The sequence below is a fragment of the Halichoerus grypus genome, chromosome 5, assembly GCF_964656455.1.
Source record: "Halichoerus grypus chromosome 5, mHalGry1.hap1.1, whole genome shotgun sequence".
Classification (NCBI taxonomy): domain Eukaryota; kingdom Metazoa; phylum Chordata; class Mammalia; order Carnivora; family Phocidae; genus Halichoerus; species Halichoerus grypus.
In genome coordinates, this window is record NC_135716.1 from 136,632,269 (window position 1) to 136,754,164 (window position 121,896).

The following is a 121,896-nucleotide window of genomic DNA, read 5'->3' on the forward strand; positions in this document are numbered from 1 at the left end:
TTAGAAGATAATGGGCAAATATTTTAGGACCAACTCCTCATAAAAGAACAGGGAGGCCTGGGAGAGGATTTCCCTAAATCTAATCTACCCCTGGTGGGACAACAGTCAATCTTTAGGACCATGCCAGAAGATAGTAAGAGGGCTTGTTGACCACAAACTTTATCTAAAGTTCTCAACCCAATGTTAAAATCAGGAGAAAATGCTTTTTGGGGGAAACTATATATATATATATGTCATGAGGAGCTCCCTTCAAAATTAACAGTATATTTTAAGGCATAATCTGTCTATTCTAAAGCCTCCTGTCTTAACTGTTACAAAATCTTCCTTCTTGAGAATCTTGGCAGGATGTTAGATTGGGCACTGATTAGTTCGGGGCAGAAGGGGATTGGCATGCACTCACTCGGGGTAGGGAGAGATTTAGGTCTTTTTGAAGAGAAGGAACAGAGGTGAAAGAGATATAAAAATGTAACCCTCCCCCACAGGGCTTGGTTCCCACAGCTGAGCTGCTGATTCTATAAGGAGGCTTCTGCTTCATAAGAAAATGACCCCCTTAATTTTGGCTCTAATTTCCTTTTGGTCATAATTACCTGTTATTATAATAATCTTATTACCACAATACAAAGCTCTAGAGGATAAGGAAAATATAAAAATCACCACTAATCCTATCACCAGCCCATAACAACATTTTAGGGTTTTGTTGTGTTTTTTTTCCCTGCAAATCTTTTTCCCTCTGTATGAACTTCATTCATCCATCCAACAAATATTTATTGAACAACTGCTACGTGTCAGATCCTGAGGTCTCCGTTGTTGTAGACATTGTGCCAAACACAATCTTGTCCCTCATTCTCACTGAATATTATAAACAGCTTATATTTCTACCATTACAAAAGAAAAAGACAACATAAAAACCCTCAAAATTAAACTCTATCCTCAAAGCCCAAGGTGATGTCCCAGGAGCACCCTGGGAGATCCTGAGGGTGGGAAGCGACTGGGGGCCTAAAGTCTGGTTGTTTCTTATTCATTTGTGCCCAGGAGAGGGAGTCGCCTCAACTGGTTGGAGAGCCTGGCTGGTCACTCATCTCTAGGCAGGTCCATCAGCCCCAATGTCGTGGGTCCTCAAAAGGAGGAGAGATGTCTCCCTGAAAGGAGCAGGTCTTTCTACTCCATACCACCTGCACCTTCTCACCTCCACTGACCTGGAGCTTGGACAACCTGGAAGCCTTGGACACTTCGTCCCAGGGAAAGAGCACAAAACCTCTAGACAATCTGTTTCGCCCCTCAAGCCCTTGGAACAAACAAGATAGCAGCCCCCTGCTTGCCCGTCTTGCCCTCCGTGACAGTCAGCCTGCAGTCCCTGGCCCCCTGTGCCACCCACACTGGAATGTAAATGCAGAAACCACCAATCTTCCTGGGATCCAACAGCCAGCACAGGGTGCGTGTGTCTCCATCCCACCCGACAGGAACCCAGCACTCTCCTCGCACCCTTCCCCCCACAACCCCTCTCCCACTTCAGGGCCCTAAGCTGCTCTCCTCCTGTGTTCATCAGGCCCCCTACCCAAAGCTCAGGAGGGAAACTGAGCTGATAGAAAATGGGGAGATAGTGGGTCCAGCAGACTTCTTGGAGGCCTCCTCCTAATGCAGGGGGGCTTACTCAATGTGAGGGGCCCTGAGGAAATGGGGGCATTCACCTCCTTCTCCATGCGTCACTCACCCCGACTCCCATCATGGTCTTTGTACCGGGAGCGAAAGCAGCACACATAAGGACAGAAAAAAATATTCATATGATAATAACAACAGTCAAAATCTCTTGTTGATGATAACTAGCCAAGTCCTTTATGTTGTCCTTTACGTAGATCACCTCATTTAATTCTTGGAATAGATTAGTTATTATCCCCATTTTATTTTTTTTTTTAAGATTTTATTTATTTGAGATAGAGAGAGAGAGAGAGATCACAAGCAGGGAGGAAGGATACAGGGAGAAGCAGACTCCCCACTGTGCAGGGAGCCTGATGCGGGGCTCAATCCCAGGACCCCGGGATCATGACCTGAGCCAAAGACAGACTTTTACCCAAATGAGCCACCCAGGTGCCCCTATTATCCCCATTTTAAACATGAGGAAATTTAAGCTCAGAGAGGTTCCGTGACTTGCCCAAGGTCACACAGCTAGTAAGTGGTGAAGGGGGGTTTGGACCCAGGCAGTCTCACTCCAGAGCATACCTCATTTACATGGGAAACATGATATGATGGATTTGCTCCTTGTCAACTTGCTAGTTGGAGCACGTTGAGTCATATTGCCCATTCATAAAATAAGAATAATGTACTTATTCAACTCATCTGAACCATATGCTTCCCCACACTTCTCCATTCTCACTCGTCCTCATTTCCACAAAACAAAAATTATTTTCTCTGTGGAGAAACTCTCAGGAGGAAAGCAAGCTAATTGGCTCAACCACAAATCCTAGGGATATTTGCATTTTTAAAAAAGTGTAAGCTTTTGGGCTTAGGCATGGTGGGAACATTTTTTTTAGGATTTTTTTTCAAGTAATCTCTATACCCAATGTGGGCTCGAACTCACAGCCCTGAGATTAAGAGTCGTGCGCACCACCGACTGAGCCAGCCAGGCATCCGGTGAACATTTTCAATTGTGGATGGTGGCAATGAAGAAAGCAAAATTTTTCATTCCATCCAACCCTACTTACAATTCAGTTTGGCCTTACAAATAGCTCCTTACAAGAATGCTGAACGTGGCATCAGGAAACCTGCTTTTTAGATTTAGTCTTGTCAACCACTAGCTCTTTGATTCTAAGTGAGTCAACTGATTCCTGAGAGCCTTGGTTTTCCTACCTGTAAAATTGGAAAAACGCCTAGCTGCTAGTGTTGTTGTGGAGCTTAAATAAAATAATGGACACAAAAGGGCTTTGAAAATCCTAAATAGCCACAAGACAGGAGATGTTATTGTGGATTATAATAATTAAATTCTAAGTTGTCGTTGATAACCATAATACTAACAGTAAGTTCAAGTGGCATTTAATTTCTGGTAAAAAGCACTTTCCAGAATGACATCCAGCTTTGGTCTGTGTCATATAGTTTACTGGTAAATACTTGTGTATGGGTGGCAAGTGACATCCCCAGATGTGTCTAAGCCAATAGGAACACAAGACAGCCATCGTCCCTATGTCTGATTCCTCCTCTCTGAAAAACGTCGTCCTGTTGTAAGTAATGGCATACACTTGGCATATCTGAAGAGTAGCCAAGAAGCCAGTGTGGCCAGAGCACAGAGAGCCAGGGAGACAGTGGGAGGGAATGAGCTCAGAGAAGCAGTAAGCGACAAGGGCCTGTGGCACCATGGAGGGGGAAAGCCACTGGAGGGCTGTGAGCAGAGCATGACGGGACCCAGCTCAGGTCTGACTGGACCCATCCTTGTGGAAGCAGGGAGGCCAGTGAGGAGAACAGAATCTCTACAAGAGGCATGGTGGCTGGGAGCAGGGAGTTAGCGGTAGAGGTGGTGAGAAGTGACAGGAGTCTGAACAGAAGAAAGGATGTGTAGGAGAGAATGATGTCAAGGATGAGCCCCATTTTTGGCCTGAGCAATTGGAAAGAGGACAGTGGAGCAGGTCCTGGGGAGATGAGGAGTTTAGCTTTTAAAAAATAATTGAAAGAATTATACTCTTCAGTTTTACTAAAATTTTTCCATATGTGATTCTTTAAGAAAAGGCCCACGTATGCATAATACACATTATGCTTTTCAAAGCAACTTCTCATCCATGACCTCATTTGATCCTTAAAGCCACCTCGTGAAGTGGCTGCCATTGTCCCCCACTGGATCAGTGAGAATTGGAGCAGAGAAATGGAGTCACCGTGGCTGATAGAGAATAAGGGATCTGTTATGGAAATAAGACTTTCTGCAGTGCGTGAATGCCAGAGAAGTGTGCGTCGGCTGTCGTGCCTCAAGTTGATACAGGTCAGTGGACTGGAGGTTGGGAAGGAAAGCTGGACGTGAGATGACTCGAGCGAGGACAGACCGGAACCCACGTGGACGATCTAGACCCCATGGAGATCAGCTGGAACCCGCATCTGTCTTCCACCGCCTCCAACCTCAGTGTCACGGATGACCTCCAGGAGAAGCTGCGCCCTTTGCATGTAACTGCACACCCTGCGGCCAAGACTTGACAAAGTGACAGGAGGACCGTAGGAGCTGAAGGCACCGTGGGCCCAGCTCCACCGACTGGCTGAGCTAGCAGGTCAGCAGCAACGTGTGAGTGCCGCCATGGCGCCCACTACAGCTTGAAAATGGTTCCTGCTTCGCTTCCACCTTCCAAAGCTAGCACACTCGTGCCCTGGGGCCAAGTCTAAATGGGATCCACCAGGAAGGGAGTTCTGGGAACCAGGATTCCAGCTTAGCTGAGTTGACATGGTAGCAAGCCACCACACCCACTTTACAAATGAAGAAAATTACCACCCAGAGGAATTAACCGACTTGCCCATGGCCTTGCAGAACAACGGTAGCAGCCATTTTATCAGGACCCAGGTTTGCTGACCCCTTGCCAACTGGCTTTAGCTCTTATTTTTTGAACCCTTGCTGTGGTGCAGACACTGACCCATCACATCCAATGCTCACTGCAACTCTATGGAATCGGTATTATCAGGCCCATTTATGGATGAACATGCTGAGGCTCAAACAGAAGTCCATGAACCAATGTAACACAGCTACGAAAAGGGATAGCTGAGACTCAGACACAGGCTGGTCAGACCTCAAGCCCCACACTCAGCTTCCGTGTGTGTGGTCTTCCTCGCCACTAACTCCATGCCCACGCTGTTTCCCAGGGTGGAGTATCAGAACGTGGCCCACAGCAAGAGAGGTGCTGGCACCCCAGTTTCTCCTCTGTAGCCTGTGGTGCTGGTCTGGGGCCAGTTCTCTCCCACTCCCAGGGACAGTGTAAACACGTGGTGCGAAGTGCTTTGGTTAGCACAATGAGGACTTGCACTGACGGGAACGTGGACTCTAAACACGATAGACCAAAACAGCGGGGAACACAAGTTTGGACCTGGAAGAAGACCCCCAGCTCTCAGCCACAGGAGCCAGAAGCATACAAGTCAAGCGAGTGCTCCCTCCACGCTGAGAAATTTCCCAGGATTCCAGAGAGGCCAGAAAATAGAGCTGGGTGGGCATGGGGAAGGCCTATTACTTTAGCCATGAAACCTGAGATTTGTGGCTCTGGAATTAGCAAACAACTCTACATTCATTTAATTCTCTTGATGATGATGATCATCATCAAAACAGCTATTATTACTTGCTGTAGTTGACTGCTTATTTTATGCCAGGCACTCTTCTAAGCATTTCACATTAATTAACCCAGTTATTCCTCATAATAAGCATATACAGTAGGATGTATCATTGTCCCCATTTTACAGATGGGGAAACAGAGGCACAGAAAGTTTAAATAACTAGCTCATAGTCATAGGAGTCCACGAAGTCTGCCTCCAGAGCCTAACCTCTCAACCTTTACCCTAGTCGACTCCCCAACAACCCTGTGAGGGAAGGAGACAGGAAGAGAGAGTGGGAGGACTATGGTTCCCATTTTGCAGATGAGGAAACTGAGGCTTGGGATGGTTGACTAAGGTATCTAAAACCTTCCTGGCAAGCCCAGGTTTGAAGCCAGAGCTGTTGGACTACAAAGCCCATGCTCTTTCTACTCTGTCACTCAGCCCTGCTGACTGGCACATTCAGGACTTGAAACTAAGTCTTTAAATGTCTAACTCAAGCCCAACCACAGTTCCTTATGATTTGCTAGAAAGACTTGTTGCTTTGAATACCCAAGTGGAAAATTTGCTAGCCAAAGTCAGTCTGGAGGCCAAAAGCCATCTACCTGGTGAGCAGAAGGGTCCTCTCACACTTTTGGTCAGCAAAGTACCAACACTGACTTCCACTCCTTGGAAATGGTGCCTCACACCCTGGAACCAGAAGAACAAAAATAGTCTGATACTTGGAGGTTAAAAACCCCAACTCTGGTCTATGGTCATCACCGTGGTCACCTCAGTGTTCGGCCCGTTGGGGGCAATGGTATGATCACTTATCCATAGTTCAACAAAACTCACTCACCCGGCAGGGGCTTACTAGGTATCGCCTCCGTGCAGGCACACTAGGAGGGAGACGTACATACGGGAGCTCACACACAGTTCCTGCCTTCAGTGACTTTACTGAAGCAGTTTCCCCCCCCACAGCCCCACCACATACCTAATGTCAAGAACCATCACAGGAAGGGCGCCTGGGTGGCTCAGTTGATAAGCGTCTGCCTTCGGCTCAGGTCATGATCCCAGAGTCCTGGGATCGGGCCCTGTGTCGGGCTCCCTGCTCCGCGGGAAGCCTGCTTCTCCCTCTCGCACTCCCCCTGCTTGTGTTCCCTCTCTTGCTGTCTCTCTCTGTGAAATAAATAAATAAAATCTTTAAAAAAAAAAGAGAGAGAGAACCATCACAGGAACCAGTGGAAGTTAGTAGGAAAACAGCTGATAAAAATTTCTTTCATCATTCATCAATGATGAATTTCATCAATAATAAGTAAATACACATTGAGTTTCTCTTATTTGTCAGGCACTCTGCTAGGTGCTTTGGATGTGAATCACATTTAATCTTCATAACACCCCCGTACGGGAGGTATAATTATCTTTATTTTACAGACAAGGAAACTGAGGCACATGCAGAGAAAATGTCTTGCTCAAGATTATCCTATGAGATAGTGTTAATAATTCTAGAACCCAGATCTGACTTCCAGCTCAGAATTCTTTTACTTTGTTTATTTTTTTAAAGTAAGCTCTATGCCCAATATGGAGCTTGAACTCATGATCCTGAGATCAAGAGTTGTATGCTGTACCAACTAAGCCAGCCAGGTGACCTCAGCTCAGAGTTCTTCTAATCCCATCATACTAGAAAGGGAATTATAAGATCCTGGAGATCCAACAGCAAAGCCAACACACAAAAAGGAGCGAGAGAGGCAAATCAGTGAGAAAGTAAAGGGTTTTTTTTTTACCTACCAGTGAAAAGCAGAAGTGGCTAGGACAGCTGGTTGCCCAACAATGTGACGTGTGTCCCTTCCATAGTGGAGAGGGGTCACAGAGAAATTACTGCCAAGCTGGGGTCTCCCTTTCCCCTTGGGTCTTGATATGGCCATGTGACTTGCTTTCACCAATAGAAGGTGGACAGAAGCCAGTTATATCACTTTTGGGTTGGAGTGTTGAAGAAGTGAGTATGCCTTCTCTACTCCCATTTCTCCCATTGACTGCAGAAAGCAGATGATCCTGTGGACACTGGGTTTCCTGCAACCCTGCTGGGAGAAGAGCAGCTTGGTAAACAGAAACACACATTTGGGCTTGATGTGACCAAGAAATGAACTTCCATTCTGTTGGCTCATTATACGTGTGTGTGTGTGTGTGTGTGTGTGTGTTGGGGGGGTGGTGTTACTTGTTACAGCTTCTAGCATGACCTTAACTAAATATGGTAGATGAGGCCGAAGTGCCAGGCTCTGAGTTATAATGGAATAGAATTCATTCCATCTTATGGGTAGTCAATAAATCAACCTATATGTACCTGTTTTGAATCACAGGTACATATAGGTTAACTGGACTTTCTAAGGACAGGAAAGACCTTTGATCAGAGGGTCAACCTTCACTAGGCAGGGAGTTGCTCAGGGACGGGAGCTCTCACTGCTCTCTGCATCTGGGTCTTGTACAGTGCCTGGTTCTCAGTACACATCCAACATGTGCTCAATGAACAGATAACTTCCTAGGTCCTCCTTGCCATCAGAACATAGTAAATGGATGCAAGACTGAAACTTAGTGGCAAATATCTTGGAACCAGAAACAAAAGGAGTATTTCTAGAACGTCCAGGAAAGAATCTTAACTAAGCCTCGAGCCTCTCTCCACCAGACAGACCCGACGAACATGACAGCAGATAGCAATACAGAAATATTTGGGACTTAAGTGACATTACACTTACAGTAAAACAAAAGAAGAAATCCTTCAATAAAATACACTTGTGATGGCCCCACCAGGGAAGGTTTCCTATGGCATGAATGGAAGTGTTACAATCCTTGTCCTAATCCATGACCAGCCCTTGTATCCCCAAAGGATTTTTCTGCTTAGGAAGTTGTATGGGGAGGGCCTTGACATAACCTGGGGGAGAGCTTATGATAAATGTTTTAACAGGGTACAGTAGCCAAAATATGATACTTGATGTGGAAGGAAACCCAGATGGTGCTTGAGATGTCAGGAAATACAATTTTCTGTTTTATCTGGGGAAAAATTTTTCCCTGAATTCCAGAACCTTCGGTGACCTGGCCTCATAGAGAGTCAACTTGAAGTCTCAACACAAAAGGATCTCTTTGTATTTGTTCAGGATGGGGTCCTGGCCCCCTACATCTGGGACCACTCAGCAGCTGGACTAGGTCCCTCTAACTAAAGCTGCAGCAGAATTCAAGTGATTCGACTAAGAAAGAGATTCATTCATTTGAAGGCCTGCGGGCTGATAAACACGGAGGAGAGGAGGAGAGCCCATGCTAGATGGCAAGTGCTCCGCAGATATCGCTCCTTTACTATGGGCACTTTGAAGATACCTTCACAACAACTCTGAAAAGCAGGTTTCCTACTACCACCTTATGAACTCATCCAACTGAGGCACGCCAGCCATCCAGCCAGGAAATAGCAGGGTCTGGCTTCAAGTCCAAATCTAGAGGATGCCAAAACCCACCATGCACCGCAGATGCCCCTTAGGCGGTAACCTCCTGACTCCAGATGCAACATGCTTCCCACCATATCGCCGCTGCCTGGGGCAAAGGGAAAGACATTCCTGCCCTAAATTACACACAGTGCCTCCACATCAGGATTTGGCTTTGCTGAAAGGACGGGGCTAAAATATCTATAATTTAAAGGATCAGGAGATACCATAAATACATGATCTCTCAGGAAACCCCTTGGCCCCTCGCTTTGGTGCCTAGTTAATTCAACTGCCATCACTACCAAAGGCAAGAGCATGCATTTCTCCTCTCTTGCCTCTTGCCTTATGAGCGCAGCATTAACTGTTGTTCTGTAACCTTCTTTTATGATGAGGTGCCTGAAATATAACACTCTCAGCAGTTTAGACCACAAAACTGACTTTAACACATTACGGTACATTTGGGGATTCAAACCTCTTGGAAGCAGGTCAAATGCAGGTACCGAGTTTGCTGTAGAATTCAGCTCACTAAGTCGGACACATAAAGCTGCATTTGCATTCCAATCTGTTATACCTCTAAGCCCAGCTAGACGATTTCCCCAAGCCCCAACACTGGGGAGTGCCAAGCTCATTCTGGCTGGAAACTAAGTACAGTCTCCAGAGCTTAGGCCAAAATTGTTTTTTCCAGGACCCCTTGACATGCCTAGGTCACCTGCCTTCTTTTCTGAGCCCCCCTGAATTCCCCTCTCTCTAGCCAGCCATTCTTGCTCTTTACCCAAACCTCCCCTCACGAGTTTTCTTTTCATTTTTCTATCCTCGTCCCATAGAATCATTTTTAAAATTTTTATATCTCTTAGGCATTTAAAACTGCCTACATATCACAAAAATAGGACACAAAAGTATCATCTACATCCTGCCACTTGTCCGGTCCCTAGTTCATTCACAGACACACTAGCTATAGAGTTAGCATAATTACATCACAGATACAATTTTGGCAGCTGCTATATTCCTTTATGGCTGGGATGGTAAATGGGCCTCATCTCTCACCCTGACTTTGGCCGGTCTACCTAGGGAGCTGACTTGAAAAACTCCTAGACTCAGCAGGTAAGCGTGCTGGGACAATTAGGGATTTTCGCCACTGACTCATGTTATGGAGAAAGGATGGGGTCGGGGGGGGGGAGCACACGAACATATCCACTTTTCTATACTGTCAATGTCTGCTGTAGATTGTCTGATAACATCACCTCTACCAATTCCTCCAGTCCCTGGGCGCATGGAGGTTGAGTGTCTGTCCCCTTGAATCTGGGCTGGCTTTTTGACCAGTTTTGGCCAATAGAATGCAGTGAAAATGACACTGTTGACATCCAGCCCTTTGAGGTCTTGAAGCCTCTGTGTACCCTCTTGGGATCCAGCCACCATGTAAAGAAATTCAAGTTGGACTAGATGAGAGATCCTATGGAGAGAGAGAGAAGCCCAGTCAGTCCCAGATGCTCCAGCCACCTCAGTGCAGCTCCAGGCACAGAAATGAAGCCATCTTGGATGCAGGCCACACGAGGCTCCTAGCTGAATGCATCCATATGAGTGACCTGGGGAGTACCACATGCTCCGGAAGAATTTTCCAGCAATACCCAGAAAATCCACAGAATCATGAGAAATAATACAATATTGTGGGTTTGGGCCACAATTTGGGGGGATTCTGTTACACAACAGTAGATAACACATGCAACGTTATTTTTTTAATAGCTGATTTTCCTAATTTCCACTTTAGACCATCACATCACCTCCTGCCTAACATCTTCCTTGACTCTTCTCCACCCAAATGGAAATTGCAATTCTCTTTTGTATCCCTTCTGACTCCGTATCTGTCTCCCCTACTGGACTGTGGACTGATGGAGGCCCCTGTCTGGGTTTCATTCATATTTCTATCACCAGCTGTATAAGAGAGGGCATAGTGGTAAGAGCTCAATAAATGTTTAATGAATGAATGAACCAAATTAATAAATTGTCCATGGCACTGTGTCTTCTCTCTGCCTGCAATACTGTCTCCTCTCCCCTCCATGCACTGGCATGTCTCCCTCACTTCACCAGATCTCTTACCAGCAAGGATTCCCTCTACCACCAGATCCAAAATAGCAACTTCCTCTATCCCTCTACAGCCTTTTATTCGCCTTTACTTTCCTTCATAGCCCTTATAACCCTCTGAGAGTTTATATACTATTTACTGCTTGTCTCTCCCCATTAGAAAGTAAGCTCAGGATGTCAGAGACTTGCTTTATTCACTGTTGTGCCCTAGTACCAAGAACAATGCTTGACCTCTAGTAGATGTTCAATAAATATTTGTTGGGTGAATAAATAAATGTATCATAACAAGAACAACAAATTTGGGCAGTTTTCTCACTTTTGATTTGGGCTGTCCTACCTTTCACCTTGAGCCTTCTTGTGGTAGGCATGGTTAGTACACACCAACATCCAGCTCTCTCTTCCTGCCTGGGCATATAGAAAACTAGTCATCCCAACAATCTTGACACTAGGTGTGGCCACGTGTGTGGATGTGGCCAAGGGGCTCTGAGGGGGAGTGACAGCTAGCACTCCTGGGCTAAAGCACAGTGGAGAGGATGTGTTTTCTCCACAAGCTCTCGCCCTGCCTGATGTTGAGATGATGGGGACACCAAATCAAAGGAGTGTGGGATTGCTGAGACACTGTATGGAGAACAGCTGCCCTGGAGAGTCGCCCATAACCACAGGGGACTTTTCATGAGTCAGAAATAAGCTTGCGTGAAGTCACTGAGATTTTAGAGTGGGCTGTTAGTACAACAGCCTAGCCCAACCTGATTAAAAAAAAAAAAACCTATTTAGTTCAAATTCCTTTACATCTGAGAAATAGATGAGGCACATGCGTGGGAAAGAGGGAAAGAATGAGGTGTTTCCAACACCCAAATACTAATCTACAATTTCCAAGTACAAATGTGTCCACTCTGAGCCAGGCATGGTGCCAGGTCCTGGGCTAGGCGCTGAGGAAATAGGGATGAATCTGACTTTATCCCTCTTCTCACATAGATCACAGACCAGCAAGAAAGACAGGCATGTTGGGGCACCTGGGTGGCTCAGTTGGGTAAGCATTGGACACTTGATTTCAGCTCACGTCATGATCTCAGAGTCTGAGCCCATGCTCAGAGTTGAGTCTGCTAAAGATTCTCTTCCTCTGCCTCCCCTTTCACCCCTCCCCTCGCTTGCACATGCTCTCTCTCTAAAGTGAATAAAATAAATCTTTTCTTAAAAAAAGAAAGACAGGCATGTTACTAAAATATGAAGGGATATTGCATGGTTATAGTTCTACCATGTACAAAATGCTCAGGGCATTTTGGGTGGGACAATTCATTCTGCCTGTTTCCATATTAAGGTCACTCTGGGCTCAGCCAAACAAGCACCGTTCCTAGAATACTCACAGGAGCCAGACCAGGTCAGACTATCTGTGGCAGTTAAAGTGGGCAAACAAAGAAAGGGGGCAAAGTTTTCCTTCCTTGCTTATCATGCCGGCTTTGGCTCCTGCAGCTGGCTCTCCTTTCTCAATGTGGAAGGCTTTCCCTGGTTCTGCAGGTCTTCCCCCAAGGCCTGTCCTCTAAAATCAGAGCCCTAAGCTGCTGTATTAGTCAGGATTCTTCAGAGAGAAACAGGACTACTGATTGATAGATTGATTGACTATAAGGAATTGGCTCAAGCAATTATGGAAGCTGAGAAGTCCTAAGATCTGTAATCGAGAAGTTAGAAACCCAGGAGAGCCAATGTTGTAGTTCTAGTCCAAGTCCACAGGCTTGAGAATCAAGAGAGCCAACAGTGTAACTTCCAGTCTGAAAGCCCGAAGGCTCAAGACCCAAGAAAAGCCGATGTTTCAGTTCAAGTCCAAGGGCAGGAAAAGACTGACGTCCCATTCTGAAGCAGTCAAGCAGAAGGAGTTCCCTCTTACTCAGCCTTTTTTGTTCTATTCAGACCTTCAATTGATTGAATAAGGCCCACCCACATTAGAGGGTGCAATCTGCTTTACTTAGTCTACAGATTCAAATGTTAATCTCATCCAGAAGCAGCCTCACAGACAAATCCAGAATAATGTTTGACCAAATATCTGGGCACCCCATGGCCAGTCAAGTTGACACATAAAGTTAACCATCACAGCTGGTGACACCTGTCCTGCCTGCTTTCCCATGGATTCACAGCCAGTTCACTTTGGGAAGCAAAAAGGAGAGAAAGAGAATCCAAGAAATCAATGCACAATTACAATGAAAGTAAATCTCATTCCTTTCGTGGCTACTGGTAGCCAGGCATGTGAGACACATGCTCTCTAATCTTCATAACAACCCTGCAACATGGGAAGAATGAGTTCCATTCTCCAGATAAGGAACTTCAAGGTCAGAGAGGTTAAGTACTGGCCCAAAGTCACACTACCAATAAGTCATTGTATCTGCTAGTGGCTCTTCAAGGTCTGTACAACACAGGCTTCTTTGAATTCCCGCCCTGTAGCCAAGATCCTGACTTTAGTATCTGTTCTGCCTGCTCTGGAGCCCTATGGTTAGTTTCCCTCCTATGTGTTTGCAATAGCAAAGTTAAAAAAATCCCAACTACCTGCCACTTAATAAAAAGAAAAGTATTACTTTTAACTAAAGTAATGGTCATGGCAGCAGGAGGACAGCAGAGCAGGTAGATGAGCTGATTGCAAGAGTTTCAGGAACCTATGTTCCCTGACTACTCCCAGGAACCTCATCTTGCTACTTCTGCAAAGTCATTAAGGGCAGCTCTGACTCTGAAGGGCACCCTAGGAAGACAATTCAGAAGCTGGTCCTCTGATGACAAGCTGTCTTCTGGGTCTGTTGCTCTTGAGCTTGGAGACCTCTATCATTTCCCTGCCTACGTTGGTTTTATAGATACTTCAGGACCAGGAGGCTGCCACTTCAAAACAGTTCCTTGCCCTTTATTCACTGGTCACTTCAAGCATGTGATCATGCTTCTCCAATCACAAGCAATTAAGGAGGAGGTGGTGAAGTCAGCCAGCTGGAGGGCAGGTGCAGGGGGCCTCAGGAAAAGTCAGAAGGACTGCTGCCATTGTACCTCTGGGTGCATGAGGGGGAGGACAAGGAGTCAAAACACAAGCATAAGCCAATGACTTCATCTGTTCGGGTTGCTGTAACAGAAAATGTTTACTGGTGGCTCATAACAACAAAAGTGTATTTCTCAGGGTTCCAGAGACTGGAGAGTCCAAGATCAAGGCACACATCCTGGTTCATAGACGGCTGTCTTCTTGCTGTGAGCTGACGTGGTTAAAGGGGGGACAGACCTCTCTGGCACCTCTCTTTTAAGGATACTATTCCCAATTCATGAGGGCTTTGCCAAAGGCCCAACTTCCCAAAGCCCCCACTTCCAAATACCACCACAATGGGGATTAGGGTTGAACATACGATTTTAGGGGGCACAAATATTCCATCTATAGCAGCCAAGGAGCACAAGATCTTTAGGAACAAAATATTTCTAATCCTTATGTTTTGCGGAGAAACTGTTAGCCCAAGAACAAGGACATTTCCTTGGTTACAAAATTGAACTTTATTAGGGTAAAGGGCACGATAAACAGGCCGAAACATGCCATTCTAAGAGTTTCTAAGGACAAGCCCAGTGTGTGTGTGTGTGTGTGTGTGTGTGTGTTTATGTTTAAAATAGTTCTTACCCACAACTACAGTTGGGCCAAGACTGTAAAGAACCTAAATAACCATTACTCCAAAAGCCACACAAACACCAGGTATCTTCCATGTCATCCAATGTCACCTGCACGGGTGACATGTTTAGTGTAAGAAATGCTTATTCTTCCCATCTGAAATACAAGCTCTTCGGATTGCATAGGGACCTTTTGAGGAAAATCCATAATCAGTGATTTTCAGTCTTGGCTTTTGGCTCCAAACAAACAAAAAATAAATATTCATGTTCCCACCAGCAGCAGTAACTCACTATGGCATAGACATAGAGTTTTACTGCCCAGTGGGAGGGTGGGGTGAAGACAGCACATGTGTGAACTGAACAAGCCCCTCAAGTGATCTGGATGCACAATGGAGAGATAATTAATGTGGGCTTCTCCATGACACAGATCCTAATAGGGGACTGCCTGGTTAAGCTTCGGAGACCAGAGAGATCTCATTTTATTTCTCTTTTTTCTAACTTAAATTTAAACAAATTTTCATTAATAAGATAATTAAAAATAAACTCGACTCTCTTTGGCTAACTCTATGTTTTCTTTAGATCTTTGCTGGAAAATCAGACCAGCCAGGAGCTGCATTTGCAAGAAGATGTGAACTTTGGAATCCAAGAGATCCAGGCTTGAATTCCAGTTCTTCTTGAGGGGGCCGCTAGACCCCTTGAACCTCAGTTCCCTCATCCTTACACCCAGACCATCTTATCACCTTTCAGGATTTGAAGTGTCTTACATGTGATAGACACTCCATAAATGTTTTCTGGTCCGCTGCCCCTCACTGAATGTTACCTCACAAGTACATTTCCAAGAATTGGCCTGCTGTGTATATTTGTCATTTTTAATAGCTATAGAGTATTCCATTGTGATAATGTCATAATTTGTCCTGCCATTTCTCCAGTGGTGGCAATTTGGATTGTTTCCAGTTTTCCTTCCTTATGAACTGGACCGCTATGAACATCTTTAGACAGATGACTTTTTTTCTCCTTATTTCCTTGGAGTAAATTCCCAGAAGTAGAATTACTGGATCGAAGAGTAGGAACAGCTTTGTAGTCCTTGTTGTTTATTGCCAGATGAATTTTCATTTTCGGAGAAGACTGTCAGCTGGGAGAGCCCAGCATATGTGGTAGATATTATGGATGGTTTCCATCTGTCACTGCTGTTCCTGTCACAAGACCTACTGGAGAAACCATTCTCAGACTCTCAAATCCTGCAATGGGCACTAGGTGGTAGAAAATGGGGACTAAATAGAGAAGAAAGATAAAGACCTGGAGTGCATAAGGATGCAGGGCTGGGAGAGTGAAGGTTGATCAGGCTCTCTTGGATAGGATATGACATGACTAAGCATTTTGTCTGGAAGGGAAGGATGCTGGGAGACAACTCTTCAAATAAGTTCATGTTTACTGTTTTTATTCTACATACATTTATGAGCACTTACCCAATATGTTTCACCACTAACATTTATGTGGTGTCAGAACCTGTCTTCCCACTCACTTTGAAAAGTGAGGACTGTGAGGGGTTAAAGTCTGGCCTTGCCTACTGGGGGCTTCTCTCCACTAAGATACTGGAAGAGAAAAATCTTGATTAAGAAGCTGAGGAAGCCACATTGAGGGTATGAGTAGAGCCTCAACAGAGGCAAAAAGCAAAACTGAGGCACAGAACACATGCAAGAGCTTCCCTGGGATGAGCAAATGAAAGTGTTAGAAGCAAGAGTGATGGGAGCATACTTGGAGTAAAGGAGGAAACTGGATGGGGGCAGGGTAATGGGGTATGACAATGGTAAACAAGGCAATTTCCCAAAGCTTTTTTTTTTTTTTTTAAGATTTATTTATTTATTTATTTATTTATTTGAGAGAGGGAATGAGAGAGAGAGAGAGAGAGTATGAGACGGGGGAGGGTCAGAGGGAGAAGCAGACTCCCTGCTGAGCAGGGAGCCCGATGCGGGACTCGATCCTGGGACTCCAGGATCATGACCTGAGCCGAAGGCAGTCGTTTAACCGACTGAGCCACCCAGGCGCCTACCCAAAGCTTTTTGATTGTGCTATTCAAATCTCATATCCTTGGTTATCTATCGATAACCAAGAAAGCTGTATTTTTTTAAAGATTTTTTATTCATTTATTTGAGAGAGAGAGAGCACAAGCAGGGGAAGTGGCAGGCAGAGGGAGAGGGAGAAGCAGGCTTCCCAACAAGCAGGGAGCCCGATGTGGGACTCGATCCCAGGACCCTGGGACCATGACCTGAGCCGCAGGCAGACGCTTAACCGATTGAGCCACCCAAGCGCCCCAAAGAAAGCTGTATTAAAATAGTGAAGGATTTGTTGATAAAACCCTTTGTAGCTCTAACAAAGAGTTTATGTATTTTGAAGCTATGCTATTCGGTGAATATGTTTTCAACTGTTATCCTCCTGATAAATTGAAGCTCATAGCATGATGCTATCTTTCTTAAAGCTTTTTCCCTCAAAGTCTATTTTGATTTGCATTGATATGACTAAATCAGCTTTCTTTTGGTTAATATTTTCCTGGTATATTTTTTCTAGTCTCCGACTTAAAACTTTTCTGTGTTCATACTTATAACTGAGTCTCTTATAGAAAGTATGTAGCTGAATTTTGTTTTTATATAGTCTGAGAGTCTTTATGTTTTAACAGGAGAGTTTAATCCATTTACATTTATTTGGATTACTGATTGATTTGGATTTATTTCTACTCTCTTATTTCTATTTGTCTTTTCTTTTTGTACCACTTTTACAGTTTCACACCCAGCCTTCTGACCTTCTTTGACTTGACTGCATCCATTCCACTTCTCCTTCCACTTGTTTGGACATTAAATGCCCCATTCTATCTTTTTCAACAAGATAAATGATGTCATTGCCTTTATCTCAAAAAATACCACGAGCTTTGAAGTAGGGAGGGCCAGACCTTAAATCTAATTACTCAATCCTCCAATCTTACATACTATTTTTGTCCATATTATAATTCTAGTGTCTTTGCCCCAGATGTTAGACATTATCATTATTTTGGAAACTAAATGTTTTCTTAGTTTTGTCTACACATCTACAAAATCTTGACTCACCATACCTTTCTTCAAAAATATCAACTGCTCCCAACCATACCCATCCAGTTCCATTCTCTTTATAGCTTTTTTCCTCTTTATTACCCAAACACTTGTCCCACCATTGTATGGAAATACATTTGTATACATTCCCAGTTCACCATGGTGAAAATTTTAACAATTGCACTCCTACCTCATGCCAGGAATATATGTGTTTTATCTTTCACCAGTGATGGCATTCTTATTGCCAGCAGTCAGCTCAAAAATTTCATTTTAACATCTGCTTTCTTGGACACTCCAGGAACCGACTGCTGCAGGTCAGATTTCCTGAAAAGCAGACTCTGGGATGGACATTAGCATATAATAAACTTACTGGGGGAATATTCTCAGAATAAACACACTGAAGGGCATGAAAAAGCAGAACTGAATGGAAGGAGAAGTTAGGGTTTTGAAGCACTCAGAGCAAAGTTCTCAGCTAATCCCAGGTGGAGCTCTGGAGCTTAGATGGACCTTCAGAGTCTCTCAGGACCCGTCAGGAAGGGGGTGTGACCTTGGATGAGAGCAACTGTTCACATAAGTTTCAAGTCAAAGAGAAGGAGAGCAATGGAGCCACAGCTTGAGGATGTGGTATGGTCAGGGAAAGATTTCTTTAAATGAAAGAGATGTTAGGCTAAAGGGAAGGAACTAGAGGAAAGGGAGTTTTCCAGCCATCAGGAGGGCTATGGTCTGGCAGTGGGTGGATGCCTTTGTTGAGAACTATGGCACCATGAGAGAAGCGGCCTTGAAAACTCTGGACCATTTGGGAAAACAGCTCTGTGTATGAGTGCAGATGTGCATGTTTAAGAGTTACTCATTAAACAATCATGAGAATGGAGAGGCATGCCTGAAACTCACACAGATGGGGAGATCTTGAAGGGAACCAGACCTAGAAGAGAATCTATGTTTTCAGGAAATCTACAATTTAAAAAACCTGTTGAATTTACTGAATCACTATTTCCCAAACTTATTTGACCACAGAACTTTTAATTTTTCTGGAATATATGTTCATGTGTCTCATAACATTCCTTAAAACACAGTTTGGGAAGTAACGAGCCAAGTAACAGCCTCAAGATTTTACTCAGTCTTCCAATGACCAATTCATAAATCAGGACATAAATCAAATGAAATAGAAGGATGATTTAAAAAAAAAAAAAAAACTTCTAGGGCGCCTGGGTGGCTCAGTCTGTTAAGCGTCTGACTCTTTATTTTGGCTCAGGTCATGATCTCAGGGTCATGGGATCAAGCCCCGTGTTGGGCTCCATGCTCAGCACAGAGTCTAATTAAGATTCTCTCTCTCCCTCTCCCTCTGCCCCTCCCCCTGCTCCTTCTCTCTAAAATAAATAAATAAATCTTTAAAAATATTTAAACAAAGATTTCTTTTTTTTTTATTTATTTTTTATTTTTTTAAAGATTTTATTTATTTATTTGAGAGAGAGAATGAGAGAGAGAGCATGAGAGGGGGGAGGGTCAGAGGGAGAAGCAGACACCCTGCCGAGCAGGGAGCCCGATGCGGGACTCGATCCAGGGACTCCAGGATCATGACCTGAGCCGAAGGCAGTCGCTTAACCAACTGAGCCACCCAGGCGCCCTAAACAAAGATTTCTTATTCAACAGTGTTTCGATTGGGAAAACATTTACAGGGTGCCTACTGTGTACCAGACCCTGCTCTGGGCCCAAAGGACACAGAGATGATAAAGGCAAAAAGGCCCTGCCTTCCAGGAGTTGGCCACCTGTGAGGGGACTCAGATGGTCTCTAAGTAAATGTTATACCGAGTAGTAGGCCCCTTGACGGGAAGAGAGACCCCAGGTCCAGTCCAGAGCCTTGCTTGTCCAGACATAGTCTGGACACCTCCCCTTCATGAGAACGGCTCTGAGGAGGGAGGAAGATGCAAGCTGGGCCTGGGTGAGGGGACTTCTGGAGAGACTGAGGAGTGCAGGGCGAGGCCTAGATTTGGGGCAAGGGTCTACCTGGACTGATGCTGCCATTACCCGGTCACATAATCCTGGCCCAGGCCGGATTTTTCATCTCCTGGAGCTCCTGTCTCATTTGCAAAATAGAGGATAGTAATAATCCACACCTCACAGGGTCTCCGTGAGAATCAAACAGGAAGAAAGGGATGTGAAAAAATTATTTAAACTGTAAAGGACTCCACCAAGAGGGATCTTATGACTTACTTATTCCTTCACAAAGTGCATTTCAAAGAAAGCTAAACAAACTCCCCCAAACTTTCCACTCTCAGGGCTATTTTTATTTTGTGATTTTCCAAGCCTCAAAATGAAATTGGGAAAAAAAAAAAAAACCTACAGCGGCTGCTTTTTATATGGTAGTTTATAAGAGTCAGGATGAAATAGAAATCATAATAGCACAAGGCCCCAAGTTTACATTCTCAGAGGGAGGCCGAGGGCTGGGAACGCTGATGACTTTGGAGAGGGCAGCTGAAATCACTAAGGCCAGCCTGGCTCTAACTAGCCTGTGTAGTTTTAAGTGGTCTAATCAGCCCTGCTTTTCACAAACACAAATAAATAAAAATTGACATTACATCGGGCAACAATATGGCATGCCCTGTGCAATTAGAACCAGCTGAGTTTATGCACCCCACAGTTTACAGAGAAGGCAGCCATGCACTGCACTCTGGGGACAGATGTCTATGTGGCTTCTTAACGCACATGTTCCAGAGCGGTGGTGCCCAATCCTCGGGTTGGGGGGGGGGGCAATGCAGACTTCTTTCAGATGGCTCTGGGGATCCATATGTTGCAACAGCCATGTCAAGAGACTAGCTAAATACTGGCTCCCACATATACACAGGCATAATTTTCAAGCGTGCATGCATACCTACTGAGGGCTTTGTTCCTCAGGTATTTTCTCAATTAACAGATAGGAAACCCACAAGACTGTGACGTGGGGGACGGGGGCAGTCTTACATTAACCAAGGGTTGTCATGCTCAAAAGGGTTGGATCCCATTGCTTCAATGTGACAAAAGCCCCAGAATTTATTGAAATCAAATTTGAGAATGCTGTGGCCCATGGAAAAAAGGAACAACAGCGGTCTGAGAAAGGACAGGAGCTAAAATTTGTTCTGGAAGCTCCAAAGACTGGACCTGCTCTTGGAGTCAAAAGGTTCTTCTGCACTATTCTTCCTCTTAGGCCATATTTGGTCCTCCAGCCTTGCCTCCTTCTGGAGGGAGCTCCACACACTGCAGCAAGAGCTGTCTTCCTAAAATGCAAATGTGAACCACACCCCAGCCCCAGAAACTCCTCACTACCCTGGGCCCCAAATCCAAACTCTTTCAAGTGGTTCGTAAGGCTCTGGGCAAGACCTACGCCACTCCTCTCCCTCTCAGACCTCATCGCCTGTCCCTCCACAGCTCACACTCTCTATTCAGCCACTCAGCCCCCCTAGACACATACCCCCCCTTGGCTCCTTCAGTGACAGACACCCTCGGTGTAACTTCAGTTACACACATACCCTCAGCCTCGAACACTTGCACCCTCCTCACCTTTGCCTGAATAACTTCTCCTCTCCCAATTTCACATCTTGGTTTAGATGTCATTTCCTTTGGGAAGGTTTGCCAGAAGCTTCCCTCTCAAAACAGGTCTACGGAGAGGAAACTCGTCTAGAGTGGAGTCAGGAGGCCAGCAGGGGGAGCCCTCGCGCCCTACCACTCGTTCTTAATTGCACACCCAATAGGAAGAGAGGATACCAACTGCTATGTGGTTACCACTTCCTATCCCAGCAGGAGGAAGAAAGTTTTTCCTCCTCCCCCTGCAACAGCCCAGCCAATGAGAGCCTGTCACTGCTCAGCCAATGAGAAACCACTATACTTCAAACTCCCAGTTTACTCCAATGGATTTTTTGTTTATAGCAGCCTTTGTTCCCCTCTTCCTCTCTAACAGGGGCATCCTCGTCTTTGTTCTGTAGATTTGCCTAGGGTTTTGTTGTAGCTTGTGTGTCCCGAATTGTAATCTTCTACTCCGGAATAAAACCTTTTTTGCTCATAGATAATTGGCAGTTTTATTTTTTAAGATTAGCAGGTCCAAGTTAGTTAGCCCTCCTATAGATACAGCTCCCTATATAGTTGTGTCATGGGAGCCTGAAATGTGTCTGAACTATTTCTCCACCACCAGACCTTAAGCTTCACGAGGGTGACATGAGTTTTGTTCCCTACTGTGTCCCTGTGGCAAAAGGCCAATAAATAGTTGCAGAATCAATGTGTTTCAGCACTTAGCCCCCTCACATCACCCCACATAGCCAACCACTTGCTGCACAAGCCCAGATGGTCCTGGGCACGGGTACCAGCTGTTGAAGAACTGAGCAAAAGCCCTCAGAAGGTTTTGGCGTTGGTTATAAGCTCTTTGAAAAAGAGATGCTTGATTTGGGGAGAAAAGAGAGAAAAGAGTTGACGCCGTGGAACACAAAAAGAGAGCTAAATTTCTCTCTCTCTCTCTTCTGAGTCACTCACTGATCAAAAAATTATTGATATTCTCTCTTGAAGTCATAGATGCTACTAAAAACAAAAGGTTCAAGAGAGGGCAATAAGTTGCCCCACTTTACCCAACAAGAGAGGGGGCAGAGCTCAAATGAGAGACCAGGCCTCCCAATGCCAAGTTGCCTCCTCCTTGCAGAATGCCATGGTGCTTAGGCCTGTGTGCACACTTCCCTGGAGAAATTGTGCCAACTCCCAAAAGTAGCACATGTGCCCTTCAGCCGGAGACTGCCTCAGTAAATACGTATTGCTCCTTGACTTGCAAAGCAAATATTTACTCAAAACCCACATAGCATGGAGCATAAATTCCTGACAGCCCTGGGCAGTTTCTAACTCACTTATCGTTTATTTTTAATTTGTTTTTTAGTGTGTATATTTTCTGCATTAGACCTGGAATAAACAGAGTTCAGAGTAGAGGCTGAGAGAACTGAAAAGTGGTTTTTACTAAAAAACCCTAGGCCCTGCCTATTACCTTTAAATTCCAGTTTCTGACAAGTCCATGAGCAAAACCAATCATGTTTAAATGGTGTCAGTGCTCCACTTAAGGGTGGTCTTGAAGGCAATGCAACATGCTGAAGAATTAAGGAGACACGAGTGGCTCTCAGCACACGCATCAGACTGAGACTCAGGATATCCGGGTTTCTGGTTCTGACCCTGTCTCTAAGTAGCTGATGACACAGAGCAAGTCACTTAACCTCTCTGAACTTTAGTTTCTTCATCTGTATAATGTGACTTTGATGTTCTACCTAATTCACTATATTGACAAAAGACCAGGGGCACCTGGGTGGCTTAGTTGATTAAGTGTCCGACTCTCAGTTTTGGCTCAGGTCATGATCTCAGGGTTGTGAGATCGAGCCCTACGTCAGGCTCCGTGCTCCAAGGGGAGTCTACTTGAGATTCTCTCCCTCTGCCCCTCTCTCCACTCTCTCTAAAATAAAGAAATCTTAGGGGAAAAAAAAGACCAAATTGAAGGTGAAGTTCAATATCCATCCACCAAGTATTTATCAACAGCCTACTAGGGGTCTGGCAGTTCTAGGAACTGAGAAGACAGCAGCAAACAAAATGAAATTCTCTCTTCATGGAGCTTGCACTCAGTGTGGGGCAGACAGATGATAAACACAAGTAATAGGTCTGACGCTAAGCTCTAAGAGGAAAAGTCATCATGATAAGGAAATAGAGGATGATGGGGTGGGTTGCCGTTTTATAAAGGGTGGCAGTAAGAGGCTCTGATAAGATGAGTCCTGAAGGAGGTGAGGGAAGAGAATCCCAGGCAGGAGGAAGAGCAGAAACAAGTCTCTGGTGGCAATGCTTGGAGTATTCACGTAGGAAGACAAAGGTTGCTGGAGCAGAGTGAGAGTGAAGAGGAATAGCAGATGGGGTCAAGGGGGAAGGATGGGGTTCCCAAAATTTAATGTACATAAGCATCCCTGGGGGTGCTGGGAAAGGTTATCCAGATATCCACCCCCAACCTTGTAATAAACAGTAGCCCAGAATCTTGCATGTGCAAAGGATTCTCTAGACCACAATCAACGCCATCCCAACCTGACTCAAGAATGCAAAACACTTCCTAGTAACCTATGAACGTATTCCCATTCACACCAGCTCAGCTCATGTAAATTACACAGTATAAATTTTAGCCCAGGGCGCCTGGGTGGCTCAGATGGTTAAGCGTCTGCCTTCGGCTCAGGTCATGATCCCAGCGTCCTGGGATCGAGTCCCACATCGGGCTCCCTGCTCCTTGGGAGCCTGCTTCTCCCTCTGCCTCTCTCTCTCTCTCTGTCTCTCATGAATAAATAAATAAAATCCTTAAAAAAAATAAATAAATAAATTTTAGCCCATCTTTAGGTAATGACACTGTGTTTTAGAATCTGTAGTTCATCTGCAGAACTGGACATTAATTTGGACATTGTTAGATATAGGCATGAAGAACCGAGCCACTCCTGCCTTTATTCATGAGATGGGCTCTGGTTCTTTATGCGAAATCTGGCAGACGTTCCCAGTCTTGATCGCCTGCCTGCCAATACCTTGCCTGCCTGTACTTCCCAAGAATCAGAGAAGTAGCCTGGGCCTGAGTCTTGATCCTAGCCGGGGAGCCATCAGCAGGTACGCATGGCCGGGGCAGGCCAGGCAGGGTGGGCACCGTAGGCGTGAGGCAACGGGCCAGCCCAGGGCTCCGCTGTGATGAGGGAAAGACTGGGCCTGGCCCAAGGACCACAAAGTGGGGCTTAAAGGAAAGGGAAAGGAACATTTACATTAAGCACCTACTGCTGCTAGGCAGTGGGTTAGGCTGTTTCCATGCACAATCTCATTTAATCCTCACTACACTGCAAAATAGAATTCCATTACTATTTTAGGGAAGAGAAAAGTGAGACCCAGAGATTCTGAATGAATTGCCCAAGGCCACAGAGTTAGTACAAGGTAATCAGGAGGGAGTTAGAACCCACCGACTCGAGAGCTTGGCCTCTCTCTAAGCAGAACACCACAACTGTTGCTTTGAAATGAGTTACTTTATCATGAGGAGTTCAGCGAAGTCCTGTCTGGAGGTGGGTAGTTGAGGCAAGTCATCGTTCTTGCCATCCCAGGGATCTGGAGAGATGGCCATATTCTCTAGACAGATCTGGGGTTCAGGTAGGGGAGAAGGATCCGTGTTCCCTAAGGCCTCTGTTGATCTGGCCCTTTGAAGGGGATGCCCATCTCCTTGCCATCAGAACCCTCATCCTTGGTGTCCCTTCAATCCGGGCAGGGCTTCTGGCCCCGGGCACCTATCCCCTTTCACATGGACCCAGCACTCAGCTACCCAGCCAGCCAGACTGGCTGACTCAGAAATGTCAGCCCAACTTCTGTGTCTCCCCAAGTCTGAAACACTGACTTGTTTTATAAACATCTGCCTCTGCTTCCTTCTTCCTTCTTGGGCTTGTTAGCACTCACTCTCATTTGAGGGCACCCTTGTTAATGGAATATCATCTGCAAATATGGGAATCTCTGCACCAGCCCCACATTGTTGATATCTCTGGAGTCATTTATAAAAATATCCCTGGCATTCCCTGCCCGACATGGTTCCATGTCATGCTCTCCTTACAGGCAAGCTTTGCCAGCCTGATAAGGAGCCCTTTATTTGCCCTTTAGGGAAGTTATGACTCATATCACCAGCTTTCCTTCCCTTTCTAGAGCTCATGTTATCCATAAAAGGGGTCATTATAAAGGTCATGGGGAAGATTAATCCCAGTCCTGGGTTTTAAACATTTTCTGTAGGATATAGTTGATTCAGTGGTAACTTCAGGACAAATAGTTTGATTTTGAACTAGTTAGCTTAACAGGAGGATGGTTATCTCAGTGACCTGTCTATTCATCTTGGGACTGGCTAGTGTAGCAAGGCACCAGATAGCTCAGCTAAAATCTGGTTAGCAAAACCTTGAGCTGGTTGGCTCATATTTGGGTTGGAAATTATAGCTCAGGGGTTAGTTGATGTATTTTTCTGGCTGATTAACTCAACTTGCTATAACACTGGGCTTTGGAAGAAAGACCCGGATCTTTATCTCTCTGACAACAAGTCAGCATCCCTCTACCAGATTCGTTAACCACATACCTCAGGCCTAAGCAGGGAGAAAACATCCTGGTACTAATTATGAATGGATCCGTGCAGCATATCAGCATCACAGGAGGAATAACTCTAAGTATAAGCCCAACCTTTAGCTCATATTTAGGAAATTGGGTCTATATTGTCTTTGAACCTGAAGCAAGGTGCAGGTGGAATAGTGATGATGCGCAGATGAGATAATGTTCATCTCTGCATTTATTCAGTGGTGCTTACTGAGCATCCGCTCTATTCTAGGCAATGTGCTAGGCACTGAAAGTATAGGCAAGACCATATTGTGCACACCAGTTACTATTTCCCAGTCTCCTTTGCAGTTAGGAGTGGCCATGTGATTGAGGTTTGGCCAATGGAATGTGGGCAAAGTGGTGTGTACAACACTTCCCAGAGTGGCCTACAAAGTCTCCTACACAATCCTCCACGGTCTTTCTCTCTTCTTGTGTTTGCCAGCAGATGCAGAAGGCCCAGAACAGGACTCTGAGATCCTACAGGAGCCACAAAATGGGAAAAGCCATAAAATGTGTAGAGCCTGAGTCAAAAACAAAGGCCTCTCCTAAGCCACTAAAACTCAGGGACTGCCTGTTCTAGCATTTAATCTATCCTGACGGATGCACTGCCCTTCACCTTATACTTGTCACTTTCTCAGGGGACTTTGCCTCTTTTTGTTCCAGAAATATAGGCCATTCTGAGAGTTCCTCAACTTCCTTCTGCTACATCCTTGACTTGTCTATGTGACTTTACCCTTGCTTTCCCCATTCGCACCACCCCAGAGGATGGATCCATCCATGTGGCTGATCCATCCCACCCTGTCATCTGTTTTGCACCTTCATCTTGTTGACTGTCCTCTGCCCCAAAAAATGCATTTAACACTCCTCTCTCCATAAAGAAAAGAGAGTCCCATCTAGAAGCTGGGTAGTCATCCTCCTTGTCATCCCAGCAGTCTGGACAGATTGCCAGATGCTCCAAACAGATTTAGGGTTCAGGGGGAGGGGGTGGCCCATGCTCTTTGAGAGCTCTGTTGATGTGGCCCTTTGAAGGGGATGCTTCTCTCCCTAAATAAAGTATGTAAGAGAGGGCTGTTTATCCATCCTGTATCTCACTAAGACAACCGACCTATGTCTCTGATCCTTCAAGACCCGATTTCTGGTGAATAGGCCAGAGTTACTATTTCTACCTTATCATCACTGATTCATTAACCCACAGCAATCTGCCTTCCTCTCCTGCCGCTGTCCTGATACTTTCACACAAAGGTCACCAATGACCTCTAACTGTCAAGTCCGGGGGCTTTTTCTCAGCTCTCCCCGCTTAATCTCTCTGAAGCATTTGACACCTGACCAGCCTCTCTTCTAACTCACTCTTGCTCAACATTTTCAACCTTTCTCCTTCCTGTCCTTCTGATGCCCCTAAATGGAGGAATGCCCTTATGTTCTTCTCTCTGCCAAGTCTTTTCTCTTGAAATTCTCTTGTTTGGAAAATAGGGCTATTACCACTAATAATAACAACAATTACTAACATTTACTGAATACAAATGTCAGACAGTTGCCAGCATATCACGTGTGTTATCCCACTTCACCCGAACAAGGACCTTCTGAGGCTGGGGTGCTATACCCCCATTCTACAGATAAGGAATCAAGGCAAAAACTGAGTTAAGGAATGTGTGTAAGGCCACCACTGGCAAGAGGTGGAGCCAGGTGAGGCCAGTGCTTACCCATGGGTGTGTGTTCTTCACATTTGGAAAAGGAGCCCTTTTCCTCTGGGCAGAGGCAGCCCGATCCAGAGAGCTTGGTTTGGCAAACAGAGAGGGCCTTTAGCCCCTCTTGCCTCCTTAGCCAAGCCCCCGCACGCTGGGCACAAAGTGCAGGGTGTGCCAGGCTCTCATGGAGGTGAAACTCATACCCCAGTCTCTCTGACTCCAGAGACGCTGTGCCCCTCACTAACCCTGTCCCCCGACCTCACAGGACATTGTGGGGACTAAAACCAAACAGATCATGGATCTAAAGCTCTTGGCTCAGAGTTGGCATGCGAGAAATACATGATATAAGAGAGTTACTATTATTGTTACTACTATTCACATCCCCCTTCTCAACCACTTCCAAAGTCTCAATAAGCAAATTCATCAAAGACTTCATTATGTCCCCTGTGCCAAGCAAGAAGCTAGGTGCTGAGGTTATAAAGGAATGAAACCCTGTTCCTGCCTCCTGGAATTAAAAATCCAGCAGGAGAGAAAGCCACACAAACAATGAGTTAAAGTAAAAGGCGACAAGTACAGTAACAGGGGTGATACAAAGTGCTGTGTGAGCACAGAGGAGAGAGCACGATGCCGGCCTTGGGTAGGGATGGCAACTGAGGCAGCCTTGCTGACAACTTCAGAGAGGAGGGGACAGACATCTCAAAAGCATCTGGATCATGAGGAGGAGCAATCCAGAGAGGGGAAACTGCATAAAGAAAAGCATGCAGGTGGGCGACTACCTGGTGCGTGTGACCTGAAATTTGCACTTGGCAATGGGAAGTCATTGAAAGTATCTAAGCAGGGCTGTGACATGGTCAGATCCTGGTTTTAGAAAGAAAGCCTAGCATCTAGAAGAGTGTTTTGCACACAGCAGGTGCTCAGTAAGCATTTGATGGATGACTAGATGGATGGAGGGAGGAAAGAATGAATGAGAGACTCTAAGGAAACTTGGCCTCCTGGTGTAAGCATGGACATTCCACGTGAATTTCAACGTCCTCTGGGATTGTGTAAACATGTATGCTCACATATTTATTTTAATCCACAGTGGAACAAACTTGGACTCAGATGGAGAATGTTAGCACTGGAGGAGTCCCTGATGAGGAATTGTTCCTGTCCAATCTTTCCAGCCCAGAAGCTGAGTCCCAGAGAGGGAAGTGGCTTTATCAAAGAGATTTGTCTCATGAGCCAGCCACAATTTTGGTTGCCGCAGTGTGGCCATCGCTGAGTCTAATGGTCTTTCTAGGTTTCTGATTTGATCAGGTGCTCCATTCAGGGACCTTACCCTCTAATGAGCACACCTTTTATATTCCCACCTCCATACCTTACTTAGATGTCTGTGTCCTGCCTAGAATGCGTCCTTCTCTATTCTAGACTATCGTTCAAGGCTCTTTTCCTCCAGGAAGCCTTCCTTGACTCTCTCAGCTTGAAGTGATCTTTCTCTTCCACTAGCAGTAGTTCTTAAATACATATTATGTGCCAAGAACCATGCTTAGCAATTTACATCCTTTACTACACTTAATCTTTACAATGGTCTTGTGAGATATGGAACATTGTCATCAGCAGTTTACAGAAAAGGAAACCGAGGTACCATCAAAATAATAAAAGTAATCATGTACCAGAAGCTGGACTAAAACATCTTTCACGGATTGCCTGAATTATCCACACAATAACCCCATGAAGTCAGCACTGTTATTATAATTCCCACTTAACTGATAAAGAAACTGAGGTTCCGAGAGACGAACTTGTCCAAGTTCCCACAGAGATGAGGAGCTGGTTCCAGGATCAGACCCAGTATTCTGTCTCTATAGCCCCACCGGCTTCCCAGTGAGGTGAGTGAGGACTTGCGTCGGGTCAGCCCCCAGCACAGACAGGCCAGCCCCCCCGCTGACCTGCAAGCTCACACTTCCTCCCCTGCAGGACCCAGTCTCCTGCGGTCCTGACTGTCCACCCAAGCACCCATTTTGCTCTTCCCGTTGTTATTAAATAGCCTGTCTGCCCCCACATTTTACTCTAGCTGGATTGCAAGTGCCTTCGGGATAGAGAAAGTGCCTTGAAGATCTCAGGGCCCCAACAAACCGCCGCCAGAGCCTGGGGTCTTATGCACTATTGGTTAATTGGTTGATGAATGAGACCACTCAGTGATGGAAATCAATCTTGCACCATCTTGAGTAAGGAGAAGTTTGTGGAAGGCAGCAACCCAAAGCTACATTGCAGAAGCAGTCATGGCAGATCCCATTTACTTTTCATACCCTATAAAGTAGATCCCAGAACAAAAATGTTCAGCTTATTGTTATGTGCTCAATTTTTAAAAAGCTTGATATTTGTACTTCCTTTGAAGGGGGGTTGCCTTCTTTGAATGCCACCTGGGTCCCAAGTAGTTGCTCTCTAAATGTTGCTGTTCGATTGGTACATAAGGACAGTTATATCTTAACACTGAGGAATATATCTTTGTTAGGCTTTTGGTTCCCCTGGACTCTTGTTATTATAGCCTAAATCCCACTGATTTTACACGGGACCTAATGTCTTTATGTGAATTTCTGCCCTCACTAACATAACGACCTTCGCCCTAAGAACAGACTGTAAAGTTTTGAAACAGCTTTCTATGAGAGAAAAAATATATATGTAGCATATATATATTATTGCCAGACTTTATTTTTCCAGCTCCTACATGAGGAGGTTAGATGTTTCCTGTAGGGTTCCTTCTCCAGGACCAGCTTTAATCCATCACGTTGTCGCCCCCTACTGGTGACAGATGGAGGGTGGCTTGCTCTGTAAGGTTAGAGCTGGGAGCTTCTTTCCTTGAAAACGGTCGGATGCCTTTGCAGCTAAAAACATTTTGCTTTTAATAGCAAATCTGCTGTCCAGAGGCAAAAGGATTTCTCTCACCTAAACAAAAAGCTTTCCCCCCATTCTCAGAGCTCTCCAGCACTAGCTTTACAATAACTCCTACTTTCAGCTTATCATGATCATATCCTCAATTCTCATTGCTCGGAGCTCCTTCTGAGGAATTCCATGTTGTTCATCTTTGTTTCCTTTGCGCCTAGCACAGCACCTGACGCATAGAAAGTACTCAATAAAAGTTTATTACATACTAATGTGCATAAACGAATGAAAGCACGAAAGGGGGAAGGAAGGGGGAGGGTGGGAGGGAGGCAAGAAGGAAGGAAGGGCATTGTCTAAGCCTCTCAGCTCCTGGTGAGCCGCAGAGAGCCACATTTGGTTTACAGAATCATTTAGTCATCAACAAGTGCTTCAGAATTTTCATCAGCAGATTCTAAAATTAGGGTGAAATCCTTGTTTTTCCGTTCTCCCTTTCTCCTGCAGCTGAGCAGAATTAAAAGCTTGGCGTTGTTTAAATTGTGGTCATTAGACTCTCAGGTTCACAGGCTGTACTTGCCACTTTTTTTCCTTGAGGTTTTCAGTAATGCAAAGAGCCGAGGCATTTTCTCTGTTCCAGAAGGGAGACTAAAGGAGACCAGCCCTGTCTAGCTGTGGTGGACATTTGTAGGTCAGGTTGTCCAGCATCGGCCCTCTATTAGGGGACTGCCCACTAGAGCAGCCTGCGAGGTGCCGAGCCCTGCCTTCTCCTGGTCGCCTGGCAGCCATTGTCCTAGATACAGCTCAAGGTCAGCCAACTGATCACTCTTGCCCTTGACTTGGACTCCTGAAGGGATGGTGGAAAAGTGAATGGTCATTAAAATTCTTTTAGTAGCAGCTATGGTGGGGAACAGAGGGGTCTCTTTGGCTGGAGTGGTCATATCTGCATCAGGAGGCAATGAAAGAGCCACGGTTCTTGATAAAACAGTGGGGGTTGGGGTTCTGGCTTCTTGACCTCTGGAGCTGTCTTGCTTCTAGCCTCTATTCCAAGCTTGGTCTCCCAGAAGTCAAAGAGAGAAAGAAAGGAAGGGAGGGAGGGAGGAGGGAAGTCTTCTGATCCACAAATGGGTGTCTAGCACATGCTCAATGCATAGTAAGCACTCAATAAAGTTGAAAGCAAGGAAAGTCCCTTTATAAAAAATTCATGTAGTAGAAGATGCTTGTTTGGTAGTCTCCTAATCTGATCCCCATCTCAGCTCTAGGGGTCCTTTAAGGATCAGGTAAACTCAAGTCAGTTATTATCTACTCCTTGCTACTCAAAGTGTGTGGTCCACAGACCAACAGGCACCACCTGGGAACTGGCAGAAATGCAAACTCTGCCCCTCCCCAGACCTACTGAGTCAGAATCCACACTGTAACAAGGTCCCCGGTGATTCTTATGCACAATACAATTTGAGAAGCACGGATCTGAGATCATGATTAAGTTACCCTCTCAAATCTCAGATTTCTCATCTATATAATGAGAATAACAATAACAAGACTTAACCCATGTATAGGGTAGAAGCATATGAAATTGTTGATATTTAACCATTTTGACCTAAAGAAATGACAATTCCTTATGGTTCAATCTAATACCCTGTTCTTAGGATTAAATAAACTTATATATAGAAAGTGCTTACCACAGTACTGGACACAAGATCAGTAAATATGTCCCCAGCCTAAGTTCTAGCAGAATTTTTTCAATTCAGGACATCGGAAGTAAACAACAATTCTTGGACAGAAGGAGATAAGGTGAGGGGTGGCTGGGTGGCTCAGTCAGTTAAGCGTCCTACTCTTGATCTTAGCTCAGGTCTTGATCTCAGGATCATGAGTTTAAGTCCCACATTGGGCTCCCCGCTGTGTGTGGAACCTACTTTTTAAAAAATGTAAGAAGAAGGAGATAAGGTGATGAGTTAATTGACATACAGAGAAAGCAAATGATTACTTTAATAATTATTAAATTATTATAATATAACATAGTATATAATTATATTATTATATAATTGTAAATTATATTAATATATTATATAATACATAAATATATTATATTAATTAATTATATTAATTATTATTTCTCAAGCACCTGCTCTGTACCAGCCACTCGGCCACCTGCTTAGTACACTGAGGAGAGCCCAACAGCAAGGTCCTGGGAAAGATACCAGCCACATATTCAGTTCTGTTACATGCAATAGTGGAAAGTCACCTACATACATTCTCTCATTTTGTTCTCACAGAACCATGAGGTGGGAGTTAGCTCCAGGTATAAATGAGAACTAAGGTTGAGAGTTTAACTAGTGTCCAAGGCCAACAGCTAGTATGTGATAAAACTGCCATCCCTTTCCTGTCTGGCCTCCCCACCCGCCTCCTGGTGCTGGGATCGCCTCCTAAATAAACTGTCCACATTTTTCTGGTGTTGGAGTTGGCCTCTGGGAAAACGCCAATCAAGACAAACTGCACACAGCTCACATCCTTGCCCTTGGGGGCACACTCACACGGCAATCATTTGCTGTGCTTTCAAATCATTATTCTCTGATTACTTATTCACCAGTCGTTAAGTGGGGCTTGCAATTTTCTATGGATAAATATTATGAACAAATATGGATTTCCTGGGGCGCCTGGGTGGCTCAGTTGGTTAAGCGACTGCCTTCGGCTCAGGTCATGATCCTGGAGTCCCAGGATCGAGTCCCCGCATCGGGCTCCCTGCTCAGCAGGGAGTCTGCTTCTCCCTCTGACCCTCCTCCCTCTCATGCTCTCTGTCTCTCATTGTCTCTCTCTCAAATAAATAAATAAAATCTTTAAAAAAAAAAACAAATATGGATTTCCTATGAATAAATACTATTTACAGAAACAACTTAATGACAAGGTCTGAAGCAGAATCAATATTCAGGAAAATTTGTCAAAAATTTCCCCCTTTCAGAATTTCTGATTCTCTCTTCAGTTTTCTTTGCTGACTTCCTGAAGTCGACTTCTTAAGGAGGCACTTTAAAGGATTTTTAAATTTAGATGATAAAATAAGTCATTAGTTCCTAGGAAATAGCACTAAGCATTCAAAGGTTTTCAGAACTTCATCAGATTATGACTAATGGTGAGTTTCACAAAAACTCAATGGTGATTGGCAGGGGATAGCAAGGAGCATTTTTCATTCCCAATGATAGATGTCATCTCCCTTAGTAGAAGCAGATGCAACTTATATTTTGCTAATTTAGTCCCTTGTGTAGATCAGCATCTTGGTTGGCCGCTGCCTGGCCTGCTCCTTGAATCAGCTCCATTTGCCTGCATGGAGCTCTGCCTTCCCTTTGGTGTCCTTTGTTCTGGCATGAAGAGACCCTGGTTGGCAGGAGCTTTGGGGCTCCAGGGCCAGATGCCAAGGTGAGTCCTGCATGTCAGGGAGACGTAGGACATGGCTTCAACATCTGCCTTTCTCTCCACGCCACCCCTACCCCTTCTCCAAACCCGGGGTGGGAGCTATACTGCTCTCAGAACAATCTGGCAAGACCCACAATGATGGCAAGAACCCCAGGACATGAACATGGGGATTCAGAGCAAGCACGCATGTGGGAGCGCTGGCCTGAGGTGGGGGCCTCGAGAACCTTCTGGGCAGCTTCCTGACTTTTTTTTCTTGACAACTGAGAGAAGTGGGTCAAACACTGACTTGAATTTGACCTGACAACTATGGCGTGTTCACTATGCCCTTAGCACCATATTGAAACCCCGCACGGGGGAATGATGCCAAAGATGCATAAGATGTGTCCTATGCATTTGAGGAATTAATAGGCTTCTTACCAGGGAAATGATTTACACACATTAAACAATTAACAGCCTGAATTTGAGTCAGGTGTAGTACAGATCTTTCGGCCAGTTTTTTAGAGAGGAAGGGGCAGTGGGGAGAGGAGAGGAAATAACTTGTATTAAGCATCTACTGCCTGCTAACTAACTTACATTCGGCTCTTTATTTAATCTTCCAACCACCTTATGAGGCAGATATTATCATTACTACTATTCTCATTATTATTATTTCTAATTTACAAATGAGGAAGCCAGAGACTCAGAAGGAGCAATTTGCTCACATAGTTATGGAGGGGGCAGAACTGGGATTTGAGCCCGTGTCTGTTGAATTCTGAGTCTTCTGTTCTTTAGTATTACATCCAATCCAGAGTTACACTAAGCTCGTTTGGATTAATGTAGTGAGAGAAGACTTCAAGGACGATGAGCGACTTGAACTGGATGTGAGAGCTGAGTACGATCTGGATGGGCAGAGAGGAAGAGAGAGGTCCTTCTTTTTTTTTTTTACGATTTTATTTATTTACTTGACAGAGAGACAGTGAGAGAGGGAACACAAGCAGGGGGAGTGGGAGAGGGAGAAGCAGGCTTCCCGTGGAGCAGGGAGTCCGATGCGGGGCTCAATCCCAGGACCCTGAGATCATGACCTGAGCTGAAGCCAGATGCTTAATGACTCAGCCACCCAGGCATCCCTAAGAGAAGTCCTTCTGAATGTGGGGAACAATATGAAAGGCAATGTGTCACAGGATGCCAGCACCTAGAAGAGGCGCTGGTACATGGAGGACTGTAGGATGGATGGATGGACAGATAAGTGAGTACGTGGATGGATGGATGGATGGATGGAGGGATCAGCGGATAGGTAGGTGGGTAGGTGGATGAGTGGATGAACAGGAAGGTGGGCAGGTGGATGGATAAAGGAAAGGACAGTGGGAGGGATGGGCAGACAGGTAGGTGAAGAAATGGATGGATAGATGCCACTGCATATAGGGCATGGTAGCCACTTACAAACCATGAATAAGGAAATTAGAGTGATTGTTACTAAGCATATCAATATCTCAACTTGAAAACCAATGTTGTCCCTCAAATGTGTCACTTCAAAGAGTCTGTGGACATATTTCCCAGAGGGTTTCACCTGCCTTTAGAGTTAAGATGGTACAGTAGTTAAGATTAAAGACTTTGGTTTGAATTTGCATTTTACCATTTCCTAGCTGTGTGACTTGGGGCAATTTTCTTAACCTTTCTGGGCCTTGGTTTCTTCATCTGTATAATGAGGATAATACCTTATAGCATTCTCCAGAGGGATAAATGAACCAATGCATATATAGCTCTTAACACAGTGCCTGGCATTTAATAAATGAGAAGTAAACTTTAAAAATAAATAAATACCACAAAGCTTATTAATATGGGAACTTTTCGTGGCCAAGAGCCTACCTAATAAGCAAAACCTATCATTCATTAAAACCATTTTCAGGGAGACAGAAGTAGTCTAGATTAAAGTATGCTAACAAACACATGACAGGCCAGAAAACAAAATTTCAACCCACTCAGTTTCTAAAATCCAAAACACAGCTCAGCACACTCACACTCAGAGACTTCAAAGCTACAGCCATTTTGAAACCTGAAGGCACCATTGTTTACTTTCATGGCAAATCCGTGGCTTACGAGTGGGAAAGAATCACATCTCTCCACATGGCCCAGCAGCCGTGGCAGCTAGGGGGAGGTCACAGTGTGGAGCCACAACCGAATTACCCAAAGCACAGGACATGGCCATGGACAGATACACGTTTGTACAGCTTGAAGCTTGTTACACCTGGGGTGGGGGGGAACTTCTTCAAGAAAAACAAGAAGGAACTGTATTACTATTGCACATTTTACAAAAGCACATGACCCTGTGAGCACATGGTGAGGGTCCTTCTCAGGGCCTTGTGGGGAGACAGTGTAAGTGAGGGAGTCTGAAGCTTAAGCTCCATTAGCCTTGTGGTGCCTCTGCCTCTGGCTGTAGGAGGTGTTTGCCCTCTAAGCAGGACCGTGTTTGCCCTCAGCAAATATTACCTATAGACCTCCAGAACCTCAGAACTGCATATAGACCTCCAGAACCTCAGAACTGAAATACACCTCAGAAAGTAGCTATCTAGCCCATTCATTTTACACACAGGGCAACAAACTTAAAGTGTTTTGGTCAAGGTCAAACAGACTGGAATAATTAGAATCTAACAGTTAAATGAGTTCCATGAGAGAGATTGTACCTTGGAAAATTAAGAATGCCAATCTGTTATCCTTTTATAAATGGATATTTTCCACAATGAGTACCCATTTTTTTTGCAAAAGGGAGAAGCATAAAAATACATAATCTACAAGGTATCTGGGCAGTTGAGAATAGCTTTTAATAATATTTTTCAAGACTGTGGTGGGGAATGCTTCTTAAGTTGTTTTGAAATTGTCTACCACAATTGAACCATTCATGTGCTCAAGAACTATGAAGCACTACCTTAGTTTGGGAGCCCCCGAAAGAGAGCCCAAGACAAGGATTTTGATGCAGGAAGTATATTTGGGAGGTAAGAAAGAGAGCAGGAGGCAGTGGGGGAAGTGAGGAGGAAGACAAAGAAGGAGGAACCACTAATAGAGGGTGTAAGCTAGTTTCTGCTGTGGGCAGCTGTGGTCCGGTTCTGCTGGGAACTCCCTGAGGAATTGTGAAGAATACCACCTCAGGATAGTCCCACTGGAGGATGCAGGCCTTTTTTTTTTTTTTTTTTTTTTAAGTAATCTCTTAAGCCTCAACATGGGGCTTGAATTTACAACCCCAAGATCAAGAGTTGCATGCTCTACAGACTAAGTCAGTCAGGCGCCCCAGAAGATCAAAGGCCTTTTATCCATCAATTTCCATCCCCTGTATTGAAGTTTGCCCCAGAAGCATGACCTTCCTAACTCTTCTGGGCTCTGCCTGTGCCTTGTTCCTTTTCCTCTCGTCTCTTCCCCTTTCTTGTTCCTTCCTTTTCTTCCCTTCCCTTCCTTTTTCTGTTCTTTGCAAAAGCCCTAAGAAAAGCTCAGTAGTCAGCTTTGCCGACCACAGAACTGCCTGCCATAGCTACAGCTGAAATCAGAAGCAAGCTAAGGAGATGTGACATGGGGCACTGGAAGTGTTTCTACACACATCAACTCTGTGCCAGGAGCCCACGTCCGTCTAACCCAGTATTTGTGTTTAACCGGGCCGATCTATCCACATGGTCCAAAGAGGCATGAACATAACCATGCCTCTCAAAGCCATGAGTCAGTCATTTAATAAATGTTTGTTCCATGCCCACCATGGCCCCAGTATTGTTTTAGGAACTGGTTATAGAGTAGTGAACAAGACAGATCTTGTTTCTTTCTCATGAAGTTTATACCCTGATGAGGGGAAGGCAATAAAGAAAGAAATGAATAAACAAAAAGACAGTAAAGTTCTTTGCTAGTAACAAATGCTATCCATGCTGACAATTGCAATATGCTAATGGGATAGTGACTAGCTACTTCAGAATGATTGGCTGAGGAAAGCTTCTCCGAGGTGGCAGCATTTGCCTCAAGGGAATACTGGCGGGGGGGGGGGTGCGGGGGCCCCCCCTGTGCTGTCCTGGGGATGGAGGGGATTCTGGAAAGAGGAAACAGCTAGTGCAAAGGGTCGGTCCAAAAGAAAGTTAGCTGTGCGAGGACTTGAGAGAGGCCAGGGTGGAGGGTTGAAGGGCAGACAGGGGAGACCATGTGGGCTTTCTTGGCTAGGGCTAGAAGGTTGGGGTTTATTCTAAGTATGTTGTGAAGCCTTTAGAGGGTTGTAAACAGGGGAGTGATGTGTGGTGACTTTGTTTTTAAGAGTTCACTTTGGCTGCTGTGTGGAGAACCAGGCTGAGGCAGAAGCAGCAGCAGTACCACTAAAGGTAAGCTGTTGCTGTAATCTGGTTAGGGGGCGGTAGGCGGTGGCGGGGCGGGGGGGGGGGGCGGTAGGCGGTGGGGGGGGAGCTGGGGGGGACTTGGGGGGGGCTCGAGCTGTGCTGGTACTTGTGGAGAAGAGAAAAATGGAGAGTTCAGGATGTGTTTCTGAGACCAAGTTGATAGTACTCTTAGATGCATTGCATAGAAAGACTGAAGGATAATGATTTTTGGCTTGGGCATATGGATGGCCAGGGATTATTTATTGAGATGGGAAAAACCAAGTGTACCAGTTTGGGTTCTCCAGAGAAAGAGAACCAATAGGAGATACATACAGATGGCGGGGGGAGATAAATGCCAGATAGATAGGCAGATAGACAGAAATAGATAGATATAGATACAGATGTATAAATATATATAGAGAGAGATAAAGCAATTTACTATAAGGAATTGGCTCACATGATTATGGAGGCTGAGAGATCCAGTATCTGCTGTTGGCAAGCTGGGGACCCAGGAAAGCTGATGGTGGAGTTCTAGTCTGAGCCCAAGTCCAAAGGCAAGAAAAGACTGATGTCCCTGTTGGAAGATAGTCAAGCAGGAAGAAAGAATTCTCTTTTTTTTTTTTTTCCAGGATAAATATTTGTATATACTGAGGGAAAATAAGCCACTTTTTTGAAGATGAATCCACTGAGAAAATAACACTAAACTTTAAAAAGGGGATTTCAAATAAATAAATAAATAAATAAATAAAAAGGGGATTTCTATAACCAACGAACTATTTCAAATCTTTTTGTTTTTTTTTTTTGTTGCTTAATGTATGGAGAGCTAGCACTGTTTCTTGCATCAGGTCAATGTCTTAGATGATCTGTTCCAGGAAGATCACTTAGTCCAACCTGATAAAGCCAATATAGTTCTTATCCTGACGGAAACACTGGTGGGACACAGTGAGGCTGTGTTTCTGGATGTGACCATGACAGTTTGGGCAGGAACAGCAAGAATAAGAGCTGAAGCTACCTTCTCACCAATAAGTCCGGTACACCTGTGGGTGACAGCATCTTGCTTTCAGGGGTGCAACAAGTCCAAAGAAAAAGCATTCTTTCTTACCCAGACTTTTATTCTATTCAGGCCTTCAGCAGACTGGATGAGGGCCACCCACACTGGACAGGGTCACCGGCTTTATTCAGTCCACTGATTAAAACGTTTGTGTCCTCCAGAAACACGCTTATAGAAACACCCAGACACAGTGTCTGATCAAATATCTGGGCACCCAGTGGCCTACTTAAGCTGACACATAAAATTAAGCATCATACCAGGGGAGAAATAATACTGTCACAATAGTACAAGGAAACATTTCAGATTTCAGTTTGAACCACATTAATTTGAAATGCCTAAAAAACACTCAAGTAAATGACAAATGGACAGTGGGATATGGAAGCTTGAAGTTCCGGGGAGAGGTTTGGGCAGGAGATATTAATTTGGAATTTATTGGTTTATGGACAGTTTGAAGCCAAGGAACTGGATGATGCCACCGCGTTAGAGAAGAGCAAGGGTCTGAGACAGAGCCCTGGGCCCTCCCACACGCTCCGTGTCCGTTAGTCCCCTGGGGCTGCTGTGGCAAAGCAGGGCATGGCAATGTCTCCGCTGTGCAGATCCACCTCAAGTAAAGATCCTGAGATGGAGAGATTATTCTGGATTATACAAGAGAGCCCTAAATGCGATTCCAAGTGTCTTTATAAGACAGAAAAAGGAAGATATTTGGCACAGAGGAGACGGCAGTGTGGCCACAGAGACAGAGTTGGAGTGATGTGGTCACAAGCCACAGAAAGCTAGCAGCCCCCGGAAGGCGCGAGAGGCCAGGAGGATTTCTTCCCTGGAGCCGCTAGAGGGAGCGCAGCCCCAGTGACACCTTGATTTCAGGCTTTTGCCCTCCCGGACGCGAGAGAATACATTTCTGTTGGCTCCGTCGTTAAGCGTCTGCCTTCGGCTCAGGTCATGATCCCAGGGTCCTGGGATCGAGCCCCACATCGGGCTCCCTGCTCGGCGGGGAGCCTGCTTCTCCCTCTCTCTCTCTCTGCTTCTCCCCCTTCTTGTGCTCTCTTTCTCTCTCTCTGTCAAATAAATAAATAAAATCTTAAAAAAAAAAAAAAAGCACAGGCTCGTGGCCCTTTGTTACTGCGGCCCCAGAAATAACACACGGCATGACTCATCGCCCAGTGCTGGACCAGTGACATACCACCGTCTGCCGGCTCCCTGTCGTTCTCTGTGTCTCGTCTCCATCGCATAGCCCCTGTCTGCTCACAATTCCTGTTCCCTCATGACACTGGCTTACACTTAGCCCGTCCGCATCCTCTCCTGCTCCTGTCTGTGTTAGAACCTTCTAGCTTAGGCAGCCATGGCTTTTTTCACTGCTTCTTACGGCTCACATTTGGCCAGACAGGGTACAGGCTGACTGCCCTTAGGTCAAGTGCTGCTGGCCCGACAGAGATGGAGGGTCACGGGAGCACATGGGACTGTCTGCCCCGTGGGGGCTGTGGACTGTGAGTGTGGCAGATGGCAGGGTTGCCAGATCTGGCTCAGCTCAAACGTCTGGAAATTTTTAACCAAAATGATAGGAACTCAGTTCCGGGGCAGCGTGTGTGTAACGAAGGAGAAAATGATTGCCCGAAGAACTAACTCTCCTTAATGAGGAATTACCAAAAACTTTGAGGTGGGCCCTAGTTAAATATGGCATTCTTCCTTCATGTCATGTTTATGTTCAATTGTGGGGCTAGAGCTGTTTGGACAAGGGAGAAACTGATCTTTCTCTTTAATTTAGTTTTCCAAATGAACAACACTTGTGTGGACATCATTGAAAAAATGAGGTGGCTGAACGAGGCCAAGCTACTCAGTGAGCTTCCGGGTCCGCTGACCTTAGCTTGGCTATCCTCTAATGTGGAGCAGGGCTTCTGAGATGCTAGTGCTTTCAGATCGCCCGGGGCTCCAGCGGGTCTGGGGCACGGCCCGAGAGTCTGCATTTCTCATGAGCTCCCAGCGGCTGCTTCTGTACTGGTCTGAGCACTGTAAGGAGCAGGGCTCTGGGGCAGATTGGTTTCTCGGGACTCAGTCCCAGGGATGCTTCCAGGAGTGCCCTGAAACACAGAACTAGATCAAATAATTCAGGGAACCAGTGGGTAAAGCAAAGCTCATCAGGTCTCCTACCTTCAGGACGTCTGGCCAGCCCACATGACTTGTGCTGCTAGGGGGGATCAATTATACGCAGTGGTTCCCAAATTTATTTGACCACGGGACTTTTGTCCCCATATATCTCAACGGCCAGGATGCTATAAAGTGTACCTCTGGATATGCTTCTCTGGGAACACATTCCTTACCTCTTGCTTTCGGCCCAAGACTCCAGGGGGAATCTCCAACATCAGGAAGGAGCAGGACTCTTCTTTCAGGCGAAGACTTAAGTCAGCGAGATGAACGGCTCCAAACACTGGAGAATGTGTCAAGTGCAGTGGCTGGAGTAACACAAACCTGGGTTTCCATCCTTGCTCCACATTGACTAACCACGTGACCTTGAGCCAGTCATCCTCTCCGAACCTTGGTTTCCTGATCTGTAAAATGGGGGTTCTGGTATATTCCTATTTTGGGAGGTTATGATGAGAAATAAACGAGTTGAATGTGTGTTGAGGCCTCACTTGCCTGGTACATAGTAGATGCCCAGTGGAAGCTCTTATTATTACAATGAAGCAAAAATGTCACCATATTTCACATGCACCCCATCTTTTACTCCAGGTTTTTTTTTTCTTTTCAAGAGAAGGGGAAGGAGACGGCGAGAAAGAGAAAGCACAAACATTCTGACTTGGAAGGGAACTTGTGCTTTGAAGCTGACAAGTATAATTTGTCTTGAGACTGCCAAGCTCTTGGGTTGAGCCTTCATATTGGAAAAAAGAGACAAGTTTGATTAATCTGGGGCCTTCATTACTTACTCCATCTGGCCTGGCTTGGCACGGCCCCTTCCCTCTATGAACCGATTACTCCTTCAAAAGCCTCAGCAGAGTGGTCTCTAATGGGCTCTGACACGGCAGGAATGGGGCTCACACAGCACAGAGATAAGGGCCCCAGCACCGGGGCCAAAACACTTCCAGCGCTACAGCCCAGATGCTCCACCACAAAAGAAAGAACTGAACTGACAGGGAGCCAAGGCCTCTGGGCCGGGGTAGATCTCGGGATTCCCAGGACACCTGGTTCCCCACACTGGGAGCTGTACCAGCAGCCAGCCTCCCCGGGATGGGGCTGGTGATGTAGATTATCGGACTGGGGTGTGTTCCAATGACTAGGGGCACTTTTTAATCTGGCTTTATAGTCACGGAGGAAAGTGCTTGGGGGAAGTGAAGAAGGTTGTTGTTTTTAGGTATTTGCCAGTAAAAACCTGCTGAGGAGGCATTCTCACTTTCCCACCCAGTGCACATGGCCCCACAGTGATGGCAGTGGGAGGGGGAGATGGAGAGGGAAGCGAACTGTGGTTTCCTGAGCACCTACTATGCGCCAGGCGGGGCACCAGGAGGTCTGCACACGGCTGGCTCTATCACTCAGCACAAGCCCGAGAAGTAGACATTACTATTCTTTATTGAGAGAAGGTAAAGGCGTTTATTCTGGGCTACTCAGTAAGGGATCTAGCCAGAATTTGAACAGAGGACTGTCCAGGGGCGGGGGTAGGGGGCAGGGAACAACCAGTCCCTGAAACAAAGCTCGGCTTCAGAGCTGCTTTGAACAGACAGCTATTTCAAAGGGCCATGGATTTCGGCTTCCAGGACATGAGGGGTCAGTGTCCAGCAAGGTAGCTCCCCGGCCTCAGAGAAGTGAGTCTGGAAGGCTCGATGAGTCAGAGACTGTACAACACTGCCATCTCCTGGGAGCAAGGCCCACACTGGCCTGGCCAGGTAGAAATCCAGCTCAAAATACCTAAGGGATGCCTGGGTGGCTCAGTCGGTCAAGCATCTGACTCTTGATTTCTGCTCAGGTCATGATCTCAGGGTCGTGAGATCGAGCTCCAGGCTCAGCAGGAAGTCTGCTGGAGATTCTCTCCCTCTGCCCCCCCCCACTCATTCTCTCTCTCTCTCTCTCTAATAATAAATAAATAAATCTTAAAAAAAAATACCTGACTAGGGGCGCCTGGGTGGCTCAGTCATTAAGCGTCTGTCTTCGGCTCAGGTCATGATCCCAGGATCCTGGGATCGAGCCCCGCATTGGCCTCCCTGCTCAGCAGGAAGCCTGCTTCTCCCTCTCCCACTCCCCCTGCTTGTGTTCCCTCTCTCTCTGTGTCTCTCTCTGTCAAATAAATAAATAAAATCTTTAAAAAAAAATACCTGACTAAATCATGCTCCCCTTAGGGAGCCTCCTATCGTCACATTATGAATCAGGACCACCAGTGTTCCTTCATTAGTTACCAAAGCCCACAGAGACTGAAAGCATGGGCTTTCGAGTCAAACACTGAACTGTTCATTTTTTTCACTTGGCAAATATTTACTGAGCCAATTTTGTGCCAAACACTGTGCTAGGCACTGAATACACAATGATGATGAAGACAAATGGTCCGTAACTTCATGAAGCTTATATTCCAGCAAAGAAGATGGACTGTAAACAAGGAATTGTCTCATTGTAAACAAGGAATGTGTTCATTATTACTGTGATGAGTGTTTAGAAGAAAAAGCACAGGGTGATGCAGGGGTACTTCATGCTGAAGGGGAGACAAGGACTCTAGCCTTGTCAGTCAGTCAGAAAAGACTTCCCTAAAGGCATGATCTATATGGAGACACCTGAAGGATGTGTAGGAACATGTCAAGCAAAGTGATCTCGGAGAATGACATGTGTGAAGGCCCTGAGACAGGAAGGAGACAGGAACATTTGAAAAACTGAAAGTTCTGTATTGATGGGCCATCAAGAGAGAGAAAAAGAGTATGTGAGGAGAAATAGGCAGTGACCAGATCACACAGGGTCTTAGAGTGCCTTGTAAAAGATGGCCTCATATTGGTCAAGTCTCTTTGTTATGTGTGACAAAGACCTAACACAAACTAAGTGAAAAGGCAATTTATGAGTTCACTAAATTGGGAAGTCTGGAGTTAAAGCTTCAGGTAGGGCTGGATCCAGGAGCTCCAATGGTATCATTAAGACTTCCTTTTCAACCAATTAATTATCTCTCTTTGTTTCTGCATTTTTTATTAAGTAGGCCTAATTTTCTCCTGCACTGACAGATTCTGTCAATTAGGTAGGAAAATAGTAACTGATATTCACCAGGCCTACCTCTTCAGAACCCTATGGTCCAAAAGGAAGAGAAGATTACTTCTCTATCTCCATTTGGAAAATAAAATTAGGACAAGACTCTGATTGGCCCAGCTTGGGTCACAGGTCTACCCATTAGGCCAATCACTATGTCCATTGGGATGCCTTACAATGATTGGCCTAACCTGGGCTGTGTTCCTAAAACTGTAGCTAGAACAGAGGTGGAGGGTGAAGAAAGAAGAAGTGGAGGCACCATGCCTGACAGCCTCAGGGCCATACGGAATATGGGAGGAGTTTCCCCCATGGAAAAGTGGTTCTCCACTATAGAAGAGAAATGGGGAAGATTGTGGGATATACAAAAACATTGACAAAACAATATCATAATTGGCAGAAAGCTATGAGAAACCACTGAAGGGCTGTATGCAAGTGAAAAACAAGATAATGTTGTTGTTGTTTTTTTAAGACCACACTGGCTAGATTGAAATGGAAGGGATAAGAGTGGAAGCAGAAAGAACTTCTAAGATTCTAAGCAAACTGAAACACTTCCCAACCACCTAGAAGTTATCTAGAAATGCTCAAAAAACCATAGCAAAGATCCTTTTAAATGCACACTAGAACTTGCAAGAAAGTATGAGAAATCCTCATGGGGTAAAGACAAAGAGGGAACTGGAAAACAGAGGGTTAGGTGAATAGCTGAAGCTACGGCTCCCCAGGAGAGTTCTACCGATCTCAGGTAACCAAGACACTTACATTTTAACAGCCATGTGAGGAAGGGAGAGAAGGCCTTGGGCCTACATGGATGGCTATTAGATCTGAGAAACTTCTTTCCCCCATACATACCACACATAAAGCTGGGCACCTCAGTGAATGGTGAAATAATGGACCAGGACAAAAATGCACCCATTACCACAGAGAGATAACAAGAAAGCATTTGTGTGTTGGCCTAGTCTGTGGATGAATAAAAGCCATCCCTTTTGAGGGGCACCTGGGTGGCTCAGTCGGTGAAGCATCTGACTTCGGTTCAGGTCATGATCTTGGGGTCCTGGGATCTGCCCCGCATTGGGCTTCTCACTCAGTGGGAGCAAGCTTGTCCCTCTCCTTCTCCCTCTGCTCCTCCCCCTGCTCATGCTAGTGCGTTCTTTCTGTCTCAGATAAATAAATAAAATCTTTAAAGAAAAAAGCCATCCAGGTTGCCTGGGTGGCTCAGTAGGTTATGCGTCTGCCTTCGGCTCAGGTCATGATCTCAGGGTCCTGAGATCGACTCCCACGTCTGGCTCCCTGCTCAGCGGAGAGTCTGCTTCTCCCTCTCTTTCTGCCTGCCACTCCCCCTGCTTGTGCTCTCTCTCTTTCTGTGTCAAATAAATAAATAAAATCTTTTTTAAAAAGCCATCCCCTTTGAGACTTTATAAACATGAGTTTTCTCATGGGCTTGGGGTTGAAATTCATTCCACTTGCATGGTCCTAGAGTCACCAACTTTAAAAAGGGCTCCAGACTAGCCACACTCTTGGGGTACCTGGGAGAAACAAACACAGAAGTTCTCTCGAGACCCTCAATCCAGGATGCACCCAGAGGAAAGTCTCACTGAACATATGCTCACAGTCCCACGATGAGGTTGTCAGCCATCTCTTTCCCCCATGATGACCACACGGACCTTCAACTGACTACTGGCCACGAGGGCATTCCTGACCCCTTCCCAACCTGCCTGTTTCTGACCTTCCTAGTCTCTGTCCTCAAGATTCTGAGCCAGCTATAGCCCTGATATTTACATCACTTCTCTGGCTGGGAACTTCTACCTCCTTCTCAACATAGTGATGGAACATTGGTTCCATTTGTTATGAGGCCCCTGGCTGCTCCCAGGGGCCAATTTGTCTCCACCTCTTAGACCCAGCCTAGTGGTGGGATGCTACATCCTGGTGCTACCCCACACGCATGGGGGGTTATTTGCCCTGACCCTATGCGCTGGACCAGCACAGAGGGAACAGGGGAAAAAGAGAAGAGGATCGTGGCAAGCTCTGGGCTGGTCTTCATCCCAGTCTGTGGCATCTTGTGGAGGTGGCATGGCCTGGTGGAGCCTGGGCTTCTCCCGACACCAGAGCCCTCTTCCCGGCCAAGCCCAAGTCTGGCACGCATTAGCTAGTGGGTGTGGGAAACCTCTCCTGACTCCACCCCGCTGAATTGAGGAGTGTAATCTCTGCCCGTGCTCTGGGAACCCAAATTCCTTCTTACACCACAGCCTGTGGCAGTGAGGCTGGCTGCATGGAATGCTGGCACCGAGTTCTGAGGTGGAAATCAAATAACTATCTGACTTAGAAAAACAGATCCAACACAGCCGTCTTTGTGAGAAGAGCAGAGCCATGGAGCAGGCCAGAAACACGAAGGGAGGTGGTTGGCAGCTCCACCCTGCCCTGCAGTGGGGAGCAAAGGCCCGCTTGCCCATTTTCCTGACAGACAAAGGCAGGGCCTTCACAGCCGTTGCCAGGGCAGGATTCTCTACCTGGGCCCTCCCAGGCCAGGAAAAGGACCAAGTCGAGGCACCCTCCCCAGGCATGTTGAGGGTGTTGAGAGTGGTGACAATGAGTTCCATGAGCTCACACTTGGAGATGTGCTTTGCTGACAGCAGAGGACAGAAAGGTTGGCTCAGGCCCTGGGCTGTGTGCCCTGCATAGATGCCTTGAGCCTGCCATTCCTGCAGCCCTCATTGCACACGAACCCCTGACCCAGTGCCTGCTGCAGGGAATGGCCTTTGTTGGGTTTACCTTTGTCCTTGAGTAGCCCATGGCTTCCAACGTAGTACAGTGGCTACACATGGGACAGACTCCCTAGGTAGCTGCAAATGCATTCTAGACCTCCATTTTCTTGGTGCAGACAGAGGAGGTCAGACTATCTCTAAAGGACTTGCCGTTGCATACAATTTAGAAATACAGACTCAAATACCAGACACAGGAGTTCAAAGTCTGGCTCCACCCTCCAGTATCTAGGACTTGCAGCAAGTTATTTAACCTTTTTATGTTTCCCATCTGTAAAATGGGCATATTACAGTACTTGTCTCACGAGGGTGTTACATGGGTGAGGTCACCCTTGCAAAGCACTTAGCCCTGTGCCAGGCCCATAGCGGGCACTCGGCAAACATTAGACTCTGAGTTTATTTAGTGTCTACGTATATTTGTTTCATAATTCATTTGTGTGTTCAATCATTCATTCAAAAGCACAGTGGATTCAGAGCACCGTGAAGACAAACACGAACAAAATAGCCTTCACACTGGAGGAGCTCCTGGTCTAGGGGCATTTGCTTTGTGTTAAGAACTCTAAGGACACAAAAGGCTGCATATCATACAATTCCATTGATATGAAATTCTCAGATCAGGCAAATCCACAGAAACAGGAAGGAGATTTGTGGTTGCTAGGGGCTGGAAGGAATGGGGAATGAGGAGAGACTGCTAAGAGGTACCAGGTTTTTTGGGGGGTAAAGAAGGTGTTCTGGAATTGGACAGTGGTAATGGTTGCACACTCTGCACAACCTGGTGAATACATTAGAAACCGATGAGTTATACGCTGTAAAAGCGTGAATTTCATGGGATGTGAGTTATCACTCAGTTTTTAAAAACAGCACTCTAGAGTCTACCACTTTTAGCTACTGGACCTTGGATAAGTTTTACAACCTCTCTGGCCTCGGTTTCCTCATCAGTGCAAAGGGGATGATAATCATCTAATGGAGCGCGGAGGAAAAGAGCTCACTCACCACGCTGCCTTTATCAGTGCAATTTTATCGTCCACTGGAATGGGCTATCCTTCTCCATCCTTTCACTTCCAGTCTGTATGTGTCTTTACATGTGAAACGAGTCTCCTGTAGGTGGCATGTAGATGGGTGTTGGGTTTTTTTATCCATTTTGCCACTCTGTGTCTCTAAGGAGCATTGAGACCATTTACATTTGAAGCAATTATTGGTATGTACTTACTGCCATTTTGTTAGTTGTTTTCTGGTTGTTTTTGTAATTCTTCTGTGCTCCTTTCTTCTTCTCTTGCTCTCTTTCCTTGTGATTGATGACTTTCTGTAGTGTTACGCTTGGCTTTCATTCTCTTTATTGTGTATCTATTATAAGTTTGGGGTCTACGGTTATCATGAGGTTAATATAACATCCAAAGCATACAGCAGTCCATATTAAGTTGATGGTTAAGTTTGAACACATTCTAAAAGAACTTTACTCCCCTCCTCCACATTTTATGTGTATATTGACATATTTTACATCTTTTAATTCATATTTTCTTACTTCTAATTATGGCCTTTTATTTCCCACTTAAAGAAGTCCCTTTAACATTTCTCGTAAGGCCAGTTCAGTGGTGATGAACTCCTTTAACTTTTGTTTGTCTGGGAGGCTCTTTTTCCCTCCTTCAAATCAGAATGATAGTCTTGCCAGGTGGAGTATTCTTTTAACCCTTGAATATATCATGCCAGTCCTGTCTGGCCTGCAAAGTTTCTGCTAAAACATCAGTGATAATCTTATGGGGGTTCCCTTGTACCTAACTGTTTGCTTCTCTCTTGCTGCTTTTAAAATTCTTTATCTTTAACCTTTGATACTTTAATTATTGGGTGTCATGGTATGGACCTCCTTGGGTTCATCTGGCTCCAACTCAGGGAAGTTTTCAGCTATTATTTCTTTAAATTTTCTGCCCCTTTCTCTTTCCTTTCTGGGATCCCTATAATGTGAATGTTTGTTTGCTCGATGTTGTCCAAGAGATCCCTAACCTATGCTCATTTTTTAAAAATCTTTTTTTCTTTTTGCTGTCCAGCTTGTGTGCTTTCCATCACCCTGTCTTCCAGATCACTGATCTGTGCTTCTGCATCCACTAATCTACTGTTGATTCCCTTTAGTGGACTTCTCATTTCAGTTATATTCAACTGTGATGGATGCTTTTTAATGTTTTCTCTTTGTTGAAACTCTGAGTTTTTCCATTCCTCTCTCCCATCCAGTGAGCATCTTTATGATCATTGCTTTAGAAGTCTTTATCAGGAATATTGCTTATCTCAGTTTCATCTAGGTTTTGTCTGGTACTTTTGTTTGGAGCATATTCTTCTGTCTCCTCATTTTGCTTAACTTTTTGTGTTTGTTTCTATGATTTAGGCAGAACAGCTACTTCTCATAAACTTGAAGGAATGGTCTTGTGTATGGTCCCCAGTGTAGACTGTGCATGCCTGGTGGCTGGAGCTGTGGCTGGAGTGGGCTGGGAGTCTTGGGGCACTCCATGCTGGGGTTGCCCTGGTGGAGTAGCTGGGGCTGAAGTGGCAGTGGGCCTGAACGGTCCCAGGGTTCTCAGTGGAAAGAGTGTCTTGGCAGGAGAGCTGAAGCTGAAGTGGGTGCAAGCGAGGTACCCTGGGGGCTCTGTGCAGGGGGCACCCTAGCAGGATGGCTGGAACCAAGGCGGGTATGGGCTGGGCGTTGCCAGGGTGCTCCACACAGGGGGCACCCTGGAAGGGCAGCTGGAACAGGCATGAGCCAGGAGGTCCTAGAGCACTCTGCTCCAAGAATGCCCCAGAAAGCTGTCTGGAACTGAAATGGTGTTGGTCTGGAGTGTTCAGGGTTCTTTGCACCTGTGTCACTTCGGCAAGATGGCTAGAGCTATAGAGAGCACTACAAGGGTATCCTAAGGAGGCAGGCTGCCTATGGTGCCCAGTCCCTGCTCCCATCTATCAAGGTAAGGGGGGAATGTAAACCATGGCACTTGCCAGCCCCTCTGACCCAGAGAGAATTCTAGCAGCTCCCTTGGCTTTTGGCAGATTCTAAGGATGGTACCTTGATATTCTAGTTGCCCTTTTAAAGATCTCATTTATCTGAGAGAAAGAGAGAGAACATGAGGTGGGAGGTAGGGACAGAGGGAGAGGGAGAAGCAGGCTCCCCTCTGAGCAGGGAATCCCCACACAGGGCTCGATCTCAGGATCTGATGGCAGACGCTTAACCTACTGAGCCATCCAGGTGTCCCTCTAGTTGCCCTTTTAAACCGTGGCTTTTTCCTATTCCCCAAGGCAGACAAATCTGCTCACAGTTGCTCAGTATTATCCCTCCCCACTGCAGTTCAGGGCATGGGGCGGGGGGGGGGGGGGGGGGGCGGGGGGGGCAGGGAGGAGTAGGTGTTCCCTTCATTACCATGCCTCCATCTCTCTTGCTGTTTTCTGTGTGGTCTATCTTTTGTTGTGCAAAAACTGCTCAGTCAGCCCTCAGTTCTTCAGAAGGAATTGCTTTATCAATATGTGTAGATTTGGTGTGTCTGTGGAGGAGGTGAGTTCAGGGTCTTCCTACATCACCATTTTGGACCAGAAGCCTCTTTCCTAGTGTGATATTAATGTGCTGTATTACAAAATAATTCCAAATCGCCAAGCAGAGAATGACAAGAGTAAGATCCATTAAAAAAAGACTTTCATAAACATACTGCTTAGATATGTCACATCACACTTCACATGATCTACAGGAAATATCCACAGTATTTGGACCCTATACCGTAACTCCGTCACTTAAGCTCCAACTTCCAAAGGAAAGCACACAAAGGCTTGACTTGATGATCTGGAAAATTATACTCTGAAGTTAAAATTTTCAAAAAGAGGAAAGCATCTAGGCGTTAAAAAAAGAATCCCTTCTTGAACCAACAGCACCTTGAATTAGTATTTCAAAATATATAAATTTCAACCACATTTAGTCAATTTTTCTCTGCATTCCCTGAATAGTACCTGGCATAAGGCAAGTACCCATCGTTAGCTCTAATTATTACACTACAGGAAGTTCTCTGCAAAAGATGTGGATAGATTAAATATGAATGAAATAAGTGCTGAAGAAACATGAGAAAGAGAGGAACCAACTGATGGTGGAAAGGAGTCGTAGGTCAGAAGAGCATTTTATTCATTCATCGGTGCATCACAATGGAGATGAAATCTGAGAGGTAGTGATTAACAGCAAGGATTTGACTTACCTGTCTTTCATCTGAGATCTGTCACTTATTATAACTGTGACCTCGAGCAAGTTCCTAAACTCTCTGCACCTCTGCTTTTTCATGTAGAAAATGGGAATAAAAATCACACATAAAGTATCCAATTAAAAAAAAAAATCCTGGCAACCTACTGGAATAAGGGTCAGAGCCAGATTTAAATTGCATTGAAATGATAAAGAAACGTGAATTTTTCTTGCCTGAGTTTATGGATTCATTACACATTTACCAAGTCCCTACTAAGCACCAGGCATTAAACCAGTCCCTGGGAATATAATGCAAGACATCATTTTTCTTCCCAAGACACTACTGTAAGGAGGTATCCAGGGGAGAAAGTCTTACTCCTGGCAAGGCAAATCAAGCAAATTTGTTCTTGTCTTACCTTACATTTCCAATAGAAAGCCTGATTATTCTAGCTCATCCTTTTGAACCAAGCCATAGGTCATAGGTGATAGGTTGTTTGACTAGCCAGTGGATTGGCTGCCCTTGAGTCAGGTGCTCACTCCTGGTCTAATCAGCTGTGGCCAGGAAATGTGATGGTGGCTCACCATACAAAGCATGGTCATATCTTCCCTCCTAGCAGAAGCTAGTTTTTCTTAGAAGAGGAATGGGGCACTGCAGACAACACATTGGTACAACAAGGAAACATTTTCCAACAGATGTCACAGTGTGTGCAAGGTCAGGCCAATATGGAAAAGTATGAGATATTTGGGGAACTATGAAGATAGGGGGTGAAGAAGTGGACTGTGATTCTCCAATCACAAAGCTGGAAAGGGAGGCTGGAGAGGGGTCAGCTGGGCTGAACATTGTCCCCTTGCTCTGGAAGTCAGGACAGTCTTTGACTGCAGGGCAGGAGTGATGGTGGTCATTAGCCCCCAGAATCATTATCCCCCAAATGTGGGCCACTCTGGGTCAGAGTCATACTAGGCACTGGAGTGGAAATCCCTGGTCATGTTGTCAGAGGTCCTCTTCCCACCCATCTCACAAAAAAAAAAAAGAAAAAAGAAAAGACATTTTGAAGGAGATGGAGATAATAATTCCCATCTTTAGGGTTGTGATAAGGATTAAATGACAAGGTGTATATAAATTGATTAAAGGTATCTGATACCTACCTTTAACCACTTTATATATACCTTGTCACTTAATAAGGTGATCAATATAAGTTAGTAGTAGTAGTAATTTTTTTTAAGATTTTATTTATTTATTTGAGATAGAAAGCAAGAGTGAGACAGTGAGCAGGAGCAGGGGGGAGGGGGCAGAGGGAGAGGGAGAGGCAGGCTCTTCACTGAGCAGGGAGCCCCTCATCCCAGGACCCTGGGATCATGACCTGAGCCGAAAGCAGACGCTTAACCAACTGAGCCACCCAGATGCCCCAGAAGTAGTAATTTGTATGATTTGGGGCAGAAAATCTGATTGCTAAATGTCATGTTTACTGCAAATCTATTGCACAGGACAGTTGTGAAGATTAAATGAGACGGTGAGTTGAAGGGCTCTGAAAAGTGCTATATAAGCTTTAGGAGTCATGAAATCAGATATAAGTGACTGTTACAGCCAAGACAGCAGGCAGATGGAAAGAACCAAAGTGTAGAAAAAAGCTGGGACCATGACCTTCAAATAGTGAAATCAACCTCCAGCTCACTTCTGAGTTTAAAAATATCAGTAAAATCATTTTAGGAATATGTTTCATGCTATTTTCTGAAATCAATGGTGACTTATTTAACAGTAACCACTAATTTTCTCCATATTGTGCACATATTTTTCATCAATTTACAGACTGACTGGTCTATTTTCAGTAGGCTTTCACACACTATGTGAAGTGTTAGTTAGACATTGTAAAGGTAAGAAAGTAAGAATATTTCCAAGTAGCAAGTAAGTTTTCATTCACATCCCCACTGCAATTGATTAATATTTCTTGTCTAGTATATTGAGATTTCTGGAGCCCCATCTGAGCTTCGTAGACATGGTGCTGTGATTGATTCGCTATGTCTGTCATGGGTCATGGGTATGGGAATGTGAAATGATAGCACATGTCTATATTCAGATAAGTGACAGACGGATGCTCCCGGTGAAAATAATTTCTAAATTAAATTCCTTTTCATACTCGCATGACTTAGAATGGTATATTTACTGGGAGAAAATTTGAAAATTGTGACAGATTGCATTTTCCAAGGATGGAAAGGATGCTCTTCCGCAATGTGACTTTGCCACTCCCCCAAGATTAGGTAGAATATAATTCCCCTGCCCTTGAATCCGGGCTGGCCTGAGTGAGTTGGGCACAACCAGTTGGATAGAGGTAGGTAGGAAAGGAAAATAGAGCTTCTGCTTGGCTTTCTCGGTGCACTTGCTCTTGGGAAGCCCCCTCCTAGAAGCTAGCACCGTACCATGAGAAACGCAAGGTTAAAAAAAGCTCATGGACACGAGCAGCAGTCGGTGGTCCCCACTGAATCCGGCCTTTGGGGCCGGAAGCCTGGGGATGACGCCAGCCCCTGGGCATTTGACTCATTCCCCAGCTGTTCCTGTCTTCTCAGGTGAGGGCCCAGACACTGCAGGGCAGACAAGCTTTCTCCACTGTGCCCTGATTTCCATGAGCACAATGAGATTGTGCAAAAGTTTACCACCACTAGATTTGGGGGTGCTTTGTTATACAACAGTGGTAAACTGGAAAAAGAATCCCAAACACCAAGGGATGGAGGTGGCGGGTCTGCTTTCTCCATCGTGATTGTGAGACTCTGCACAGGCCATGTAAGCCCTCAAAGTTTCTAGTTCTTTATCTAGGATAAAAACAGCCCTCCTAATCACAGTACAAAAATGAAGTCAGAGAGCAATGGAGACAGAACTTTTACCAAGTGACACCGCCGTGAAAAGCACACAGATTGCTACTCTTCACTGGCCTTTCTGTCAGCCGGGCAGCAGCACTCTGAACCACAGAAGACATGCTTTTTGGAAAATAGTTATTAGCCCACACCCACAAATCCAACTTCATAGATCTAGGTAGAGTCTTCAAATTTGGTGGAAACCAAACCAAAGCCCTCAAAAGCTCCCACAGGACAAACAGACAGACATGAGACATAACTGTTGCTGGCGGTGACCTCACTTTTTTGTATAATGACATGCCACATGGTAAGAAGGCCTCTTGCTCTCGTGAGAGGAACCAACAAGAGTCTCTCCCTCTTCCAGAAGTACATGCTGTGCGCCCCTACAGTGTGAGGCCCAGGGCTAGTGGACCTGCCTTGCCCCATCATGGCTTTCTTTCCATGAATCTGCTCAGAGGCGGTCCTCAGGGCTTGGGCCTGGCTTTCTTGATTCTACTCCTTGAAGACAAAATAACTTCTTTCTATATTCAGACTAATTTGGTGGAACCCTTCCCCAACTATACCCCCGATTAACTTTTGTAGCAGTGGGAGATAAAATACTTTTTAACATTTAAATTAAGTTTTATTCGAAGTGACCATGACACGTGTATCTCCCATCTGCTGCCAGTATCCACCCTGATCCTCTGTCCTGGGTGCTTTCTCACTTTCAACTTCTGAAGCTTTATGAAAGAGTTCTTGGTTAGGCATTCACTAGCTGTGAAAGCTGGTCAACTCACTTGTCACCTGCAAAATGAAGATAACCATACCCCATAGCCTGGGGGGCGGGGGGGTGGGCAGGGAGTCATAGCATTAAGAAAGCATTCTGCCATGCAACTGGATTTCCTTCACTCTTTCCAAAAATTGTCTTTGGAACTTTTGCTATGTGCTGGGCATGGGGCAGATCCTGGGTAAACACTGATGAAAAACCAGTCCCTGCCTTCTAGGAGCTCCCAGGGCAGTGGGAGAAATGGCAAGTAAACAGGCTATTAACATTCAGCATGTTAAGTGCCATAAGGAGGGTTCTATAGGAATACGCAGATTCCCAAACCAGACATTGGAGGGTCAGCAAAAGCTACTTGGAGAAAAGAGTGTTTAAGGAACAGGCAGGAGGTGGGGGATATGGTGGAGGATGGGATAGAGGGGAAAAGTGATGCAGACGGACAGAAGAGCAGCTACAAAGACATGGAGACTACAGAGCACAGTGTTTCCAGGTGGTTCCGTATGTCTGAATGTAAGGCAGAGAGCGGAGGACAAGGAGTTGGTGGGGTAGGCAGCAGGCAGCGAACATGGTCTTACAGACGACACACACAGGCATATGGACGTTAGCACTGGGAAGAGCACCTGGCCGATGCCATGGAGAACGGATCCGAGGGGCGAGCATCGGATGCCCGAGGCCATGAGGGATCTCTGCAGTAATTCAGGCGAGGTGCAGTGACCCCGTTCGTAATGGTTGTGATTACTCCTATCACACCCCCCTGACTGGGGGTTCAGAATGTGAAAGCATGAGGGGTGTGACTCCCACATGTTGTACTATGTTTTCTAAAGGAGTCTTATACAGGAAGGCCAATTTCTGTCTAGCGGGTGAACAAGAAATGCAGCTGAATGCAGCACGGATGAACTCGGAGGCAGAGGAAGCAGAGGGCCCAAGGCCCCAAAGCCTGGCCTCCCCCAAAGTGCAGTGAGCTTGGCCTTTGTTTTCATTCCCCAAGGCAGGGCCCCTCCCTTGTAAGCCTGGCCATTTTCTGGAATTGGGAATCTTCCCTGAACTGGAATCTGCTTCTCCAAAATGAAAGCTGAATGTCAAGAGGGAGGGGAAATGTGAAATTTCAGAGTTTAGCCCCAACAGTTCCAACCCAATTTTCTCACTGTAATCCCCACCACACCCCAACGAAAACAGGCCTGACTCACAAACCACATCAATCCTGGCAGGCGGGGAAGGTTGGCTGCCGGCCGCTGGCCAGCCTCTCAGGGCCCCATCCCCCCGCGTTCCTGGTGGGCACATGCCTTGGGTGTCTCTCTGAAAGCCACAGACAGAGGAAAGGTGGCCCTCACCCATGCCCACCCGCATGGCTCCGTGGCCCCAGCCATCTCCCTCTTCCTCCCCTGAGCTTTTAACTCCCAAACCTGTAGCCACGTGGGGTCAGGGAAAGCAGCTGAATTATGATCAGGCATGAGGAGAAATTTATAAAGCCATTCCAGGGGCCACAGCCCTGGGAGTGTCTGCAGCTGATTCAACAGATGGAGAGGCAGGAAAAGGGTCATGGAAAGTTGGTGAGATCCCCACTCAAAATTCCACTTCTACCACATGGTAGCCGGGAACCTGGGGCAAGTTACTCAGGCTTCTGTTCTGCTTCAGTTGTCTCAGCTCTAGAAGGGGAATAATAATGTCTTGCTTGGAGGGTTACTCGGAAGCCTGTAGCCCAATACCTGAAATTGAATCGGTGCTTAGAACATCTGGGTTCCAGCATCGGTGCTGCCTGCACAACTCGGAAGGCAGCTACCCTGTGCAGTCTCCCATCTGTGCTGACCTCACTCCCTTCGCCGGTCTTACGGGCAGGTGGAGGGCGTTAACTGTGTGTTATAACACATTCTTCCCTTCCCAGGGCATTTCACACTGCATGTGGGTCAATACACACTTCCTGGCTGACTGATACACCCAAGTATCAAGACCCCAGGGCCAGGGGCACCTGGGTGGCTCAGGCTTAGGTTAAGGGTCTGACTCTTGATTTCAGGTCAGGTTAAGATCTCAGGGTCCTGAGATCGAGCCCCTCAGCAGGCTCTGCGCTGAGCGTGGAGCCTACCTAAGATTCTCTCTCCCCCTCCACCTTCCCCCAGCTCACTCTCTCCCTCTCTCTAAAAAAAAAAAAAAAAGAAAAAGATCCCAGGGCCAGAGGAAGGTGGAGACAACCATGCCAAAATTAACAGTCTCTGGCACCCAAGGCACAAAGTATGACCCATTAATAAATAAAACACAGGGGCTTTTGTGCAAATGCAAAAACCCTTCTTTTACCTGTTAGAAGTAGCTGGTCAACAGAAGGGGCCAAAGTACTGGCAAACCATGCACAGCTGAGCTTTGCTGCCTGTGGGTATGTCACCACTATCTAGTGGTGTGACACTGGGCAAGTAACCAGACCTCATCTGTAAAATGGGAATATTGGGAGTATCTACCTCCTAGAGTGATTGGGAGCATGTAAAGAGTATATGGAAAGCACTCAGAACAATGTCTGGCATTTAATGTTCAATGAGTACTCATCTTCCTCTCATCTTTGTGAAAGCTCAGTTCTGTTTGCTGGGCTAGAACCCCTTGTCAAATGGCAACATTGGAAATCTTACCCCAGGGACCCTGTCACCTGGAACAGGGAGTCCACTCTGGGTGGGGAGGGGTGCAAAGCTGAGCTGCCTCTCTTGAATAGTCTGTATGGCAAGGTGACTTTGTGGAAATGCCCTGCAAACCATAAAATGCATTACAAGTATTAGTGTTACAGTTTTTGTTTTCCTAATACTTTAAAATCTAGAAACAGTATTATAAGCATAATCCTAGTTCCCACTTACTTGACAACCTACCATGAGCTAGATAAAGTGCCCACTGCTTTGCACAAGTCCACTCACTGAATGTTCTCAATGACACCATAAAGTAGGAACTATTTTCATCCTGATTTTTTTTTTACAATTTTTTTTAGTAGGCTCCATGTTCAATGAGGGGCTTGAACTCAAGACCCTGAGATCAAGAGTCACAACTCCACCGACTGAGCCAGCCGCACACCTCTTCATCCTGATTTTAAAGATACTGAGAAAGTGACTCAAAGCCTCAAGCAAGATTCAAACTCAGGTCTGTTGGTTTCCAAAGCTATGCTTTTAACTACCACATTACACTCATGGAGTGAATATAAATGTTCTAAGATGGGGCGCCTGGGTGGCTCAGTCCGTTAGCGTCTGCCTTCGACTCAGGTCATGATCCCAGGGTCCTGGGATCGAGCCCTGCATCGGGCTCCCTGCTCAGCGGGGGAGTCTGCTTCTCCCTCTGCCCCTGCTTGTGCTCTCTCACTCACTCTCTCAAAAAAATAAAATCTTTCAAAAAAATAATAATTGTTCTAAGATGAGTAAGATGTCAATGGGCTCAAGATATCCAGCCAAAGCCAGTAATCTTGCTCTCAGATTCTGAGAGTTCTGCCTCTGTCCCCTCAATAGGCATTATGGTATCTCAACACCACAAGGCACATGGCCGTGCTTTGCTATTTAATATCTCCTGGGGGGGGGGGGGAAGATCTCCTGAAAATCATCTTGCTTTCCCTCATCCAAATTAACCATGTTGAGCTTACTTATCTACCTCGGATGGATCCAGGGCTCAGTTGACCCTGCTTAAGATTTGAAATTACAGTTCTTGAGTACAAGGATTTTAAACCTAGCGCAGACAACATTTTGTCTTCTAGCTGGGACATCCAAACAAAATACAATACCTTCTTTTTTAAAAAAAGTCTATTTTCTTTCTGAAAGTGGAAGAGCATTTTGCAGTTAAGAAAAAAAAAAGACATCAAGAAATAGTGGCTTATTTTGCTTTAATATCCCGAAATATCTGTGTGGGACTATGTTGCAAAACAAGGCAGAAATCTGTAGATGAGTACGTCTCACTCTGAGGAACGAACTGATTGGAGAGAAGGCACCAGAAATTGCATTTTGCTGGATCACATGTAAACAGTTAATGGGGGAAGAATTCACCAAAGAGAAGGGAGTTTGCGCTGTCATTTCATCGGCACATCCTAAGCATGAGAAATGGCCTCACTAGCTGCTGCTCAGCCTCCATCTCACTTTGCAGTGAGCAGAAGCTGGTGCTAGGGAGACAAATGCCTGCACAGCAGCAGGGCCTAAGGGCACGAAAAGGGAGTGACATTAGCAAAAGCCCCTGGGTCCACTTTCTCTTTCCCACAGGGCATCGCAACAGGCAATGTCGCACTAATGTGCCATTCATCAACAACTGGTTAGTGGAAAAACCAAATCCTACAAAGCCTGGGCGGATACATTTTGTTTGTGTCCATGCTCTTCAATCAGATGACTTGGAGGGTCCTGGGGAAGAGGGACGTACCGCATCCGGCCTGTCTTCTTAGGTGATAACAGTGGGCGCAGTGCGTCCTGTCCTCTCCTGGAGTTGGGACACCTTCAGAGCAATGGAAATAAGGGGGGCCAACATGACCTGAAGGAGACACAAAGAGAACCTTTTCCATTACTTTCTCTAGACACAGAGTCATAGCTCCCGCCCTCAGATGGCCTCCAAGACCCACATGTCTGACTGCCTCCTTCCACATCCCAAAGGCTCCTCAGACTCTGCAAGTCTAAAGCTCAAAGATGTGTTCTTTCCCCTAAAATCTGCTTCCAGCATTCCCTATCTCAGTGACTCAACACCGCAGTCTACCATCTAAAGCTAATGAACAACTAAGAGTAACTCTTGACCCCTTCTTCTCCCACATTCCCCTTGTCCAATCTATTAGCCAGCCTAAGTGGCTTTTACCTTCTAAGTATCCCTCAACACGCGCCATTTCTCTCCAACCTGGGGCTATAGATCTCGCTAAGTCAACGTTCTCTTTCTCACCTGGAACAATGGTGCTTCTACTTTCACTTCTGCATCCTCTAATTTGTTGCCTACCCTGTCCCCAAAGAGATCTTCTCAAAATGCAACAACACTACCCTCCCAACTACCTCTCACTTAGGGGGAAAAAATAAAAGAATTCTGCTGTTGCAGGATAATATAGCATAAGTATTTTAGAAATATATTTATAAATATAAATATTGTTTAATATTTTTTAATGAAAATTCTTTTAAAAAACCACTTATCTAGCTAAACTGCCCACATTACACATGAGAAAACTGATATCCAAAAAGATGAAGTGATTTAACCAAATGCCTCAAGGGCAGAGCCAAGAGTAGTTCATTTCCTACTGCCCACCGTTGCTTTCCCTCCTCTTAATCTCCACCAACTCATTATTCCTGGCTGAAAGCTGGAGAAGCAACTCCACACGCTAACCACACCACCTGCCATTCCCCCTGGGGCTCCAACAGTCCCAGAAAGTGCTGAGGCCGAGGCCCAGCAGCTCCAGAGTAAGGGAAGGCATCTCCTAGCTGGAATGGTGACACATCCCGGCACTGCGGGTACCTCATCCCCTCCAGAGCCCTCCCCCTCCCTCCCCACTTCCCTCCCACCTCCTGAAGACTATGGTTCAAAGAAACTTACCTTTCGTTCATTCATTATGTCTACCACGTGCCTGATACTAAGACAAAAGAACCCAATTCCCTTCTTCTTTTCCTCTTGCTCTATTATACTGTGGGTCTACAACTCAGACACCGCCGCCTTTGGTTTAAGTTTTAGGGATACCTACAGCATGACAGAGATCTGGCAATGACTGAAACTGGAGTCTAGCCACGGTAAAAAATGTAAGAGGGAAGCCTGCTCCCACAGAGCTCCTTCTTTTTGTAATAAAAAGAACTATAAGAGCCACACTTTCTCCAAAGGTAATCCTATGTGCCAGGCGCAATGTTTAGAATTTTGCATCCCTTGTCTCCTTAAATCCCTATAGTAACTCGAGGCGGTAGGTAGTATTCTACCAGAAACTAAGGCTCAGAGCACGGAAACGACTTGCCCATGGACACACAGCTACTCAGGTGGCAGGAACTGAACTGAAAACAAGATCTTTCTACATCCAAAATTTATGCTCAAAACCGCTATGCCAAGGCTTTTCAAGTGAGTTTCCTCGGATTTTAATTAGGTGTTAGAAGAAAAAAGGCTTTGTGGGATAATAAGCACAGTGAAATGCCACTTAAGCAGGCGTCTCCACTGTGAGTTTTCTCAGAGCCCTTAAGGTGCAGTGTGTGTTATGAATCCTGAAGAAGGGGTTAAGGGACCACAACAGCTCCTACACTCTTTTGGCTGTGGATCTCTCGGGGAGCATTTGTCAAGACCATTGTGTGAGGAACAAACAGGGTGAAAGTCCCCTGTGTGTCACTGCCTCCCCTTGGCTCCTCCCCTGGGGTGGCTGTCCTCCAAGTTCTCTGCCCCACCCCTGGCTCCAGGGTCCCTCCTCACTCACAAACTTCCAGAGACCCTTTGGGTAGGGCTGGGAGCCCAAACCACCAGGCTGCAAGTCTGCAGACTCTCCCATATAGACCTTTGTTGCTGGGTCATGAAACTCTCTGCCCCGGCACCAAGTCTAGAACCAGCGTGTGCTCTTCCAGAACAGGCGATCAGACCAAGCAAAGTGGCAAATGACCAGTGACAGACCAGAACGCCAGAAGAGGGGCTGATTGAAAGATTAGTTATCCTGACTCTGCTGCTCACCAGGCACGTGACCCTGTTAGCTGCCACTTAACCTTTCCCTGTTTCTTTACTGTAGGAGGGATAATAATAGAGTCTACCTCATTTGAGACTTCAGTGAGTATATCCATTTGGGTAATGGGTTTAGAACAGAGCTTGGCACAGAGAAAATACTGAGATAACGGTTAGCTATCGCTGTTGTTATGAGGTACCGAAGGAGACATGGAGAAAAGCGAACACACGTTTGACCACTGGAGAAACGGGTTGTATTAACACAGACTCTGTACAACCACTATCATTCCCTCCAACGGAAAGAACTAACTCGTCAGGACACAGGGCTTGGGCATTACCTGGGGGTCCTGGTAGATCTTGGCAGTGTCCTTCTCATAGCTGTCGATGTACAGTCGAATGGTGGCCCCTGCACTCCCCGTGCCACTCAGTCGAAAGATGATGCGAGAACCATCCGCAAAAAGGAGCCGCAAGCCCTGGAGAAGGTAAGCAGAGATGTGTTCCCCACTTGCTGGAAGGGAAACCGAAGGCTGGCAAATTACAAGGGGTTTGTCTGGAGATCAAATTTCATCCATACTTGATCAATTGGAGGATTAGATCCTTGATAAACAGCAGCAGTTAAGCCCCATGAGTCGGCCGTGGTTGGCCTGTCACTGTGTCCTGCCAAAGGGGGCTGAGCTCATGGGCGGGGCGGGGGGGTGGGTAGGAAGCATGCCCAGGGTCAGGTGGGAGATGTGATCCGGGGCGCAGTGGTGCTGGATGACACAGGCCCGCCTTCCCCTCCTCTCCCCACTCCCCTGTAATTTATGGACTAACCATTCCAGTTTGAAGCCTAATAAATAGGTCAACAAATAAGTCGCTAGATGCAGAAATTTGATCCCCAGATCAGGAGGAAAACATGGACAGAATGGGCTGAAACCAGAGCAGAAGAGATTCCAGACAGATGAGAGGAAGAACTCTTTGCAAAACACCAATAGAGAGCCTCAAACAGAGAACATGAGGCCACACGCCCCAGACGAAGCCAGCTATTCCCAACCTAGCAAGCAGGATCCAGTGATCACTCTCCCCTCAATGCCTGAGGACTCAAAGCAGGGTCCCTGTGGGCGCTGTGCCAAACCCATGCCCCCAACCCCCTGCTGCCTTCTTCTTTCCCTCCCTGGCAGCATCTCTTGTCCTCAATAATCTTCTTGCTTCAGGGAATTTGAGGTTGAAGATTCTTGGGTAGATATTCTGACACCTGAGGTAGGAAGGGTCAGCAAGACAGTTATCTGAGAACTCTCTAGGCTTTGTGAGCCTGTCATTCTTCTATACAAAGAAGAACTTCACATAAAGTCAAAGACCAACCAGCAGAGACACTGCTCCTCAGCTGCTATTTGTCACCAAATCCTGTCCAGTGTTTAATCGTGCCATTCAGCAGTGAAGACAGCAGATGAAATGCACGCAGTACCTTCCCGATTCCGTCATCACAGGGAGGATACCGTTAACTCCCATTTACCATTTCTTGCTTCTAGGAACATACCAGGTTGGTCTATCTCTCTACAGCTTCAACTTGAAGCTTCTAAATTCTTTCCACTTGATGGCAGATGCTATATCTACTCTGGAAGATTCTCCCTCCTACCTGGCCTTCCATCTAAACGCTCAGACTCTGATTATAGAACGTGAAGCTGTTGAGTTCTTCCTCGCAGAATGCAAAGAGCAGCCCCGTGCTCATGCCCACACCCTTCCCACACACAGCTCAGCTCCCCCCGCCCCACAGATGCTGGGTGCAGCACAGAGTTGGGGGTCACTTTCCCTAATCGCCTGTTTTCTCTGAAGGCTTCTCTACAAAACTTCTGCTCTGCCATCCTGTGGACCCCACCCTGCCCTCTTCCATACCCACCTCCTACTCTACCTACTCTACCCCTGGCCTTTTTCTAATTATCTCAGACGTCGCTTACAATCATCCGTACTGCACCCAGAGTTCCCACAGAGGGTGAACGGGGATGGGGAAGAAAGCCCACTGGGCTAGTATCTTGAGGATGGGAGACTCCTGGCACTGAGGGTCGCTGTGGCCATGCTCCAGCTACCCGTCCACTGCCTGCATCTCCAGAGAGACATTAAATCAATCCTGCGGTCCATCTCCTTCAAAGCTGTCAGCTGCCTTGAGAAGGAGTGGGCCAAAAATCTGGGTCTGTCAGGAGAAAGCAAACTGGAAAGCTGTAAAAGAATTTTACATCTCCTTATTATCTCTGCCTCTAAATTATTAGTGGTGAGTCCAGCCTGTGACAACAGCAGAACCAGAGGACCCCGGGGCCCTGGGTGTTTGTGAGAAGCCTGCACAAGGGCCAACCCAGCCTGCAGCCGTGGGTCCCTGGCACCCAACGAGGGAAACCCTACCGGCTCTGTCCCCATCCAGACGTGGTCCAGGTCCTCAACTGTGATGTCTTGCTGTGTTAGGACTGGCTGCATGTCACATGCTGTGGATGTAACAGCTACGATTTCTAAGTCTGGAATGCCTCATCAGTTTTTCTTCTTCTTCCTCTTTTTCTTTTTTTTTTTAAGAAATCAGAATATACCAGAGAAAGGTCTATGATAATGCCACTCTCGTGGCTCGCATTCTGCTATCATCTCCTGAGAGAAAAAAGGGGTTTGATATCTATGGCTGTAGTTCACCTTTTCAGCTTTAGATTCTAGGGCTCCTTTCTGCACATGCATTCAACACAATGCCTTGCACAGGATTCTGGAGGATGTAAAAACCCTCTGGAGCGGAGGCTAAGAATCCCAGAATGAGGGCATAGGGGAGTACACAGAACCAAGGCAAATCCCATTTTCCCTACGAGTATATTTGCAAGTTATGTGTGACCCAGCAGAAAGCCAGCAACTGTAGAAACAAAATGGTAGCAAAGGAGAGATGATCAAGCGGCCTTTTACTTTCTCCTCTTGAGATTTCAGAGATGAAGCTCTGAGGCCTCTCTCCCAATACACATAAATCTGTTCCTACCTGATTCCTTGAAACGCTTCCATCCACCGGATCACTGTATTCAAAGTTATCAATTTTCTCCACAGTGTAAACTTTGTCCCCCACTGAGAACTGTTTCCCCACGAAGGAGCGATCAGATATCAGGGCCTGCAAGTCCTTCATCATTTTGTTGGCACCCTCAGCCTCCACCTCCTCGTAATCATACCTGCAAGAAGTCACAAAGGTGGGGCCCACACACTGACTTCGGATCACCCCGAGGTAGATTACCACCTTCTTCATCATTTGTTTGGCCCTCCCCACAAAACCCCCTAACTGCAGAAAAAGCTGGCAAAAGGCTGTGCTTGTTCGTCTCTGGGGAGGGAGCAGGTCAGGGATGAAAGGAAGGCTTTGCAGGATTTCAGGGAAGGGTTAGGAGCTTCTGAATAAGCAGAAAACTCCCATCTTGGCTTTTCTACCGAATAAGCTCTAGAAGCTTCAAAGGCTTTTGAGAGATTCTATCTAACATTTAATCACTGCCTCCTGAGGAGGTAGAATTAAATGCAATGTTATCTCTAGAGGATGCTGCCTCAAGAGGCACATGAGTCAGGCACTTCTCTTTCAAACTCCTGGAGCTTCTTTGGGATAAATGCTGGGACAGTTCCCAGTCTGGGACCTGCCTGAGGCTGCTGAGATTTCGGTGAAGGAGAGTTCCAGTCTCCACAGGAGCTTCCTAAAGTGAGGCCAAGTTTTCACTGACCAGATAGAAGGGGCCAAACCCTAACTCCTTACATCTGAAACACCTCTGTCCTTTCATTGAGGGTGGATTCTGGTCCAAAGTGTTTTGGGTTCACCCTGATGGAGGAGGCCTGGTGTAGACACAAAAGGGTCAAAGCAAAAAAAAAAAAAAAAAAAAAAAATCACAAAAGAAATTCTATGACTTTTATTATTACTCCCAGAATTGTTCTTGACTTCTTTCTTATGAGGTTAAAGACGCTGACAGGTGGCTTTTCTTGACCTAGTGGCACACACCCTCTTGAGAGAGTTATTTTTTAGAGGCTCAAGACAGCAGAGTCTATATTTATTTGCGATAGTGAAACAAATATGATATGTGCAAGATGACACCTCTGAGACATGAGAAATACTGGGGAATTAAGGCCAACCTGTTCTAGCTCCAGGATTCTATGAATCAAGGACAATAGTCCCCTTAATCTTGAAGTCAGCTCTTTCCCCTAGTTAGCATGATAAACAGCAAGAAATTACAACCAGGTGTTTGTGCTTTACATCTGTGACCTTTGGGCATTTGAGGGAAGTGTTCTATAAATCCTAGGCACAGAGAGGCATAATGGAAAGAATCTGGACTTCGGCATCGGAACGAGCTACACATCTAGCCTCTATCGCTTACTAACTGTGCAACTATTAGCAAGTGGCTTCATCTTGCAGAATCTCAGTTGCCTTATCACTAACTGTTTTGAGGCTGACATGAAACAATGTGTGCAAAGTGCCTAGCACTTTTGTTAAGTAAATGGAGGGTAGGATGGAGTCTTAACTAACTAGAAATGCAGGTTCTAGGGACTTTACTTGCAACAGTTGGTTAGCAGTTATCTGAAATTAATACAAATATGTTCAAGTGGTTTTTAGATGGAGGCTTTTAACTGATTCCAGAGTGACCCCTTCTCTGAACAAACCCTCCCAACCTTATTCCATTCTGGCTACTATTCAGTCGTTACCTCGTCGTTCATTTATTCATTCAAAGCATATTTACGGTGTCACTAGGAGTGAGGTGTTTAGTGATACCATGAAGCACAGAAACAGACGTGGTCCTGCCTACATGACATTCTAGGCTCTAGAGAGTTCACGACTGCTGTTCTGAATTACCAGGTTTTTCTGGTTCTTAGAAGGTAGAGATTCTTGCCTTCATTCCCAGGGCTCCTGCTGTGGTACCACGTGACAGTTATTACTTATACCTTCCTCAAAAGAATGACTTGAAGCAGGAAGACAGCAATGAACTTCTCTAAAGTTGATAAAAAGGATTCTGAGTAAGGAGGCTGAGTTGCTTAAGGTTTAATTCTTGTGTGACTATCCAGAGATCATGGACTATTCAATCTGTGACACAGTTTTTAAATTCTCTAATTTAACTCAACCTATTTTATAAAAAAGGCAACTGAGGCCCAAAGAAATTACATCTAAGCATTTCTTATCGATAAGCACTTCATCTACTCTCCTTTTTCTCATATTTCCTTTCAGTAATTAGAATAGTGAGGTCTAGGAAAAATTTTGTTAGATTTTTACACTTACTGGGGGAAAGGCAAATTGAAATTAGCGGAAAGCACTTCTCGGAAAAAAAAAATATTAATGCCTTTTAAAAATAGAAGTATGCGTGGCAAAGAAGAATTACTATGTATTCTAAGTATTTTGTTCACTGCTGAATCCCCAGCGGCTGGCAGAAAGTAGGCACACAGTCAATATTTATTGAATCAATGAATGAAGTATTGACAAGTATGCAGCCTTTGGGGACATATTTTAATGAGTCAGAAAAGTTGATTTAGACTAAGCATAATTGTTTCCATAATTTCAGAAAAAAAAAGTTTCCATACTTTGAGTGCCCCAGAGTTTATAAAACACTTTCAGACTCATATTTCATTTAATCCACTCAATGGCAGTCTGTTATTTCCATTTCTACAAATGAGAAAAAAAGAGTAGTTTTCTGTTAGAGAGAGGTTAAATGACTTCCCAATCCACTAAGGGGCAGAAATAAAATTCTAATCCATTCTTCTGAATCCAAATCCAACTCAATTATCATGTCCACCTGCAGGTACATTTAAAAGGTTTACAAAACATTTATTCTTTCGAATATGTTAACTAAATTTTTTAAGCATCGTTCTTTATGGCTAACATAAAAGGTGACCTTAACTGAATTATTTTAAACTCCCTCAATTTGTAGAGGCTAGATGAACTAGGGTTTTATTAGCACTTGAGAGACAGGAAAAAATCTGTACACATGAGAACTCTCTGCCCACTTCCCCACCCTACCTCCATACCCCACCCAGGCTGTGACTTACCTGGTGAAGAAATTCCGGCCATACTTCTGCCAGTGATCTTTGAGAATGTCCTCCACACTCTGTTTGCGGGTGGCTAGAATGGAGAGCCAAGCAAGGACAGCCCAGAGTCCATCCTTCTCACGGATGTGGTCAGAACCTGGCCAACGGGCAACAAGCAGCTATGAGAAACATGATTTCTCCAAAACATTTGGGATTAAACTCAACAGTAAACATGTAGACCCAATCCAACAAGTCATAAAACTTGACTGAGGAACTTGAATACATGGAAGGAACCACATATGGAACAAAGCAACATAATATTGGAAAGAAGTTGATATTTCCCAAAGTGATTTGGATATTTATGGCAAATGCCAATAAAAATGTCAATGGAATAATTTGGTGGAACTTGATATATCAATTATAAAGTATAAATGTAAGCAGAAAAAAAACAAACAACATGACCATTATAAATATTCAATAATTAAAAGCCTGGCAGCTTAGTGGAACAAAAGAGAGCACCTAGAAAGAGACCCAAACACATATGTGACTTGAAGATATGATAAGGGTGTCACTTCAAGGCTGTTGGAAAAGAATGAATTACTTTTTAAGTAGTATTTAGATATCTAGCTAGACAGTTGGAAAAAATTCAGTTTATTCCCCTATAAAACACCATACCAAAAAGATTTCCAGATAGATTATACATTCAAATATAAAAATTGAAAACCTTTAAATCCTCGAAGATATATATAAATAAAAGATATATACAGATATAATATAAACATACAATATAAGTGTAATAGAAAATATATATAAATATATTTTTTAAGTCTTGGGGATGGCAAATACAGGTAAATTCAGAATTCATAAAAGAAAAAAAACTACGTATTTGTCTACTAAAAAAATTATCATTTCTATCAGCAAAATAGCGATAGGTAAAAGTAAAAGGCCATTGGCAAACTTTAAAAAAAAACCACATTTGCAATATAAAGTACATGTTTAATGCAACTCAATATAGAAAAAATTTACATATTAATGAGAAGAAAGCAAAACTTCAATAGAAAAACAGGCAAGGATATAAACAGACAATCACCGAAGAATAAATACAGGTACCCAATTACATAAGAAGCTAGCATTATTTTTTAAAAAACAAATTAAAATGAAAACCACAATAAGAAACTGCTACTTGCTTGGCAAATGGCCACAGATTTTAAAATGAGAACACCTAGTATCAGGAGAGGTATAAGGGAAATGGGGTTCCAGCATGCCGCTGCGGGGAGAGGTACAATCTTCTGGAGAGCAATTTGGCAAAAAGTATCAAAGCCTTAAAAATGGACCTACTTGTGGATCCAGCAACTCCAATCTAGGACATCTTTCTTTAACTAAGAGGGGTTTGGTTAAATCAACTACGGCACATCTGTCCCCTGCTAAGGTACTTGCTAAAATCTTTACCAAAACTAACAAACTGGCTCCTCTGGATGTGCTTACGTGCATGGAGACCCTTTTCCAAGAACCTGATATGGGACACAACTCTCCTTTTTAGCCCTTATCTTCCTTATTCTAAAAATGAAACAAAACAAAACAAACACCACACATGGACCATACTGAGTGCTACTTTCTGACTTCTGAATAGGACTCAATACAATCCCTCTCCCATAATGCTTTAACATTATCATGCCTTGAATTCTTTATGTGCCTGTGTGCCCTTCTTGACTTCCCACTGGGTCTTATTCTTCTGAGAACATCAGAGTATCTCACAATGCTGGCTATGTAGTAGACATGAGTTAAGTTTGTTTCCTTCCTCTTTTCATCCTTTTAGACCAACTCAAATGTCCTGTCCTGTCTGGGACTAGTTCCCAGCTTCCCTAGGCAGTTATGAGCTGTGCCCTCTTTTTCTCCCATAGCGACCTGCTCTAAACCTCTGGTGTGGTGCCATACTCCTTGATCATCTATTTATGAGTCTTTCACCCCACTTCTGACCTATTTCTTAGAGACATCTCTTACTTATCCTTATAACTAAGTCTGATGACTAGACTAGCACATGGAATAGGTAAACAACTGTACAGGAGTGCAATGAATGAGTTTATCAGTTAATTAATCTACTACAACATTTTTTGGTTCACAAAAACACACAATTCTTTCTTTCAAAAGATCTTCTCTTCAATAAAATACCACTTTTAGAAACCATAGTTCTCAGAACCTGGAAGCTGACAAAACCTGGAGATGTTCAGCAACACTTTTAGCACTTTATGTAACAAATTTTTGGTTTACCTAATTTCATTATCTATGGACTTTTATTTGCCTGTATTGCTATCTCAAGGACCAGAAATTAGCTCTCTGGCCCTTACAGTGTTTGCAAATGATGTTTTGGCAATAGTTCACCCTGAGCAGCAAGATTCTGGCAGCTTTCCCTATATACTGAGAATTCGTGACAAAAATATACAGCTTGAAATTATTTGTCTGGCTCCCATGGGTATTTTTCTTCCTTCCTTCCCTTTTCTTTTCTTTTTCTTCTTATTTTGTATTTATTTATTTCTTGAGGCAGACTGAAAGCATAAGGGGCAGTGTCCCTTTGTGTTTTTCCTGTTCTAAGTAAAGAATTCTTTTTCTTTTATGAGGAAATGAAAATAAAATCTAAAAATCTTACCCAACTCTGACCAAGTTACTTGGAGATAACTAAATCACACACCTAATATCATCAACAAAATATCTGCCTTGGATAACATACACAAATATTCTATTCCATTTGCAAGATCCCTAGTCTCTGAAAATTCTGACTACTCTCAGTAAGCACCTTCATGTAATCAAAACTCTAGGTAACTCTAATACTCAGAAACTCTGGGTACATTTCTTTTTCTTTCTAAGATTTACTTCTTTTATTTTAAAGAGAGAGAGAGCTAGAACAATTGGGGGAGGGGCAGAGGGAGAGAATCTCAAGCAGACTCCGCTGAGTGCGGAGCCCAACGTGGGGCTCAATCCCAGGACCCTAAGATCATGACCTGAGCTGAAATCAAGAGTCAGATGCTCAACCGACTGAGCCACCCAGGTGCCCCAAAAGTCTGGGTACATTTTGTTTTCTTTAGGATTCGGATGAATGATGACAAGCTACGAGTAAAAAAAAAAAAAAGGCAATGGTGTATGTGTGTGTGTTTCTAAAGTTGCTGCTTTTGCAGTCATGGCAGTTGTTTCAATGGAAGATGCTTTATATTTAAGAGTCACGAAACCTTGGGGTGCCTGGGTGGCTCAGTCAGTTAAGCGTCTGCCTTTGGCTCAGGTCATGATCCCAGGGTCCTGGGATCGAGCCCTACATCGGGCTCCCTGCTCAGCAGAGAGCCTACTCTTCCTCTCCCTCTGCCTCTCCCCCCTCTCATGCTTGCACGCTCTCTCTCTCTCTGTCAAATAAATAAAATCTTAAAAAAAAAGAGTCACGAAACCAGAATTTGAAACTCTGTTATTTATTAACTTGATTTTCCAAGTCTCAGTTTCCTTGACTGTAAAATGGGGATAATGTTACCTTTCTCACACAATTGTAAGACTTTGATAGAGGGTAGAAATATTTATGAACTGTTAAGTACTATATAAATGCAAAATACCATTATGGATAAAGAGAAAAATAAGAAACTTTTGGGGGGAAATGAGTGCTTTCCACTACCTTATTAAGCTTTCAAAAATAACGTCTCTTAACTGTACACATTGGTGAAGAAAATGGAATATAACCCAGTACACTCTTTTCTCTGGGCAGTGACATTATAGTGTTTTCCTCTTCTTCCCTATCTAATTTTCCTATCATGAATGTGAATTACTGGTATCGTTTCTTTTAACTTAAAAAAAGGGAAAGAATCCACGCTCCAATAATTGTGAGGAAAGGGAAACAGTGCCAGCAGGCACCCCTAGTCCAGGCTGATACAAAGGCAGTGGTGGGCTCTGCACTGGGGCTCTTCCTACCTGGTCCAGCACAGGGACTAACTGAGTGCCTGGGAATTCTGCCCCTTCAGCATCTTCAAGCACCTGTCACTTGACTTCGGCCTAATCAGCACCTTGTGATAAGTATAAACTCAGCTCAGTCAGGGCATACTCCAGGCCTCAGCCAAGAAAAATGTCAACCCTTGCCGAGGGAGCCAAAAGCAAACAGTTTGGGGATTAGGTTCCATTTACCAGTATGGGCATCTCGGGAGTGCTGGGCGCCTGCCTCTGCCATGTGACAGGTCTGAGGATGGGGAAGTGGCAACTGAACAAGAGTTACATGGAGTTGTTTGAAAACACTTGCATTTGTCTGTCATGTCTCTCTGTCTTTCTGTTTCTCTGCCTATCTTTAGCTCCCTTTTGGTCGTCTTCTTTTTTTTTTTTTTTAAAGATTCATTTTACCCATTTTAGAGAGAAAGAGGGGGAGAGAGGCAGAAGGCGAGGGAGAGAGAGATACACAAGCAGACTCTGCTGAGTGTGGAGCCTGACATGGGGCTCAATCCCGTGACCCTGAGATCAGACCTGCGCTGAAACCAAGAGTCAGACACTCAACCAACTGCACCACCCAGGTACCCCCCCTTTTGGTCTTCTAAACACACTATTCTCTCTGCTTGAAAATGTCCACTCCATATATATCTATTAGCCTGGCTAACATCTCCTGCAATTACTTTCAACCCCAACTCAGGACGGCTTTCTTGTTGCCCTCCATGCTCACCCCTACTCTATCATACCCTGTCTGTTCTTAACCCACCTCGACTCTGAGGTATATCCCTGGCTGGTGCCTGGCACGCTGTCAATAAGGGTTGGCCCCAGGAATGGTCAGACCCCAGCTGACTGGCTGGGAGGTGTAGCAGACCTGCTCTGTCCACAGTCTCGTCCTCTTTGGCTTTTACTGCACAAATGAACTTACTCTGAAAGGACGGGTAAGCTCCTCAGGAAGCCTTTTCCAGATCACTCCAGCCTTCAGGGCCTCTCCCCCAGCCACCCGCAGACTTTCCCTTTAGCAATGAACCGTGTACTGCCTTGTGACTGCCCCTGGAACTGTTTCCTTTGGAGGAATATAGTAAGCGCCTGACGGGCAGGAGCCATGTCTTAACCCATACTCCACTGTATGCTCAACAACTACAAATCAGTGCCTACCATGTTCCAAGTACATGAGAAAACACCAAGATGAATAAGAAGACATGTTACTTGTCCTCACAGATGAGCATAGACACAGAGGTGAGGGAGACAGACATGCAGGTAATAGTTTGAGTTAGTTATAATGAGGTTGTCAGCCTAATTTTAGTGGGGTATTCAGCATACCAATAAGGTATTCTGTCTGGGAAATCTCCAGAGACGGGCTATTCTAACTTTTCCATGGGGACTTTACCTACAGGAAAATGTACTCAAGAGCTGTGCAAATCAGAATGTGCAGAGAACCAGACAGAAAGTCTAATGCCCTACACCATAGAACCAGGTTGTGCCCCGTCAATAAAGCTCCCAGGGCCCCCTGTACTTCATCACCGATCATTTTGCACACTTGTAATTACCTGGCCAGGGTCTGACTTCTTGCCCCAAATGTGGATTCTACAGAGCCCTGCACGAGACCATACGCATCGTGCCCCCCCAGAGCCTCACTCAGTACCTGGGATGCAGTTAAATTTCAATAAACATTTGAGGAATGAGTCAATGAAAAGAAGTACAAACATGAAAAACTTTTCCAAAGAAATTAAAATTAAAAGAAATTTGCAAAGCATCAATGCTCAACTTCTTCAAGTCATCACTCCCGTAGGATGCATCATCGCTAAAACCTTTTAAAGATGAAACAGGAAAAACTGTTACTAACCTCTAGGCCCAGCTAGATCATAATTTACTGGCATATTTCTATATGATACCAGGTTCATCTTAAATGGTTTCCTATCCCTCTTTCCCAAGCCCCCCCATTTTCCTGAGGAAGAGTTTCAAAGGCAGTGACATTCTATTCTATTCGGGACTTCACTTTCTATTGCCTTCCCAATTTCCCAACAAATTCAAGATGGGACAGAACAGCACCTCGCCCTCTGCCATTGTGTGTAAACATGTATACCATCATCCACAGTTGGGGGGGAAATAATTTTGCATCATGAGATCAACCAAAAATAATAGGTTCAGCCTGTCCAGTTCTGGTGCCCATTTCTGAGTCCCTTTACTCCGGCATCTGTAACACTGATGCGTGAGGAAGTGTCCTAGCCTCCGTGGCTATGATAATCCTGAGAGGCCATTGCTGTTCCTCCATCATGGACAGACTAATGTATGCTTGGTAACATTAATAACATCACGGCTTGTGCTCTGAAATGCTGGTGGTTTACCGGGTGAGCCGGTTCTTCTGAAGTCTGACTCCTTCGCACCTCTTTGCAAGTAAACTTCTTTTCCTTTACAAAAGCTCATCTGTTCTCACAAAGACCTTGGGTCCCCGACTCTGGACTACGGAGTGGGAATGGTGTTGAGTCCCCACAAGAGTCGCAGACCGCTCAAAGAGGTAAAGTAAGGATTCTCCACTGAGGCAGGTGTTGAAGTCGAACAGCACCGCCTGCCAGCTATGATTCCAACAACACGCAGGCAATCACACCGAATGACTTGAAAGTCTTTTCATTGCCAACACCAGGATTCTGTCTGTCTAACTGGAGGGTGTCAAGTGAATAGTGTATTCATGCACTCACTTATTCAACAAGTGTTTGCTGAGCCCCTACTCCACGCTGGCCTTTATAGGAGGCTCTGGGGATCTGATGGAGAATAAGACAGACATGATTCCTGTCTTCACGGAACTTACAGCCTTGATGTTAATCAAGTAATCGTAAGTAATTTTAAAATTACGGCTGTAATATATGCAACAAAGGAGAAGTGTGTGTGCCATGAGAGCCAATAAGAAGGGGAGTGGACCCACTGTGGAAGGTTAGGAAGGCTTTCCTGAGAAACTGCCTCTGCTCTCACCTGGAAAAATACAGAAATAAATGACCCTGTACTCAATGAAGCTACAGAACTGAAATACTGCAAAGCTTGTGTAGTCACTAACGTCCACCCTGAGAAACTCTATAAAGAAACTGCGGGAAGCACTCACCAGCAAGGGACTAGCAGGTGGAGATGAACTCCTCTATAAGCAAGGAGAGCACAAGTTCAGTTAAATAACTTCAGCTGCGACTCACTCACAGCAGTAGAGACTCAGAGCTATGCAGCTTGGTTTTCAAAATGGTTGTTTCAGAAACATTACAGAACAATTTTCTTTTTTCAAAGAGAAAGAAGTTTGCGGATTATTCTCTTGATGCATTCTCTCTTTGTTTTTTTTTTGTTTTTTTATTATGTTATATTAATCACCATACATTACATCATTAGTTTTTGATGTAGTGTTCCATGATTCATTGTTTGCGTATAGCACCCAGTGCTCCATTCAGTATGTTCCCTCTTTAATACCCATCACCAGGCTAACCCACCCCCCCCACCCCCCACCCCTCTAGAACCCTCAGTTTGTTTCTCAGAGTCCATAGTCTCTCATGGTTTGTCTCACCCTCCAAACTCCCCCCCCTTCATTTTTCCCTTCCTACTATCTTCTTCTTTTTCTTTTTTAACATATAATGTATTATTTGTTTCAGAGGTACAGGTCTGTGATTCAGCAGTCTTACACAAAGGGAAGATAAAATCATGGTTGGCACTTAGTATTTGAATGGGTTCATAAATAAATAAAGAGGAAAAAACTTTAACAAGAAATAATTTAAACTCTAATGTCTGGGTTCAAATAAATCAATCCCTCAAATGTAACGTGAACGACAAATTTTCTTGGCAAATTCTCCTGAGTAAAAACTTAAAGGGGCTTAATTATCAACATTATATGGGATAAACAGTATTAAGAAATGTCCTGAAAGCTAACATAAGTGAAAGTTATTTCCAAAAAAGCACAGGGCCCAGTTCTCTAGAAATAATCATCCCACTCTAGTCTTTACTTCTCAGTTAGGTCACACATGGATTTGGGCTCAGTTCTGGACATGATCTAAGAGGCAATGGTGAACTTGGAAGCATCGAGAAGCTGGTGCTGGGTATACAAACAATGTGGAGTGAGGAATGAGCGGGGGAAGTAAGGATGGGTAGCTGGAGAGGAGAGGACCTGCAAGCTGCCTTTCAATAGGTGAAGCCCTGTCACGTGAGAGGAGCCCCTTGTGCTATGCTGTCCCCACGTGTGTTCTCAGCCAGTCCACATCAGGGACTCCTACATGGCTCCAGGCTTGGCACCCACCTTGCCCAGTGCTTCCCACACAGATCTGTGGGGCAAGATGTCACTAGATATACCACACACACAGGCACACACAAAGACAGAGAGAGAGATGCGGCTAACTATGTTTAGGTAAAACTGTACAAACAGGATTCCTTACAGTAGAATGTTTTGGAATCTTCGAATGCTAATATCATTATGACTATCCAAGGCAGAGAGCTGTGTTCCAAGTTTTCCAATCTCTGCTGAACTCAGAACCCTCTCCTGGAATTAGTATCCTTCCACACACCCAAACATCCCAGGAAACCTTGTTCTAAACTTTTCTCCCTTTCACTATGCTCAGCACTGATACAGGTACAGGGGTTAGGAAACCAAAGGTTAAGACATGGTCCCTGCTTTCAAAGACAGCTTCATCCATAGAAAAGAACGACTGAAAGCAAGCCTGCACTTGATAACATTGGTAGGGGGGCAGTATTTCATGGAATAAGACCACCTCATGGGTTCATGGGCATTCATCTGGTATCCCACAGAGTAACATGGCATCATCCATATTTTATGAAGTAGGATAGGGCTAAGCCTTGTATTCTCTGACCGAAGACACAGAACGTTGGGAAACCATCAAGTTTTCTTTGTGGACACTGTTCAATCCCAAGATGCATCCATCTTTCTTATACCCTCCAATTCTATCAAGTCAATTCATTCCCAAGGAACATTACCACTCCCTCAAGGACATTACATTTCTGAGAACTTTGTATACAGGTGTCTCAAATTTACCAGCTCATTCTACCCACCCTACCCCTGGACTTGTAGGAAATGAAATAAAATCAGCATTCTATTCTCTTTAACCAGGTATGAATTGCAACTCAGTTACAAGGCTTATAGAAGGCTAGATTTCGATCTTTGCTTTGCTTTCGTACTGAAGGACCAAGATCAGTCCTTTTACTTCAAAATACTGGATAAAAAGACTAAGAGGAGAAGAAATTCAGCCGGTGAAGTACCTTGCAACCTGGCTGGAGACCAACACATGGAAAAGGGCCACATGCCTGAATGGAGGTTTAGAAAGGTGAGACACTGACGTCGGTAGGGTGAGCCAGTAGGGAAGGTCATGGAAGTAGGACTTCAGGTCAGCATTTGGATGGGCAGAGAGGAGGGGGGAGAGCACAGAAAGTAGGGTCTAAGGTCCCCCAGCCTACTACGTTCCCCTCCCTCATCATACTAACAATTTATGCAGACATCCTCACGGACAAGGACATATTTTTTTAAAGATTTTATTTATTTATTTATTTATTTATTTATTTATTTATTTATTTATTTGAGAGGGAGAGAGAGGGCACAAGCAGGGGGAGTGGGAGAGGCAAAAGCAGACTCCCCATTGAGCAGGGAGGCCGATGCAGGGCTCAATCTCTAGACCCTAGGATCATAACCTGAGCCGAAGGCAGATGCCCAACGACTGAGCTACCCAGGTGCCCCAAGGACATATTTTTAATTTCTTGATCACCTAGCAACTTCCCTCCACCCTAATGGCCTCCTTTCATTTAACCTTAATGAATGATAACTTGTTGCTACAGCAAACTTGGGCCTGTTAAAGAGAAAGATTTAATGCTGTGCTGCAACCTCCTTTTAAATAAAAACGAAAAACTGACTCGCTCCACCATATTTCTTCCCAGAAAGGAAAACATTTATAAAAGTTTCCTTGGCCACGGAGGGAAGAAACACATGTTTATCACTCTGTTTAATCTCTACAGACTCAGTGACCGTGCCGCCCGAGGGGGCTCCCAAACTTCCTGTCTCTGTGGATGTGATCCTCTGGAAGTAAAATTAGCCCTCTTTGGCTAAGCACGCTCACGGCTTTTCAAATGTGTACACTTCATCAGGGTTGTTATAAATAAACTGCATCTTGATTTAGGACACATCGGCCACCGGTGCTATTTCAGTCCTGCCTTAGCAGTCCGAGCGTTCCGCAAGTCGTGTTTACAGGAAAGGAAACGGTAGCACGGGGGCCACGCACTTACCAGTCCCGAAGCTCTCCTCCCCACAAAGGGACAGTCTGCTTGCATCCATCAAATTCCCGAAAAACTTCCAGCCAGTTGGGGTCTCATACAAAGCAATCTTTGTAGCATGAGCCACCCTTCAAAGGCATGAAATCAAAGTTACATCACAGCAGGACTGTTAGCTTAGCCACGTGAGGGAGGGAAACTAGCAACCGTTATTGTAATCAAGGGTCCCATTTAGCACTGCTCAGAGGTACACATAATTCTAAGATGGGTGGAAAATCGTAGGAGAAAACTTGTGCACAATGGGCTATTATACGTGGAGTCAGAAGACGGGGTAAAAGAGGAAGAAGGAAGAATTAATTCAGGTCACTGAGTTTAATATCTTAGAAGGAACAACAGTAGCAAAATGTGCAAGGCTATTTTTGAGGCTATTTAAACCCAATGTGTTTTGGATATAGACTGCATCTATCAGCATTCCATCAAGAACAAAAGAATGTGTTTTGATGCTCTTCACATCACAGAATCATAGAATATTGGGTCTAGGAGGCCACCATTTTACAGAAAAGGAAACAGGGTCTAGGATGTTATGTGACCAGCCTCAGGTCCCAGAGCCAGGATGACCAATGGCCTGCTATTCAGCTGCTCAGTCAATGCTCCTTTCATTTCACCAGAAGGCCCAGAAAGGACAGTGTCCAGGGGGTCTCCCATTTGTACCAACTTCCCCACACGGCTCCTTGGTCCCCTGTCCCCTCCAACACATCTTTTACTCCTTCCTATATATCTGTAGACTAGAACCTTTAAATGACTTTTTTTTTAAGATCACTTTCCCTCTGAAAAGGAAGACTAATCTACATTTCACTCACTGTTTTAGTAAGTTCTGCCTTCCAGAATGCTCGCCTTACTGCAAAGCAATGTCACATTTAGATTCTAACATCTGAAGAAAATTAAATCTATAAGCTTGAAAGCTGAAAGTACAATAAACTTTTACCTGGGTAATGAGTTATTTCTATTGTGATTCTATATGTGGATTATCAATTTTTCCAAAAACTAGAATTAAACTGCTCTTGGATGACACGGAAGTTATTTCAGGACCTGCTAGGTCTAATTACAACAGCCTGGCCAAAACCAGCTCACAGGGTTTCAGCTGCAGGGCGTGGCGGCAGAAGCATCAGGTTCTAATTCTAGCTCTGATTTAGTTGTGAGGTCCTCAATAAGATGGCTAACCTCTCTGACCTTTGGGTTCCTCTTCTTTAGGATAAGGATTGCTGTGAGGATCAATTAAGACTATAAACCATTCTATGAATATTATCTTCATAATATTCTATGAATATTAACTTCTTCTTAGCTGAAGGGAAGTTAGCACTAATTGAGTTAACGCATACCTCTCCCCCTTCTCTCCCCCACGGTAGGAAACTACTACATGGCCCAGTTGGGCCCAATTAGGAGCAATGGTTCTGGGTTCAAATTCTGATTCAGCCATTTACTAGCTGGGTGACCTTGGGGAAATTACATTACTTCTTTGTCCTTTTGTTTTCCCACCTGTAAAGTGGGGTTACAGATAGCACTGACCTCATGAGGTTGGTTTGAGAATTAAATGGTTTAAAACATAGAGTACTTCATGTCTAGCACAAGGCAATGTTCAATCAACATCAGTTATTACTAGAGAACCTAGATATATCCATTCTGCTTTCTTCTCTGACCTTGACCTTTTATTTATTCACTCATTCCTTATCCATTCATTCAGCAAACATTTACTGGGCACCTAATATGTTCTAATTAACATTCTCCCTAGTCCTCATTTACTATGTATTACTTATATTTTTTAATTGTTTCAGATGTGGTCACACAAGCCACCTTAAAGCCTTTGTAAATGAGGGGATATATAATAAATAAATAAACAAATAAGCAAATCTGAGATACCAAGTGTTTATTGTCACTGGGTCCTTTCTCATAAAAACTGAATATAATTTTCCTTAACTATTTGAGCTTTCTGTTTATTTGGATTTTGGATAAATGAACATTTACTGTGTTTGTGTATGGATGGGCACCCAGCGAGGGATGGACTTGGACGTTCTTTGACATACTGATCTTCCTTCAAACTGCTCTTTCACTCAAACTCTGTGCACACCTGCTAAAGGACAGGGATGGTTCTCCAGAGTGATGTCGTCAGTACTGTGGGGCTGCCATCCATTCATTTCTTCAGTAACATTCAGTCATTCCTTTTTTAAAGGGGTGTGTGTGTGTATGTGTGTGTGTCCTACTATGTGCCAGGCCTACCATGGTATATACTTTAGTGAATAAGACAGTCTTTTCTCTGTAGAAGTTTATAGTCTAGCAGGGCAGACAGGTAAGCAAACAAGCTATCAGAACAATGTGGTAAGTGCTGGAATGGAAGAAGCACAGGGTTGTAAGGAAGCACAGAGAGGGAACATCTAATCCAGAAAAAACCCACTCATTCCTTCATAAAATAAACACTTATATGTGGAACAGAAAAAACAAAAAAACCAACAAACCTACCCTTACATACAGAGAACAAGCTGGTGGTTGCCAGAGGGGAGGTGGATGAGGGGATGGTGAAACAGGTGATGGGGATTAAGAGGCACACGTCTCAGAGATGAAAAGCACAGTGTAGGGACCACATTCGGTAATATTGCAATAACACTGTATGGTGACGGATGGGGACTCCACTTATTGTGGTGAGCACTGAGTAATACACAGAATTGCCGAATCAATGTTGTGTGCCTGAAACTAATAAAACACTGTATATTAATTGTACTTCAATAAAAAATGCTTAATAAAATAAAAAGCACATATTACGCCTCAGATGTCCTAGCTGCAAGGGGAGAAGAGCCTGGTGAGGGCCAAGGGAATGGAGACGTACCGGTCCAGGGCCCCACTCGTGGGCATGCTGCGGGCAAAGCCTCGGACCCCGGTTTGCTGGAAATACGGAATGCTGAAGATGTTGGCAGCAATGACAGCCACGGAGTCTGAAGGGTTCACAAAGAACCCATGCTTGCCCAGAATCATGTTTCGATCCTTTGAGAGAAGGGGGGAGTCAAAGGAAGAGCTTTTAATCAAACTGCTGAAAAAAAAACCAAAAAACCCAAAAAACGATCTTACATGGGGGGATAAAATTTTAAATTATAAATTTTAAATTAAATTTTAAATTATAAAACTGATACCTGTATCCATACTGGGTTCTAAACACTGGACTTCGTTTCTAATGGATCCGCACAGGACACCGCTACACCGACCGCACCCCCGTGCCAACAAACTAAAACTGTTCTCAATTAGAGTGCAAGCACAAACTCCTTCTGAACCAAAAACTCTGTTCTCCCTCCAGAGGCCAGCTGACTCTAACCTCCCAGACCTTTTCCAAACGCTGGAATCAATCACCTCTCTCCCAAAGGAGAGAAGAGATCGAAATAAGAAAGGAAATGTTGGCTGTTCACATAGTTTGGTGGGTCTACCAGGCATCTTTCGAGGAAAGCAGATTTCTTCAAGAAAGGGCTCCTAAATCACGGCCCCTCCATTTGATGCAGGACCCAGCAAAACAACGCGGCCACCCTCACTGCTTCCTTGGTGCCTGGCATAAGGAAGTGCTCCAGTAACTCAGAGGATGGAGGGAAAACTCCCATCATGCACTGCTTCAGAAAGGAGCATTGCAAAATAATGTCTTTAGGGACCCTTTTAATTTTCCAAAATTTTGATATGGGTAAATTCATTTTTTTAGGAAATAATGGATTCTGGCTGAATTTAAATAACAAGAGCAATAAAAATATATTTTTGGCTAAGGAAAACATGTGTAGTACCAAGGATACAAACCTAACTAAAATACATCTCTTCCTTGTCTGTTGTACAGTCACCAATATAAATAAAACAGACTGCTTATTAAAGATACTAATTATAGAGAAGGAATAAAAGGTTAATTCTCTCATTATAGTTTTATCTTTCAGCTAATGTGAATGAACAAACAGGTATATTGTAAGGCCAAAACCTTTTCCAGGGGTTGAATAAACCTAGGATGGATTTCTAGAACCTGACCAGCTCACAAAGCACTAGTCATTATATCATAACTGAGCCCTGATCACCCTGCCACTCTTAGAAAACACGAATGTCTAAAACTAAACACATGGGTGACATTTCATGGACTCATTTCTGTTCAAGAGGGTCTTCTAATGATTTAGCCCTGACCCCATGTGCACTGAGGACTCCTCGACGGTCACTCACTCACGAAGCCCACGGGGCCTGACAGAAGCAGCCTGCTTCTCCCCGCTTTGTAGGACCATGCCTGGCCTGCATCAGAGTTCACTTAAACGCACTTGTACCCACCCCGTCTCCATCAAAGGCAGCCCCGAAGTCGTGCTCTCCTGTTTTCATGGTCTCCACCAGGTCAGCGGCGTAGGTGAGGTTGGGGTCAGGGTGGTGGCCTCCGAAGTCCTCCAGAGGAACACAGTTAACTGCTGAGTTTGCAGGGGCACCCAGTTCTTCGCAGAGGATCTTCTTCACATACGGTCCCACGACTACATAAAATGTGAAATGAGAATCGGAAACTATGACTTATGAAAGCTTGTCAGGAACGGGGCAGAAGGAAGAGGCATTCTAAGGAGAATGGCATGAATGACAGTGAGAACGGGAAGCCTATATTCAGGGGCCAGCGGAGAGGTAAGTCTGACTGGGACGGAAGGTTTTGCCAAAAGGAATAATGAGGGGTTCGGTTGGAAAAGGTGGGGCTAGTTGATGAAGGAGAATGGGGGAAGGGAGGGGAATTAGCTTCTATGAAGGCCCTACTACACACCTTGCCAGGTGCTTTGCAACCATTTTCTCACTCCTTCAAAACCAAAAAGAGCTCACAATGTGGTAAGAGCTTAGTGCTTAAAGAGCTTGGACTCTGGAATCAGAGTGTCTGGGTTCAAATCCCAGCTCGGTTAATCATGGGCTGTACAACTCTGGAAAATTATTTAATCTCTCTGTGCCTCCAGCTACCCTATCCGCAAAATGAGGATAATAATAGTAGCTACCTAATAGGGTTGGTGTGAGGATTCAACAATAGAGAGGAAGCCCTGAGGACAGTACCTGGCACATATGTTATAAATATTTGCATTATGACTACCACTTCTACTTTATAGATAAGAAAACCGGTCTGAGATGAAGCCATTTGTCCAAATTTACATATCTAGTAGGAGTGGGAGTGGGAACTGGGATTCAGAGCCCATATCCAGCTAAAAATACAAACAAACAAAAAGAACTACCAACAAGAGGAAAAACCAGTCACATACTTTTATGGTGACATTTTGTACAACTTCCAAGAACATTCATCTCTAAAATGCTGAGAATGTGTTTTCATCAAGGAAGGTACAGACACCAATGTAGGCCACAGAGGTCGGAACAGGGTAGAAGATGCTTCTCCAGTTAGGGGTCACATGTTAAGGAGGCTATGGACACACCACACAATAAGGTCAAGGCACCCAGGGCTGTGACGGATACAGAAACTGAGGCATTAGAGGAACCCCCGAAAGGCCTGGAGAACGAAGTCTACTTCATGACCAGCTTCCCCTACCCCACACCTCATCACAAACCCATTCTTTTTATTTTGTATTTCTAGTTTTTACTTAAAATCTAGTTAGTTAACATTTAAAGCCCATTCTTAAGCCATTCTCCTCATTTCCCTAACATAACATCTCTTAAGCCTTCATGGCTTTGCTCCAGCCATTGCCTCAGCTGGAAATGACCGTCCTAGATCTTTCTTTCATAAAAGCTGAGTTGGTTGCCAAGTTCTTCCAGGAAACCTTTTTTGATACTGCTAGTCAAGCTATGCCTTCTTCCACACCCCAAAGAGAAAACTTGAAATTCTATCTAACCCTCATTTTGTTGTAGTTTTCCACCCATCCCATCTCCCCAAGCATCACAAGTCCCTGACTAAGTCCCTGCCTACCCCCCATGCACACATGTACTAGGTACTCAATACGTGCCTGTTGAATGGTTTGAAATGACAAAATAGCTATTATCTAAGTAAGGAAGTAGACTCATTGTGTGAGACTCCAGAAGCAACTTAGGACTCAAAGGTGAGGTTCAGGGATAGAAGATTTCAGCCCACCAGAAGAAGGTTTTCTAACTGTGGTTTTGCAGTGTAACAGGAGGCCCTAATGGCACCATCGAAAGGGTTCAATCCCAACCAGGCAGGCAGCTGGATTCCAAAACCAGGGAGAATCCCTCCTGCTCAAATATTCTAAAATTCTAAATTTATTACAAAACAAATAAACAACCTCAGTGCTTGGGAATTCCCATATTCCTCCATGTGACAAAGCCTCATGGTTCTAGTCCACAAGGACGGCTGCTGTCTCTGCTGACCTGGCCACACACCCACAGAGGAAGAAGAGGGAGAGATACCCAACTGTTGTTCCTGAATTTAATCCTCAGCTTGCTCTTGTAAGCTCTGCTCTAAGAAAAGGCACGTGTGGGGGCAGCTGAGTGGGGTATGGGACTCAGGAGCATGTTTACCTCATCCAGCAAATGACACTCACCCCCTTGGAATAGATAGGGGTGTTTAGGAAGAATGTAAGGTATCTCCTGAGGGGGAGGAAGCATCCACAAAAACAGTTGCGTGTACTCAAAACCTGATGCTTAGTGTGAAAACTCTGACCTTCTCACTACCTTACCATGAGGCATGTCTCTACCATTTTTGTTGTACTCAATTAGATTTTTATCTATGTGAATAGTGCTCTGATACGGTTGCAAAATCACTATTTAAAAACGGTGAAGCAGAGAGTCTTGAGAAAAGGCTTATTAAAGCATCATGATACACAAGATACAGAGCAGCTTCATATCTCTGAGAGAAAGGAAGGGAAGAAAAATGGCTCCATACCTCCATGCATGGCATCTATACGGATCTTTAGTCGGTTTGGACCAGAAAGCAGTTCTTTCAGTGCATTGAAATCAAAGATGTTCCTCAGCATTGTAGCATAAGCTTCCACTGAATCCACAATTTCCACTGTGAGAACAAGCAACATTAAAAGATGGGTGCACTAAACACATTAAGAAATATTATCCTTGGGGCGCCTGGGTGGCTCAGTCAGTTAAGCATCCGACTCTTGATTTTGGCTCAGGTCATGATATCAAGGATCGTGAGATCGAGCCCCATGTCGGGCTCTGTGCTGGGTGTGGAGCCTGCTTAGGATTCTCTCTCTCTCTCTCCTTCTGCCCCTCCCACCCCCCTCAAAAAAAATTTTTTTAAGAAATATTATCTTCTAAAATGATTATATTGCTGTAAACCCACAATAGCTACTTTAAAGGGATAATTATCGAGCAGCTCCAATATGCCTGGGCTGTTACATGATCTCTTACTCAATTCTAACAATATTCCTGATAGGTAAATGTTATGAGTCCTATTTCATTGACAAGAAAGCTTAGATTCTGCAAGGTGCAGTCACTTGCCCACACAGCCGGGCTGGGCACACGTGGGGTTTTTGACACAGACTTGCCTGACTGTAAATTCTGCCTCGCTGCCACGCTCACTCCTTGCCTATCACCATAAGAAACATATTTTGGTGTCACAAGCAACAGAAAATGGAATGCCACTTTTCTTTCCTTTTTCTATGCCCACTGCCACGGGACTTAATGGTAAAAAGCAGGGGGGGAAATTTTTTATAAACCACTTTTCGCATGCACCACTGAAGGAATAAAACAAATATAAGAACTTAGTATTGTTCTTGTTGGACGTGCAGGGGTCAGAACATTTTCAAAACGTTAAGAGTTTAAGAAACTCTCTACTGGTGTTTCCTAAACCCTAAAATTTGTCTTCAAGATGTACCAAGGCGCCAGTTTATCTTTGTTAGGATGCAACTGCCAGCTCTCGATGGGTAGGTTCAAACAAAAAATGCATTCCATCAAATTGCAATCCAGAGGAAAGAGTACCCATTAGAACGGTCAAAACACAAATTGCCTTACTAACCATCTCATCATTGTTGTGTTAATATGAACGAAGTTAGAAACATTTCCTCCACCAATTACTGATAATACCCTGGCATTCAACCACAAAATGTCTACCACAGCTGCCTATGCAGGGAGTTTCAGTTTAGCCCCCAAAATGGCTGACTTTGATTGTACTGAATATTAGGGCAGGAAAAATAAAGAATCAAAGCCCAGGCTTTGAAATCATTCACACCTGGGTCTGAATCTGGTTTCCCACTCACTGACTATGCGATCTTGAGCTTGTCATGTAAGCTCTCTCAACCTTTGTTTCCTCATCTGGAAAAACTGAATACAGATGTGCTGCCCTCACAGGGCTCTGTAAGAATAAAGTGGGATAATGCATGTTAAGAGTTGGGCGTACAATAAAAGCTCAATAAAATTTAGCTATGAATGTAATCTTACAGGTCTTCTAGTCAAGGCTATTCATTTTATAAGTATGGAAGCCAAGGCCTAGAAAGTTGGAAATGATTTACCCAAAGTCACAGGGCTGACTCCTGACAGGGCCCTGAGAGCCCAGGTCTCTGGACTCCCAGACCCAACTCCAGACCTGCTAATTAAGGCATGCAAAGCTTATTGACCACAACTTTCCAAAACTGAAGACCCATTGTATTAAAACCTTGAAAGGCAAACTGTTCAAGTTGGAACTAGAGTGGGCAGTGGGGGAGGGGAGTCAACGTGCCAGTGAATGGTTTGAACTTGTTTTCCAGGTCAAACTGCTGCTTTCCCAGAACTCCAAGGTCTACTTTCAGGTCAGGGCAAATTGCGTATTCTTCAATCGTCTTGCTGATTTGGAAGATTTTATCAGTTATTGCTTCTGGAGCAGGACCTGGAAATCAAACAGCGAACCGTGGGTCATTTCGTGGGACTGACATGAAAATACAAAGAACACAGAACTCATCCATTCCTCTTCACGAGCACATGTGCCACTCCATCATTTAGGAAGCAAAGTATCAAAATTTTCTAGAAGAAAATATGTTAAGGATCCTTCGTGCATGGCTTCTCATATGCAGGTTCAGCAGAATGAGAAGCATTCCACTGTCACCAAAAGGAAACAAATAATTCCCTTGCTAAGGATCAGAACCAGAACCCTGGCCCTCCAAGGCCTCGGTGATTAGTTTATCCTAATGAACAGAAATTGACTATCCTCAAAATGACAGCAAACTCACCTCCATTGGAAATATTAAATTTGATTCCAAAATCTCCATTGGGTCCTCCTGGGTTGTGGCTGGCTGTCAAAATGATCCCACCAATGGCTTTGATCTTTCTAATGATGCAGGATACAGCAGGGGTAGAGAGGATTCCATTCTGCCCAATGACCAAGCGACCAATCTAAGAGAAGAAATCCAGAACGCACACTTGAACATCGATAAATCCAGAGCTATTGCACAGAAACACCAAAACAACAGGCAGATGGACAAAGAAATAGTATTGAAACAGAAAAGGTGTTCTTTAATGAACATCTACAGCTTGGGTTATTATTATTTTATTACGAATTAGAATGTTACTGTTGAATAATATAATTATTGAAGTAGAATCAGCATTGAAGAACAAAGCCATTCCTTCACAAAGCCATTCCTTCAGAGAGTTTTTTGGGACTTTGTAGTTTTAAAATAGTGTGTGGTCTGGGGGAGCTCTACGTCTCTGGCAAGAAAACAGAGTATTTGAAACAGTCTTTCCAGACCAGGTTCATAATTTTCACTGAAAAATTGTTAGAAAACCCACATTTTTATCCAATTCAATCATACTTTCAAACCACATTGGGGGGGGGGTGAAATACAAGTTTAGCTTGTTAAAGGAATTCTACCCAAAGAGAAGGCTTTTTGTAAATCAAAATTTTTTTAAAAAAGTAAAAAGGGCAAACTTTATATGAAGAGTTTTACAAAATGCATCTCATAAACCTATCTTTCCAGTCAAGCCTGGATTTTGATATGGTGGTCTCCTCCAAGCAGGACATACCTACCCATGTGCAGGAGTACCTGGGTTACCTGCTGGGCCTAAGGCAGAAGATGCTGGGGGTTATTACTGATTAAACCAATCAGAACCACCCACAGGTGGTACTTTGCTGTGTTCTTAACTCACCTTCCCGTACCTCTCACAGACGTTATCAGCACAGCTCCTAAATCTTCCCTAAAACGTAATTTATATTTGTTTCAACATGACCCAAGTTGGAAAAGAAGGAAGAAGTCCCATCAGTTCCTTGAACATACTTGGAGAAAACCTGACTACTGCATCGAAAGATTTATAAAATGAGGAGCTTGTGCCCTCATTCCATTCTCCCTTCTGAGAGAAGAAAGGGACAGGAATGTTTTAAACATTTCCATTTGTTATTTCTTTTTGCCCCACCCAAGATAAACATGCTTGAAGAAATGACTTACGGTGGAAAATGTGTCTGATGATACCTGGATTCCCTGGGGAAGCTTTTCTGGGACTGTTACCTCTGCCATCCTACAAGTCACTGAAAGCTTGCCTGCCTTATCATCAGCCCCTCGGCTGCCAACCATCTCCCAGGAAGCAGCCAGTTCATTTCAGTCACCTCTTGGCTCTCATTTGTCCATCTCAGAACAATGTTTGTTAGACTAATACATTTGCTATGCCTTGCCTCCCTCAGGAAGTGGTGATGACCAGGGTAGGTGCTAATAACTAGGCTCCTCTGTAGACCAGAGGGACCTGCTGACGGTGTGAAATCATTATTAATGATTATCACTGAGCCGCAGAGTGCTTTCTAAAACCCATGGCATGTTCGATTCATTCTCATAGTTGCTCCCTAGGACTGTTGTATAGATGACGCAGCTGAGGTCCAAAGTTATGATGCTGCCTGTTCGTCCATTCTTGCATTCATCCAAAAGCAGTAATAACAAGTGTTTATGGAAAGGTGGTATGGGAGGCACTGGGATAGATGACAGGGCAAGGTCATGTGGCAAATTAGGAATCACAGTTGGCCATTAATAGCTAACTCAATACAGCGAGAACAGTAACATCTCTCCCTTCTAGCAGTTTCTGGGTTCTGAGAAGAGTGAAAGTCTATGGTTGAGCAGTTCCATAATTTCAATAGGAGGGGCTTAATTAAGGATGGCAATTTAATCAGCCAGAGTGGTGATGAAGTTATCTGGAAATTATACTTGCACATACTTGCACATCAATTATACTAACTTGTACTCAGATCTTATATGTATTTGGTATGCAGAGGGAGACTGGTGAATGAATATTAACCTGCACCACCCAAGTCATCCCTTATTCTACCATTCTTTAGGGTGAGATCTGCAGTCAGTAATGGCCCAAGAAAAAGGGGATTATATCAGGAGTAAGAACAAGAAAGTCAAGAGAAAGAAGCAAGGAAGTCCATGGTACCTTCTTTCTCTTCAGCCCAAGAAGAGTAACAGCTGATCAAAGCCTCTCCTTCCAGCGAAGACTCTCTCCTGTGAATCACCCTCGGGAATATTAATCCTCAACCTGATATTGAGGAGGTATTACTCTATTATCCTCCTTCCCTTGACAATGTCTGGAGCACTGCAACAGCTCCTGACTCAATCTCCCCTTTCTCTTTCCCACCTGTACCTCCCTTATTCTATCCTGGCTGAATCTATCCCTCCAACTCAGGCCCACCTGGTTCATTTTTTTTTTTTTTTTTGAGATTAAAATATTTTATTTCCCTAAAAAGAAACAACCTTAGATTGGAATAACAAATCCCCTCTTCCATTTCCCACCTGTTTAGTTTGACTTCCTCCCATTTAAAAGGAATTTGGGTCACAGAAGAACATTCTAAGGCACCATTTAAATATATGCTTCTTGGGGCGCCTGGGTGGCTCAGTCCTTAAGCGTCTGCCTTCGGCTCAGGTCATGGTCCCAGGGTCCTGGGATGGAGCCCCACATTGAGCTCCCTGCTCAGCGGGAAGCCTGCTTCTCCCTCCTCCACTCCCCCTGCTTGTGTTCCCTCTCTCGCTGTCTCTCTCTATGAGAAATGTTAAATTTCTGGACAATCCTTTTTCCAGCGGCTAACCAGATCTGTACATTAGTGGTGGGTTCCAGATTGTTTAGTTGAACAACTGACAAATTATTTTTATTCCCAACTTCAATACTCTTTGCCTTAGAAACAATTTTTGGTGTGGCACTTCCCAGTCTGTGACCCTGTCCTGAGAAGGGCTGGAACACAGGCTTCGTTGACATACATACTTCATTTTTTTTGTCTTCAACTTTAACATCCACCTCCTCTTTATCAAAAATTCCCTGTAATTCCAAAGGTAATTCCCCTTTTTTGATGGAGTTCAGAAACTGCTGACTTGCACCATCAGAGTAACTTCTGAAATCATCATTGACTGTGAATCCATTTTTCCATAATTTTATACTTACATTGACCTGTTTCTTCTGTTCAGTGGGAGACATGCATTTGGCACCAACCTTCTCAGCTTCCTCAAAAAGGCTGTCAACAAAATATTCACAATTTCTTTGACGATCATCACTAAGAGGTTGGTTGTCAGATCCTGTTTCACAAACCCATTCTTCTTTTATACTTTTGAGATTATCTACTTCTTTCATTCTTTTGCCTTACTCCGGGCTCGGCCGCGCTGCCGCCTCCCGGCCTGGTCCTCCGTTTGCTCAGGGGCCGTGGGCGCCACCACTGCTGTCGGGCTGGAGCCCCTCAGACAGGGAGCACCGCCGCCCCCAGACCCGCTGAGGCTCGCGGGGCCACGCCGCTGGGACCCGGCCCGCCTCCCTGGGCCTCCGTCGCCGGGCGCCGAGCACTAGTTCATCTTTTTAAAGCATAGTTCTGTGTCTCTCCTCTGCGCAAAAACTTTCCCTGTACTATAAGATCCAGAAATTCCAATTCTAGCTATAGACACAAAAGAAAGCAGGGACTCAAACAGGTAACTTGTACACCCATGTTCATGGCAGAATTATTCATAATAGCCAGAGGTCCATCAAGAGATGAATGCATAAACAAAATATGGTATATACACACAGTGGAATATTATTCCGCCTTAAAAAGGAATGAAATTGTGATACATGCTACAATATGGATGAACCTTGAAAACATTATACTAGGTAAAATAAGGCAGACACATAAGGACAAGTATTTGTATGATTCCATTTAAATGAGGTACACAGAAGAGGCAAATTCATGGGCAGAAAGTAGAACAGAGGTTGCCAGGGGGTGGAGGGTGGGGGAGAAATGGCAAGTTATTGTTTAGTGGGTACGGAGTTTCAGATGGGATGAGAAAAAAGTTCTGGAAATGGATAATGGTGATGGTTGCAGAATATTGTGAGTGTAATTAATACCACTGCAAGTGTGTACTTAAAAATGGCTGACACACTAAGTTCTACATTACATATACTTTACCAAAAAAAAAAAAAAATATATATATATATATTTTTTTTTTTTTTTCTTAAAAGAAAAATCCTTCCCTGCCTCCCAAGTGTCTACCAACTTACAGATAACTCCCTCTAGCTGGTACTCAAAGTACCCCCAACAAACAGCCTTTCCTGTCCTTCCCTCCCCCTCCTGCTACTCCTTCTTGCATAACACAGTTCACACTACAAGGAGGGATACCTTACTGTTTACCCGCCATTTTATCGTCAAACACGACAGGGAGCAAACTTAGTTTTCCTTTTAAAAAACAGGACCTGGTGTTTTCTTATGTTTCACAAAAAAACAAGTTCCACGTTCTTTGCCCTGCTGGCCATATACACATATTCTTATTTCTAAACATATCTCTAAGTTTAAAGCTCTGGAGACCAAATGAGATATCAGTATTACAAATGGGGCCCCACTAATGTCTTATTTTTGTATGTTAAAATTTCCTGTACTTCTTAGCTCACAGAAGCATCATGTAAAAAAAATTTCCTGTAAATGCAGACAGCTCTATGCAAATAAAAACAAAGGGAAACTTCTAACAAAGGCAAATTATATTCTACAGTCCATAAATGCACCAGATAAATGTGTAATAAAGAGAAAAAAAATGAAATGATCTTCATTTAGCTCACTAGGCTGAAGAGGCTTCCAAGAATCGGCTTAAGGGTGGAGTGGGTATTGACAGAGGTGAGGAAGGAACAATGACTTCTAGAATCTGTGGCAATAAATTATCTTTCCTTTACATTTCCTCCCTAGAGCTCTGTCCACAATCAAAGGGATGTTACAGGCGTCAGAATTGAGGATATGTTAGAAAAAGAAGGAATCAAACCACCTAGGAGGAGATAGGTTCTATCAGATTAAAGTGCTTTATTGGTCCACTAAATGTTTGACGTAATTCAGTTTGGTTGCATGACTGCTTTAAATGCAACACTATTTTTTTAAAGTTAATTTAATTTTATTATGTTATGTTAGTCACCATACAATACATCATTAGTTTTTGATGTAGTGCAACACTATTTTAAATAAAGAACGCCCTTGAGAAGATTTGAAAATATTGCTTGGCCTGCCACAGCTCTAACAAATAGGCAGTTACCATATTTAGTCAATTATTGTCACTTAAATGTATTATTTAGCAAACCTTCAGATTGTAAATCTGAACAAGTCTATGGGGTCTGCCTGAATTACAATTCCTACCACCTCTTCCACATTCTTCAGCTCCACACAAAAATGAAATGAAGCCAAATATATTACAGCTAAGGGGACAGTGTACCAGATCCACTCAACAATCTAGATATATGCAGAGAAATAATGTTCCTTTCGTTCTTTCTCTAAAGATTAAAAGCATCTTAATACTGTTCCCTTTGCAGCTCTCCTCAAAGGTGAAATTTATAGCATGTCACATTTTATCTTAAAAATGTGTATGCTTCATAATAATTTCATATTTGAATGCTTTATCAGCAATTTTTACATGAGAGGCATTCAGATTCTGAAACTGGGCAGGAAGGAAACTTCGCATTATAAACATTAGGATCTACAAACATTTTTTAATTTAATGTGGCGGTGTGTTTTTGTTTTTGTCTTTAATTTGGGTTTTGCAATCACACCTGCTTGGTGTATTATTAAAATAGACTGACGATGAATGCCCAACACATTTGGTTGCCATGCTAAATTTTTATGTTCTCAGAACCAGAATCACTCCCAGAAAGGAAATACAACAGATTTTTAAAATTTATGAGTTCTGAGGGACTGTGTGCTCCAAATTACTGCTAAGTATAATCTAAAACACTAAAAATATATTTTTGGTCCCACAGAGGAATCTGCAGAGCAAAAACAGCAACGTCCTAATGCCCACCTTCCTGCAAATCAGTGGGACTGTGCAAATTGTTAGATTATCAAGATCAATGCCTTCTGGTGCAAGATTCCTTCTGATTTGGTTAATTCAGCCAATGCAGTTTTTCACAATGCAGAGCTCTTAGCAGAGCCTCCTTATATTATAGTCTTACAGGAGTTATTAACTCTACCCTGCTGCACAAATTCACCGCACACAGGGCTTCTTTGTGTCCAAGGTCATTATAAGCAGGTCCCCTGTAACAGGTCCTCTTGGTAGGCTTATACCTAACATTTTCCAATCCCCTCCTGGCATTTCTGCATGACTACCAGGATCCACAAACAACAGCATGCCCTGGCTTTTGTTTTCCTGTTTGACAAGTGACTGAACTTCAACAAGGAAGCCATTGAAAGAAAACAAAATCCTCCTCTCTCCACTACTCATTAGAGCCTTCTTACATAGGAGAGGGTACCCCTTGGAACTAGGTTAGAATGTAGATAAGACCGCTTAAGGCTGGGGGTGTGCTTTAAATGTCTAAAAAGCAACAGGTATTTTTTCAAGCAAAAGGCACAGAGTACAACACTTAAGGAGCCGAACTTACATTCCTATATCCCAATGTGACTAAGGTAATTTCAGGAGTCATATCACAATATACGTTCTCTAAAGTCACAACGAAACACTAACTGGATGTTAGTAGCAGGTGTACACAACATACACATCTTTGTACTTTTGTATATTTCTGCAAAGTGAAGAAAGAAACATATGTGGAGAGCCAGAAACATAACAATAATTATCGTATACCAACCCCATTGGCGGCCGCCATCTGCACTACCGTTTCTATCGCCGATTTATTAAAATACCGCCCATCTCCACCAACCACCAGTGAGGCTCCCTGGCGATCTTTAAGGTCTATGGAAAAGAACAGACTCTGGATGAAATTCTCCAGATAACATGGCTTCTCCTCAAAACAGTAAGTTTTCTTCCGTAATCCACTAGTTCCCAGCTTTTGGTCATAGTAAGGAGCAGTAGCAAAGGTCAACAGAGGAAGAGGACCTTCTTCCATTTTTCTATATTTCCCAGAAATCCATTCATCAAAATCACTCATCTTTCATTTTCACCACTTGGCTCAGCAAGGGGTTCCGGAGAGCAGGCAAGGGTCCTCAAAATAGTCTGTCCGAACTGAAGCTGCAACAGTGTCATCTGAGTAACTAAAACAGAGGTTGGTCACTCTCAACGAGGAAGCTGGGTTAAGTCCTTGCTGTCGTCACCCCTGGTGAAAAGTGAAGGGCCACATGCCCGCCCACACCCACACACAAAGCACATCTTCCAAGCTGTTTTGGTGAGGACACTTCTGCCCACATAACCACGCCAAATACCCTTCAATTATTTTTGCCTCATCTCCCCCGTTAGATCACTCCAAAGGATTCTGGCAGCCTTCAGTCACAAACACCAGCTGGCTGTCAGACTCCCCTCGCAGAGCCCAGGCAAAGATGGAGCAAGTGCGGTCCCCAAAAGCAGGCTCATCGTGAACAGGACACCCTGGTGTAGCTCCCACTGCTCCCGACACCCCTTAACGCAGAGCCTCTCTGGGCACTCGCCGCTGAGAAGGCCGTCTGCTGCTACAGTTGTCCCATGCCATCTAGCAAGTTAAAGGTCAATCTTAAAATGGAAGTGAGGGATCTCAGTTACCTCTGGTTTCCTTACATCACCATCATTTTGATACCCAAGTCATTTTTTACCTCCCATGTGCCATTCCAGTTGGAAGGAAGAAAGTCGCCAAACAGAACAGATTTATTCATTGCCCATCAAGGATTTAGCAAAACAGCATTCAGCTCTAGAAGAGTAGATACCTACAAACATGCCTGAGTGATCAACAGCTTGGCCATTCCCTTGAACTTAGGGAAATGTGGGAATGGAGATGCACCAAATCCTTGAAAACGTAAGCGAAACGGGGAGGGAAAAAAGTATGTTTCTCTAAGTGCACAAGGTCTGATCAAGTTATTATCTGGGAAAATAATATGAACATATGATTAAATTTTGTGTTTTCATTTTCTCAGGTTTTTTTTTAAAGATTTTATTTATTTATTTGACAGAGAAATAGAGAGCACAAGCAGGGGGAGCGGCAGGCAGAGGGAGAGGGAGAAGCAGACTCCCCGCAGAACAGGGAGCCGGACGCGGGGCTCCATCCCAGGACCCTGGGACCGTGACCTGAGCTGAAGGCAGGTGCTTAACGACTGAGCCACCCAGGCGCCCCTGGTCCCTGAGATTTTATTAATGATCTATTTAAATGCATGCATGTGTCTTCCTTATCTAGTTCAGCAGAAGCTGACGATTAAGAAACTCCATTGTCAAGGTTTTGATGAACTTGTCAAGGATGCTTAAAAAGTAAACCAGGACTAATTACACCACATGTTTGGAGAGTCCGAGATGCACTGGAGTCCAGGTTTCCAAGCGAAACATGAATAATCCCTTGGTAAACAAAATCTGAGTATTGTCCTACTAACTTGTCAAGCAAGGTCCAAAAGCAAACGGGACTGGGAGCAGCAGACTGCCCTCTCTGCTCAGGGGGACGCTCTGTGCAGGACCAGCTGAGTGAGCGGGCCCAAGAGCCGAAGGCAGCCTCTGGCGGCAAAGCCTGGGCTGCTTCCAACGACAAATGGTGCTGGTCCAAGTGCAGGGAAGACCTCGAGACATAACATTAAAACAATTCGCAAGACCACGTCTGGTAAGCCAAAAAGCAGTTGGCCAAAGAATACGTTTTATAGCTTATTTGGGGCTTTTATTTACTTTTTAAAAATGAAATTCTTTAGAAATTAATTTATGAAGTCAGCTTGCTGTACTGACAGTTTACATACCCACTGTTTTGCAATGACAATAAAGGCATTTTTTTATTCATTTTTTTTTTTAAATCTGGTGCCAAGTTTTCTCTGGTTCTAGATAGGTTTGCAAATTAGGCCAGCATATGTGTCTTGACATATTTAATAATAGATCAAGATTTATGAAATATCAAACCAATAATCTTTTCATTGGGAATAACAGAGCAACCGACCACATAATTGGTAGTTTTCTTAACAAGTTCTTGCAATCCTAGGGTAGACTTAGGGGCACTTGGTCATAAGGGTGCTCCAATAGCCCCAGCTGAAGCTTCTCTGCTCACACATTCCATCCTGTTCTCTGCTGGTGGTCTGCCGCTCTCTCTGTGAAGCTCAGTTCCCGAAGTTCGAACCAAGACAGTTAACATTTTGTTGGTTTTTTTCCCACACATTGATTTTATTTAGTTTATGGTTAATGCAGATCAATTTCATAAAATGAGAAGTTACGAAGAATCAAGGCATAATTATGCAAATTCAAAATAGATGTTCAATATAAAAAAATACAAGCATAAAAGTGGGTTTGTTCACAGCATGAGATCCAACAGCTCTTGCTTCAAAGGATAGGAAAGACTTTTTTTTTTCTTGAAGACTGTGGCCACATCACATGCTAGAACACCTCAGCTTACCAGTGTGTTTTCATGTGAACCATAACTTGTTTCTAAAAATATTTTTTTACACCGTAAGTGCTGTAAAAGCTGCACTTTTCCAGAATTAAACCTGCTTTTGGACCTAGCACCAGTTTCTAACTATCTAAAAACTAACTGATACAGAAAGTATTCCAAATGTAACTATTCTGATTCTTAAAAGTTAAAAAACTTTCTGGGTGCCTGGGTGGCTCTGTCGGTTAAGCGTCTGCCTTCAGCTTAGGTCATGATCCCAGCGTCCTGGGATCGAGTCCCACATGGGGCTCCCTGCTCAACAGTGAGTCTGTTTCTCTCTCCCCCTCTGCCCCTCCACCTGCTTGTGCTCGTGCTCTCTCTCTCTCTCAAATAAATAAATAATCTTAAAAAAAAAAAAAAAAAGATTATCCTATTTAAAAAAATAACTTTCCGAAGTAGCTTAAAAGAAATATTGCAAACTTGGTAATGCTGGTACTCTTCCAATTACCTGATATGCCATCTCGGGGGTGATTATTATTTGCCTCTTAATTTCAAGATTTTTAAATATACCTTCCCTGTAGATCATCTTCACATTTTCAAAATTATTTAACGCAGAAGGAAACGGATAGTCGTGACTGTGCACCAAGAGATCATACATGTCTAACCTGTAGAATCAGGTCACTAAGTTAACCCAGTGGGTGAACCCAGCGCATCCCTCTTGCATGGAAATATCTAGGTGGGCACATGGACCTTTTTCCCTCCCTGTGTGTGAGCCAGCCCTCCAGTGAGGCATGGATTGGGGAAAATTCCCTCTCTCACGGCTCTTGCACATGTCAATGAATACCCAGCAATTTAAGTGCACACTGAATCTAAGCCTCCAGAGGAAAGAGTTCTATACCCCAGAACAGAGAGTAGTAACATTGTCAGTGACTTCGTATGTCCAGCACGGTGTTGGTCAATATGCAAAACTAAAGCAAAAAGATATAACCCTTGCCCTAGAAAAGCTTCTATTCTAAAAATGAGCCTGAGTCATAATTTTATGGACACTGTAGAACTCAACCCCATATAAAAATATTACCAGAAACAGCAATGTTAGATGAACTGTGAAGTGTGGTAAAAAAGAAGGGGCATTAAGAACATGAAGCTTCCTATGACGCGTGGACTAAGTGGGGCAGCTATTAAGAAACTCATTTGTTTTAGCTCTCCAGCAAAGGTTGAACTTCATCTTCGGAAACGTTACTGTCGAGCATAGCGAACCCAATTTGGCCTAATCAATTTGCCTGCATTGCCGGTACTCCTTCACAGTGACACAAATTACATTTAAACCACATGGGGGATTTAAGGATTACTCCCTTCAGACAAGGAACTTTCATACTGGTCTTGGGTCCAATCAATTTCACGATGGCAGAGTTATGAACCCCTTCGCTCCCAGCCTCACAAAGACTCCAGCGCCCGTTCTGATCTGCAGATACCTTCCTAGTAGAACACAACAGAAACTGTAGACTTACCCATCCTTTACTCATTCTAACTTTCTTTCCATCAGTAAATACTTATTGAGTAGCTAACTACCATGTTCTTTGGCTTATGCCACAGTAGTGGACATGGGGGATGGGATTGCTAACCCTGTCTCCAGGTGTAAGCACTAGAAAGAAAGCGAGTAATTGGGCTAAAAGTAGCAGGGATCATTAGACCCCCAGCCTGACACCCTGCACTTGTGACAGCTGCAGGTGCCTGCCTGAGTGGTTGGGGTATGTGACCCAAGTGATGGGAAGACACTCATTCATTTCTCCCACCAACAGTAGGTAAGCATGTCATGAATGCCAGTACTGGGCTAGGCATCGCAGGATAATGCAACGACCCCATGTTTAGGAGCCAGATAAAACCAGGGCTCAAATCTGACTTTCAACTGCATGAGAAATGTAATCTTGAGCAAGTTACTTACCTGCACTGAGCCTGTAAAATGGGGACAGCTCTCCAGGTTGTCCTGGGAACTGAATCAGGTAATATGTGAAAACATGTAGTGCTGTGTCTGGCAGCTAACAGATTATCAGTAAATGGTAGCCCCTTCACCCTCTCAATCCTCAGTCTCCTCATCCCTACAATGGGATAAGGTTTTTGTGATGACAACCTCACCAAGTGTCTAGGAAAGCCTTTGTGAACTAGAAAACAATGTGAAGATATGAATTTTTTTCATATTCAGGAGGCAGAGGAGGAGAGAAAAAAGGGCATGGACCTTTGTTCTTAAGAAGTTCACGTCAGAGAGTGCCTGGGTGGCTCAGTCGGTTAAGCGTCTGCCTTCGGCTCAGGTCATGATCTCAGGGTCCTGGGATCGAGCCCCACATCGGGCTCCCTGCTCAGTAGGGAGTCTGCTTCTCCTTCTCCCTCTGCCTGCCACTCTGCCTACTTGTGCTCTCTCTATCTCTCTGTCAAATAAATAAATAAAATCTTTAGAAAAAAAAAAGAAGTTCACGTCACAGGAGCCACCACTGTGTGGTGGCCTCGGCTCTGTCCCAGAGGTGCATGCGCAGATCTATCAGTCTTGAGAGGTTACAGTAATGGGGTGAGACCGGAGAAACAGCTGGGGCAAGACTACAAAGCCTCATGAACCACACTAAAGTTTATTCTGTAGGCACCAGAAGCTATGGAAATTTTTAAGGAAAAGGAATCTAAAACTGATATGCTTTTGGAAAGTTAACTGGCTGCCAGTGGTGCGTCAAAGAGCTTCAAGAAGGAGAGACTGGAAAAAGATTAACAAGGTTGCAAAAAAGGAATCCTTCCTCGGCTGGGGTGGCTCTGAGGGTCCTGGTCAGTGGGGTCTTGTGCAGAGCGGCTCCTCTGCCAGCCTCCTGCACAAGCTTCAACTTTAAGTCCCGAGGCTACTCTGAGCCCTGCTGGGATTGCTTCCTCCGGCATGAAGGCACCACCCAAACAACCTCTTTCCTCTGACTGCTTCTCCACACAGTGTCTTCCACTCACTCCCTCTCTTCTCTGAGAACTGTCCCCCACCCACCCCACAAGAGTAGACTCCTAGAGCCAGGAGGAGGACCTCGCTCCTACAGGACCCTGTTCTACTACAGGACCCTGATGCCAGGCCACGATCGCCAGAGGTGGATGCCTGACCAAAGCTACATTACTCATATTTTCCCTCCCAGGAATCTAGAATTAGGACTCAAAAAAGTACAGATTCGATTCAGTTAGTCTTTGAACTGGGAAGATAGGTAAATCAGGAGCTGTTGGGCAGGGACAGTCGTGTCATGAGAATATCCATAAATTGTGACCGACGGCCACACACTATGTGAGAATACCTGTATGCTATGCAGGATACAACTCTGGAGCACTTAGACATCTCTGAGATTTGTGGGCCAATGTACAGAAAGAACTGGAAAACTATTCAGGATAGAATCAAGCATAAAATAGGTTAGATGAATCTTCTCAAGAGGGTAGGGACTGCAGATTCAGTAGACATGAGAAGTAGGGAATGTGGTCTGTGAACGCAAGCCGCTTGAGACTCCCTCTTGGCATTGTGTTCTGGACTGGGGTGGTTTCCTATGCAGCTCTCCAGGCAGCACGCACTGCAGTCAGCTGACAGTGTCACCCCAATTCAATTGGAAAGGTCACTCCTAACTATTTGGGGTGAGAGACTGGTTTTTGAAGAGGGCATTTTTTAAAAAGATATAGTTATTTATTTGAGGGGGGCGGGGGGAGAGGGAAAGAGAGTCTTAAGCAGACTCTGAGTGGAGTGTGGAGCCCAATGCAGGGCTCAATCTCACAACCATGAAATCATGACCATAAGATCATGACCTGAGCTGAAACCAAGAGTTAGAAACTCAACCGAATACACCACCCAGGCGCCCCTTGAACAGGGTATTTTAAACATAGAAAGATTGAGAATGAAGTATGGATATGAAGTAAATCAAACTCATATAGTGTACAGATAACAAAATAAATCACACTTGTAGCACTAATAATTTTGCGGTAAGTTTGGGAGAAAATCTAAGTATATTTGATATTTTAAGTATGTTGGGAGAATCTGGGATATTAATTTATCTAACAGATTAGTCTTATATTCCCAATTTCTAATGTGTAGTTCAAGTAACCTATTTGGACTTACGATTTTAAGTTTAAGGAGGTAAGAGAATTTTATCAAAATTATAAACATTGGGACATTCAAGAAAATTTTGTACCATATTTACAGTTTGGATTTTAAATCATCAGAGGCAGACAATTTGCTGTAGTGTTTCAGGGAATGGACTGTAAGGCCCTACTGACAGGCTGGAAACCCAGCTCTGCCAGTCACTAGCTGTGTAACCTCGGAAAAGTCATTTAACCACTTGGCGCATCGTGGCCTCATCTGTAAAAAATAGGGAGAGTAACAGACCCCCTAGCTCACACGTTGTCTGCAGGCATGGTTGCATGAGGTAATACACAGCAAGTTCTAAAACCAGAGCTGGTATAGGATGCCCTACAAAAGTGTCTGCTGTTATCATAATGAGATTATATGAGAACAACTTGAATACTTTCAAGATTTGCTTGTTAGACAAAGAATTTTAGAACTAAATCAGTTTATTTGATTTCTAAATTTGTATTCATAGGAGTTTGAGTAAATGAGTTTAGAACTAAGATCACATGCGCACACACACACACACACATACAACACGAACCCCCCCAACTTACTCTGACAATTGAGTCAGCAGAGAGAGGAAAACAAAGCTGAGATAAACAGACGGGGTAGATAGAGAGTGGCTGCCGAGGTTCCTCCCATCTCAGGCTTGTGTGAGGCCCAGCTGTCCACTCCACCCTTGGCTTTCAGGAGACACCTCTGCAACCTTATGGAGCAGTCCTCTTGGCAACTCACTGTAGTCAGACTAGCTTCCTATCACTTGCAACCACCTGCAGCTCTTCACAGTGCTGAGCTGGGCTCGGTGGTGCACGGCTCCCATTTGCTGGCTCTGAGCCAAGCTCTACCTGCTGACCCATCCGGGCAAGAAGAGGAAGAGAAGAAAGTCTCTCTCTTTCTCCTTTTGAGCAACCTCAATCAATAGCAAGGAGACAGGCAGAGTACCATTTACTAGTTGGGTGACCCGGGGCAAAATACCTAACTTCTTGGTGCCCCCACTTTCTCATCTTTAAAATGGGGACTGAAAATAATACCTATTTAGACTTATTGTGATCATTTTGCATATACACAAATATCAAATCATTATGCTGTACACCTAAAGTAATATGATGTTACATGTCAATTATACCTCAATTTAAACAATGCATCCTTTAAAGAGAGTTAAAGAAAGAAAGAAAATAATATATATTGCATGGTTTGTTGTATAACGATGAGTTAATAAATGTAAAGAACTTAGCATAGCTGGTTCTAGTGTCTTGTGAGCCCTACATAAGCCTTAGCTTTTATTATGGCCCCGAATCAATCTGAAACTATGTTGCTGTGTATCATACCAATCTATGGGTATATATGTTTTAACAGAATTAGGAAATGTCCTTTAAAGAAAAAGAGAAATTACATTAAACTATAAAGGAGGTACAAATTCTGAAGATTTCCAAGGGCTCGATGGCTCAGAGCTGTGCAGAATCTCAGGCTCAAAAAGATTCCTGGAGCATATTTTGAAATTAAAAACAAAACAGTGGCATCAGAGCGTGTACATCCTTTAGCATCTGTCAGCCTGTTGTCCATCTGTTTATCTACCCATGTATCCAGCAGTTACTACATAAACTGACTTGCTGCATTCATTTCACCAAATGCTGTGTACCACAGGAAGAGGACAGACTCAAGCTGTCAAGAAATTTTTGGTCTAAAGAGAGAGATAGATAAGTCAACGAATTGTTAAAAAAAAAAAAAAAAATGGAGTAAGAAGTGCTAATCTGGGAACTCAAGAGGGAGTTATGAGCTCCCAGAGGTGAGAGAGAAGGTAAGGAAGGCATTCCCCACCTCCAAAATGCCATTCTTAGTTCATGTGGCTAAATCTAAAAACAATCTTTGAAGAGGCACAGGGCTTAGAAGGCCTTTTCCTACATACTGCACTTGTGACGAGGGCTCCTGTTTTATTATAAATTACCAATATTCAACCATTTTGACCTGTAAAAATGGCAATTTACATGTTTCATATAGAATTTTTATATGTATCTTTTATTTCCTTTTTGGAACATCTTCAAGACAATTTTCATTTAACTCCCTTAAGAAAAATGAAGGGAGGGAAATCAGAGGGAGAGATGAACCATGAGAGACTATGGACTCTGAGAAACAAACAGGGCTTTAGAGGGGAGGGGAGAGGGGAGTTGGGTTAGCCCAGTGATGGGTACTAAGGAGGGCATGTATTCATGGAGCACTGGGTGTTATATGAAAACAATGGATCGTGGATCATCACATCAAAAACTAATGATGTATTGTATGGTGACTAACATAATAAAATTAAAAAAAAAATCTATTAAACTCAGAAAAAAAAAAAAGAATACTCATTTGGCGCTAACAGAGTATTTTCCCATATTCTGACTATTACCAGAAACTATGTATGAAAACCCCTTGGTTAAAAAAAAAAAAAAAAAAAAAAGTAAAAAGTAAGTATTTAAAAGTGGGTCTAAAGAATTGCTTGCTCACTTGTGGTTGTATGTTTCCCTCTTGTGGCGGAAAATGGAAAAACACGCACGGTTTCTCACGACCTCACAAGTTGTGTGGCCCTATCGGCTTCACACAACTTGAGGGGGCCGCATTCACCTCAGACAGAATGGGAATCATGCCCCCTGGAGTTCTGTGGCAGACAGTGGTTGGCCCTCTATCACATAATTAAAACATGAAGGGATTTCTGGGCTTTTAAGAAAAGGAAAGGTATGGTGAGGTCGTTCTCTGTCTCATTATTAAGGATTTTTCCAACTGCATGGCCTGGCCAAACTAGGATGTCCAGCTGTAAAGGAAGTGAGTGAAGGTGGCCACAAATGGGGGATGTCTTTTTCTGTGGAATCTTTGTGAGCCTAAGTTTCTATGAAATGGGGATAGTAAAGCTTCCTTTAAAAATTCTGAAAGTATATGAGAAAAGGCATGTAAAGTGCTTATCACAATGCCAAATCATTGAGTAGCAATCAAGAAATATTATCCAAACTACCAAAATCAGAAAGACATGTTGATAAGGACTGATCACATCCTTCTAACCCAGCCTCTGATCTCTAGAGCAGGTTAGACCAGGCAGGAAATAATCAATGCTATAGGTGGGGCTGGGTGGTGAGAGGTACAATGGGCCAGGCAAAAGGCTGGGGAAAGGGACTCTACCGCCCCTGCTCTAACCAGAGGGCTTGGGAGTCAGATAGGGCCTGGGTCTGAATCCTACCTTTGCTGCCTCTGGCTGTGCATGGCCTTTCTGGCCTCAATTCTCTTATTTGTAAAATAGAGACAATGACACCTGCTTGAAAGGTTGTTGTACGCAGGAAATAACCACAGGAGGGCAGTGTGTTGGGCAGTGTTCCAAGGGCTTTATAAGCATTAACTCCTTAGACCTTCACAACAGCACTGTAAGATCAATGCTATCATTCTCAGCCCCGTGTTAGGGACAGGACACCTCGGGATACAGATGATGCAGATTTATCATCTCTCCAAGGCCAAACAGCTGGGGAACTGTGGCAATCTGGCTCCAGAGCCCACACTCAACCATCATGCTGTAAGCAGCAAATAATCAACAGCTTTTAAAACAGTAATCTATGGGGAGCCTGGGTGGCTCAGTAGGTTGAGCGTCTGCCTTCGCCTTGGGTCATGATCCCGGAGTCCTGGGATGGAGGCCCACAACAGGCTCCCTGCTCAGCGGGGAGCCTGCTTCTCCCTCTCCCTCTACCCACCCCCCACTTGTGCTTCTCTCTCAAATAAATAAATAAAATCTTAAAAAAAAAAAAAAAGTCTACCTTGGGGCACCTGGGTGGCTCGGTCGGTTAGGCAACCACCTCTTGATTTCAGCTTATGCTCTCAGGGCCATGGGATCCGGCTCTGCACTCAGTGGAGAGTTTCCTTGAGATTCTCTCCCCTCTCCCTCTGCCTCTCCCCGCCCCCCAACTTGTGCATGCTCTCTCTCTCTCCCCCTCTCTCTTTATAAAATAAATAAGTAAAATCTTAAAAAAAAAAAAAGGTCTACCTTGAGGAATGAAGCACAGTGGAAATCTGGGTTTGATCCCAACTCTAGATAAATTTTTAGTATCTTAGTGATCTTAGGCAAATCACTCACCTTCTACTTCCTTAACTGTGAAACAGGGGTCTAAATACCAGTGTCTTCAGAGTTGTTGAAAAGATTAAATGAGATCTTAAAGTATATGAGCTTTGGTGGCCTGCATAACCCACCTGCATTTGGTGGACAGAGCACAGGTTGTGGGTTGAAAACTCCACCCAAAAAAAAAAAAAATTATGTTGAATTCCTGACCCCAGATGCCTGTGAATATGACCTTATTTGAAAAAAGAGTCTCTGCAGATGTGATAAAATTAAGATGAGGTCATACTAGATTAGAGTAGGTCCTAAATCCAATGACTGGTGTCTTTATATAAAGAGTGGGAGATTCGGGGACAGAGACAGAGGGGGAAGAAAAGCCAGTGAGGCCAGAGGCAGAGACAGGAGCTCTGCTCACGGTGACTATGGCCACCACCAGAGCTAGAAGAGGCAGGGGAGGATTCCCTGGAGCCTTCAGAGGGAGCATGGCCTTGCTGATGCCTTGATTTTGGACTTGTAAGCCTCTAGAACTGTGAGAAAATAAATTTCTGTTGTTTTAAGCCACACGATTTGTTGTATTTTGTTATAGCAGCCCTATGAAACTAATATTGAAATTTTTAATATAAATAAATACAATTTTTTAAAAAAAAGGCAAGCCCAGCTCCAGGGACAGCTGATCCCTCTGCAACAGGGTGGCTGGTCTGAGGGAGAGGCCCTTTGATACACCTCTCCCTCAGGTACCTTTCCTTTGCCCCAAAGTGCTTGGTTCTTATCACCAAATAACACAGTATGCGCCATGGCTTGGTATATACAAACAAGCCTCCTCCCTCGCTCAGTGAAGAGGAGAAAACACATTTTGTAACTTTGGTACCTGGAATGAAGAAGAGTGGACAGTCACTAAATATTTGATGGTTGCACTTTTGAAGTAAGAGCATTCTATGACCTCTGTGACTACAGTTTCTGAGGACAGAGGTGAGCTTTTCCAGACAGTTGCCCAGTGGGTCTCCTGTCCTGAGACCAACCTCAACTATAAAATTACTCCCAGCATCAGACGACTTCCCAAACCATAAGGCATCCACAATAGAGCACACTCTGCCTGAGTACTGGCATTTTAGGTAATTTCTACAGCACACAGACTTGTGCAATAACAATCAGGAACAGAGCTAGAAACTGCAATAGTGAAGGGAGTAGAGCTGGTTAGGCTGTGTGGTTGAGGCCCAATGCTTGGGCTGCTTCCAAGAGGAGCCCTGTATCATTGCAGGCAGAGAGATGGAGAGGTGCTCATTCCCGGAAGCAAACTTCAGTGTTGGGGATAAAAGAGGTGAGAGTCGGGGAGAGAGAGAGACTAAAGCTAACAGGAGCAAAAGAGGCCCACCCTGCATCCCAGCCCTTCTACTAATATTAGGGTGAGAGCTATAGGAAGCAGCACAGCTACATTGCATGTCTAATTTTTTTTTTTTTGTAAATTTTTGTGTCTTTAAATGCGTGCTTTAACTGAGTGGACTGTGCGTCCTACACTCTACAATATGGATTTAGATCAACCAAGCCAAGGGAAAAGACCTGCCCTGATGACAACAGCCAGTCACATACAGACCACTGTAGGCCATATGTTCTGCTGGTTAAAGACAGCAAACAGAGCTCTGATGCGTTATTGACCAAACCTCTTGGCCCAGTCCTCCCTATAAATAGCTTTTTAGGAGGGGGGTGGGGGGATGGGTTAGCCTGGTGATGGGTATTAAGGAGGGCACGTACTGCATGGAGCGCTGGGTGTTATACGCAAACAATGAATCATGGAACACTACATCAAAAACTAATGATGTAATGTATGGTGATTAACATAACATAATAAAAAATAAATAAATAAATAAATAAAGCTTTTGTCATGAAAAATAAATAAATAAATAGCTTTTTAGCTTTGTTAACCTAAGTCTCCATCTGTGATTCTCCATTCCTACTGGAGTCACAAGACAGTTCTGAGGCTGCGTCTGAGGCTGTGTGTAGCAGCAAGCATCAGGGGTTAAGGACCCGTGTGGTGGTAACTCACCACTGGCTACCTAGGGGTTAAGGACCCGTGTGGTGGTAACTCACCACTGGCTACCTAGGGGTTAAGGACCCGTGTGGTGGTAACTCACCACTGGCTACCTAGGGGTTAAGGACCCGTGTGGTGGTAACTCACCACTGGCTACCTAGGGGTTAAGGACCCGTGTGGTGGTAACTCACCACTGGCTACCTAGGGGTTAAGGACCCGTGTGGTGGTAACTCACCACTGGCTACCTAGGGGTTAAGGACCCGTGTGGTGGTAACTCACCACTGGCTACCTGGCCGCCTCCTCCCTTCCTGCAGAACAGGAGTTATGAAGACTTCTATTTTAAAGTCTCAGCCTGTGGGCTTACTTTCCACAATGGCCTCCTTGTTTTTCCCACACTCCCTCTATGTAGAATGTCTCCACTTTTTCCCGGCTTTCTTTTCATCATCCTTCAAGACCTGACTCGAACACTTCTGCCCTGGAAGCTTCCCCTGACCGCCTCCCCAAGCCCCCCTCCACAGGGCTCCCAATGGCACCCTAGAGGAGGCACCTGTCACGCTCTATTGTAATGCCCACTGGACAATGAGCTCCACAGGGTGCTGAGACTGTCTCGATGTGCTTGTGCATACCCCAAATACACAGCACAATAGTGAGCAACGACAGGGTACTCGGCAGATGTCTGAGGGACGGAAAGCACCCCCTCAAATATTATTCAGGAGAAGTTGCTGGAGCAAGCAGATCCAACCATTTACTAGAACCGCTATGCTAAAACCCTAAGGTTGGGGGGGGGGTGGCCTGGGTGGCTCAGTCAGTTAAGCATCTGCCTTCGGCTCAGGTCATGATCTCAGGGTCCTGGGATCAAGCCCCACATCAGGCTCCCTGATCAGCGGAGAGCCTGCTTCTCCCTCTCCCTCTGCCTGTCGCTCCCCCTGCTTATGCGCTCTCTCTCTCTGTCAAGTAAATAAATAAAACCTTTAAAAATAAAATAAAAAATAAAACCCTAAGGGGGAGACCTGGTGTGCAAACACCAAACACCAAGATTAGCACTTCAGCTACTCGGGACAGTTTTGCTTATTTGGGGTTATTTGGGTTATTTTGGATTCTTTGGGTTACTTGGGCTGGTTGCTGTGTTCTTTTGAGATGAGATAACTAAGTATCAGGCTGATGATGTATTACTGAAAGCCTCAAGTTATATAGAACTGGTCCCCACCCCCCGCCCCCACCAACACACACACAGGCTCCGGGCATGAAACACTTACGCTTTGTAAGAAAGACGTTTCTGTTCTGAAATTTACAGACCAATGGGTGTGGAGCATCTTGATAGGTCACTGACAAAGCTGAGAAGTAAAACTGAGAAGGTGGGAGCAGGCTGGGAGACCCTTAGCAAAGAGAAGTTTAAAGTGTCTCTATTTCCCATCAAAATTCCCACTAGCAACGTGCTTATCATGACTATGTGTGAGGCATTATGCTAGGTGACTTCCGACACATATCTTACTATTTCCTAAACACACCTCCATGATATATTATTTTAATTTTATAAATAAGTTAAAAAAAAGAGTTCAGGCAGTTTTGCCCAAGGTTAAACTGCTAATAAATAGCATATCCAGGAATCAAATTCAAGTCTTTCTGACAACAAAAGCATTTAAACTGCCACAATATTCTAATGTAAAACAAGTCGTTTTGATATCCCACTGAGATCCTCAAAATGGCAAGATATCTTTACTTTCTGGTTATGCGTTAGCACATCTGGGGTTTGGACTTTGAGAGATGCTAGATAAAACCCCATGTGGAGATTTGTTTTGGTAGGAGGCGTACATCAGTCCAGCGGGGTGACCTTCCTGAAGCGAGGGTGGAATTTCAAAACAACCATCATAACGCACGTTTGGGTTGCATCTTAGAGTTCCCAAACCCTCTGTGTGCCCATTATTTAATCTTCATAAAACCCGCTGATAGGACTGGTATTAGAATTAATCCCACTTTACAAATGAGAAAACTGAGCTTTACGTCAGTTCAGCCGGCTCCATGATATTGTACAGTAAGTTGTACCACTGAGATTTGCACCAAAATCTTCAATTCCAACCCATCACTAGGCACTGAAGTCGTTTGGTAAGATTCAGGGAGCCACCATGTGGCCTGTCTTCCATCTGGCATTACGTCAGAAGTCTACAGAAGCACTGTGGATTATGGAGTTCTGGAATCTTCTCAACAATTATTCCCAGACTTTTAAATAGAACAACAAAAGTATTAGCCACATGCATTAAACCAGCGACTGCTCCCTGCCTCCACCCTTAGTTCCCTCTCAGCTGAGGTCTCCCTCAGCAGAGACGACATCCTCATTCTCCCCTTCCCTGCTCAAGGCCAGGCTGGCTGCTCTCCTGTGTGTTCCACGATTCCCTGAACTTCTCTCAGACAGCTGAAGTGGGTTGAATGGTAACCACTGCCACCATCTCCCTGCAAAGGTGTGTCCACCCAGAGCCTGTGAATGCAGCCTTGCAGATTAATTAAGGATCTCGAGCTGAAACCATCATGGATTATCTGGGTGGGCCCTAAATCCAACAACAAGTATCCTTAAAACAGACAGAAGAAGAGAAGACAGACACATGTGAAGGCAGAGGCAGAGACTGGGGTGATGCAGCCACACACACGTAGGACACTTGGAGCCACCAAATGCTGAAAGAGGAAGGAAGCACTCTCCCCTGGAGCCTTCAGAGGAAGCACAGACCAGCCAACACCTTGATTTCACACTTTGGGCCTCCAGAATTGTGAAAAAATAAGTTTCTGTTCTTTTAAGCCACCTAGTTTATAGTCATCTGTCAGCAACCCTAGGAAACACACTAGCATTTGCACCATATTTTTGTGAACTACCTATGGATGCTCCTCAACTAGCATGAGCATCCTGAGAACAAAGACTTTGTCTTACTCACCCCGGCACCCCCAGCCAACTGACACAGTGCCTGCACATGCAGACTGCTCAACAAGGCTTGGTGAATGAATAAATCCGGGCAGTCCAGGAGGCTTACAGCAATGCCAGCATACACTCCTTGCAGCTTCCCGTCAGCAGCATGACGTTAGCCTGGGCCAGGTAACCGCTCCACAGATCCGCCCTAAAACAGCCATCTTCGACTACCCACTGCTGCCTCAGAACTCCCAACAAGGTAAAAGCCTCAAATCAATGAGCCTGTGAACCTCTGCCTCACAGACTGAATTCAGGGAATAATGTATGGCTACAGACAGAATAAGACATCTATGTGGTGGGCATGGTGGCAGACACAGAAGACCTCTCCTCTGCCCTCCAATGGCCTCGGCGTTTGGAAGAACCATAATAATCATTAGAATCACCCAAATCTTCCATTTACTAAAGATAACATCAAGCACTATGTGAGCACTTCACAAATTTTGCTTCATCCTCACATGAACATTTCAAGGCAGACATTATTACTCTTCTTATACCAAATCTACACATGGGGGAACTGGCTATGGCGAACTGTGGGATCGTGTTTTTCTCATGGATTTGACTACACAGGGCTTGGCGCCAACTGCGTGGCCCAGTTCAGAGAAGCAGTCTGGCTTTTGTAACAAGTGCCAACCTTACTCCCAATTCCATTTGAGTTTCCTACACTTATTTCCCGTTTGCTTCATTTTTAAACATACTTCATTTCATTCTGCTCCACAGAATGCATTTCTCAGAGTCCCCATGAGGCAGCGTAACATAATAGTTTTATGACTAAAGCAAAAGATCTTTCCCCAGCCCCACCCAGTTATGCCATCCCAGCTCCATTTTCTGGCCTCTGTGTGACCATGAGCGAGCTCTTGGAGTCAGGTGGGCACAAGTTTAACATCTAGGTTTCTGGTTTCTGTGGCTTAGAGCTGACAGGACTCTCATCCTAGGTCAGGGCCATTTTGTCTTGTGTTTTAACAAACCTTCTCATGGTGCACAATTTCTAAATGCCTAACCAAAGCATGTTTAGATGTCTACCAGAGTGGAAGAGAACCGCATCCCCAGGCCACCATGGGCATTTGCAGAAGGAAAGCAGAATGCCAGAATCTCCCTCAGCATGAACTGCCTTCGAAGACCTTTTCTTGACAGGGCAGTGTTCTTGAATGGCACAAAATATGGTAACTCATTTTAAACACTTATGCCAGAGCATCTTCATTTAAATTAATGCTATCTCCTTCAAAACAATCATCTTGGGAAGCAACATATTTATTCAAACAGTGCTCACACTGCACTAACATTTCTGGAACTCTTTCTCAGCAACTGTCTTAACAGTCTGGGGCACTTCCTTTGAAAGTCTTCAGTCATAACAAATTTCATCCTCTGAGAATAGATTTGAACTTTGGAAAGAGACAAAAATTGGCTGGAGCCATGTCTAATGAATAAAGTGGGTGATCAAATCTTGTTACATCGTTTTAGGTGAAAAATGAGGCATGACTATAAAATAATGTGACTGGTTTTCCTAGGTGACCCATAAACCAACTGGCTGAAAAATAATTCCCATAGAGGAGTTTCAAAATGCTCCGAGCACTAGACGCATCACTGGCATAAGTGTACGGTTCCCAGAGTGGTGATTTGGCAGGGTACAATACTAATTTGGATATATAAGTTCAAATATGTTTGTAAAAAAAGAAATCTGATTGCTTACACTCATGAAAATGAAGAAGCGATTCTCCTGGAGAAATTTCTCCTCCTTTTTCTTTTTTTTTTTTGACAGCCTGGTCTGCTTTGGAGAGGAAGTCTGCTGAGAAAAACCTAGTGGTGATTTTCATTTTTTGTGTCAGTCCTTCCCCATCCAACCAAAGGCTCCTTGAGAAAGGGGACATCTTCATCTCTGTGTCTCCAGTGCTCAGGATAGCACACACAGAAGCATGGGACACTAATTCCACTGTTCTTGACACAAACCCTTTGACTTTGCTTCTCGTCCTGCTGGGGCTTCCCTTGCTCAATGTAACTTCTTCTGCCTAGCACCCGAAACTCGGCCATGTAAAACCCACCCACTCAAATTTATAGAGACCTAAGGTAGACTAGTGGTTGCTTAGAGCCAAAAGCATAAGGAAACAAGAGGGACTGACTGCTAATACACAGGGCTTCATTTCAGGTCATGGAAACATTCTAAAATTAGACTGTGGTGATGGTTGCACAACTCTGTGAACACATTAAAAGGTATTAAATTGTACACTTTAAATGGGTGAATTGTGTGATATGTGAATCATATCTCAATAAAGTAGTTTATTTAAAAAGCCCTCCACAACAGGAATGCTTGTGCCTTGGTTCCTTTCTAAGATGGTGGTTGGAATAAATGAATAGTCAGGTTCTCTCCCAAAAATCTAGCTCCCTATATAAAGTTGTTTCTGTCTTCTTCTGTAACTCTATCACTTGAAAATGGCTTCGTGGTTTTCACCAGATTTGGAAAGCATGTTTAGGATAGTGAGGACTGCTGAGTGTCCCCCAACATCAGTTATCCCTTTCTGACACCCCCAATGTTTAGCCTGACACATAGCACCCAGAATAAAATGGATATATCCCAGCCTCCTTGCTGCTAGAGGAGGCCTTAGACTAAGTTTTGGCACAGAAGATGTGAGTAAAATTAATGATGTACGTTATCTGAGAAAGGTGTGCCTTCATTCCACTTCCTTCCTGTTGCCTGGAATGACCATATGGTGGTAGGCAGCCACCTTGGATCATGCAGATAAGGGCAACTCACTAGGGAAGGCTGAGCAAAAAAGAAAAGAAATACAGAATCCCTTATACAACAGAGCCAACACACCAGCCTAGGACTGCCCACACCCACTCTATTACAGAAAGGGTTCTATTACTATGAGCTTTTATTTTGTTATTTTGTTTAAGTAACTTATTTTTGGATTTCGTTTTCATAGCCAAACCTGTATGTTAACTAATGATAAAATCTGATCTTCTGCACCAGAACAGAAACTAAAATATGCAGCATCAGCATACCTTTTATGCTATGGCAAAATTGTTACCACTGCTACCCTGGAAGGCAGACTACTGGTCAATCAAACCTAGGCAAATGCGAGAAATTAAAAATAGGAGCGGCTGTTGGCTGCTTCTCGCCACAGTAGAGAGGAGCTCAGGCAACGACTTGCCAGTCCACAGGCAAAAATGAAGGTAAAGCTCCACTAAGAGAAATATCTTTGACTGTGGCCTGCAAACTATGTTGTCCAAGTCCAGTAATTTGTGACCTTGCAGAGCTGAGATGACCACTCTTTATGTACCCAAGCTAAGGCAGCTCTCCATGAAGCAGCAGGTGCAGAACAAAGGGCTGTGGCCTCAACTCTTTCCCGGGATTCTTCGCTAGACAATGAAAACTGACCCACCAGCAAAGATCTGATTAAGGATACTGCTTTCTTACTCAGCCTAGCTTTTCCTATCTCAAGGCAGACATCATTGATGGAGACGTCAGAGGAGGGACAGAGCAGAGAGGCCAGAAAATAAAAGCTAAAGTTTTCAGGCTTGGGGCGCCTGGGTGGCTCTGTTGGTTAAGCATCTGACTCTTGATTTAGGCTCAGGTCATGATCTCAGGGTTGTGAGATCAAGCCCCACATCGGGCTCTGCACTCAGCATGGAGTCTGCTTGGGATTCTTTCTCTCTCTCAGCCTCTGCCCCTCTCCCAAAGCTCTCTCTCTTGCTTGCTCTCTCTCAAAATAAATAAATAAAATCTTTGGGAAAAAAGTTTTCAGGCTTAAAACCCTATCTATGTGAGAATTTTCCCTGTGGTTATCAGTACATGGAACTGATCAGAATAGGCCAGAAGAAGCCTAATAAGCTTTAGAAGTAATTATACAGTGAAACAAACCAAAAACTTGGTCTGCAAAAGCAACCCCTGCCTTCATACATCCCCCAACTTTCATCAGCAGAAAGCAGGATGCAAAAGCTATGCAGATCCTAAAAAGTCTCAAAACCTACTCTGCAGTGTCCAGGACTAAGTGAGCACTGAGGACAGAGAATAAGAGAGTCCCTCCCAGAGGGGAGAACCAGGGCTCCCTGTAGACCTACTCCATGGTCAGGGCAAAGAGTCTGCACTCCCCACCAGCAGGAGGCTGGTGACTGCTTTACTTATATAACTATGTAAGTATATATATTTGTTGGAAGGAATCTGAGCTGCTGCCGCAGGGGAAGAGTGATGTGTTTTATGGATGGGAAGAAGAGTGGGACATGGTTATCTGCACGCCCAAAGAGATGGCCCATGCAGAGATTTCTACCTGCAACTCCTTTTCTTAAGGTAACAGAACCGCCCATTTTTAGCCGGCCACATGCCTCCCAATATAAAGTCTACATATTTTGCCCTTCTTGCAGTAAGCATGGAAAATCTAATCAGTGGATTGTGAGTAGCAGTGAAGTGTGCAATTTCCAGACTGTTTAAAGGGAAAAAAACGCTTTGCTCAATCTTTTTCCTGTGCCCACTGGCAGCAATGCGGTTGTAGTGATGGGGGCCCCTGCAGCCAGATGGGCAAAGGCAACACCTTCAAGACAGCAGAGCCGCAAGATTGAAGGAGGGTGGGTCCCACGGATCTACCATACTAGTCCTGGCCTGCGACACCCAGCCTATTTCATGACACAGAGAAAAACTTCTATTTTGTTTAATCCACTGCTGTTTTGAGTTTCTGTGACAACACCTTGAACCTATGTACTTGTACACATTTTTGACTTAAAATACAGGCTACACGGGGTACATCAAATTCACTTTGGGAGGCAGTTAAAATGTCATCTTCTAGAGCCTCCAAATCTGAGCTATGACAAGACACTGGGCCTTGACGGGAACTCTAACAGAGATTTCAGATATGAACCGAGGAGAAAGCCACAGGGCCCAAGGCTGCATATTGCATGTGCTGAATTATGATTGCTATCCTTCTTGTGCAATTCTGAGTAGCAGCGGGAATGTGCAGTGCTACACGGAGTGAGAGGGGGAAAGAGTCAGATTTAGGTCAGTGAAGCTAAGAGAGAGAGGCTCCCGAATTTGGCTAAAATATTTTACATAACAAAGGCTGTTTAGTGGCTAAGTGTTCCACTCTAAAGAACAGTCCTGTCCATTCCTCCATCTAACCTCTTTCTGCTATGTAGCCCCTCCAATAAAGTGGCCTCTTTTCTGTTCACATACTCTCCACTCTTCAAGACACAATTCACATTCTATCACTTCTTTCCCCAATCCAGAATGTTCTCTCCTTTATCTGCACTCAACACTTTTTCTAATCCTATTCTTTACACGGGTATGTATTTCTTGTGTCTTATCTCCACCAAAGATGGCACACTCCAGGATGGAAAAGGACAGTATCCTATTTATCCTGGTATTTAATAACAATTCCAACTCAGAAAGTATAAACAGGGGGAGAACAATCATTCATAAGCCCATCATAAGTAAAGGACTTTTTTTTTTAATAGGAGTTACACCATATTAAAAAGTGACCCAAAGATGATTCTCCGCCAAGTCATGCTTGCCCTAAGGGTATCAGGTCTTAAGTAAGGGCAGCAAGATGCCTCTTCCTAACACCAGTTACCTCAGAGTCCCAGAACATTCCCCGTCCTGCCCGGTATTCTTTCATTCCCTTCTCAAAACTCTAGCTAGAAACATGTCCCTTCACCTGTGTTTGTAGCTGGCCTCATGAAAGTTCAGGAAAAGAGTGATCCATCCCAAATGGGAGATAGTGGAGTTCCTCCACTTAAGACTAAGTTCTCAAAGCCCCACTGGTTTGCTTTGAGAACCCGAGACCCTTAATCTCTGTGTCATGTATTTGATGCCCACTTTGGTGCAAGCAGTACTGACACTAAAAGGGGATCATGTGTTTAATGCAGGGGTTCTTAACTCAGGATCCTTACACCCCACCCCCTAATAGGTCCCTGGGAAGAATTCGATGGGGTCTGTGAGTCTGAATGGCAAAATAAACAAAATCTTTGTCTTAACTAACCTCTAAATGAAATTTAGCATTCCCTTGAATTATGAATTTAGGCAATAAACCACAGAATTATTATTATTACCATTACTAATACCACCTGGGACTTTATCATCAATAGAAATCACATATATTTTCAGGGGCACCTTGGGTGGCTCAGTCCGTTAAGCGTCCGACTCTTGATTTCGGCTCAGGTCATGATCTCAGGGTTCTGGGATCCAGCCTCGTGTCAGGCTCAGCAGGGAGTCTGCTTGAGATTCTCTACTTCCCTCTCCCTCTCCCTCTGCCCCTCCCCCCCGCTCATGCTCTCTTTCTAATCTTTAAAAAAAAAAATCACAGATATTTTCATATCATAGTTATCTCAAAATATTAAGATTACAGATATATCAAAATATCATTTATACTTATCACTATTCTAAAGTAAGATAGTATTAGACCTTCCACTAAATTTTGTTAATGTGTCAATAAAGAAGCATATATATCTTGCTGTATCACAAATTTGGTTAATATTTTGATAATTTTATTTCCAATACAATTTTTATTTCCTTTGTAATTCTTTATATTTTATTTATTTTAAAATAAAATTATTCTGAGATGGGGTCTGTAGATTAAACAAAGGAATCCAGGGCACAAGAATCCCTGCGAATTGATGAAAGAAAACCTGCTTACTAACAAGCTCTCATGAAAGCATTTATTTTGCTGATGATAATGATGAACTATCCTTCAAAATATCCAAACATTCACTTACTTGTGACTTCAAATTCTTCCCAATTCCTAAGACTGGTCATTTGCAGATCATTGGGCCCAAGAGCAATTTTTAGAGACTAGGAATGTTGTCTGCACTGGTATCTCTTAGACTTCTCAGTAACCGAGGCCCATAAATTCCTTTCTCACTGTGCTAATCTGAGCTAGGTTTTTGGCACTTGAACCCACTGGCTTCTGAGTAACATGGAATCCCTCTATATCGGCTGGGGCCACTGAAGGTAGAGGAAGGTGGGGGACAGTGCCGATATCTATGAAGTGTTAATATGTGCATCAGGTTAGGCCTGATTAACTTAGTGTCCCCATACCAGCAGAACACTGATAACACAAAAGTCCTGCCCCAGGCCCATCCTGAGGTTCCCCCACAAGGGTCATTCAATCAGCTGCCAGGTGAGAAGAGACTACAGGTATTTTAAAACATAGTTTCATTTAATCCTCAGATTAAATGGTATGTCTCATCATTTCCAACCTTTACAGACAAGGGGGAGGGTGGGGAAGGATCAGAAATCAACTAACTTGCCCAACCGTCTCCAACTCCCCGACAAATCCACCTTAGGAATTCCAACTTGCCCTTCAAGCCTCAATTCAGCTACCACTTTTAGTGTTCTAAGACCTCAAAAAGAAACCTCGTACCGTTTTCTGATGCCTTAGGAAACATCTTGCTAATGGGTGCACAGAAAAAGTCAAGATAAAGCCCAGAAGCTTAGAGGCACAGTTCAAAGCCCTGGCAGCTTGAAGCTGAGATGCTGAGTGGCTTGGTGGGGCCCCTCTTGCTGCTGGGGGTGGGTCCTTGCCGCCTCTCTAATGGCTCCCTGCACACCAAATGCTGACCTCTACTTTCACTTTTTGCCTTTTTTCGTAAGAGCAAAAGTCCTTTTCAGATTTCTTTTGGTTTGCCATTTGCAAAAACAGGCATTTAACATAGGTCTTTCATAAAAGTGAAGTGGCATAAGACAAACTTTCAAAAAGCAGGGGATACCTCTACAGCCCTCCATGCTCTTCCCCCTTCAGTACCTGGCACATACCCTGAACAGTAACACCTAACGCACTGTACTTCTCTGTTTACGCTTTTTTTTTTTTTTTTTTTGAATTTCATTTATTTACTTGAGAGAGAGAATGAGAGAGAGAGAGAGCACATGAGAGGGGGGAGGGTCAGAGGGAGAAGCAGACTCCCCGCCGAGCAGGGAGCCCGATGCGGGACTCGATCCCAGGACTCCAGGATCATGACCTGAGCTGAAAGCAGTCGCTTAACAAACTGAGCCACCCAGCCGCCCCTCTGTTTACTCTTGTCTACCTCCCCTTCTACACTGTTTTTGCTGAGGGCAGGAATATTTTGTATCCCAAATACTTAGCACAACATAACAAATGTTTAAAGAGAATAAATGCATTGGTCACCCACTATACACTGGCTTTAAGTGCTGGAATTTGCTTATTTCTTTTTTGAAGATTTTATTTATTTGTCAGAGAAAGAGAGCACAAGCGGGGGGGGCGGCAGGCAGAGGGAGAAGCAGACTCCCCACTGAGCAGGGAGCCTGATGTGGGATCCCAGGACCCTGGGATCATGACCAGAGCCGAAGGCAGATGCTTAACGGACTGAGCCACCCAGGTGTCCCGGTATTTGCTTAACTTAAAGTGTATTCCTCACCCTTCACAATTCAGGGCAGTTAAACAAAGACTCACTGAAAGTTACACTGTCCTAGGTACTACAAATACAGATAAAACCAGACCCTGTGTTAAAGAAGTTTACTTTCTAGGGGGTAGTGTCACATGTAAAGATTATTTCACTGGGATTTTATTAAACTATTCTAGAGGTATCTATGAGAAAGGAGTACTTCATAAGGGAATGAAAGTGGCATAGAAAGGTTTCTGGGGAAAGTTTTTGGAAGACGCTACCTCAATTGATTCACACCATAAGAGACAAGTAGCATGCTTAAATCCCTGGTGAGGAGAGAGAGAGACAGAGGGAACAAAATCAGAGAGCAGAAAGCTGAGGACAGAAACCTAGGGAACAGCTAGGGTGTGCATAGGGCAAGCAGTCCAGGAAGGAACTCTCAAAAAGTGTGAGTAGAATCAGGAGAGTGAGCAAGGCAAGGGAAGGAGGACTTTAAAAATGCAAAACCTGTAGTGCCAAAGGCAACAAAAGGCCAAATAAGGCCTAAAAAAGTATTCAATGGATTTAGCAACTAGAAAGTCATTAGTAACCTTGGCAAGAGCGATTTTGGTGGAGTGGTGGAAGAAGCAGAAGCCAGACTGCAGTGAGGTGGTAAGTGAATGGGTAAAAAATCAGTGGTGGCCACTGGCCAAAAAGGGGAAAAGCAATAGGGCAGTAGCTAAAAGGGGATGAGGTTTTAAGAACCTATTTTTTTAGTCCTAGCCTAACTTTTTCCTTTCCACCCCACATTACTCCCAAATGGACAACTTTCCATTTGGACCTCTAAAATTCCACTATGCTGTCAGCAAGCTCCTTAAGGATGAGTCTTGTGTCTGAATTGTCTCTTTATTCCACACATTTCTCTGCACATGGTATAGGTTCAATCTTTGTTGAATGAATGAATGAATGAATGAATGAAATGTATATTCCACACGGGTGATAAGGAATTGAAGGGTTCTACTGGGATACAGCTATTGTTCGCTCTTCTTTCAAGGGAATTTGGGTTGTCTGAAAGGTCAAGAGCATCTGCTATCCAGAGGACCTTCTCTCCTTGATGCTTATAAATGTTTGACCCAGGGAGGCAGATGTAGATTGGACCCAAGTTAGAATTTACAGACTACCAGAAAATAGATCTTTATAGATTCAAGGGTCCCTTTATTCCCAGAAGTTGGAACTGGCAGGTCAATGTTAGATTCTGGGTACTGCCACTGCAGTTCCTCTTTAACCTGCCTGGGCTTCAATTTTCTCACTGGCAACTTGAAGATCCCCATAATAGCATCGACCTCTTCAGGCCCCAGCATAAATGAGATACCACATGTTTCGTGCTTTTCATAGTGCTTGGCAAACTGACACTTATATGTTAAAGATAAAGTACTACTAAAATGAATAAAAATATTACTAAAGGGAATGAGTTCCAGAAAAGCTGGGTAGAAGTCAAAGCTTATTTTAAATACAGAAAGAAAAACTCGTTAGAAAACTTTTTCCAAACGTAAATGAATAACCAGCCCCAACTTACCTACTTGATAAATTCACCTTTTCATTTATCAGGTTTACTTAAAAATCTATTTCAGAGTTTCACCTATCCGAGCGGACCTGTCCATAAAGTCAGTTAACGGTCCTTAGCTGGTGGGGAAAGTGGGGAGCGGGACTAGCCAAGGTGTTGCATTAATTTCCTGGCCAGCCTCTAGGGCTTGCGTAAGAGTGCCCTTGGGTATGCAGTTTCTGTTCTAATGAAAATTCATCTCCAACTCCTGGATGGAACAGATCTAGAAGCACCGCCGGTGCAAAGCCGTTTCAAGAGCCTGCGCCCCAGCAAGCAGGCCGTGCAAGGGCAGGAGCTCTGTCCCAATGCAAACGACGGTGTGGGGAGCGAGACTGTGCAACCTCCTTCTCAGCCCCGAGGGCCTCACGCACCAGCTGGGCGGGCGCTCCCACCACCCCTGCCCCACGGCGTCGGGCTCCCTGCCACCGGGAAGCGCCAGTCCCAGACGAGAAGAACAGGCAAACGGGCGGGATGCGAGGGGTTCTGAGCAGGGCAGAGGCCGTCTAACCTTTCCGGGTTAAGGTGATTGCACACTGCGCTGAAACGGTATCTTCAAGTCACAGGAGAGGTGAATGTAAATGTCAAAGGCCTCAGCAGGAGGAGAGGAGGGGAGGGGAGGGGAAAGGAGGAGGAGAAAGAAGGGCGGGGCAGGAGGCGGAGGGTCGGTCCTCCCAAGGTCAAGTCCCGCTCGCCCGCCTCCGGGGAGTCGACCGAGCAGCTCGGCGGAGCCCCGTGGCCACCTTCCAGCACACAGGGACCTCCGCTGGGCCTCCGGGCCGGGAAGAGCGAGCGCAGAGAGGCGGGGGTGGAGACTAGGGCGGCCGCGCGCGGAAGTGGCCGGGCCGAGCGCGGCGGGGGCGGGCGGGCGACAGCGGCCGCACGTCGCGCACGGCCCAGCGCCGGGCGCACGCCACGGAGGGGTCGGCGGGTCCCTTACCCCGTTGGCGGCGGCGATGCGGACGATGAGCTGGATGGCCTCCTTCATGTAGAACCTGCCGTCCCCGCCCACCACCAAGGTGGCCTCCTGCCGCTGCGCCGGCTCCACGGTGGAGATGATACTCTGGATGAAATTCTCCGCGTAGTTGGTGCTGCTCTGGAACACCTTCACCCGCTTCCGCAGCCCGCTCGTGCCCGGCTTCTGGTCCGGGTACGCCTGGGTCTTAACCGTCACAATCTTCACCATGGTGGCGACTCGCTTCCTGGGGCCGGAGCGGACTCTGCTAACCGAGGGCGGCCGGAGCTGTGGCTGCAGCTGCTCTGGGGTGAGGGCTCGGACTGGGTAGGGGCAACGCCAGCTGTCTCGCCTGAGCTCGGCCCTCCTCCTTAAAGGGACAGAGGACAGGGCCCTCCCTCCGCCGCTGGCCCCACTTTCCAGGTCGGTGGGGTAGGGCAAAGGAAGAGCTCACCTCCGCGCCTCTAGTGCAGTGGGTGGAGCCTCTCTCATTTCCCCATCCCACCCCACACCCCGTAAGCCAATCCACTATAAAATGAAATCCGCAGCTCCTCCCCTAAATGGAAGAGCAGAACCTGGGTAGGGAGTCTGTCATAGGGCAAGAGTTGGAGAGGGAGTGGGAACATTGCAGAGTATAATGATTTCCTGTGGTTTGACTGGAGTATCATGTGTAAATAACTTTCTGGAAACCTGTTCTTAGGGATAGAAGTGCCAGCCTTAGGTAGATTCATGACTCCTTATTCTTTATATTCTCCAAATATTAGGGTATTTGTATCAGAAAAACGAGTCAACTCCCAAGGTCTAATTCGACGTACTACTTTCCCTGCGTTTACTGATGGACCGAACGCTTTACTTGCATGGTTAGGGTGGATATACTGATAACTAAGGTTTATTGAATGTAATGTTTCTAATCCTTACTAAAGTACAAGTTTTATTTTTCCCTATTTCATGCTTACAAAACTGAGATTCAAAAAATCAAATGGCTTGTCTAGCCACAGAGATAAGTATATGCAGGAGGCCAATTCAGGTGGGTGTGGCTCCAAAACCAGGGCTCTCACCATGATTTGCCTGCCATGTCACCAGGTTTGATAACTAGGAAATGTACAGGGAGGCCTTGATAAATATAGGTACAAATATAAGGTAAGGCTGAGTATAATTCATCATCAAAATAAGCCAGTTATTCATGTAATAGAAATTTGGTGAAGAGATGAAGAAGGACTGAAAGAGTTCATGGAGGATAGAGAGTCAACAAAAGAGACTTGATTATTAAGTAGGAATATTGATACTTTCCTTTTGGTTTAGCATCCCCCTTGATTTGGTGAGAGTGACTGTCTGCTCTGCTCAGGAAGTGTGTCATTTCTAGAAAAGCCACAGCTTTTCCCCCCTGCTTATGAGATGTGTGACCTGGAGAAAGTAACTATGGGCATCCATCTCTTTACTATAAAATGAACATAAAACCTACCTTAGAGAGTTTCTGCAAGAATTAATGGGGGTTTGTATGTCTATTTCTCAATCATGGATACACAGTGTAATCACCTGAGACACTTTTGAAACTACCCAGGCTCCAGTCCAAACAGATTAAATCATAATCAGCTGATGTAAGTAAATCACCTAGCATGGTGCCTGAAACATAACAGCCCTCAAAAAATATCAGGTCCCCTTCCCTAATTCCAAAACTAGAGTTTATCTTTAGCCTGTGAATTTGAGTCTGTTCATGCCCCTTTAATGGTTAATTGGTATATCTTGATCAAACAGAGAGGCTGACAGATGCATATAGCTGCTGATTCTCAGACTTCAAGTGTTTATATAGGTGTTATATAGATATAAGTATGGGGTTTTTGTTT

At 44.5% G+C, this 121,896-nt stretch overlaps 1 protein-coding gene and 1 pseudogene across 1 annotated transcript; both read right to left on the bottom strand.

Annotated features, from left to right (window-relative positions):
• Window positions 1-58,488: 58,488 nt before the first annotated feature.
• Window positions 58,489-120,533, bottom strand: PGM1 (phosphoglucomutase 1). Its single transcript, XM_036070441.2, has 11 exons — window positions 120,038-120,533; window positions 86,548-86,710; window positions 86,061-86,207; window positions 84,276-84,401; window positions 81,743-81,933; window positions 80,292-80,446; window positions 77,429-77,544; window positions 67,256-67,391; window positions 64,239-64,422; window positions 61,600-61,734; window positions 58,489-59,137 (listed from the first exon to the last, which is right to left on the bottom strand). The coding sequence occupies exons 1-11, from the start codon at window positions 120,281-120,283 to the stop codon at window positions 59,048-59,050; spliced, it is 1,689 nt and encodes a 562-aa protein (XP_035926334.1). The 5' UTR covers window positions 120,284-120,533; the 3' UTR covers window positions 58,489-59,047.
• LOC144381922 (UBX domain-containing protein 2A pseudogene) lies at window positions 88,804-90,742 on the bottom strand (annotated as a pseudogene).
• Window positions 120,534-121,896: the final 1,363 nt, after the last annotated feature.

Excerpts from the sequence above, each read along its gene's own strand:
- PGM1 (XM_036070441.2), bottom strand. The coding sequence starts at position 120,283 with ATGGTGAAGATTGTGACGGTTAAGACCCAGGCGTACCCGGACCAGAAG. Across the intron at positions 80,447-81,742 it reads CTGCCTTTGATGGAGACGGG|GATCGAAACATGATTCTGGG; the intron begins GTGGGTACAAGT and ends CTTCTCTCAAAG. Across the intron at positions 59,138-61,599 it reads AGATCTACCAGGACCCCCAG|GTCATGTTGGCCCCCCTTAT; the intron begins GTAATGCCCAAG and ends TGTCTCCTTCAG.